Source organism: Arvicanthis niloticus, chromosome 8, assembly GCF_011762505.2.
Source record: "Arvicanthis niloticus isolate mArvNil1 chromosome 8, mArvNil1.pat.X, whole genome shotgun sequence".
Classification (NCBI taxonomy): domain Eukaryota; kingdom Metazoa; phylum Chordata; class Mammalia; order Rodentia; family Muridae; genus Arvicanthis; species Arvicanthis niloticus.
Window position 1 is genome coordinate 61,019,225 of NC_047665.1, and position 144,179 is coordinate 61,163,403.

At 42.2% G+C, this 144,179-nt stretch overlaps 2 protein-coding genes, 1 long non-coding RNA gene and 1 pseudogene across 8 annotated transcripts; 3 read left to right on the forward strand and 1 right to left on the reverse strand.

Moving 5' to 3' along the window:
• Nucleotides 1–1,573: 1,573 nt before the first annotated feature.
• Nudt5 (nudix hydrolase 5) lies at nt 1,574–24,024 on the reverse strand. Of its 5 annotated transcripts, none has more exons than XM_034509996.2 (10): nt 23,836–23,999; nt 14,368–14,470; nt 13,040–13,107; nt 8,657–8,706; nt 7,344–7,451; nt 5,812–5,907; nt 5,095–5,196; nt 4,022–4,030; nt 3,841–3,894; nt 1,574–2,236 (listed from the first exon to the last, which is right to left on the reverse strand). In XM_034509996.2, the coding sequence occupies exons 2-10, from the start codon at nt 14,425–14,427 to the stop codon at nt 2,127–2,129; spliced, it is 657 nt and encodes a 218-aa protein (XP_034365887.1). In that variant the 5' UTR covers nt 14,428–14,470; nt 23,836–23,999; the 3' UTR covers nt 1,574–2,126. The 5 variants fall into 5 exon arrangements, with proteins under 5 accessions (XP_034365887.1, XP_076795576.1, XP_076795577.1 ...); XM_076939461.1 differs by lacking the exon at nt 23,836–23,999 and adding an exon at nt 20,901–20,940; XM_076939462.1 differs by lacking the exon at nt 23,836–23,999 and adding an exon at nt 16,276–16,420.
• An 18-nt stretch (nt 24,025–24,042) lies between these two features.
• Cdc123 (cell division cycle 123) lies at nt 24,043–70,823 on the forward strand. 2 transcript variants are annotated; one of them, XM_034509995.2, is made up of 13 exons: nt 24,043–24,398; nt 27,359–27,430; nt 35,526–35,583; nt 36,116–36,148; nt 45,521–45,616; nt 47,399–47,505; nt 56,644–56,692; nt 60,482–60,557; nt 62,350–62,472; nt 63,396–63,424; nt 68,100–68,228; nt 69,493–69,630; nt 70,199–70,823. In XM_034509995.2, exons 1-13 carry the CDS (start codon nt 24,325–24,327, stop codon nt 70,223–70,225), a joined length of 1,011 nt encoding a protein of 336 aa, XP_034365886.1. In that variant the 5' UTR covers nt 24,043–24,324; the 3' UTR covers nt 70,226–70,823. The 2 variants fall into 2 exon arrangements, with proteins under 2 accessions (XP_034365886.1, XP_076795575.1); XM_076939460.1 differs by lacking the exon at nt 62,350–62,472 and having other exon boundaries at nt 24,236–24,398.
• Nucleotides 70,824–95,736: 24,913 nt separating this feature from the next.
• LOC143443364 (uncharacterized) lies at nt 95,737–101,424 on the forward strand. Its single transcript, XR_013112289.1, has 3 exons — nt 95,737–97,332; nt 98,932–99,114; nt 99,503–101,424. It is a non-coding gene; the product is annotated as an uncharacterized LOC143443364 (long non-coding RNA).
• Nucleotides 101,425–108,350: 6,926 nt separating this feature from the next.
• On the forward strand, nt 108,351–108,983 carry LOC117713407 (small ribosomal subunit protein uS5 pseudogene; annotated as a pseudogene).
• The last annotated feature ends 35,196 nt before the right edge of the window (nt 108,984–144,179 follow it).

Here is a 144,179-nt window from a genome sequence, read left to right on the forward strand (position 1 = left end):
AAGGCAGTTTTTAAAAAGATGTAGGCAAGTACATCTTTTTTGTGAGGAGTGAAGACAGCAGATGGCTAACTACAGGTCTGACTCCACCTCTGAGGTACAGACGCTGCATATAAAATGCACTAAGGATAAGTCTAAGATGGAGCTGTCACTTTGCAGTTACACTCCTAGAGGAAAGAGGCACGGGGCCAGGAAAGATGGAATATATCTTGTATCTCAGGCAATAATCAAGGCCATTTTCATTGCACCTGGCCCTATATCTGCTCTATGGAAAGGATGAGTGTATGGAGCCTGTGTCTTCATTTCAAAAGAGGGAAGGAAACAACACATTGAAACAGAGGTCCTAGGAAACTTATAGGGAAAAGTTGGTATTTCTGAGGAGATAGGCCCATGATTAAAAACCAAATCAAAAACGGAAAGGGTTAGAGTCACGGGGAAGGCTACTGTGCTATAATGGTTACTTTTCACACTCATTAGGAAAGCAGGCTTGGTCTACAAAGTTCAGAATTATTTTCATCCTTAAGAAGTCTAGTATTAAAGATTTGTATAAAGAGCTTACATTTTTGTGCATAAAAAATGTGTCAGCAATAACACTTAGCGTCTACACCTACTATACCTGGGAAAACCGCTTTTATAAAGTTCTTAGGATCTACCCCTGAACTCAGGTTGCAAACATGTTGAGCTGGCAAACAAGCATCATGCTGACTGCTGCTAGTGGCTGAACTGACAATCCTAGAGCTGATGAAAGGTAAAGTAATCACAGTAGCTGAGCTCATCAGAACAAGGAAATGGTCCCAGAACACTGGCACAACTCTTAGGTGAACTTTAGGCCTATTTCTGCATTTCTTGTGTAGTCTGATTGTTTCAGATAGTTGGCTAATATATCTGCTTATACTCATGACTATTGACGTCCATATATACTTAGAATCCACATTATTTTTTTATTATGGGTTTAGTTTTAGAAAAAACGTGTTTTCTGAGGTAAGGTTAGGAGACTTAAGTATGTGCACACTTGAGGGAAGGGTCCCGAGTTTCCAGTCTCTTAGCTTACCTTAATAGATTAAGAATTAACTGTGTTCACTACTGAAGCATTATCTTGGTACTTTTAGGAATTAAGTGGCCTTATGAGAATATTAAATACATTTTAAAAATTCTGAGATACAGAGTTTTATAATGCATCCCAAACTGGCTACATTTATGATCCTCCCGCCTCAGCCTCCCAAGAAGGTAGATTATAAGCATGCACCACAAATATTATGCTCTGTTGATTTTACATCTACTACCCAAATGAATCCCATATAGTACATTAATTAGAATTAAGAGAAGCTGGTAAGTCCCTTATTGGGGTCTCTCTTTTAAAACTCTTATTTTAGCTGGGTGTGGTGGTGTACGCCCTTTAATCCCAATACTCAGGAGGCGGAGGCGGAGGCGGAGGCGGAGGCGGAGGCGGAGGCAGAGGCAGGTGGATCTCTGAGTTCAAATTGAGCCTGGTCTACAGAGTGAGTTCCAAGACAGCCCCAGGGCTGTTACACAAAGAAACCCTGTCTTGAAAAACACAACAACAAAACCAAACCAATTCTTATTTTGCCATGTGAGGTGCTACACATCTTTATTCCCAGAACTTTGGAGAAACAGAGACAGATGAATCTCTGAGTTCAAAGCCAGCCTGGTCTACAAAATAAGTTCCAGGCCATCCAGGATTACACAGTGATACCCTATTTCAAAACAAAACAACAAAAACCCAACCTTCTAATTTTTAAATGTGAGCCTAATAAATAGCTATTTGCAGACTTAAGTACATAATTTTTATTTTAGGAATTGAGGGTAGAAATAGCTGACCTAATTTGGAGCTTGAGTCTATTCCTGAGAAATACCCTCACCTTCTAGACTAGGTGAGGTTTAAGAAATTTAAACATGCCTAACTATATGTTCATTTCCATGAGTATTTAACAAGTTTAAATGAAGGTTACATCTTCTCTGTAATTGTAATTCCATACCACATGCAGTCTGTGCTGCTTTTATTTTATGAAAAAGCTGATTTGTGATCTACATTAAACTTAACTGAATACATTGAATAGCGAAGGCCTCATGGTTTCATTTACAAAACATGGCCAGTGTTGTCCTTGGCCTTAAAATTTGAGGAAGGGCACTTCGAATGGCTTCCAGTTGGCGTGTTTCAGTGCCAGAGCATAGGCGTAGACCCTGGCATCCACTGTAAGATGTTCTTCTGCTCCCAAAGCTAAAGAAGCAAAGATGACAGTTTAGAGACTGCAGAGACAGTAAGAGGAGAGCCTAGTTAATCACTGTTCACACTGTATGCCAGTTGCCAATACTAGGTGCTTGGGGACACACTATCTTTAGAGTAAAGGATTAAAAGGAACAACACAGCAGATGACTAATCAGGCTCAGTTCTCATCCACACTGGCCCAGTGTCTCCTGCTTTCCTTCTCAGCCACTTGTTTGGGAACAAGTTCAAAACTGAATGACTAAGTCTGGGTTCATGTCCTATCCACCTGTGAATGGCAGAAGTGTTGGTTGCTATTCTGTTACAAGCTAACATGGAAGTACTGATTAGTATATTTTGTTTATACAGAAGTTAGGTAAAATGGTTCTTTCTTGCTGAGTGTTCCCTTTGAAGACCAGAAGGGAAGTCAGGTAGATAAAGAATTTTTAAAAAGGATAGTCTATAAATAAAACATGTCACAGTACTATTTAAGCACCTGGGGGAAAGGTACTTTGTCTATATTATCTGTTTTTCTCATGCATCCTTAGAGAAAGGGACTTATTCTTGATTTAGGAAAATGAGAGGCTAGTAGCTGATAAAGGATAATGGTGGCAGAGCTCAAACCCCATCAGGGCCATCAGATCATTGGCTGTACCGTGTAACATGGGTTGCCACAGCTTTTCTAAATAAATGACATTTAATTTGGCTTTCGGCACTGAGATTAATTTACCTTAGGTCTAGTTTTTGAAAAGGTGAAGAAATTAAAGCTGTCTAGGAATATGAAATCATAGTTTTTGAAAGATAGTTAGCTTTTCAAACAAATAGATATTTCAAAATAGAGCTCTCTGCCTCTTAAGCCATAAGCCACTGGTGGGGAATTATGGACTGCTCTCAGTGTTTCAGATCAAGAAATACCTCGTTATTTTGTGTCAATCTCCAAAGTAACTACTTACAAACAGAAAAAATAAGTTGTTTCCTGAAATAGAACTGATAAGCTGGGATCATGCAGAGGCTCTGCTTCTTCACATATGGATGAACAGGGACCCACAAAGCTAGGACACAGAGCTCGGGGCAGGGCTTCTGGTGGTACCTCTCCATATGCAAGGTCTATCAGTATCTAACAGGATTTCTGCAACATCTCTGTGGGATGACAGGCTGACCTAACCAAATGACCACTGATTTACCAAGGTTCATTACATCAGCTGCTCATAGTCAAGTATGTGTTGAACTGCTGCAAGACTCCTTAACTCCTGTAAGATTTGACTTTCCACAAGGACTATCCAACGTACCAGCACAGTAGAACTACACACTCTGGTATGGATCAAAGCTCTTAAGCACTCAATAGTTTTGGTTAGACAGCAGGAAAATGATCACTACTATGTAGGGAATATTTTTTACAAGGGCCCCTACTTGACACAGAATGTGTTTCTTAAAATTTTCGAACTGTACATCACTTGAAAAGGAAAACTAGCATTGTTCAACTGTGTTTTCAACAGTTTCTAGGTGTCTGAAATTAATGAGCTGAAGATAAAGGAATTACACTAAAAGCCCTTAGTGGATAGAGAAGAGGACAGGAAACCAAGAGCAGGCTGGATAACAAGAACCTTAACAGTGCTTACCATCAAGTCTTGTCAGCAGATCATTCTTTGTTAAAGAAATCACTTCCACAAATTCTAAACAAACAGAATGCAGTGAAAACAGAGCTAAGAACAGCAGCAAACCCCAGCAGCCCCACGTCTACAGCCATCACAGCTCCAGTAAGCCATCACAGGCCCAGGCACTGGGAGTTGAATAACATACCTCCATCCCCTGAAAATAAGGAGCAAAGAACAAATTTAGGACACCCTGCTATCGCATGTCTTTGGAAGACTTTATACAAGTCATTTAAAGACTATAGAAGAGTCTGACAGAAACCTACAATTTCTAAATATATCAGAGTAAAGTTAATTTCAACTGTTATTCTCCAAACATTCCATAGCAAAATATAAGTATATCCTATAATGTACATTTACTACATTTATACCTGTGGAAAACCACACAATACAAAATTTATCACTTCAACGATTTTTAAATAAAAATTCAGCAGGATTAAGAGAGTTTTAAGCTCACAATTTTGTCATTCCAAAATTTAAACTTTTGAGGGACTCATATATATGTGTGTGTGTGCGCGTCTGTGTGCATGCATGTGTGTGTGTGTGTGTGTGTGTGTGTGTGTGTATGTTGAAAATCCATCCATCCACCTTCAAAGGGGTAGAAGAAAGGACAGGGAATTGACAACATATTAATGTTTTTGGATACTACTTTGCTAGTAAGTATTTTAGTGCAAAGAATAACCTTACAAATTCTCTAAATATAAAATTTGGTTCAATAAAGGCTACAGCCTTTAACATCTGTTATTCTTATACATGAAGACAAAACCCAAGGTTTTTGAAGTTTCTCACATTCTAGTTGGGTCTGTAGCTCACATTATTAAATGGAGATCAAGTTTAAAGGGGGGGGCATTTAACACTTTTTATAAAATTTAACACACAGCTGAGCAGTGCTGTCTTGAGCCTTTTATCCCAACCTAGGCAGGCAGACCTCTGAGTTCAAGGACAGCCAGAGTTACAGAGAAAGCCTGTCTTGAAAAAACCAAACCAACCAAATGAAAAAACTATACATTTTATAATTTTTGTAGTTTAACATTTTTTAAAAAGTACATACAAGGTCAATGAAATAATGCAGAGAATGCCAAAATACCTACCCAACACTGAAAAGCAGGCAAGTACCCACAGAGAGACTATACTTCTTTCAATGAAAACTAGCTGCATTAGCACGTTAAAAAGATACTCAGTGCAACTCAACCAGTTTAAGTGGACCCACTACATCCTTACCTGGTTTGGGTTTTGGCCTTACATTTCTTGCGTCATCTCCATTGATGGTCACTGTCACAACATGTGTGGTGCAGTTTGACAAGCCTGGATCCATGCACACAGCTGTGAAAAGTGACAACTGTCTTAGGAAATGAGAAAAGGGTCCAGGTCCTTGCTGCTGTTTCACTAAGTGTCCTAGAAGAGGTGGGGCTCAGGATTCATTCAACATGGTACCTACTCAAGAGACACTACTGGACTGTGGAACATGTGTACTCAGAAAGCGCTCTCAAGCTTCCTGGAGTTCCAGAGTCATGTCTGGGAAGTCTGAGGGCTTACACAATTCTGACAAGGACAAACTCTAGTGAGCATGGCACAGGCAAGGTGAGGAAGGAGGAAGGTCGACTGTGTATGCTCTCAAGGAAACTTCTACACTAATTTTTCAATTTCAGGTCCCCAGCGTGCTCCCATGCAGCGGAGCGGTCCACTCGCAGAGAGAGAATAATCCTCTTTTTTAATTTAGAGGAAGGGCCACTGAAACACTGTCTTACTGTATAGTCCATGCTGACCTCCAACTCTCAATCCTCCTGTCTCCGTCCTGGAGGACTAACATTACAAATGTGTCACTGCACTTGGCTGGAGACCAACCTAAATCCCTGCTTCCTCTCTGCCTTCACCCCAACCACAAAGAACCCCTGCTTTAGTAATATTCAAGAAGCTGACACCTGAAAGAATACGAACCTGGAGAGCATTCAGCAACGTCACCTTTGTATCCAGTTTCTTCCTCCAGCTCCCGAAGAGCAGCTGCTTCTGGGCTTTCTCCATCTTCAATGAGCCCTGGAGGACAGGTGGGAAGCCAGTATCCCTTGAACATCTTTCTGACAGTTGCTAAGGAGCTAGCTTACAAGAATCAAAGTGATCCTTACACACCAAGTAGGTTACAGTAGATTTTCCTCATGCCTTGTGCTTATATCTAGATGTTTCTCATGACCACCTCAACCACATCCTGTACAAGGGTGACAGCGTGGTGAGGAAGGGTGATTCAGTGGTGGCCAAAAGGGCTAGGTCTTGGAGCCAGCTATGTGACTATAGTACAGGAAGCCGATTCTTGGTTTCCTTTTTTTGTATGGCGATGGTGTACTTATCTTGCTTTCCTTCCTCATAGAAAAATCCTGATGCCCAACAATGAAGAGCTAGTAAAGAGTGCTCTGAGGGCTGCAGACTGGATCGTTATTATGGTCACTCTGAGGAACAAATAGGCCAAACATGAACAAAGTAACAGCTCAGGCTTAGTTTCCTGAACATAGTCAAGTACAATGTAGGTCATTAAACCCCTTTCAGTGTCATGACTTCTTGCTAAAACGGCGAGTGAGGAAGACTTACCTATATATTGCCATGGATGGGACTTTCCACTGTAGCCCGGGGAATGTGGCACAGAGCTTTGTGCATTCTAAGTAAATACAACCTGAACCTTACTGAGCGTCATGAGCCAGGCTTTATAAGTACACCGTTTGCAACAGATAACATGGGGTTTATTAATCTCTTCATATGGTTACAGTCCAATCAACTGCTATAATACTATATGTCAAACTCTGGATGGCTTCTTTAATTATAGTGAAACTAAAAAATACCTCTACGTAAAATCAAGAGTTTTCTTGTCCCGTGGTAGATGAAGGTGTCTTCTAGTTATAGAAGACTCTGCAATTCAGAGTCTGAAGTACTTACTACTGTGAAATTCCTGTGAGTGAGGGACTGCTAGTGGCAGAGTGTGAGCCCTGCTGATGAATGAATAGCACAAGTACTGGAAGAGCTCTGCTGAGGCTAAGGAGGCTCTGTGGAAAGGGGGTGTGGCCGACCCCAACGTGGCCTTATTAGAGAAACCAGTTTTTTCTTATATTTGTGTATATGCGTGTAGAGCACTAATGTTGAATTTTCCTCAGTTACGCTTCTACCCAAGATCTTTCAGTCAAGCCCACAGCTCACTGATATGGCTAGTCTCACCAGCCAGCTTGTTCTAGAGATGCCCTATGTCTGCCTTCCAGGGCTGGAATTCCAGGTAAGCCTCCGTACCTACCTGGCTTTGACACACGATTCTAGGGATCCAAACTCAAGTCAACTTGCTTACATTCCAAGTACCTTAATGGCTAAGCCGTCTCCTTAGCCTTAGCCAAGTGGATTATTAATTAATAGTTACTTGGACAGATGAAAAGCTGCTAACACATAAGCAATGCAATGCTCAGGCTCGGGCTAAGGACCTGAGTGCAGTTCCTCACCTGCTGGAAACTCCAGGCAGTAGCCGCCCATCGGGGGCCGGAACTGCTTCACCAGAACGATGCACTCATGATGAAGGGTTCTTTGCAGCACAGGTATGACCGACACGGCTGTCAGAAAGAAACACAGCTAAGGAATCCTTAAGGAAGGTTAGCTAGGCCAGCAGCCTGTTTCCAGCAATCCAATACAAATCCTAGATTGGAGGGCAGTGCATCCAAATCACTCTGAATTTGCTCTGAAGCAAATTAACTTAATCTACTATGTTGGCAGCCAAACATGAAACTAGTCTCATTTGAAAATATAAAAAGTAACACTCTGTATGATTCTTTATTATAAAAAGTTCATTTAAATTGTTACAGTATCACTTTCCTTTCATCTTTTTATTGTACATAGAGTCTTACTATGCTGTCTTTACTACCCAGAATAACTCAAACTCATGATTTTTCTGCCCCAGCCTCCCAAGTATATAGGAATTCAGGTATGCACTGCCAGACCCAGACATAATTTCTTAAAAAAATGAAACTGAAATAGAAACTAAGCATGTCACACAGGGCAGAGGATGAGAAGCCCCTCCTCCCCATGTGGCATCCAGGGAAGTGACATGTTGAAAAAAGTGGTCTGTGTGCTGCTGGAATTGCCTTTAAGTGAGAAGCCAGCTAAAATCCACTGTGTCTTCTATGTCAACAGATTGGCTTTTGCTGCTTTAACATATAAGCTCTTCCCCTCCAAATAACTGGGCTTTAAAATAAAACCAGAAAGCCGCCAGCTCTGGAGACAGACACCACAAAGGAGAAAGTGTGTCTCACAAATACTCTGGCAGGTAAGAGCAACAGCTCAGTAGCTAGCATCCCCAGACACTGCATGGCTACCAGGATGTTTCTGGTGCACTTGCAGCCAAGCGACTTCTGCCTGGAAGGAAGGGGAAGTGAACTGAACCCCTTCCCAATTCTCTTCCCTCTAACTGAAGTGTGACAGTGGGGAGGCCATTTGACCATACCCAAAGGCACTCACCTTCAGAGTACAGAGGACTCCAGTGGTCTTAACATACCAGACAAAGCATGGCTTCAGGTTATACTGACATGTTTGGCTATAAAATTTAACACATCTTTCTTTCAAAAACTGTTCCTAACTTAGAAGAAGGGAGCCAGAGTTTACTTACACAGAGAGCTTTTGAACATAACATTGTAAAAACAGGAGAGTCACACATAAAAGATCCAATTGAGGGCAATTCTGCTTTGAGCTCTCCTTATGTTAAACGCTGTCTTATAATCTCATGTGCTAACTTCCTTCATAAAGAGAGTTATAATAGTCATACCATCAGCGGATTTTCCCTTCCTGGTTGTAAGTTTCACTGTTTCCCAAGTTCTATGTAGGCAGAGAACAAAGAAAAAAATCATTAGTGCCAAAGGGAAAATGTTCTTAGGCTTTCTGTAGACTATCAGCACGTCATAGATGCAAGGCATGCAAGTCTGCTAATGTCAGTGCTCAAGGAGCACAGTAAAGATCTGCACTTCAATAGCCAACGCCTCCACCTCAGCCTCTGGTTACCATCAAAGCAGAAAGTGACTGAGCACTGACTGGGGTCACAGCATCCTCAGGACACCCTGGTCTGAATCATCAAGCTACAGTGAGAAGCATCAGCTGGTACAGATGTCTAGGCCTTTCCACAGTGATGCAGTCTGGCCCTAGAGACATTCCAGATGCATTTCCAAGAACAAAGGATGCCATGCACAACATGAACCACTGAAATTATGCAAGTTTAAAATATGTGACTAAACTACATAGTTCAAGAAAGCAGAACCTTCTCACTTATCTGAAGAATTCAGATTTTCTTTGCATGAGTAGGGACTTATATATGAGGAAAAGACAGGTCCCTAGAGGAGGCAGGAAGTACTGGACATCATATTCTTGCTCCCTTTTATGGCTTTGCTTTGTGTCAGTGATTTGTTCCTGGCTGTTTGTTCTCAGGTTTTAGTAATTTTTCGGCTATTCTGCCTGCTCTTACAGGAACATCACGCAGAATTATATGGAAATTTTAGTTACAGGGAAAAAAAACCACACTGTTGGAAAGGGGGAGGGAACAAGAAAATTTCCCCCTTTAGTTCTCATCTCTTGGGGGGAGGGGGAAAGCAGTGCTACAATAATGATGGAGGTGGCCAGGCCCCCATCGTTAGAACAGACTGTGTTCTAAAGGTGGGATTCTCTGCTGTATGGCTCTGGGCTAAGAACGGTAAGTTGTAAGTTATCCTACTCGGAGAGATCCCCTTGCTTATACTTTTCCTGTTGTTCTTGGGTTTTGATAATACCACATTTCTGCAAAAAGTTCCAGATATTTAATCTGGCTGGAAAACAAGAGTCAACAAAAACCCTTTCTGACTGTACACTTTTCAGAACTAGGCCCAAGTTTTACAGGGAAATGTGTAAAAATGAAAAACAAAACAAAACAAAAAAACCCACCAGACTTTTTTTTGCTGTGAGTTGCTGCAACAAGTCACAGCAGCCTAATACTCCTGTTAGTAGCAAGAAGCCAACCAACAAGCAGTTTCCAATAAATAATACATATCACAAGAGACAAAACACCTTTTGCCATAGCTTGCTCTGCTGCCTCTTAAGGTTAGTCCTAAAGACTGAAGACAGTGCTGGGAAGAGCACTGACGGTCCCATCCCAAACACTAGGAAATAGGAGAACAAAGAAAGGAGCATCATTGCATGGTTAAGATAAAGTAAATAAGCAGTAATGACCATACAGTACGGAAGTAGAATACACACATTTAAGATCTACAACAATGCCCCGGACAGCTCGGCCACTCTCCTAGGACTCAACACATGGACATTTATGGGAAGAAAAATCTTAGTCTCTAGTTTTCTACCACTTAAACCCAAAGCTATGACAGTTTCCTTCCTTGTGTATTCAGGAGTAAAACAATCTGGAGAAATCCCTTCCAGCTTTAGAACTGGGTTTCCACTTCAATTACTCCATTGTTTGCTGTCTTGTTAGACACACCTGGCGGCTTTTACCTCTAGCCACTGGTGCACAAGGTAGGAAGTAGCAAAGGGTAACTCAGCCCATCTTAGAGGCAAGGGTGAGTACTTAACACTAGTACTGGACACTTCTAAAATTAATTCTATACCCTTCTTCCATGAATGAGATGGCGGCAAATCACCCTTTGGTTATTTTATCCTTTATACATGCTTTCCTTTGGGGTAACAGATATTGGGTTTTTACAAATGGTCTATAGCCATGCTTCAGAGCTTGGCGTTACGCTAAGAGCTATTACTGCTGTGCATGATCTTCACTAATGACCAGCGAGAAGGGTTATATATGGAGGAAGGGGAGCAAATGCTCACCACAGGCAGCACAGACATGGCACTTAGACTTAAAAGTTCGTTCCCAAATTAAAGACTAGACTTTCTGGAATGAAACCTAGAAATCGGGGGCAGGGGGGAGGGATCCCCCAGTGACTGTGTTGGGCACTTTTATGCCAACTTGACCCAAGTTAAAGTCACCAGAGAGGGAACTTCAACTGAGAAAAAGTCTCAGTGAGATTGAGTGCAGGCAAGCCAGTAGGCATTTTCTTAATTAGTGATTGATGGGGAGGGCCCAGCCCACACCTGTAAACAGGTGGTTCTTGGCTCTATAAGAAAGCAGTCTGAGCAAGCCATGAGGAAGAAACCAGTAAGCAGCAGCCGTCCACGGCTTCTGCTCCATTTCCTACTTCCAAGATCCGGCCCTGACTCCCTTTGATGGTGAACAGTGACACAGAAGCATAACCCTAATAATAACCATAATAAACCCTTTCCTCCTCTCCAAGTTACTTCTGGTCCTGTTGTTCCATTGCAGCTACAGTAGTCCTAAATGGGGCAATAACTTAGACACTTTTCTGATCAATAAACACCTGAAGGCTGATCAGGCAAAGACAACGGGGTGTGAACTGACAGATTTTAGAACAGCGGGTCTCAGCCTTCCTAATCCTGCGACCCTTTAACATAGTTCCTCATGTTGTGGCGACTGCCAACCATAAAATTGTGTTCATTGCTGCTTTATAACTATAGTTTTGCTACTGTTATGAATCATAATGTAAATGGTTTATGATGGTCTTAGGCAACCCCTGTGACTGGTTGACCCCCAAAGGGGTAATGACTCAGTTTGACAACCGCTGCATTAGATTTTTTAGTGTTCAAGGCTTTTGTGCTATAAAGTCCATTTTCAGGAAAAACAGAGCCAAATGATTTCACTCTGCTGAGCTCCACCATCTGTGTACACACTGGACAATCTACATACACTGCCCATACTGTACTCCCGCAGCTCTGGTTGTCCTGGGCTCACACCCACCCTCTACTTCTTTCATATTCAGCTCTATCTATCTGCTTTCTGCTTTACTAAGGTTTGTAACAATCCATGTACCTTGATGATAAATGCATTTGCTCACACAATAAACATACATGATTCTCCTGTGATTGTGTAGCAAATGAGTTTTTTTTTTTAATGACTTGGTGTGACATAATCTGGGTACTAAGTTCAGTTTTACTTTGTTTCTCAGCGCACTTCATTGAGTAGTAAATAGTAAACCTATTTAATCCATTATTTGTTGTGGTGTTTGAGCTTTGCCTAGGGTTTCCACATACTAGACAAATGCTACACCACTGAGCTGTAGCCACAGCTCCTTTTCATTATAACAGCCAGCAATGCTTTGTATTCTTTTTAGTTCTTTAATAATGGAAAACAGAAGGAAAAGTTAATTATAGGCCGGTGTGCTCTCCCTCCCTCCCTTCATCAGAGTCTTATTAGGTAGTCCTGACTTGCCTGGAACTTCATATAGACCAAGCTGACATTGAACTCAAGAGATCTGCCTGCCTCTATCTCCCTCGGTGTTGAGATTAAACCTGTGGGCCATCATGCCCTACAGCCTTCCTTTAGGCACCGTTTCCCATAGCTTAGCACATATATACCAGGGCTAGAGAGAGGATTCTCTGGTTAAGGATACTTGCTGTTCTTGAAGAGGACTAGAGCTGAGTTCTGAGTACCCATGCGGGATGGCTCACAACTGCTTTGTTCCAGCTCCAGGGGCCCTGTTCTGGGCTTAGTGGGTCCCTGGGCAGATAGAGTTACTGTACTCCCATGGAGCTAGATCCCTAACTCAAACTCTCTCTGTTAGAATGTTTGGTTTGCTTTCTGTCTCAATTTTTCTTGAGCATTTTAATGCATAAATTTAATACTAAACAGTGATTTTCTTAGCAAATTCCCAGAAGTGGAACTGTGAGGTAAAAAGTTACAATATTTGGATATATGCTGTATCTTAGAGAAGTTTTTTTTCAACTTACATTACAAAGTTGTAAGGTAAAAACATCTATGTTTTACTTCGAAGCCAGCAATGGTTTTGCTTTCTGTTTAGTTCTAATTTAGATATTAAAAATTTGATTTTTCCTGAAGGAAACAATACAAGACTCTTCTATAGCTCATTAAGCCACAGTCACAAATTTAGGTCTTCTATACATGGAGAATGGAGCTAAAATAGATTCCAGACTAGTTATAGAAACTATAATTGTTTTATTCATGGAAGATCAATGACCTAAACATTTTAGTAAGAGCTGCCCTGGAATCTGTGTTTAAAAGAGAGCTTCCTGAAGAAACATTGGTGCTCACACACTCAACAGAGACCTGGAAAAACCAAAGACAGAAAAGAAGAACAACCTTTACCTAGTTTTACCGGTGGGGTCCATGTAAGTTGTTTTTTCAATTTTGACCCATTTTCCTTCTGAGATCAACTAAAACAAAAGAAGACAGTTTATAAGGTCGGAAATTTTCAAATTAAGTTGGTCTTTTTAACAGTCAAAAAGTGTATTCTTTCAAAATTTTTCTGTTTCCTTCCCCCAATTTGTTTCCCTCACAAGAACTTGTGGGCAAGTTTCTGGCTTGGAATAAATATTCAAAGTTGTATCCCTAAGGGTGGATCTCATTTTTCTGGTTTTGTTTTTGAGTTTTTCAGGTAGAAGCAAGAGGGGGAAAGAGTTAAAGTCAAGGGATTGGAGTGGTGCAGGCGTGGCTCAGTGACAGCAGGCATACCTGACAAACCTAAGAAACTCCTGGGAGAGAGGTTGGTAGGCAGTGTACGGGATGGGAGAGGTGGCTAAGTTCTGAGCCAGTATGGGGGCAAGGCTGGCCATACTGCTGTGTAGTCGGATGCAAGATTTTATTAGGACAATGAACCATGGAGAAAATAAAAAACTAGACTTTCTTTCTGACTCCTAAAATCCCACCCAATTCAAGACAGACATTAGGAACTGCTCTGTACATACTGAGGAGTCTGGGACGGTCACTCACCTATGGCAGGCTCCACACTGAGTTGAGGAGATTTTCTCTGTGTATTTGAAGCATTTTCTTACAAATTCCCCCCTCCCCCACCAACACCAACCTAATCATTATCTGATCTGCTCACAGACAACATGGGAAGATTCTAAATCAAAAAGATTTATAGGAAAATGTTAAGGACCAGAGTCCCAAGTTGAAATATTCAAAATTTATTCATTACAACTGGTTCCCAAGAGAAAAAGGCCCTAAAAGCTTCACTCAATAACATAGTTAAGAGGCAGACATTAGTTCTAGAACTCAAATGGAATTTGAACTAAAATGAACAATTTAAGTTATTATTTTTAAATGTTTATGCCAGGATGACAGACAGCTAAAATGTAATTACTAAATATGAAACCTCAAAACCACATATCATGCACAAAACCACATATTTGCTTTTCTATCCAGGGCAATTTTTAGAAAGAATTTCTTTATTAGTAATGGAGCTAAAATCTACTTACTATCAATTCATTAATACATGCAATTGCATGCAATCAAGATGGAGAAACCACAGTGCTAAGACAAGAGCACGGTGTGGCTTAGTCTAAAGTGGAAGACAAACATGTGAAAACTATCTCCAAGAAGCAAGCCCCACAGATTGAGAAACTGCCTTCATCTTCTCTCTAACCTGGCTGCTCTGTGGGAAAGAGAAAAGGTGGGAAACAAACTCCACCCACCTCCTCTGAAATAATGCGCTGCTTGGCAGGAGAAGGGTCTGTTGATTCTTGGGTCTCCATTTTGACTTGTTGGCCTCCACAGTCCTCGAGTGGAAAGTTCAAGCTGTAAGGAAATGAGTGAGGTTTGTTCAGGCTTCCCCAACCATGGGTCATCCAAGGATTCACTATTTAAAAGTGTCCTGGGCCTCTCTGGGAGAACCGCCTCAGAAGGCTCTCAGAGACAGGCAAGAATTCCAAGCCATTCTGCTTACATTCAGCTCGCATTAACCAGGGTCCAGTCCCAGTCAGGACTACTCACTTTAAAAGCCAGAGAAATTGTATATGCACATTATGAAGTATGCACACTGTTGTGTCCCATTTATCTTTAAATGGGAGTATCAAAGTCCCAGCTATAGTTAGCTATAGTTAGCCAGTGACAGTTATTAGGAGCAGACTTTTGCCTCCCACAGTACGCTATCTCTTGGTTTCTTGCTCCACTTCTGGACCTTGCCTTTCTCTTGGTTTGACACTGCCCCTGTGACTGCTTAGTCATCTAGAGTAATTTCTCAGCTGTCTTGCTTTTGGTGTTGCCACTGAAAAGCCTAAAGGGATCCCAACAACTGTTTCATTCTTCAGGTGACCTCTTGTCATTGCTTGGAAGTTTACAGTTAGCTGCACCCTAGGCTGTGCTGTGCTGGGCACTCAAGCAAGCCCCTTCAATCTGGTGCTTCAGTGTCCGAGTGCATGCCTGTGCTTTATTAATAAACTGTTCTCAGAATTTCCTGTTCTCTCTAGAACTGCTATTTACCTGTCGGACTGGACCGGGATGTGTCTCAAACTCTCGAGCACTGCCTAGCTGACCTAAAGCCCTGAGCTCAGGCCCTCCTTCCCTGCACCCAGTGGAATCGCTCAGGACTTTCCGAGCCCTTCCAAGGCATTCTCATCCATCCCCACTTTCCATTCCTCACTAGCCACGCTTCTCAGAAGACTATCCCAACCTTCTGAAGTCCTATTTCACCTTCTCACTCTAGGGCTTAAGGTGTAGGTTTGATTCCAGGACATCCTTAAATACCAAAATTCATGTGGTCACTTAAGTGGTATAACATTTGCATTTAACCTAACCTGTTTATATCCTCTTGTAAATTTTAAATAATCTCCAGAAACACATAATACTTAATATAATGTACATGCTATATAGTCATTAGATAGTATTGTTTAGGGAATAATGAAAAAAATAAAAGTACATTTCCCACCTCACTCCTCCCACCTGTAACTGGTTGAAATTGAGTTTACAGAATTCACAGCACCAACTGTGTAGGTATCAATTTTCTTGTCAACAGTCTACAAAGATAAATGTAGCAATTCCCTTACCTAAAACACAACCAACAACAAAACAACATGCATCCATACTTCTTTGTGCCTTAAAAAAAATGTAGTACCCGATGACTGTCCAGGCTAGCACTCACTGTGGTAGGTCCATTAGATATGGGCCAATGAGAGAAAGGCTCTGCCCTCTGGGACCTCTCTAGTGGGGAGGTAGGGAGGAGAGGCAAAGATCAGCAGAAGTTTGTTAAGTGAGCCCCAGTTTTAAGGAGGAGGATCATGAAGGATAGAGTGAGGAAGATGTGTGTATCTTCCTATGTGACATGTAAGCATAGACTTTGGAAGTAAAATGGAAGCAAGCAACCCAGATGCTACAACCCAGAGCCAGTCCCTGTCACATGCTGACAGGGGCAGCCTGCCTAGGAGAACAGGCAAGTTAGTTACTCCTCTCAGAAGTGATTCAGATGGTCTTTTACTTAGGTAAGCTTTAAAGTGTCACTGGCTGAGAGAAACAGCCTCCACCACCACAGGTAACCAATGTAGGGCACGGACAACTGGCCAAAGTGGGAAACCCAATAAGTCCCACCCTGCATACTCTATACTCACATAAAAGAGTGTAGAATTTTTCGTTTCTTGAGACAAGACCTCGTGGAGTTCAGGCAAGATCCTTGGGCTTCCACTTCTCAAGTGCTGGGATTAGAGAAGCCTGTGCCACTAAGTCTGGCTAGAGATCCTTTTATCTTCTAGAGAGTGTTCCTTCTGACCAATAACACACAGCGGAAGGAAATGTGCTGATGCAAGGAAATTTTGAGTTCTAATTCTAAAGAAAAATAACTTTTAGGCAACCACGCAGCTATACTGAATGGACACATTCAACTGTCTACAATGGTACGAAACGCTCAAAGTAAGTGCCTAGCCCCCTAAAGATGCTTTAGTCTTCTTTTCTTCCTTTTTTTTTCTTTTTCTTTCTTTTTTTTTTTAAATTGGTAGAACCTGGGGCTTGCCTTGTCCTGAGTATTGGGAATACAGGTGTGAGCCATCACACCCAATGAATTCCAGGATGTTTAAAGGTGGGGCAACCACAAACCATTTGAGAACCAGCAAGGAAAAGACTACAAAAGGTGGTTTAATAATTCTGAGGCCAAGAAAGCAGGGGAGTACCGCATGGAGATGGAGCGATGGAATTTAACAGTGACATCGAGCAGCGCAAGCACGGAGGGACACATGGCTGCCAAGCTCTCTAAAACTCAGCCTTTCCCCCAACTCTGCTTAAAGGAAAAACCGTACACCCAGCCGGTGTCGCTGACATCTATAAACACATTCCCAAGAACATTTGGAACCCACATTTGGCTGGGTCCCTGCATGCTAAGTACATAACCCTGACAGGCACAGCACACAGTCCTGTTATGGCTCTAGGCGGTTTTGGCTTAAGGCAGCGAGTACAAGGCACTGTGTAAGGGGAGCAAACTAAGTGGCTGATACTAAATAAACCTGTGTATTTTACAGTGAGTAACAACAGCTGGGGAGAAGGGCAGCGGGAGGCACAATCTCACAGGCCTCAACTCAGCACAAAGGACAGGCAACGAAGAAGAGCGGAGAGCTCGAGGAACAGTCTTCCCCAGGGAAGACACACAACTGGTTGCCCAATGCCAGATGGTTAACCCTGAAAACATGCATACAAGTCAGTACTAAGCAGGCTGTGTTTAGGAATCTAACACGCAGTAACAGCTAATGCAAAAGAAGACATGGATTTGAAAGGGAATAAGGAAGGGTATGCTGTAGGGCTTGGAGGAAAGGGAAAGGAGAAATACTGTAGTTATGATCTCAAATATTAAAAAAAGTTATAACAGATAAGTGGGAGTTAAGATGCAAAAGTAAAACTAGAAACTAAATAAAGTCTGGCTCATCACTACCATTCCTTGAATCCCTGAAATTTGTTAAAAATGGAAAGTGAAACAAATCTTAACGAGAGATAACATGTTCACTGCATTCTCTTTGATAAAATCTGAGTAATGTCATTGGTCTTGCCTAATGTGTATGGTGTTTCAGAAGTAGGATTTGCCAAGTATGATGGGTGGCACATGCCTACAGTCCTACAGGTTTGGGAGGCTGACACTTTGAGACCAGCAGGGATAATATGGTGTGATTACAGTTCAAAGAAAGAAAAAAGATGTAGAAGTTTAAACCACAAGCAAAACCCCGACTGACAGAAAGGCAGTAGAGACAGCTCTATAATGGACAGAAAAACCAACAAGGCCCTTTGAAAGAAACTGAGTAGGAACATGTGAGTCTTTGTGTGGGATGCACACAAGCCCATGTGTGGCTATGGCGCACATTCATGCCTCTGCACATGTGTGAGGAGGCCACAAGTCAACCTTGAGTGTTTGGTTCTCAGAAGTGGCTTGCCTTTCTTTCTGAGACAAGGTTTGACACTGGGACCTGGGGCTTAACAATTAGCTTAGGGTTGTCCATCATATGCCAGAGAGCCTCCTGTCTCTGCCTCCCAGCACTGAGTTACAAGTTGAACCAGCATCCTTGGCTTTTTACATGGAGATCAAACTCAACTGTCTTGAATGGCAAGCACTTCCGATTGAACTACCTCCTAGTCCTGAAAAAGCAACAACAACAAGATAGCACTGGGTATGGTACAAGTCTTTGTTTTTTCTCTTTTTTGAGATAGTGTCTCTCTTTGTAACCCTGCCTGGCTTGGAACTAAAACACCTGCCTGCTTCTACCACTTCTCAAGTGCTGGGATTAAAAGTACGTGATACCACACCTGACAGCACATGCCTTTAATTCCAGCACTCAGGAGGCAGACAGGAGGATTTCGGGGAGCTCAGTGCCAGCCAGGTCTATACAGTGAGATCTTGTCTTAAAAAAGAAAAAAATGTGGGGGCACACGCTTTTAATCCTAGCACTCTGGAGGGAGGGGGGTTGGATCTCTTTGAGTTTGAGGCCATCCTGGTCTATATAGAGTTCTAGACAGACTTGAAAAACAAAAAGAAAGGAAGGAGGGAAAGAAAGAAGGAAGGGAGAGGAAGAAAGCAGGCCAGACAGACACCATCTGAGGGGCTAGGTATGTAGCTCAGTTAGTAGAGTGCTACACAGCACCCACAATCTGTGTGTCCAAGTCCCAGCACTACATAAACTGGGTGTGGTCATACATGTCTGTCAACCCAGCACTTAGGAAGTAGAGGGAAGATTGAAGTTCAAAATCATCCCGATCTCCCATGAGCTTGTGGCCAGCCTGGGCCATAAAAACCCATAGCTAATTGTGTAAAAGTGCTTGCCAAGCAAGTCTGATGACCTGGGTTCAGATCCCTGGGACCCATGTAAAAGCAGGCCATGGTGGCTCATCTCTGTAATGGCTGCACTCCTAAGACTAATATTGTGAGGCTGAGACAAGAGCATCACCAAGAATCTTGTAGGACAGCTACCCTCTAATATGCAAACAAGAGATACCCTATCTCAAACAAGGTATAAGGTAGGACTGACATCTGAGTTTGTACTCTGACTTCCATACACATGCTGTGTACATGTGTTTGCACTCTCATATGTATGGACTACATATGTTTTTAAGAGGGGAGGGCCAGCCTCCCCCAAAAGCCACATGGAAACCTATAATCTTCCAACTAAAGTTGTTTTTTCTTTAAAAAAAAAAAAAAAAAAAGTTGAATACCCTGCAAGGCAAACAATACCACCACAAAAACCAAAACAAACAAACAAAAAACCAAAACAAACAAACAAAAACTAAAACAACAATAACAAAACCAAAAACTAAACCCCCTCCTTCAAATGAGTTATCAAAGAAAAACCTGCATGTCGGGAGCAGGGCAATCTTTTGTGAGTTGTTAGTCAGGGAGGCCTTAGGAGGTCCACGGAAAAATACAGGTTTTTGCCATTGCTCTTGGTTGCTCACTAGAAAGACCTTATTGCTGAAGTTACCACACATCTTGGCTGCATGCATAGAGAAATGAAGCTGGACCCAAGTTGGACACCTCTCTGCTGGCTTTTATAATGCCAGAATGTGCTCTGCAGGCTGCTAGGAGACAAGTCAGCACCAGCCTTACCCAGCTGTGAGCCCTAAACTGACACCAACATGCCAAGCAACGATGTGCCCACGTATGCAACAGTGGCACAACTGTTATGGGGCCAACCAACCATCATTCTTTTATTGGATTTGGGACCTACTCTTCACAGGAGGGAGTCCATATTGGTACAGAAACCTGGCTCAAAAGTACAGTGATGGAGAACATGGGTCTAACGTACATATTTATACCCATAAATAATTACCATTCTCGGATTAACCAAGAGCCTCTTTCCAGTGAGTTGAGATGAAGTTAGAGTTTTGTGACTGAGTTGAGAGTAGTGGCTGAGTATTCCACCCCAAACAAAACATCTATAGCATCCCTGTCAAGGCTCAGGGAAACACTGTGGAAGGCTGTGAGAAAAGATGGGAAAGGCTGGCAGAGAAGAAGAACGGCTGCAAAATGCCATCCTAGGAATGGCTACTGCAATCAGGACTCCCCAAACTACTGATTATTCCAATGATTGCTCAATAGCCAGACAAGTAAGGAGGGACTCAAGAGGCCCTGACTCTCATTGTTGAACTATGTCTCTGTCTCTCTCTCTCTCTCTCTCTCTCTCTCTCTCTCTCTCTCTCTCTCTCTCTCACACACACAGACACAGACACACAGACACAGACACAGACACACACACACCCCCCTATGGAAAGTGGGAATCACTGTCATCAGTTGAGTAGCCACCATGCCACCACCAAGCTCCAATGGACAATCCCAGTTCAACAGTCACACAGATGGCTCTGACTAAACCAAATGGGTCACATACCCAAACTGAAAGTCATGAATCTGGGAAAGGAATTGACAGGGAGGAGGGGGTGTTGATAAGGTTGGGAAGGAGATAAGGTTGGGAGGGTTAGAGAAGAGTAAGCAACATGTAACCAGTATATACATGTATAAAACTGTCAAAGAATTAAAGAAAGAAAGAAAAGCCATCTTATTTAATAAAGAACAAAGAATGAAATACCTAGTATAAAAATATTAAATAATTTTGGCTATTATTAACTTTAAAAATTTACTTTAAAACAAAAACAGAAAACATGCACTCTTTTATACTATACATGGTAAAATTTTGGTACCTACATCAAATGGATTTCAGTGCCCTTTCCTTCTCTGAAAACTATTCTCAGACTAAAGAACTATTGTACTCACATCAGTAAGAGCAGAAAGCCACTCAAGTTCACTATGTGTTCTTCCTCCTGGCAGGGGTGGCTAGTAAGTGCTAAAGGAGGGAACTGACATTTATTGAGTTATAATACTCAGTGACTTATAAAAAATCATTTACAGCAGTTTATTATTATACAACTTAATTCTAGATGAGCAAGAGGGAACTGACTATAATGACCCTTGGGAAGGTTAATTGATTACAGCCACAAAGTAATGAGTCCTGTAAGGAACTTCTTGTAATAGTTTTAGGAGAGAGATAATGAGAGTGTGCAGTCGGGTGTTAGTAGTTAACAACAATGAGAGTTTATTATTTGTTCTAAAACAGCTTTTAGGGATGTGAATGCAAGGTGTGGAACATTAGAAGAAAGTTCAGAGTCAGGGTTCCTATTTGGACATACTGAGTTTGTAACATTGGAGATTTTGTTTGTTTGTCTTTGTTTTGGGGTTTTCAAGCCAGGATAGCCCTGGCTAACCTGGAACGTGATCACTCTGTAGACCAGGCTGGCCTTGAACTCAGAAATCCACCTGCCTCTGCCTCCCAAGTGCTGGGATTAAAGGCATGCACCACCGACGGCTAACATTGGAAATATTAATCTCAAAGTCATGTTATGAGTTCGAGAAAGAAAATGTGTTCGTTTTTGCTGTTGCTTTTGTTTTCCATTTTGGAATTATTCAGTAAGTCGCCTGGCCCTAACCATTTGAGTACTGACATTAAAAAAAAATTTCCAAGGGCTGGTGGGCTAGTTCAGCAAGTAAAAGTGCTTGCAGTACAAGCTTGACTCCTCCAGTGAAATCCCAGGATCCGGCAGTAGAGAGAACTGACTTCCCAAAATTGGTAAGCTGTCCTTTGATCTCCATATACTTGTGGTACATACCCAGCCGCAATGGCACACACTTATAGTAAATTAAAGTTTTAAAATATTGATAATATGTTTTTTTTCACCATTGTATTTTAAGGCTTTCACTGACAAAAAACTGAATACAAAAAACCAGCAAGACTACATGGAGACCAACATAGTAGTTAAAAAATAGCTGATAAATGAGCTCCTCTGTCCCACATACTTGAACATCCTTTATCTGTAGTGTCAATTTACTGAATGTTGAACTAAGTCTGTCGCAGAACCTACTGCAGCACTAAAAACAGATACTGAAAACATAGAATATACAAGACCGTTCCATTTCCTTCCCTGCCCTCTTCCTGAAGCTTACAAATTTAGCTAATTCTCTACAAAAACTGCTTCAGTCTCTCTGTCCAGAGGTTTGCTGGGCTGTTAAAGTACTGCTTCACCCAGACAGATAACATTCCTATCTACAATGAAAAGTCCTTTACCCAAAGGTTCCCCAACCTCTTCTCACCAAGGTCAAATAAAACAAGTATTCTTTGGCCTTTCACATATGCTCTCTGTCTCTTAGAAGTGGCACCATTCTCTAGAAAAAGCAAAGGGAAGAGACAGATTATTGCTGCGTTTTCTCACATCACAGAGGACTAGCCAGACCTGGTGGTTCACCCCTTTGATCCTATCACTGGAGAGATAGAGGCAAGTGGATCGTTGAGGCCAGCTTTGTCTACCAGAGAGTAGTTCTCAACCTTCCTAATGCATCCACCCTTTAATACAGTTCCTCATGTTATGGTGACCCCCAACTATAAAATTATTTCATTGTAACTTTGCAACTGTAATTTTGCGTCATGAACTGTAATGTGAACATATGGTCTATAGAGTATCTGATATAGGACTTGTTAAGAGAGTTGGGACCCACAGACTGAGAACCATGGACTTCCAGGCCAGACAGGAGTACAGAGAGACTATGTATCCAAACAATGACAAAACAAACAAAACCCAGGACTGATTAATTCTGGATATCACAGATTCTTAAGTAAGGTTTTCCATCCACAACCCATCAGTATACACTGCAACATTATAATCCATTTATCTTGATTTTGAAATGTATTCTTTAAGCAATGTTTTCAACCACTTTACCTGTAACATTTTAAACAAATTATACTTCTCCTCTGTGCGTGTCTGTGTGTTCTAATTCAAAATAAAGAGGATTCTATTGATCAATTCTAACAAGTGCTTTTCTAAAGAAGACGACAGTGGCTGAGGTTTTTCTCTCTTTCTAACTTAAACTGCTTAGATGCACTGGGGAAAATGCAGTTTATTATTATTATTATTATTATTATTATTATTATTATTTTGGTGAGGGTGAGTATCAGAAATGTGGTTCTTATGGACGTATTTACGTGCTTGGAACATGCCCAAGGCTTGTACATTATAGGAAGCACCAGAGGGTTTTGAAGGCCTGTCTCTTGCAGCTGGTGATTTTTCCTTCTTTTAAAGAAACAAAACTAAACTTTGTAGGACGATGGGTGGAAAAAGGATTAGGGAAAAAAATGATACCACAAGTTGTATACAACTCTTCCAACCTTTATAATCTCACCATTGCAGAGACACTGACAAAAATCTGTGCTTTTCCACACTGCTAACTTTTTCGGGACTAGACTAAATAAACTTTAAGCTTAAAAGACACAACGTTCCTCTTTTTCTTGATTTCTCAGACGAACATCGCTTCTTTCATCCTCAGGATCGTAAAATACCTCCCTCCTCCCCAGGATCGTGCATGCAGGATTTCTTTCCTGTGTCTCTAAAAAAAATCTACTTTCAGAAATGAGACGGAGCCATTCTTCTTGTAGATGCCTCAACTGATGTGTTTAAACATTTACTGTGCTGTTCCCGGATTCCTCTAGTAGTCCAGGCTGATCCGCCTGGATCCCGGGTTCTCCTCTCGCGCTCAGGCGCGGACGAAGAGACACGCGCGCGCGGCTGGCTGCACTCTGTGCACCATCAGTTGTTCTCGCGCCCTTCTTTCCCTTCCCCTCTCCAAGGACACTTAGTACCGAGATAGGCTCGCGCCCACTTACCTACACTAAGCTGTGGGATGTGGAAGGGATGGAGGAGAAAAGGAAAAAGGATCGGACAGAAGCTGCAGTCTCCGTAGAATCAGGCGCCACCGCTAGAGACACCGGCGCCTCTCGTGGTGCAAGGAGGATGTGCACACGTCCTCCTCCAGGCACCCGTAGAAGCTCTGCTGCCTTCAGATGGTTACCTTCCGGGTCGAGGTGCATACAGACGAAAGCGGAGATGTAAGCTTCCTAAAAATTCTACACTTTCATGACTCTTCTCTGCGGACTCAAATCTTTTTTTGTGTCTTGCACGTATGCACGTCTGTGCGAACATGCTAAACGTACTCTCTACCATTGATTTAGCTTCTAGCGCCCGTGGACTTTTATGGACCGGAAGAGTCCTTTCATCAAAACAGTTCGGTAGGCACTTCCGGAAGTGATGCGCAAGGTTCCGGGAGAGGGCTGGCGGGAGAGGGGAAAGGCAGCGATTGACGCGGCAGCTGGAGGATGAAGAAGGAGCATGTTAGTCACTGTCAATTCTCCGCATGGTACCCGCTCTTCCGAAGCCTTACCATCAAGAGGTAAAATATCTGGAGGCAAACTGGGGTGTTTGGGCAAATACCATCTCCTTCAGAAACTAAACAAAAAATGCAGGCCTTCTCATTACTCAGTGGGAGCGACGGTGTCGAGCTTTGGGTTTTCTGTTGCATTTGAGGTTGCAAGATTACCGAAGTAGGTCAGAATTTGCCATGCTTCCTGTTCGGAATCAAAGAGGTGTCAAGGGAGGTAGGAAAGCAGTGAGAGTCCTAGGTAGGGTAAATTGAAATAGATACTTTTGGAATTGCCAGAAGCGCAAGGCAAGAAACAAAGCAAAACTGGATACTTTTGTCTTGCTGCTGACTGACAAACCCATCTAGTGACTGTTGAGTTCCATCATTGTATTATGAAGACAGTGATACAGACCGTACCTCCAAGTCTGTATGAAGCTCCAGTTTGGTAGTGTGTATAGGTTGCACTGCTACTGACCGTCCACTGTTTTGAGAAGAAGCCACCCCTCTGGAGAAAAGTGGGATCTTATTTGTTCTTTAGTTCTCTGGCCTAGAACAAGGAGGTTGTCCAGGTTTGCAGAGTGTCAATGGTGCATCCTTTGTCCTATCATTCAAATGCAAGGGAGCCAGGAGATTTTCCCCAGCCATTCAAAAGCAATCATAAAATCTGAAGGATGTAGGTAAGGCTTTCTCTTTCATTCACTGATAGGGATAGGTCAAAGGCCTTGGGTATCCACAGTAGGATTTTCTACGGTTTGCCTTTAGGCATACTTAGATTGCTACTTATTTGGACACCAACTATCTCTCCCTTTTCATTCTGTCCTCCTTTGGAATGATGAAGGCTTGGAAGAGCACATTCGGGCTATTCAAAAGACATTTCCATCTTGCTATGCAGATAGAGAATCTGTTTCTAGTTATCCATGTTGTAATGGGACTTATATTAACTCAAAAGAAGGTAATTCTTTCATTTAAGATGGCCAGTCACACCAAAACAAAAGGAAGAGCCATTGGTACAGCAGTAACTCCAGTCTATCACAGGTTATCCTTTTTAGTTGATATTCTAGGCCTTCACTAACTGACATAATTAAGGCTGTGGGTCTGAAATGTTTGGGTTATTTCTCTGGTGTTGGTGTGACAGACTTGCGAACTTGCCAGTAGTCACTTATTTCTTTTGTGTGCAGAATATATTTTTTTGTTCATTTTGCCTGTTTTTTTTTGTTTTTTTTTTTTTTTGTTTTATTTTTTTTTTTTTTTTTGTTTTTTTTTTTTTTTTTGTTTTTTTTTGTTTTTGTTTTTTTTTTGTTTTTTTTTTTTTTTTTTTTTTTTTTTTGAGAGAGTCTGGCTGTTCTTGAACTGCTGACCTTCCTACTTCAGCCTTCCAAGTGCTGGGGTTACATGCATGTACCACCATTCCCAGTCCTGTACTGAAAAAAATCTTAAAAACTGTCCTTTGGTTTCTCTGTAACTATCTGTCATAACCTCTGACACAGTGTTCCTTTGCCTTAAGCAGAATAAGCCTACAGTGATTAAGAATTCGATTGTAGAGTCAGAACCCTCTGTTTGGCTTTGAATTCTGGTTCTATCAGCATCTTCAGCAAATTAACTAATCTCTCTAAACCACATTTGAAAAACCTAGAAAAGCAATAGGATTGTCATGATCATTGCATAAGAAAAAAATACCTAAAATGTTGCTGCTCTTTTGTAGCATATAGTGGACACACAAAAAATGTTGCCTGTTACCTTTTGGATTTAATAAAGCCTTGTTAAAGTGAATTAATCTAATTTCACTTAAAATGTATGCCACGTAAATGCAGATATGAAGATGGTAGAGAGAAGGAAGTAAACCAGTAACTGGGATTTTCCGGCATCCCTAGACAAGTCTGTGACTGTGTATGTATATATACGTGCCCATGTGTGCATATTGGGCATGTGGGAGTTAGAGGACAACTTGCAGGAGTCTGTTTTCTCCTCTACCATGTGAGTCCTCAGGATTGAACCTCAAGTTGTCAGACCTGATGGCCTTTACCCACTGCTAAGCCATCTTACCCATCCAGCATGAAAGCATTTATTTTGTATGAAACCATTTCCCCTGTCTGATTCAGTGGTGATATCACCAGCACATAACAGTGCAGGACAGCCCTTCTACACTAAAGACAAATAAGGTGGAGTCATATGGCAGCCTGCTTCAATTGTCTGCTTTAATGCTCAAAATATACATTCTGGCTACTGTTGTAGCATTATTATTCTGTGTTTATGATTTTTGGTTCAGAGCTGATTATGCAAATTCATTTTTAAAAGTAACTTTTATTTGTTCTTCCAGAATTTTATATATGTATACAATGTATTTCGATTCTGTTTACTCCCTGTTTCCCCTTTCCACTTCTCTCAGGTCTAAGTAAGGGTCTACCTCCCAACTTAGTGATGCCTGTGGTTGGGGGTGGGGGAGTAGGACCATCCATTGGAGCCTGGGAAGTCTTCTAGTGTCCTCAGCACCTAAGAAAAATGACTCTCCTTCCCACAGCAGGCAATTGTCAATAGCTCTCAGCTAGGAGTGAGGCTGAGAGCTCTTCTCTGTTTGTGTTGGAACTCTGCCTGGCCTGATCTTTAGCCAGCAACCAGAACTGGTGAGTGCAGTGCTACATCAGATCCAGAAGACAGCAGCTCACAGCAAGGTCCTCTGGCCTCTACCCACAGACACTCATTCCCACACTCATTCTCAAGACTCTGACCAGCTCTGATTTCTGTCTGCTTGTCTGGATTTGGCTAGTCTTGTTTTCTTATTTTGCTCTAAGAACTACTGTGGTGATTGTGTAAGCTGCATTGTGTACCATTGTATGGTTCCTGGTTATACATTCTCTATTCATGTTAAAATTAAAATAATGTAAATGCTTTTTTATCTTTACAAATGATTATAAAGTGAGCCGTGCGAGTCTTCTCCCCACTGTGACCAGTCCTTCTAAATGATGCCTTTTTGGTATATTGTTTTTCCCCAGTGTCATTCTCCCGCTTCCTCAGAATGTGAAAGACTATCTACTTGACGATGGGACTCTGGTGGTTTCAGGAAGGTAAAGTATATGAGAAAACAATTCTCTTTTCTTTCCAACCTAACATTTATATTGGTTCTCTGGGAATTTCACACTGTGTACCCCAATCACACTCATTCCAAGTCCATGTCTGCCTCCCCACCCTTGTGACCTCCCCCAAGAAAAAGAAAAAAAAAGTCCAATCTGTGTTATCTATGTACTCACTGGAGCATGGTCAAGCTCTCAGTGGCCTGCCCTTTAAATACAACTGAGTCCTTCCTCTCCTGCCTCCCGACCCCAGGAACCACCAATTGTGGAGAGCAACACTTCAGCATCCTTATTTCTCTTCAATGGCTTGTTTTCTAGGCCAGAAAACCATTCTTTATAGACATAAAGAGACAGTGTACTGATTACATCTCAACATTTTTACATGAATAAATAGATTAGCTGGGCACACTATCTCCTTCACTCAGAAGGCAGAGGCAGATGGATCTCTGTGAGATCAAGGCCAGCCTGGTCTACACAGCAAATTCCAGGCTAGCCTGAGCTACATAGTGAGAGCCTATCTCAAAACAAACAGAAGCAGTTCCTGGAGATTCGTGTTTCGGTCCTCATGGTTGCACAACAAGTACTTTTACTCCTGAGCTACCTCCTTGGCCCCTTGTTTGTTTTTTGAGACAGAATTCTTTCACCCTCCCATGCTGGCCTGGTATTTGCTGTGTTTGCCAGGTTGGCCTTCCAGCCTTGGGTCATCTGTGTCATTGTCCTGCGCACTGAGGCTTACAGTCGAAGAGCAGCACCCCACCTTCCTCAGCGTTTTGTTCTTCACATGTGACTCTCGACAGTCCCTCTGAGCTTGAGCTCAGTGAGTCCCTCTGGTTTTCCTTCAGACCTCTGCTGATATTGAAAGCTTCCCCCTCAGTCTCCTCAGTGGCTGGGTGGACAGTAAGGACAGTAACCCCTGCTGTACATCGTTCATCCCTCAGCTCCTCCTATTTTGTGGTGATATTTATTTCCACCTCAGCTCTTGGAATAGCAGTACCTGACACCTCAGAGAGGTGTCACCGTGGAATGGAATGGACCTGTATTTGTAATTACAGGGTTTCTTTCCAGTAATGTTAGCATGAGCTTTAGCTAACTTTCACATTTTAGTTAATTTTTGAGATTGAGACGTGGTCTCATTATGTTGCCCAAGGTAGGCTACATAGCCTTTTTTTTCAGTCTCTTGATTGCTGGGATTAAAGACATGTAGCACATGGCCAGCTTGGCCTCATTATTACCTGCTGGACCTTTAGTGTAGATTTCTGGATGGTATTTCTGGCTTCTTAGCATTGATAACCCTTTTTGTTTGTTTGTTTTTTGTTTTTCTTTCTTTCTTTTTTTTTTTTTTTTTTTTTTTTTGGTTTGTTTTTTTTCGAGACAGGGTTTCTCTGTATAGCCCTGGCTGTCCTGGAACTCACTCTGTAGACCAGGCTGGCCTCGAACTCAGAAATCCACCTGCCTCATGCTCCCAAGTGCTGGGATTAAAGGCGTGCGCCACCACCGCCCGGCTGTTTTTTGTTTTTCAAAAATGAGTTTCTTGTGTAGCCCTGGCAGTCCTGAGCTTGCTGTGTAGACCAGGCTGGCTTCAAATTTAGATATCTGCCTGCCTCTGCCTCTGCCTCTGCCTCCTGAGGGCTGGGATTAAAGGTGCCGTCGCCGCCATCACCACCTGGCCATTGATAACCCCTTTATAATCTGAAAATTGTTGAAGTAGAGCTTTATTAAATTGGTATAATTAAAAACCAAGGACCTTAACATTTCATAAGTGTACTTAAAAATATATATGTATGCATGTGAGTGCATATACGTGTGTGCACCTATGTATGTGTATACATATACATGTATGTGCATATATCTGTTTGTAATGGGTACACTGCATGAGGTGATGGTGCTGATCCCAAGAGCCATGCCCTCATCTAGCAAAACCCGAAGTGCTAGGTTAGGGTCCCTCCTAACACGGTTAGTTTAAGTTCTGAATTTAATCTCTTGTACTGAAAAGGAAGCTGCTATTCCCAAATGAAGTATATATAAAAATGCACAGTATAATTGACCCCCGATATTTTAAGTTTCTGTGCTGTGGATAGAAGAGACTTCTGTGTTGTTTTTTTACTAGTCAAATGCTTGCATGAGTCTCAGGTATTGGTAAGCACCTTGTGGAGTGAACAGTATCAGCCAGTGTTGTATAACAGTGAACAGTGTGGGCCAGTGTTGTATAACAGTGAACAGTATCAGTCAGTGTTGTATAACACAGTGAACAGTGTGGGTCGGTGTTGTATAACAGTGAACAGTATGGGTTGTTGTTGTATAACACAGTGAACAGTGTGAGTTGGTGTTATATAACACAGTTAACAGTTTGGGTAGGTATTATATAACAGTGAACAGGACCAGTTAGTGTTATATAACAGTGAACAGTATCAGTCAGTGTTGTATAACACAGTGAACAGTGTGGGTTGGTGTTGCATAACAGTGAACAGTATGGGTTGTTGTTGTATAACACAGTGAACAGTGTGAGTTGGTGTTATATAGACAGTGAACAGTTTGGGTAGGTATTGTATTACAGTGAACAGGACCAGTTAGTGTTGTATAACAGTGAACAGTATCAGTCGCTGTTGCATAACAGTGAACAGTGTCAGTTGGTGTTATAATATAACACTATTCTTGGGGAGAAGGAAACATATGTCTAGTCACCTCATAGAGAGCTCCGATGACAGACCTAAGTCCCACTTGGTGAACCAATTTGCTTTATTGGAGCCACTTAGAACAATATGGGCAAGAGATTACTTGCAGAAGCAGAAATGTCTTGAAGACAGCTGCATCACCCTGGAGCCCTAGAGCGCAATACATAGCCTGCAGGCAGCTCAGCAGGTTAGAGACTGCCTCTCTCAGGCATGTCAGGTAGTCTGGCCCTCTCTCAAATAGCCCTGCTGGTCTCTGCAGCTCAGCTTGTCTGTGGGGCTTGTGGACAGCTCAGCTTGTCTCTATTCTAGCCTGCTGGTCTTGATTGAAAGTGTTTCACTGCAGTCCTTACAACTTATACATGCTTGCAGAGGGGAGGCCTAGTTCAGTTTCATAGACTTCCTGGACACTTTGGGTTGTTTACTTCCTGAAAATGCTACAGCTGGTAGAGAAATTTGATCCTCATGGGGAGAAGGAAATCTGGTTCAACAGGACTTAAGTCAGCCAGTACTGGTTCAAACTTCTAGAGTCTAACACCAGGCAGTTTATTTTAGACATATTTAAGTATGTTACTATTTTGAAAAAAAATTTCTGATAACAACGATCTTAATCCTGTATGTACAATAAAGCTTAAGGTGTGACTGTATCAAAATCTTCTGCAAAGTACATGTGACCTGTACAATAAAGGTGGATTCTATGGCATAAGAGTCTAGGATCTGGTGTGGTCATATAGATAGCATAAGTGGTCACCAGGTTATAAAGTACACATGACATCTCCCCTAAGAAGGGGTTTTATTAACAGAGAAGCCATGCTCGAAATAAAAGTCAAAATAAAAGGGAGGAAGAATTTGGGATAAACATTAATATTCTGGGGGATTTGGGTGTGGCCTGGCCCTGCATATAGCGGATTATCAGGCTATTAACAACGTGTATACCTAGCCTCCTGGATGGAAACAGGTATGCACATCCCTTCCCTCGAAGAGACAAGCTTCATCCTTAACATTCCTGGTTTCCCTGGTACTTCTCTGTGGTGCCCTCTACATCTGAACTTGAAGAGCCTCCTCACAGAGTTGACCATTTCACTCCCCTTTTACCATCCTGTGACTGAATGAGCTTCTCCAAGATGGAGATGTCAGCTGGGAGGAAGTTGTTCTAGAAGCAGTACTGTCCAGTATGCACAGATCACCTGCCCTTGTGGGGTTGGACATTTAAACTGTCCTTCTGACTCCAGAGTCAGTGCTTAAGTGCCAGCTGGGTGTAGGATGCAATACAGAAAGTATAGACTCCTGGGCTGGCAAGATGGCTCAGTGTGTAAAGGCACTTGCTGCCAAGCTTAGCAATCTGAGTTTGATCCCTGAAAGCTACATGACAGAGGACAACTAACTCCCACAAGTTATTCTCTGCATTATTATTATTATTGCGCATGCATGTAAAATCACATACAACAAACATATACAATAAACAAACAAGTAAATAAAAAATATTTTACATTAAAAAAAGAAAGTATAGAATGTCCTGGGCCAACAAAATGACTCAGCAGGCAAAGGAACTTGTCTTTAAGCCTGACTGGAGTTTGAATCCTGAGACACACATAGTGGAAGAAGAGACCTGACTTGTGCAAATTGTTCTTTGACCTTTATGCATGCACCATGCCATGCACAGATATGCGCATGCATGCGTGAGCGCGTGCACGCGCGCACGCGCACACACACACACACACACACAGAGACACACAGTGTTTTGTTTTGTTTTTTTTTTTTTTTTAAAAAACCCAACCTCTTAAATTGCAAAAAGAAAATATACAGAGCCCTAAATATTAACTTGGTACTTTGGGCCACCTTACCTACTAAATCTGTACTTTGAAAATGTCATCATCGTTCACAGTGGTCTTATTTTGTGTCATATTCATAGTGGCATTATGATAAGTTCTCTGCAGAACTATGAAAACACTGAATATATATATATATATATATATATATATATATATATATATATATATACACACACACACACACACACACACATAATGCAAGGACAATGTTGATTTTAGAGTAACAAAACACATTTTTAAGATTTTTAGATTTTATACCTTTACTTATTTTTATTGAATGAAAGTTTTGCTTTCATGTTTATCTGTTTGCCACTTGTGTGCCTGGTCACTGTTGAGGTTAGAGGAAGGGCATCAGATCTTCTGGAAAAGGAGTTATAGACAGCTGTGAGCCACTGTGTGGGTGCTGGGAATGGAGCCCAGGTCCTCTGCAAGAGCAGCCAGTGCTCTTAACTGCTGAGCTATCTCTCTAGTCCCCACAGTTTTAAGTTTTGAGGACCTTTGTGTTGTATGGCTAAGTATACCATGTTAACGGTAACATTTCATTGGAAACTGCAGTGTAGCATTCAGATAGATGCAAGAGATGGAAGGCTAGCTCAGTAGGGACTCACAAGTGGACAGCACACTGGTATTGTCACTCTCTCTGGTGTCTGGTTATTAGGTTTGTGGACCTGGGAACTCAGCCCTTTAACATCCTGGAGAGTTGATTAGGATTTAAGGAACTGATATCACTACAGATTGACTGGTAAATTAAGAATGCCAAGTTTGTATTCACAAAAGGACTATGCTCTTCTGCTTTTTGCTAGTATGTGTAAGAACACATTGTAGTGTGAACAAGTATAATCAGAATCATTGTAGCTTCTTATGTCAGAAGAGTTACATTATTACCATCCTTTTCAAATGTTACCTCTACTCAATATTATTTCCTATGATGTATAAGGAGGTCATTGTCCCTGATATATGTGTGTGTGTGTGTGTGTGCGTGCATGCATGTGTGCGTGCGTGCGTGCGTGCGTGCGTGCATTCGTGAGAGAGAGAGAGAAAGAGAGAGAGAGAGAGAGAGAGAGAGAGAGAGAGAGAGAGAGAGAGAATGCTGTGTAGGTGTGCCATGTTGTGTTCATGGAGGTCAGAGGCCTCTCTCGGTTGTTGGTCCTTACCTTTCACTTGTTTGAGACAGCTCTCTAGTGTTTTTTTTGGAAGTGCCAGGCTTACTAGCTGTAGCTTTCATGGGGTCTGGGGATTTGAACTTGAGGTCTCATGTTTGTGTGGTAAGTACTTTAATCGCTGAGCCTTCTCCCCAGCCTGACTTAGCTGTCATATCGTCTGTCTTCATAGTAACTATATATAAACCAGTGCTGTTTAGCATATTATGCCATTGCTATTGACTGCTATGGTACATTTTGTTTTCTGTTGTTGTTTGTTTGCTTTTAAGATACAGGTCTCACTATGTTGCCCAGGTGAGTCTGTTCCTGGGTTCAGTTGATTTCTTCAATTTCAGTCTTCCACAGAGCTAGAATGATAGGCATGCCTAGCTGTCTTGTATCATGATGGTGTCTAGACATCTTTTATTTTCAGTGGAACTAATAATTATACTTTACATTTTGCTTCATTTTCTGTTTATCTCTGGTATTTTGTAGATATTCTTATAGACATGTACGTTTAGCTCATGTTTTCCATGGCTCCAACTACAGTTGGCAGTTCTGTAGGGTGAGTACACTGTTGTCAGCTGGAACTTGGTTCTGCATTGCAGTTTTGTTTTGCTTGGTTTACTGTTTTAGTGAAACAAGTACTAGAATGTATAGGTAAAAGCTTTTGGGTATTTTTATGTATGAAAACAGTTTTATTCTCTCTTATGCTTGGTATTGGTGAGCAGAGTACTTAGCTTAATATGAAAGCCTAGGCAAAAAATTGCTCAAATTCAAAATTCAAAGGCATAGCTCACTATCTTTTAATATGCTCTAAGGTCCCATGTCACTCTGGTTTGTGCCTATTTTTTCTAGGTAAACAGTCTCAAGATTTTCTGTTCTGTTCTGTTTTATATTGCACAGGCTAATCATCTTGATCCTGTATCTATTGTGGTGTAATACTGCACTAAAACTTAATAGCTTAAACCAGGGCCCATTTTGTTTGTTTTTCATTGATTTCCTAACAGAGTCTCTCACATTACTTCATATCTTGGTGAGCAGATCCACTGCCAGCTTGTGTTCTTGGCCATCTTTCCAAGAGTGTGTACATATCAGGCAGTCTGAGATGCAGACAGGTGTCTCCTTCCAGATTAAAGCAGATTAGATGTGTCTCCTGGGTTATACCTGGAACAGGTCCTTGGAGCCCTTTGTAAAAGGTGAAGCTCGTTAAGAGTATGTTCTCCCAGTTCTCCTGCAAACCTGGGCCACTCTGTGCTGCCCCTGTAAGACTTGAGCGCCATGAGGAAACTGATTCAGAGATGGAGCTCATGCTTTCTGCTGGCCCATGAGTAACAAAGCCTTTAGTTTTGGAGTCAGGAATCTTATGATATCTGGTAGTGTCAGACAAGCTGTGGGAGGCTCATAGTTTATACATATGGTAAAAATCTGATCTTTTTCCAAAAGAAGATTTCCTGAGCAAGTCTTGTTAAAGTCACATGCATGTAGTCATTTGGTGAACAGGCTGAGGTGGGTCATCATAAGATGGCCTCCCTCACACACCTGACAGTTAATGTTGTAACGTGGACCTCCTTATCCTTAGCCGGGCTAGCCCTAGCTTCCTCACAGAGCAGTGAGAACATTTCAGAAGCTGTAAGGACTTCTGGTAGCCAGGTACAGACCAGGTGACACTGCTTAGGATAAATTCCATGGGTCAGAATGAGTCTTGATGACAGTCTCAATTAGAGGGACAGGGAAATACATTCTGGGATGTGATGGGAGGAAAAGCAGACTAACCCTGCAAAGAAAAATGTGGCAAGTTTATGGGCCTGCCTGCCTGCCTCCTTTCCTCTCTCCATCCCTGCTTTCATGTGCTTCCTTGTGTAATTCAGTGTAGATCCAGATTAATCCTCAATACCATCACGTATGCTCAGTTTTTCTTGTATAAAGAAAAGATCTTCAGAGAAACCCTGTCTTGAAAACAACAAAACAAAAAAAGCAAAATAAAAAAGAAAAGACAAGAAAAGGTCTTGGTTTTGCCCTCTGTTCTGTTCCATGGGCTGGGTAGATGGCTCTTCCCGTTTCCTCTGTCTGTCCTCATCTTGTCTGACCTTCCATATTTGCTACCCCTTTCTCAAATATTTGGGCCAAAGTTGTAGATGATCCTTTCAGTATTAGGAGAGATGGAGTCTGGGTTTTGGTTTTTTTTTTTTTGTGTCTCGAGTGCTTTTTGATCAGCCAGACATTTTTATTCTCACATCTTTTATTGGCAGTATATATACTCTCATTAATTCTATATTTTTATCAGCTTTTGTCTCAAGAAGTGAACATTTCTTTATATTACTCATCAATCCTAAAGCTATGTTTTACCTTTATTATATTTTACTTTATAAATTCAATGCATTTACAACTATGACCTCATGTCCCCAGAGTATTTTCCTCACCTAATTTTTGCTTTATCTTTTCTTAGGGAAGATCCGCCAACATGCTCCCAGTCAGACAGTGGTAACGAAGCGGAGGAAACACAGGTTGGTAGAGAATATTCTGTAGTGTCTGTCCTCGTTTTAGTAATCTCTGAAATGGTTTCCTTAGATCTTACACAGGTGCATGTGCGTGCACACACACACACACACACACACGGTGTATGTGTGTGGTGTATGACTTTGTATACACCTGTATGTGCCCTACGCATGTGCATGCAGAGGCCAGTGAAGAACATCCAGTATTCTGCTTTGTCATTCTCTATCTCCCTTCCCTGAGACATTCTCTTGCTGAACCTGGAGCTTACTGTTTTACTGGCTAGCCCTGGCCAGCCAGCCCTAGGGATTCCCTCAACCCACTCCAGCACCGTTGTTCCAGGCATGTACTTCTGCTTTTTCCATGAGGATTAGAACTCAGGTTCTCATGCTTGAGTAGCAATTGCTCTTACCTACTGAACCACCTCCTTCTGCACTGTGTTCAGGGAAAGATGTCTCCTGTGCATCATTTTTAGATAGTGTACTTCCTTTGCTATCCCAGTGGCATTTAAATTGAGTGTTTCTTTCTGTCTTGCTCATGCAGTGGTCCGATGATGAGAGCACAGCCACACTTACGGTAAGAGCGAAGCTGCACAGCATGGGGCAGCCTCACACTGTCATACAAGAGGACGGAGTGCCTGCCTCCAGCTTGATGGGTCTGCCTTGGAGTTGGTTGCTGTGTATGATCACTTACTGTTTGTAAAAAATAACTTGTCACTGTTTGACAGGCAAGCCCAGTTGGCCTGCTTTCCCCTTCTGTTTACAAAAGAAATATCAAAAAGTACATATTCGATGCTCTGATCGTTTTTGCTAGACTCTGAAAGATGCAATCAAGTCAAATATTAACTCTGAGGTTCCAGATGAGTGGGAATTAAAGTGAAAAATCAGCATTTACTTATTCAAGGATAGTTAAATGGCATAAAGTTATTCCTTTCAAGTGAGACTGAAGTACTACTCAAAGGTACTTCTGTTTATTTTGATTGAAGAGAGAGATCCTTTCAAGGATCTGTGAAAAAAATATGGTGATGTCTAAAAGTGGTGTTGTTTCCTTAGGTCACCATGCCAACAGATGCAGAGATGGGAAATTGATGTCTTGTTTACCTGGATGCCATGGGTATCATTCTTACATATGAAAATCCCATCCCATTCAGTGTGATTCTGTCGTACTCAGGCTACCAGTTTGGGCTCAGTGAGACAATGGTGGATATTTGATTCCTGCCATCAGAGGGTTTGTAAATCAGGGGAAAGGATGATATAAGGTAGATGGCTCGGATGTCAAAGCAGAGAGAACAGTTAACCGAGGACATCCAGAAATGCTTAAATGGGAAGCGGCAAGTGGCCGAGATTTTAAAGATATATATTCCTATGAATTCTTTGAGAATTTCATACCTGCATGGAGTGTATTTTGATCATATTCTTACCTATATCCCCCTAACTTCTCAGACCCCCTTCCATCCCATCAGAACCTTATGTTCTGTTTTTTTTTGTTACTTACCCACTTAGTGCTGTGTATATACTTTTGGGTGTAGAACCATTCATTCATTGACACATCCGGCCTGGATCTTAAAAAGAATAATGGTAATTAGTGTATAAGCTTACCTTTAAATAGTATAGATGGATAGATATGTATGTAACTTAATTTAGTTTGTTCCTGATGCTATAACAAAGTATACTGGATATTTATTTATTTATTTGTTTGTTAATATTCATTTATTATGTATGTGTGTGCAGGTACACATGTATGTAAATGGGTATGGCATATGTCTATATGCATGTGGATTTCAGATGACCTTAGGTATCATTGTTAAGAACACCATCCATTTCCTTTGAAATAGAGTCTGTCATTGCCCTGAAGCTTGCCAATTAGGCTAGGCTAGCTGGCCAGCAAACCCTAGATTTCTTCCTATTCTCACCTCTCTAACTAGGGGATTATAAGTATGTGACATAATGTGGGCCTTGAGTTTTTATGTGGATTCTGGGGATCAACTCATGAAAAGCAGGTCTTCCACCTCCTGAGCCATCTACCCAGTGCCTTGTTTTTAAGATTAGTTTCTTGGAGCCGGGCGGTGGTGGCGCACGCCTTTAATCCTAGCACTTGGGAGGCAGAGGCAGGCGGATTTCTGAGTCCGAGGCCAGCCTGGTCTACAGGGTGAGTTCCAGGACAGCCAAGGCTATACAGAGAAACCCTGTCTCGAAAAAAAACAAAACAAACAAAAAAAAAAGATTAGTTTCTTGGTTAACATAAAGGACTGGGTATTATCATGACATCTCCATATGTGTATATTTTTATGCTTTGCTTTTCATCATTTTCCCATTGTCTTCTCCCCTTTCCATGGTGCTTCCATTCTTCTCAGCTCCTTTCTCTGCTTTTTGGTCACATATATTCCATTCCTACTGAGTAATTTAGAAAAAATATAGAACTTTATTTCTCAAAGGAAGTCCAAGAACAAGGTACACAAAATGTCTGGGGAGAGCTCATCTCTACTTCAAGGTGGCATCTTATTTCTGTGTGAGACCATGTTAAAGGAGGAAGCAGAGTTGAAAAGCCAGAAGACTCTGGTATATATGAATCTGTTAACTATTCATGAAGGAGTATCCCCTTATGACTTAACTTCCTAAAGGTCATACCTCACTATGGTTGGGATTAAGGTTTGATGTGAATTTTGGAGAGATGCAAACATTAAACTAGAACAGTGGGAACTGGAGAGATAGCTCAGTGGGCAGAAATGCTTACTACTAATACAGAATTCCTGGGTTCAGTTCTCAGCATCTATGGCAGGTGGCATACAACCATCTGTAACTCCAGGAGATTTTATGCTCTATGACTTCTGGCCTCCATGGGCACCTACACACATGGTGCACATAAATGTAGACACTACACACACATTGCACATAAACTTACACATTAGATAGATAGATAAATAAATAAACAAATAAATGCTTTTAAAATCAGAATTCTCTCTCTCTCTCTCTCTCTCTCTCTCTCTCTCTCTCTGTGTGTGTGTGTGTTCCATACTCCTGTGTACTGAGAAGGTGCAGAACCAGTGACATTATGGTAGCAGGGAGCATACTTCACATCTTTTTTCTGGCTTTTGAATACCATTTTTCTGAAACTTCTTAGAGAAATCCAGAACTGAAGTTGGGAGAGTGAAATGGGCCCATGGGAGCTTGCTATGTCAGAAACTAAGGAAATGGAAGAGAAGAATGGGAACATGGCAGGTCCTAGAAATCAGCTCTCTACATACCCTTCCCAAATATCAAGGTCATGAGCAATAAGGACTGTATCGAGAGGAGCTATTAGGGAGGAGAGGAGAGCAGTGAACCATGACACCTGACTACAGTGGACGCTTCTGGACTGGATTCTAGAGAAGGAAGAAGTTTCTGATTTTATTATAAAAGACTCTGAGAACAGGGAGCATGCTTCAATACAATCTTGAGATGAGGCAATAGTGTTCTATTTCTGTAAGCCTCTTGACTGCGATCATTTTACTTTTTTATAAAAGTAAATATATATCTATTTATCTATATTTATAAATATCTATCTATCTATATCTGTATGTAGGTTAGTAATTGCAGTGTGGTCTAAAACAGCATGGGAAAAGAATTCATGACATAATGTAACTAGAAGTAAGTAGACATGCATAGAGAATAGGGTTTGGCGAAGAGTGGTGAAACACGTGGGTGAAAGGGAGAGAGAATCTGTATAAATGGTGTGTGAGTATTCTCATCAGCCTGACATTATCTTAAAATAAAAGGCTAACGGATATTTAAATAATTAGGTTCTCTAGGTAGAAGTACGCGGAAATGGGCAATAGGAACACTCATGCACGGAGAACTCTTAGTCAAGGAGATACTGAAGCCTGGTTCAGGGAAGGAAAATCCAAAGTAATCATTCTCTAGTATAAATGAAAGACCATCAAATGAGAACACTCCTCCCCATAGGTGGGACATGGGAGGGAGGGAGCGAGGGAGGGGCAGTATGAGCCACAGGTATGTAATCCAAGCAGTCAGAAGGCTCAGGTGTGAGGATTGCAATCTGGAGGCCATCTTGGGCTAAAAACAAAGAGAGAAATAATAATCAAGATTTCAGAAGCACCATGGTGAAACTTATAATTTGGAAATATAGCTTAACGACACAGCAGTTTAGATTGACCTCAGTGTCTCTCCTCCAAATCAACTCATTCAAAGTGAACATAGGGACTGGAGAGATGGCTCAGCAGTCAAGAGCACTGCTGTATTTCCAGAGTACTTAGGTTTGGTTCCTAGGACCCACATGGCAGCTTATAGCCATCTGTAACTCCAGTTCCAGGGGATCTGATTCCTTCTTCTGGCCTCTATGGCACTAGACTTACACACAACACAATATATACATACATACATACATGCAGGCAAAACAGTTACACACAAAACAAAAAATTAAATGTTAAAAAATAAAAGCAAGTGATAGTATGATATCAAGTGATAGAAAGTTCTTAGAATCCCATACAAGTATGCATACTGTAGAGTTAAAGTCATGAATGTAGAATACACAACAGTTTAAAAATGATGGTCAGGGTCTTCATTCCTCCTAGTAATTATTTTTTTTTCCTCTAGAAAATATACAGGCAAGACTTCCAGTGGAGGGGTTGGGACACCAACCCAGCCATAAAAGCTTAGACCCACAATTTGTCCTGCCTACAAGATGCAGGAGTAAAAGATGGAGCAGAATTCGAGGGAAGGGCCAGCCAATGACTGGCCCAGCTTGAGACCCATGCCATGAAAGGGAGCCCAAGCCTGATACTGCTAAAGATACGCTTGCAGACAGGAGCCTAGCATAATCATCAGAGGCTTCAGCCACCACTGACGGAAACAGATGCAGAGACCCACAGCTAAACATTAAGTGGAGCTTGGGGAAGCCTGTGGAAGAGCAGGGAGGACACCACAAGAAGACCTACAGAATCAACTAAACTGGGCCCATGAGGGCTCATAAAGAACATACATGGAACTGACATAGGCCCTCTGCATATATGTAACAACAGTTGTACAGCTAGGTCTTCATGTGGAACCCTTAAAGAAGTTCTGGGAGGAGAGGAGGGAAAGGAAGCTACAATCAATCAGCATGTAAAGCAAAAAAAAAAAAAAAAAAAAAAAACCTTAATTAATAAAGATAAGAAAGGAAATATACAGTAACACTTGGCCGTGGAGGGGCACACCTTTAATCTCAGTACTTGGGAGGCAGAGGCAGGTGAATTTCTGAGTTTGAGGCCAGCCTAGTCTATAGAGTGAGTTACTGGATAGTCAGGGCTACACAGAGAAACCCTGTCTTGAAAACTTAAAAAGAAAAAGAAGGAAGGAAGGAAGGAAGGAAGGAAGGAAGGAAGGAAGGAAGGAAGGAAGGAAGGGAGGTAGACAGACAGACAGACGGATAGACAGACAGAGCTAACAATTAATTTAGCTTTGTTTGACTGGAAAAAACAGTAAAGTAAAACAAACAAGAACACAGAAAGGTGTGAGTTAAATATGCCAGATTCAGTGTTTTAATGGAAGAACACGAGTAAATAGAAATTTGTGTACATTTTGTGTTTTTTAAAAAAACTCATTATTATTCTCTCATATATTACATCCCAACTGCAGTTGTTCCCTCCCTCTCCTCCCCCATGTCTCACACACAGCATTTTGTGGGTTTTTTTCTTTTTCTTTCTTTCTTTCTTTTGTTTTTTTTTTTTTTTTTTTTTTTTGGTTTTTCGAGACAGGGTTTCTCTGTGTAGCTCTGGCTGTCCTGGAACTCACTCTTGTAGACCAGGCTGGCCTTGAACTCAGAAATCCGCCTGCCTCTGCCTCCGAAGTGCTGGGATTAAAGGCATGCGCCACCACTGCCTGGCTTGGCTTTTTTTGCTTTTTGCCTTTTGCCTTTTGCTTTTTGCTTTTTGCTTTTTTTGCTTTTTGCTTTTTGCTTTTTGCTTTTTGCTTTTTGCTTTTTGCTTTTTGCTTTTTTTGCTTTTTTTTGATTTTTTTTTTTGCTTTTTTTGCTTTTTTTTGCTTTTTTTTTTGCTTTTTTTGCTTTTTTTTGCTTTTTTTGCTTTTTGCTTTGCTTTCTCCCTCCCTCCTTCCCTCCCCTCCTTCCTTCCTTCCTTCCTTCCTTCCTTCCTTCCTTCCTTCCTTCCTTCCTTTGTGGTCTTAATTGTTTTTTAAGAACCACAGAATGTGCTGGGTGGCGCACGCCTTTAATCCCAGCACTTGGGAGGCAGAGGCAGGCGGATTTCTGAGTTTGAGGCCAGCCTGGTCTACAAGAGTGAGTTCCAGGACAGCCTGGGCTATACAGAGAAACCCTGTCTCAAAAAACAAAACAAAATAAAACAAAACAAAAAAAAAAAAAAAAAAAAAAAAGAGAAAAGAAAAGAAAGAAAAGAAAGAGAGAGAGAAAAGGGAGAAAAACCCTACCCTCCTTTCTGAGGGAGTGGTACAGCATTCAGGTTAGAAAGGCAGCTACTGAGGTCTCAGAACAAACATCTAGGGATAGCAAATGAGAAAAGTGGGTTTATCTCGATCACAATGGGAACATTTTCCTAGACAACTCATTGGTGTCCGTGTTCAAAACTGGCTAATTGAGCTGTGAGCTTGAAACAGTGATATTCGTGTAGTCTGTTTTTATGTTGTTTTCAGAGTATAAAATCATGACTCTGTAAGGCCCCCACGAATGGAGGACCTCACCCAAGCCTCGGGAATTTGCGGCCACCCATTAACTGCAAGACACCGAACTTGATGTAATCAGCAATAGGCATATTTTAATCAGTATACTGAGGTCAAGACCTGTAGCCCACGCAGGGGCAATGGGGTCTGACCCCGGGGCTTTGGAGACAGAGAGAATTTAAAGCCCAAAACCACAACTCAGGGGGGGAACCACAACCCAGGGGGAGTAAGGGAGGGCTATTGGAGAATACCTGTGGAAAATCCCAGCCCATTATTCAATTTGTGACAGGGTACAAGGAACAGGCTATTCTCTAAGAGCCTATACGTAATCAGCCATCTATCTTGTGGTCAGCCAAGTTCCTGGTACCCATAGCGCTTGTTCACGCTGTCCTGAACTCCCAGCTCTGAACTCTTATCTTACTTATTTTGTCTTGTGGATAGCTAGTTTCCTAGGACCCAGAGTGCAGAACAAGCTGATCTGCACTCTTGAGTCCATCTGTGGAAGGTTTAAAAATTTTTAACTCTTTCAACTCCAATGTAGATATGAAACTCTTTGGTTAACGTATTTTCAAGATTTGACTCAGCTCCTGGAGGAACCAAGCAGGCATTAAAACTGGTTCAAAAGAGAGAGAATGCAAAAACGTAGTGATCAGGAGTATTAAGTGACTATGTAACCCTCTGGGATGGGAGAGATGACACCCGGATCCCTTTCAGACAGGATACACATAGGCTCTTTCTCAGCATTATGAGTTAGCAACAGTTTACCCAGTTCATAGTTCAGGTATAGTGAAAAAAATCACATAATGGTGTGCTATATGTAGATTTTTTATAGCTTAAATTTTTCTGTAGGATTCATGGTTTAGTATTTTATAAGGTTGAATGATTTTGAGGATTTGAGGGAAACAGTCACGTGTTTTGAAATGTAGTAAACAGATCTGGGTGTAGTTGTGCATGGCAGTGATTCCAGCAATGTGGAGGTAGAAAGGGAGGGTCAAGGGTTCAAGCCCAGTTTGGCTACATAGTGAGATTGAGGCCAGCCTGGGCTACATGAGAACCTGTCTCAAAAAACAAAGCAAACCAAAACAAATGAAAATAAATCCAGGGTTTTTTGCATATTGCCTAAAATGCACACACCCCTGAAGTTAGTCCTTAGCACTGTAAAACCAAAGCAAAATATGTTAGCTATTCCAGTCCTTCAATGCAGTACTTTGTGGAGTAGGGAAATGGAATCATTTGTCTCTGTAATTGTATCTCTTACAATTATTATACTAATGTTTTTGTGTATGGGAATGTGCCTGCATGTATGTCTGTGTACTACATTCATGCCTGGACCTGTATAGGCCAGAAGGCATAAGTTCTCCTGGAACTGCTGTTACAGACAGTTGTGAGTCAGTGTGTGGGTGCTAGGAATTGAACCCAAGTTCTCTGGAAGAGCCGCCAGTGCACTTAACCATTGAACCGTCTCTGCTGCTCCAGTTGTATCTCGTATAGAAATGACTGCTGATGCAGATCTTAGATAAGTGGCTTTTATTGACAAAGCCAGGTCAGCAGCTTCTGGTGATTATGAGGAAGTAATTTGCATCCTTTTGACAGGAGAGGCAAAAGGGAACCCAGGACTCCTTTTCAATTGTTCAATGAGGGATATCTTCATGATGTGTCTGAGCTGAGTAGATGGTAGTCTAGTGGAAGAGAGATTTGGGGCAATTTGTCAAATGATGAGAGAGTTTGTTAACCAGCCTACAGTGTCTTGCTTACAGTTAACCCTTCCTAGAGCTTCGAGTGTCTCGGTGTTAAGGTGCTTGCCTGGTATGCTTAGGGCCAGGAATCAAGTCTTAGCTACAGATCAGCCAATGAGTTGTTTCTAATTTTAAGTTGTTTTTAATTTTAAGAACTTACTTTTTGGCCTTTTTTTTTTAATAAATAGAATCTTCTCAGGTTTTTGTTTGTTTCTTTTTGTTTTGTTTTGTTTTGTTTTCTCTTCCCTGGGCTAGCTCTTGCGAGTCCATAGGAGTCATCTGAGTTTTGTACTGTGTGGGTAATTTTCATTAGATTTTTTTTTTTTTCAGAACCTGCAGTTGCCCAGTAGGGGGCAACAACCCCCTCTTTAGAGGATACTGCAGTCTGGTAGTGCCAGGAAGAGTTTGTTACTGCCTCCTCCAAAATTCCATTCCCAGCCCCCTTGATATTTACCTAAGCAGTGTCTATTGTAATCAAATGCATCTTCCCAGTGAACAGTAGTAGTTCTGTTATTTCCTGGTTGAAGCAAACACTAGACTGTTTGAATTACTTTTTACTCAAAAATGTTTTTTTCTAACTCTCAACCAAAAAGAAAAGGACATATTAACTTTGTTTGTATTATAACTTAACTGTAAATAGTAGTGTTTAGGTATAATTTATCCATTAGGTATTTTTAATTTTCAGTGGACCTTTCACATTAATGGCTCTTTAAGTATGGGTTATTATTTCTGAGAACCTGAGTGTATGTCTAGGTAATTTCCCACCCGCATCTCCTCTTTTCCTCTTTTCCCGCTAGTCACTGTGTGAGTGTGTGTGCATATCCGTGCCATGTTCTCGGGGGCCAGAGGAAGATACTGAGCGTCATCCTCTGTTGCTCCTTATCTCTTTCTTGCCTTGACCCAGGGTCTCAGTAAACTTGGAGCTTGCTGTTTCTGTTAGGGTGGCTGGCCAGTGGGCTCTTGCAATCTGCTTGTCTCTGCCCTCCAATGCCGGGGTTACAGGCTTTTGTACTGAGGGGTTAAACTTGGGTCCTGATGCATGCTGTGCAAAGCACACTCATCTACAGCTCTTCCCACCCTCCATCAGACCCTTTAGAGACAGAGTATCATGTAGCACCTACTGCCTTGAACTTGGTGTATAATCAAGGATGTCTTGATCTCCTGGTTCCTGCCTCAACTTGCCATGTGGTGGGATTACAGGGTGTATGCTATCACACGAGGCTTTAGATGATGGCATTATGTAAGTATTGAGAAAGGACCACTGATTTGTTCCTCATGTGCCATGTACTTGGTGACAACTGTGTTTTCAGATGTGGGTTTTAATTGTTTTGGAAGATACCATTTAAGAAGTTGATTATTTTTCTTTCTGGTAAATACTGTTTTCTTGGTGATTTTATTTAATTGAAAGCAGGAATAAGAACAATAATCTGCATTATATATAATTCTGTTTTTAATACCCTAACTAAAACATTGAGATATTGATCATGATTTCTGTCTCTTCAAATGATGCTGACTTGCTCACTATTTGTTCTCTGTCTCTGTAGGCACCAGAGTTTCCTGAGTTCAGCACTCAAGTCCAAGAAGCTATCAATTCGCTGGGGGGTAGTGTCTTCCCTAAGCTTAACTGGAGTGCCCCAAGGGTAGGAAAACATAAACAAAGCTCACTATTTGAATAGTTGTTTATTTTGTTCTTTATTTCATTTTATATTCCCACAGAGGATCTAATGTATCTCCCATTACATTCCTAATTTCAGGAAAAATACTGTTGAGATTATTATAGTTTTCTTTTTTTGTTTTATTCTTTTGATTATGCTGCTTGTACTTCCTGTGAAATACTGTGCATTCTGCCAAAACACAGTTTGACCTCATGTATTGCCAATTGTACTAGAATTCTGGGTATGTTCATAGTCTGCATTATTTAAGACTTCACCTACTCAGTTGAACAAGGTTTTCTTTGTTGAAAAGTACTAATAAATATGTTGGCCCAGAGAAATAGCTCAGTGGATAAAGGTGCCTGCCATCTAGCCAGATGACCTGAGTTTAATTCCAGGGACTCACAAGGCAGGAGAGAACTGACTGTTAAAAATTGTCCTCTAAACTTGTGTGTGCATGTGTACACACACACACACACACACACACACACACACACGCTTGTGCACAGTGGCAAGGATTCAGTTTTGTTTCTCCATGTATTCTTTGTTTGCTGTGACTGTCCTTTGCAAATACCCTGTCCTCACCTGAAGTATACTACTATGGTTACCAGCATCTTCTCATTCCATATCATCCCTTCTTTAGAGCTGATAGTTGCATATTTTTTATTCAGCTGTGTGGTTTGCTGTATGCATATTGATGTTTTTGTGGAATTAAATATGATGTTTGATAAACTTTCTTTAACTAGAAGTTTATTGTCTTTTTCATTGGGAGAAATGATAAAGACATTATCATGTAGAAGTTTTTAAATTCTTTTTTAGTTTCTCAGTCAACTTTTCATCTATATGAATAATGTTTTAAATTTCCTTTGTTTTCCACTTAAGATAGGAAGATTATTTCTGGTTGTAAATTCCTTATGCACCTGTTCATTTGTTTATAAAATGACTTGTTTGCACCAGTGCTTTCTTCCATGCAGTGTGGATAATTGGACAGTTTTGGTAATTAGTGGTGTTTTCAGTGTGAATTTTAGCCTGTGACTGGTCTGTCTATAGAAGTGTGACTTCATCACACTGAGCCTAGTTTCTTTCTACCCACATGTTCAGCGCAGCCCCTGCTTTAGGTTGCAAAGGTGAAAGTGTTATACTTTTGTCCTTCTCAATCAGATGAACAGAGTCTTGACTGCCCTGAGCATTCAAATTCAGGTGCTTTTCAGTCTGTTTCCCCAAACAGGAAAGATGGAAATGACTGCTTTTACTTTGGAGAGTAGCTGCTTCTTCACCACTTGAATCTTTTTGCTGACCTGAGTGACTTCATTAACCCTCCTTCCATCTTGGTGTGAAAAACACTGGAAAGTATTCAGCCCTGGTATGAAATGTGTAGGTCCTCCTATCTCAGTGTGCATAACTATACTTTTTTTTTTAAACAATTATACTTGTTTGTGTATGTACTTGTGTGTGCATACTTGGAGGCCAGAGGACAATTTCTGGGACTTAGCTCTCTTCTCCCATGTGTGGCCCAGGGATTGAACTCAGGTGGTCAAGGCTGGAGGGAAGTGCCTTTGCCTGCTGAGCCATCTAGGTCCTCAGTGGACATAACTGAGTGTCTGGTACGCCTATTCTTTTTGTTGAGAAATGTGATTTGACATCTGACAGTTGTATTACCATTCCCTCAGCTGTTTCTTTAAACCTTGGAGGTGCTGTGCATTCTTCTCTCTTCTGTGTTCCTGTGCTGCACTTGTGGGATGTGTCGTAACTTACATGTTTATTGTTTAGGATGCATACTGGATAGCAATGAACAGTTCTCTGAAGTGTAAAACCCTCAGTGACATCTTCCTGCTTTTCAAGAGCTCGGATTTCATCACCCGCGACTTCACACAGCCGTAAGTGTCTTTTGAGTAGCTGCTTTCCATTGGTGACGTTGCAGTCTCTCGTGCCGCACTGTAACAGTTCTGCTGCTTCCTGGCCCTCAATGAGTATTAGAGCAAACTTTTTTTTTTCTTTTAAATAAATGCTGTACAGTAGATATGCCTGTCAAGATTTTAAATATAGTAAACATTTTAGCAATTTTTCCTGTTATAAAATTCAAGTATGCTTATAATAGAAAAACAAAATTAGTAACTACTGATGAGGAAAACCAGGAAAGCATGGTGAGGAAGCTACATAAGCAGTTGTATATATTCTAGGTTTCTTTTCATTCGTAGATATAATATAAATATTCCTGGTTCTGTCTGTGTAAGGATTAAATTTTTCACATATTTTTATTTTGTCACAGAGAACATGGAGGTTAGAGGACAGTTTACAGGAGTTGGTTGTCTTCCCACCGCTGTCTGGATTTAGGGGTCAAACTCAGGTTCTTAGGCTTGGTACCAAGTGCCTCTACCTCCTGAGCTGTCTTGCCAGACCACCTGCCTCATTTTTCTTAATTTAGAACTTCTTTATTTGTCTTATGCGTATGGCCTTTTGCTTGCATGTCTATGTCTGTGTGCCACATGCATGCCTGGTGACTTGAGTCCAGAAGAAGGCTTCACATTTCCTGGAGCTGGAGTTGTAGATATTGCCTGCTGCCATGTGGGTGCTGGAACCTGGGTCCTCTGGAAGATCAGCCAGTGCTCATAACCACTGTGCCAACTCTCCAGTCAAACGTAAACGAGTGGGATTCAGTTGTTCATATTGCTCTGTAGGTTGAGTTTGCCACTAGATACTGCTAACATGATATGTTTGAACAATCCTCTTTTTTTCTTATATAAAACTCTGCAATAAAGATCCTTAAAGTAAATTTGAGGAGCATTTAAAAAATATAGAATTACTGTCTTCTCCTGATGGTCACTGTTTGACTAAAGAACTCACCCTGCTGATGATTATGGAAGGCAGAGCACACACCACTGAGCCTGTGCTCCCCCATTTCCTTTGTCCCATCAACAGAGAACCTATTCTAGACATCCCTTCCCATTCACCTTCTAAACACCAGCTATCTCAGTTAAACTAGCCTGTAAACTCAGCTTTAAGCTACAGAAACACAGTGTTTGCACGAGTATTCACACACCTATTTATTAACTGTGCAGTCGGGTTGGTTTTGCTAGTTCACTCTGCCTCAGCCTCAGCTCCTATTCTGAAGGAGCGCCTACCATGACTAGGTAGTTCAGTCGCCGAGTGTGTGATTAGCATGCCTGAGGCCTTACATTCAATCCCTAGCATCATCAAAAACAAAACCACAAATATATAGAGGCAAGAGTGTTAAGCAGGCATTTCTATGGCCATGTATTTTTGGCTTTATAGAAATTAACAAAATTCAAAACAAAATAAAACACTGTCCTTTATGATCGGTTGCACTGGCACAGGTGTCACTGGGGGTTGATGGCCCTCATTTGTCATTTTAATAATGTAACAGTGTTTTTACATTTGTATTCTGGTAGATCCCTCTGGTTGGATAAAAGTTGCAGCCTCTCATACCCCCTCCCCCTTTTAAGTTTTTTTTTTTTTTTTTTAAATCTAATGCTATGAAGAAAGCGACCTTGAATTCTATTCTATTACATTTGAACTGCTTTGTATCCATTAACCAATTGATAGGCCCTCTTACTGACTTGTTTTCTTCATTGCAGTAAGAATAGGTTCACATTGCTTTTAATTTTGAAGCAAATGGTTTTAAAAACCAGCTTTTTCATTCAGTAGTGGATGTTAAAACTACCAGACATGTTTTACATTTTTTTTTTTTTTTTTTTTTTTTTTTTTTTTGACTTTTAAGGAAGAAGTTATGGCAGCAAGTGAATGTGAGGCCTTCCTTATACTTTGAGTGTTCACCCACAAATGGCCGTACTGCTGCTGTTACCAGTTTGGGTGCTGGAGAGAACTAGCACTGTATGCTCAGCCACCAGCCCTTCAGTGAGGCATCACTAGTGTGTAATGTGGCAAGCAGGATGCCCGGTACTTAGCAGTGAGAGCCTGTGTCTGGAGCCATGGCTTAGCTGTAGGGCACCTGCCTAGCACTCTCAGAGCCCTGGGTTTGACCCCTAGCATTATAAAGTAGAAAAAAAAAATGAAGAAGAGGTTTTGTCATAGTGTCTTTTAGAAGCTATCCAAGGTTAAGAGTACAATTCTTTAGGTCCAGTGAGGTCAGTGTTTACTCTGCTGAGACCTAGATATGTTCACTCATTAGTTCAAAGCCCCATGCTGGTTACTGCCAGCTACAGATCCTTTTCAGAATGTGTCCCATTAAACTGTATAATAGAATAAGACATCAGTGATTATTCTAATACGGAATTGTTGATCTGCGCAAGTTTTTATAGTATCATAAAAGTAAATTTGTATTGTTTACACTATTTTGAGGCTTACCTTGATTAAAGAAATAAACATTGTACTATAGTCAGGATTCTTTTGACGTTTTAGCTTTGTTGTTTTAATTGTGTGTATATGTCTGTGTAGAGGAGCCACACAGGTGGTATGTAAGAAACCTGTGTGCTCTTAACTACCGAACTCTCTTTCTCCAGTCCCCATAGTAAGGATTTTAAGTTAACAGAAGCCAACTGAAAATAGTTTACACACACAGGGTTTATTGCCCCATCTATATTATTTCTAACATGTTTCCTGCCTCTTTCAGGCTTGTACTTTGAGAGCTGCTTGTATCGGTCTATGTGCATATCCCTGGAGGTTAGGATGTGTTGGTTAGTTTTGTCACTGACAGAATACCTAAGTTGAACAGCTTACAGGGTACAAAAGTTTATTGTGACTCATGATTTTAGAGGTTCTACCTGTCACTGATGGCTGGTTTTTAGTCAGTGGCAGCAGAGTGTATCATGGCAGGGGTGTGTGCTAGGAGAGGCCTTTCCACCTATGGCAGCCCGTCAACGGAGAGTTAGACAGGAGGTGGTCAGGGACACACCTCAGTCACATAACTTCCTTCAGGAGTCCCCACACTGGAGCCTCCACTGTCTCTCCAGACACTATGAGCTGCTTTCACTTAGCATGTGGCCTTTGAGGGACATTGAAGATTCGAGATCTATCAGGGGTGACTGTGAAGCTCAGGTACATCATAGTCTGTTAGCAAGGCTGACAGGTGGGAACAGCTGGAGGGTCTACCCAGTGTCTGCCACAGGCAAAATGTTCTGTAAAATAATAAGTTTTGTCTTTGTCTTTCCTGTTCTTCACTTGATGACTATAGATAAGATGCTTTAAAATGTGAAGGTTGAATTATATCACCTATCATGAGTCTGCATAATATTTGCTGACTGCATTATTTGCCTGCACATCAGCATTTCCTGTTATTAGACTTACTACACTTCTTTATTAATTATTTTATTGATTGTCACTTCAGTATGAAAAAAAATACCTGATGTTCAGATAACAATTAGAAGAAAAAGCTGGGTGAGTAAAAAAGTAAATCCAGTCATGAAGGGCTCAGATTAAAGAGAAATAGATTTGACCAGGGATTTTTTTTTTCTTAGCAATTTACACTTTGCTACATTCAACATAATACTTTTCTTAATATTATCACAAAATTGGTTATTATAGTAAGTCACCTACTATCTGCTGGGGATTTGTCCATCGGCCTCCAGTGGATGCCTGAAATCACAGATAGTACTGAACACCATATATATTGATTTTCTTTTCCTATACATATATGCCTATGATAAGTTCCATCTTTTTACTTCCAGAATGCTTCTCTTGACATATTTGACTTGCTAGTGCTTGGGGGCCAGACGGGGAGTCGTTACTATTGTACAGTAGGGTTACTTGAACACAAGTATCACAATACCAAGGTAGTCCAACTGATAACTAAGACAACTAACACATGGGTAGTGTAACAAATAGATACACTAGACAGTGGGGTGTGTCTCATCTTTCCTTCATGGACACACTTATCCATCTGGTTAATTATCTCCAGAAGAAAATGCGTACAACTATAACCTCCGATACCACATATGTTCTGAAACCACTCATTTTAAAAATTACATAAATCTTAAGCCAGTTAAAAATAATGAGATAGGGTGGTAGAGTGCAAATATGCATTAAAATGTATTTATTTTTAAGGTGTGTCTCACCTTTCTAGGATGAAGCAAGACAGCAGAATACAGTTAGTTTAAAACTTGAAAGTTGTTTCTGATTTACATAATCCCAAAAAAAGTTCAACAAAAGTTTGAGGTGTAAATTTCTTGTGTATAAGTGGACCTGACATAACTGTGCCCATATTATTTTTCAGCTTTACTTATTTAGATGATAGTGTGTATGATTTAGATTGTGTCTTAGTTACTTTGTGTTACAGTGTTACAGTGACATATTGTGACTGAAGAAAGGGTTTCTTGGGTTTATGGTTGCAGAGGGTTAGTGTCCATGCTGGTGGAGTGAAGGCATGCTGGCAGGAGCGGCTGAGAGCTCCCGTCTTAAACCATGAGCAGGAGGCAGGAAGTGCTGACTAGGAGTAGTACAGGGCTTTGAAACCTCACAGCACACCCCACTGATAGTCTCTTTCTTTTTTAAATTTTTATTGGATATTTTATTTACATTTCAGATGTCATCCCCTTACCCCAACCCCTCCACCCCCTGCCCAGGAACCCCCTATCCCATCCCTCCTCCTCCTGCTTCTATAAGGATGTGCCCCCACCAAGGACAGGCCTCCTGCTGTCCAAACAGTGCCACCAGCTGGGGACCATTATGCCTGCGGCCATAGAGAACATTTTTTTCAAACCACCCAGGTGGTCCAGTTTTTAAATAGAGCGTTTGCCTCTTTGGAGAAAAGATTTATGGTAATTCTAATCGCCCTTATTTCACTTTTATCTTTCCCTTTCTACTGATAGTTGAAAAATCTAAAGAAGTGGCATCTGCTTGTCAGAAAGGCTATACTACTAAAACTTGGATTTCCCCCTTGCTCAAAGTCTGTCCTTTGCTTTCCGCCTTCCGTATAAGACCTTATTTAGTGTGAAGCACAGTGGTGTAATCTGCTAGCTTTTTTTTCTGAAGAGAGAATTGTTGCTATGATCAAGTTGGTCCATCTTCTGCTTAAGCTGTGCTCCTGGACAGGTCCCTAATGGCCTTTCTTTTTAGCCTCTACTGTCTCAGCAGCACCCTCTCCCTCATGGACACACTTATCCATCTGGTTAATTATCTCCAGAAGAAAATGTGTGCAGCTATAACCTCTGATACCACATATGTTCTGAAACTACTCATTTTAAGAATTACATAAATCTTAAGCCAGTTAAAAATAATGAGATAGGGTGGTAGAGTGCAAATATGCATTAAAATGTATTTATTTTTAAGTAATAGTATGATGACTAACCAAGGGAGGAGTTGGTCTGTGTAGGAATATAGAAGCATGTTTTCTTGAAAAAAAAAAATTGTGGCTGGGGAGATGGATCAGTTAGTAAAACACAAGCATGGGGACCCGAGTGTGGGAAAGCTGGATATGATGGCTCCTCCCTAATTCCCCCAACCCACACAAAGCTGGATATGGTGGCCCTTCCTGAAATCCTGGCACTAGGGTTGGAGGAAGAGACATGTGGGAAGCCTAGAGCTTGATAGCTAGGATAGTCATGCAGTGCCTGGTCCACAGTTGGTGCAAGTGTTGGGGAAGGATAAGATGAGGGGTGGTCTTGAAGATTTCAAAAGCTAACATCATTTTGGTGTCTCTCTCTGCCTTGTGCTTGTGGATCAAGTTTGTAAGCTCTCAGGTTCTGTTCCATCGCCGTGCCTGCCTGGTTGCTGCCATGCTCCCCACCATGATGGTCATGGTGTTTTGTCGAGACAATGGAAAAGCAGCTGAGACGCTTATTATAGAACCCAAGCTCTTAATGGTGATGTTATTCTTTACCTCTGGTTTATTGATTGTTTTCTTCTTCCTCTTTCCCTCCCTTCTCGCTTCTTCTTTTTTTCTTTTTCTTTATTCTCCTTTTCATTTTACTTTCTTATACATTGCTCCAGACTGACCTGGAACTCACTATGTAGCCTAGGCGAGCCTAGAGTTCACAATAGTGCTCCTGGGTCGGGTCAGCCTCCTGGGTCATGGTACAGACGTGCACCATCACACCAAGCAGTCCCTGTTTTCCTAACTTAGCCTGGATTATTTGTCTGAGACATAGATTATCTAACCTAGAGTGTTCTGCTTGTCTCTGTCTGCTAGTGTTAAAATACAGGAAATCTGTTAATATTCTTAGTGCTTCTCAGGCTGGTCCTCGTGGGGAAAGGGTAGTTATTTTTAAAGAATTGAACAATTGTAGTAATTTTTATTAATCTGACATTTTATGACCTCAGTTTTGATCAAAATAAAATAACCTGTAAGATTTATTTTTGCTTAAGAAATTTTAAATATACTCCAAGTTAGTTTTGAAGTATAGCTCCTCTGGGTAACAACCTTAGTTGGATTTGAAGCAAGGGATTTTTGCTTTTAAGGGAAATGAGGTCTTCAGGTAGCACCTCTATGTAGTAGGGTGTATTAAAGCAGAAGTTTCCTGACTTTTTTATGGAAATAAAATTTTGTTAATTTGAAAGATTTTGTTTTCTTTTTCAACACTGATACTGCTTGAGGCAAAAGTCTTTCAGTATGTGCATTGTGTATTTCTCTTTCTTGCCTCTTTCCCCCATCCCACCCTCTCTGTGCCTACCCACTAAACTTAACCTAAGAGTTTTAGTAAGATTTCTAATCCCTCCATCCATGGGAGACATAGTGTAGCTTCTGACTGAATGCTTCTTTCACACTTGCTACTCAGTAGTGCGTGACACACACCAACGTCTGCTACTGTAAAACAGAAAGGCCACTGGCAGCTTAAAGCACACTGTGTGCCTTTCTTTTGAAATGTGTTGTAGATTATTATATCATTTGGTTCCCAGTTATTAATAGTTATAGAAGTCTGCTTTCTTTGGATTTTAGCCAGTCAAGTAAACCAAAATTATTACTGTTTGCAGTGTAAAAACATAAACAACTGCAGAGTGCCAACATGGCCACACATTCAGTGAAGTAGAAGGCTTTTATACTTGGGTTTATGTTTGAATGACTTGATGCTCCCCTTCCTCAAACCGGATCCAAGGCTTCATGCTCACTCAGCATGAACCTAACTACCTGACATCCTCAAGACTGGCTTAAAAGATTTTTCTGGGCCCGAGAATTTCTGTTTTTCATTGGCAGAGCTCTTTCCCCCCGCACACCTGTGTTAGCTGCATCCTTGCTGCCATGACAAAACAAGAGGAGTAAGATCTAGTTCAGCTCACAGTTCATGGCCTTAATCGAGGGAGTTGTGGCCTCGTGGCTGTGTGCCCACAGTGAGGTAGAGCATTATGGTGGAGAGGTGCCCACCTCATGGTGCTCAGGAAGCAGAGGCTCCGTCTGACCTCAACACTTTACCCCACTTTGTTCAGCCAGCCCTCACTGCTGAAGTTCCCACGCTCACAGCTGGAGACAAGTATTTAACAGTGAATTTGTGAGGGATATCTCACTTCCAACCGTAATAACCACAAAGGGGAACTGTTCTTGTGTTCCTCATGCTTATTTCTCACAGATGTATATTATATATTACAAGTGATATACACGCCATTTCTTAACTATCTTTTTTTTTTGCTCCAATTGTCCAACTCTCTGGTAATTCATGTCAGTGTTACATTAAAAAGAAAAAAGCGTAGCTGTTGAGGGCTCCATCCCCTGGGCTTTCCTCCTTGTCCTGGTTTGCTTTGCTTCTCTGTTGCTGTGATAAAATATAGACCCAAAGCAAACTGGGGAAGCAAAGGATTTATTTATCTTCCTGCTTAGAGTCATTATCAAGGGAAGCTAAGGCAGGAACTGGAGCAGAGCCCATAGAGGGGTGCTGCTTACTGGCTTGCTCCCCATGACTTGCTCAGCTTGATTCCTTATACAACCCAGGACCACTTGCCCAGGGATAGCACTGCCTACAGTGGACTGGACCTTCCCGTATTAGCCATCAATTAAAAAAAGAAAAATGCCCCACAGACCTGTGCACAGGCCAGTCTGATGGAGGCAGGCCCTCACGACAGCTCCCTCTTCCCAGGTGACTCTAGTTTGTGTGAAAGTGACACAAAGTAACCAGCACTCCTTGTCCACGACTTTCTCCTATCCTCATCAATGGCAGGCACCCATGGATGCTAATTTTATGGGGTTCTTGTCTTCACATTCCTGTCATGCTATGCCACATTTCCCTCTGCCTAGCAGTGGATCCCCTTTCTACTTCTCTCCCTCCCACACATGACCAGTTGCTTCCTCATTTGTTATATATCAGAGTATTTTATTTTGTTTTCCCTGGTGTTCTGAAATGATCTGTGTACCTGCTAGCCTTCTCTATCGTGCCTCTTAAAGGATGTTGGGGTCCTAGGTGATTTTGTGGTCCTGGTGCCTGGTCCAGTGCTTGGCACACATGGACCTTTTATAATACTATATTTTATTGTTCATGAAACAGTCTTTAGAGGGGTTGCTGGTTAGATTGTTCTGTCCAATGTCTTTTGAAATGACAGCCATTGTGGCTCTCCATGGCCGAGCTAATGTCCATGGAGCAGCCCTCAGTGTGCTGACTCCTCCTCAGAGTGAGTATTCAGGTGGATAGTGGCGTGCCATCCTACCTTCATTGAAGATGGAGTGTAGCCATGCTGTGAGGCTCTCAGTGGCAGAGCTGCTGTCATAGAACCGTATGCAGCCTGCTGACTCAGCAGCAGGACAGACACTGAGAGTGTACAGTCTCACCGTCCCTCGGAGCTGGGCAGCCTGAGTTGTATATACAGTCTCACCGTCCCTCGGAGCTGGGCAGCCTGAGTTGTATATAGTCCTACCTTATTTGCCATGTTTGGATTTTTATGACTTTTAGATTCTTTGCCCATTGACATAAAAATGGAGGTTATATGAGCTGCTTGTGCTGTTTTGAGGATTAAATGAGACTGCATAGTGGTCAACACCAAGGAATGCTAAATAACTATAGATTGGATTTGCATTAGTCCTTTGTTTCCGGATACTTTCTGTGGAATCAAATTCTCATATTGTTTATGAAGATGTCTGCATAAATTAACAAAAAAATTGCATTTTTTTCTCTCCAAAGATTTATTCATTGTAATGATGATTCTCCAGATCCTTGTATAGAGTATGAGGTAAGCAACTTTTTTCACCTTTATAACATTGAGAATCCTGGACAAAGTTTATGGAATATTGCTGCTTATTTGTAAATGAAAAATTTTAGTCTAATTTCTCTGGGAACTTAAAACCTCTAAATTTTACATTTAAGAAATTTGTCATACATATAGAAGAATATATATTATTTTGTTGGGTCATGGTGGGACATGTTAGTGCATGTCATTAATCCCAGCAGAGGCAGGAAGATTGCTGAGTTCAAGACCAGACTGGTCTACAAGGTAGTTTTCAGGCCAGTCAAAGCCACACAGTAAGACTCTGTCTTAAACAAAAGAGGGGGGTGGGGTGGGTGGGTCAGTGTTCTATTGCTGTGAAGAGACACCATGACCACAGCAACTTCTACAAAAGAAAACATTTAATTTGGGCTTGTTTACCATTTCAAAGGTTTAGTCCATTATCAGGATAGCTAGAAGCATGCTGGCAGACATGGTGCTAGAAAGGTAGCTAAGAGTTCTACGTCAGGATGGACAGGTAGCAGGAAGAGAGAGAGCACTGGGCCTAGCTCCAGCATTTGAAACCTCGAAGCTCACCCTCCATGACACACTTCTTCCAATAAGACCACACCTTCTAGTAGGGCCACTTCCTGGTGACCAAACATTCAAATCTATGAGCATATTGGGGGCCATTCTTATACAAACCACTTCAGAAAGAAAAAGGAAATGTACTATGTTGGGGACCGCACTAGCCCCAAGTTGGGGCGGCCAAAATAAATGTTGCAGCCCAGGCAAAATGTTGAGGCCCCGGCCGACCCACGTTTGGGCAGCCACTGTATCCCGGCACAAGCTGCTGCTCCAGTCTGCAGGTCGGGTTTCAGCAAGAGCGAGGGTGAGGCCAGATTTTACCTAATGTCTGAGATTCGTCTCTGATGATCCCCTGTATTCTCTGATCTCCGTCTATATATTCTCTGATCTCTGGTTCTGTCTTCTATAGTCTGACTTCTAAGCCACGCCTCTAAATTACACCTTTAATCATGCCCTTAGGTCTTGTCTCTAACTCTGATCTCTATAATCTCACACACCTTTAATCTCAAGGTATCTAAACCAAGATTATCAGAGTGTTCTCAGCTGTTGTAGGCTATTGTAATTGAAATCTCATGTCAGGGTATATGGCTCAAGATGGCTGCAAAGCTGATAGCCGCTTTCTGCTAAAAGTCTCCCCTAACATATAGTCTATATATATACACACATATATATATACTATACACAGAGAAACAGAGAACATACACAATCTTGAATAACATGAATGCCTTTATACTTTTAACCCAACCAAATCTAGTTCAGAGTCTGTACCTTCACGACCTGTGCCTGCCAGTCAGGGTCACCACCTACTGGCTCCTCCATAGCCTTCAAAATAGCACCATGAGCTGGAAACCAAAAAGCAGGAGCCTGTGGCGGACATCCCAGACTCAAACTGCACCACCAGGAGCACCGTCATCCTCACTTTAGCGTTAGCTCCTATCACTCGCTCATCTTACAGGGAGCACAGGAAGGTGGAGAGCAGTGACACAAATTTAGAAAGGATTGGAGTTGTTGCAAACTGCAGGCTTTGCTCCATTGTTTGAAAATATACACACAAATACCTCTCAATGGGCAATATTCTTAAATACAGCAAATTTCTTAACTAATTAATTGATTCTGGAGTTTTCTTATTCTTTAAATGCTGTATAGTAGGATATCACTTGTAATTACTCTTGATTCTTTTGGAATTTGCACTGTCAAAATATAGTATTTCTGAAAATTTTGAAGTAACTGGTCATTTTTGCTTTTTAATTGTAAAACATTTTCATATTTGGTTTTATAATATCTTGTAATTAGTACCATAATTAAAATCTCCTACTTCATTATTTGATTCTAGACATAACTAGATACATGTGATTTCAAGATTTGTCTAGGAACTGGGGTTGCAGCTTAGTGGTAAAGTGTTTATATATCCACTTTACCAGAAAAATATCCACTGATACTCATTGTATTGAGTATTTCTATATTGATAGATCTTCTATGAATATATTGCAAATGTGGAACATTGAATTTGTTGTTTATTAGGCCACTAAATAGTTACTAGGTATTAGAGTGCTTGTTAGTGGGGTCTTTACATACAAGTGTGGCTTCCCACCACCTCCACCCCCTACTGATTTCCAGAGTGTATTTTCCCATGTCAGTCTTTTATAACACTATTTCTATGCACATTGCATATTTATATCTACTGTTTTGCTGAGCAGCTTACTGTGAAGCACCTGTTATGTGTCAGGACTTGCACAGCTTGTCCTTTAGTCCTTCACTGAGGTACAGTGCTGGTTGAAATGTCATCTAAAGCTGAGGTTCACTTCCCAGCCCTCTGCTGTGTGACACAGCAGCATCATGGTAAGACACTAGAGTTAAAGCTAGGGAAGTGAGGTTCCTCACGCAATTAAAGTGACAAGTGTTGCAAGCAGAGGCCCATGGAGCATATGCTTCTGTCTGTGGGCTTTAAAAATGTTTCCATCTGCTGTACGTATTCCTGGACCACTTCTAGGAAGACAAACAGGAACCAGAAAGCTCGGGTTGCTTCCGAGGACAACAGAAGAACTGGGCAAGGAGAACGGCTTTACCATTTTGTACTTTCAAAACCAACGAGTGTGTGTTACTTACTGCTATTAGTGTACCATAATTGCTTAATTTGTTGTTAGATTAAAAATTACCATAGCCATATTACACACACACACACACACACACACACACACACACACACACCCCGGGATCGACTTTTAATATGTAAGAATATATAATATTTTAGTTTGAGACTCATAGTGAAAGGCTTACTATGTTTGTTTTTAATACTTTTCATTTAATTTGTTCACTTTATTTTACATATAATGTTTTACAAACATGTCTATGCACTGTATGTGTGCTTGGTGCCCACAGAGATCAGAAGAGGGTATCAGATCCCCCCAGTATTGGTGTTACAAGAGGTTGTAGACCAACATGTGGGTGCTGGGAATTGAACCCAGTTCTCTGGAAGAGCACCAAGTGCTCGTAACTACAAAGCCATCTCCCCAGCCCCTTGTGCTTTTAAAATACCACATTTTCAAGGTTTGATCCAGAGCTCATGGTAATAAAAGATGAGCTCAGTGCATTTGGAAGTCTTAAGACATTTAATAAAAAACTTACTTTTCTCTAAGAAGAGGAAATTATTACCAGAAAGTTTAAATACCAGAAAAATTGAGGAACCACCACCTAGCTATGACCTCAGTGATAAAATTTTGGACCTTCCCTTTTTTGAAAGAGGGAGTGAGGAAGGATGGGGAAGAAGAAGACTGAGCCTCTCATAAGTAGTTTATACACCATCTTAAAGCTTTACAAACAGATGTGCTGCTGATTAGATGCAGGACCTCAATGCTGATTAGACAGATAGGTAGGTAGGTAGACAGACAGACAGACAGACAGACAGACAGACTTCAAGAGGCACACAATATACGAGCAACAGGGCAGCTTGAGACACAATGGTGGTGAGATTTGACTTCTTTATCTGTATCTAATCTCTCAAAATGGTGAGTACGGTCTGGCTGGGATGCCCCTAGGGCTCTGAGCAAGTACTCAGCAACTAAGCCACACCAAACCCCAATTTTGACAAGTTGCATCTCCTGTCATATCTCCTGTTTTAGGTGGTCTCTTTATCACAAAACAAAAAAAAAATGGAGATCATTATAATAAGGTCTTTACACAAAAGGGTCTTCTCGTATACTTACGTTATATTTATTCCTTTGTCTACAGCTTGTTCTCCGAAAATGGTGTGAATTAATTCCTGGGGCTGAATTCCGATGTTTTGTCAAAGAAAACAAGCTTATTGGTGAGTTCTTTTTGTCCTTGAAGGTAATCTTTAATGTGTGTATGTTCCCAGAAATCAAACCCAGATCCTGGTACATGCTAGGTAAGTGTTCTGTTACAGCTCTTTCCCCAAAGTAGCCTTTAAAAGAAGTTGCCTGGCAAAGGTAAAAGTAACCAAACCTGGTAATATGAGGTCAGTCCCAGAGCCCTCATGGCAGGAGAGAACTGTCTCCCACTCTTTGAGCCCACATGCACTTGCTTAGTCAAAGGCTAGTGTGGAGCCGTGCACATTAAGCAAGTAAACAAGAAACTTTATTTTTAAAAGAAGACGATAACTGTGTTGTAAATTTTAGAATTTCATTTTTATGGTTGAGTTATATTTCATTGTGTGAATATATTATTTTTATCATTATTTTGATCATATATGTATCAGAATGTCACTCTGTTTCATAAATACGTACAATTATCATGTTTCATTGAAAAATAAAATAACCAAAGCAAAAAAGGCAAGCTTTTGATGGAAATAACTTCAGTAATTTGGACAGGGGTTTGGTCGGTTTTACTGCCAGTGCTGCCTCTGTTTGTTGTTGAGTTTGGAGTTCTGTTACTAAGGGTCCTGAGCCCACCTTACTTAGTGTCTACACAGGAAGGTGGCACTGTTGATCTTGTCTGGACTCTAGACATGGAGGGAGCAGCTTTTACTATTCTCAGCCAGTGTGTGGAATAGTACCTGCTTCTTGTTAGAAAGTTCTGTTTTACTGGCAATAAAGTACTTATTGTAAAGTAAACATCATCAAAAGCTAACGTTTAACATCTTCCCTTCTTTAAAGATTTGTTTAATTTAGTTATGTGTCTGTGTGTCTGCACATGTGCAGATGCCCACGTAGGCCAGAAGTGTTGGATTTGCCTAGTGTTGAAGCTGCAGGGAGTCATAAGATGTCTGAATGTGGGTGCTGGAAACCAAGTGCAAGTCTCCTGTAAGACAGTATATAATCTTAACTGAGCCATCTCTCCTGCCCCCCTGTGATCCTTCTGTTATTAGGGCATTGTTTATTACATGAGCAAAAGAAAATATATGAAATAAACAAGTATATTTCTAATCTTACCTCTGAAGTTATTATTGTTAGCTATCACTTAGGCTAAAGACTGAAGGTAAGTTTGTTTTCTTTTTTTTTTTTTTAATGTTTGCCAGTGTATGTTTTTTGTAAAATAAAATTTGTTAATCAAGGAACATGTAATTGAATATCAGCTCACTAGTTCTCATTGAATATAATGTTGGCATTTATTCTTATAACTAAGATAAATGGAGGTATTCAACTGTTACATATTCCACAGTTTGAGTATGCTAAAGAGGGAGACTTGGGTGTGTGACTAAGAACTCAGAAGCCTTTCTTTATAGCAGTTTGAAAGATCAGGCTCTGAAGATAGATTGCCTTCCCCCAAACAAGAAACACAGGCTGCGTTTGTGAAGTATAGTGTGATGGCGGCAGGTGTGGCAGGTGTGTGCGAGTGCTCTTTTATGTGGCCCCACCCCCACCCGGAAGAGGATATTGATTTGAAGAGGCTGTCTTTAAAAAGGAAAGCAGCAGCTGGTGCACGGAGCAGGCCGTTAGAATTGCCACTTGCAGGTTTTACTAAGCAAGCCCGTGTGTGGCAATATGGAGCCTAAGATGCACCTAGCCAGTGTCCTTTGTAGCTGAGTCGTTTGTGTGTGTTCTGGCCAGCTTCAATGGCCCTGATGACTACAGTAAATTACATTCATTGGTGTTTTCCAAGTATTGTATAGTAACTGCTACTGAATGCTTTCTTGTCAGGTATTTCTCAGAGGGACTACACACAATACTATGACCATATTTCTAAGCAAAAGGAAGAAATTTGCAGATGCATTCAAGACTTTTTCAAGGAACACATACAGTATAAATTCTTAGATGAAGACTGTGAGTATTCACTATTGGCAATGAAGTGAGACCTAGCAGTGGTCACTGAGCCTCAGTCTCTGTGGTCTGTCTTACTACTTGGCTCAGAGTTCTGTGCCCTAGCCTTTGTTACCAGTTGGTGTCACTGATGACTGTGTGTTCATTTCAGCCCATTTAATTAGATAATATCATTCAACACCAAGGCACTTCACTCTGTGCTTGGAGATTGGTGCGTTTTACCAGATCCGTCCCTGGAGAGCAGAGTGCTTCTTCTTTTTAGCTTTTATCTGTTATCCGAGACAGACAGTAGCGACTGCAGAGTAAACAGCTGGGGGTTGTTTTAAGGAACTGAAAGTTTGTGGTATGTAAGAACATTTTCAAATAACATAGAACTAAACCTATGATTTATGCCTTTTCTACTTGCCAAGATGGGTTCCACAGCATATTTAATTTAAAAAGAAGATGAATTGTGCTGTCTCATAATTACATTTTATGATTTCCTACTCAACTTTGTCCTCATTTCACACCTCAAGTATGAGATGGGAGTTCCTTTCACTGATGTTTGTCTTTTTGATGGTTTCCTCTGCCCATGTAAGCAACTGGCTCCGACTACATCACTGTTCGGTTTGCATTTTTAAGTATGAGGAATCATTACAGTTAGACTTTTATTTCATCAGCAAGTCTGTTAATTGTTGTTTTAGGCAGAGTCTTACATTGTAGTCCAACTGGCCTTGATCCCACTGTGGTTCAAGCTGACCTTTACCCTGCAACCGTCCTCCTGCCTCTGTTTCCCCAGTGCTAAGGAGTGTGAATACCAAAAGTATTCACGGCTAATTATATTCTGCAGTGTTTAGTAATAAAGTGTACTTGAATTTTCAAAAAGAGATTTAGATTATAAATGTATTTGTTTATTAGTAACTGAGTTTTTTTTTTCTTCTTTACAGTTGTGTTCGATATATACAGAGACAGTAGGGTAAGTAAACTGTAGATACCTTGTTTTAAAACCAGGAATGGTGAGCACAGTACACAGCCATTAAATTTATGAAGGGTCTATTGCTCAAAAAAATGTGTTCTTAAGCTGAAATCTGTGGCATTCACAATGCAAGATTATTCCTTACAGTAACACACCCAACACGAATAAGCTTAATGTGTTTGTTTTTATGAATTTAGCTCTGGCTGGCCTGGAATTTGTTTGTTTCTTTGTTTTGGTTTTCAACACAGGGATTCTCTGTGTAGACCATGCTGTCCTCAGACTGAGAGATCCACCTGCCTCTGCCTCTTGAATGCTGGAATTGAAGGTGTATATCCAGATGGAATTTGTTATATAAAGCAGGTTGGTTTTGAACTCATGACCCTCCTGCTTTTGCGTGTTGGGATTACAGGGTGTTCCCTAAATATAGGACTAGCAATAGAACAAGTGAATAAGTGGCCACTTATGTCCTTCTTCACACTTTTTGGGAGGTCTGGACCTGCTGAAAATAATTCATCATACATACTTGGGGCCAGGAATTTGTCATTTGGTACTTATGTTTTCTTAAGTCAACTAAAAGGTTTTGTGTGAGGCTTGCTTAAGCAAAGATGTAAGTTTGTTTATATTTATTTTTCCTCTAATAGACTTATCATTTAAATTTTCTGAGTATGTGTTTATATTCATATTCGTATGGAAAGGCTGTGCATGAGTGTGTGTTCATGTGGGCTGTGCACACATCCAAAGGACAACCCCAGGTGTCATCCTCAGAAGCACTGCCTGTCTTCCCTCAAGCAGCAGCTGTCATTGGCCTGGAGCTCTTCACTTAAGTAAAAGGAGCTGGTCAGTGAACCTCAGGCGTGTCCTGTCTCCACCTCCCTAGTGCTGGGGTACAGACATGTAACAACCAGGCCTAACATTTTTTCTCTGGTTTCTGGGGATCAAACTTGGGTCCCCAGGAATGTGAGGCAAGCACTTTACCAAACACAAAAAGATAGATGAACGGAGGTAGAGACAAGGAATGATGCTTGGGAAGGATTCAGCTGTGTGGCAAGAAACCTCAGAACATTGGGAAGCAGGGGCGAGCTCTTAGGGAGACATCAGATGCCACAGGGGGAGGCAGTTCTCTGCTTCTCACCACAGACACTGGCAGGTCACTTCCATGGCCGGCTGGCTGTGTGTCTCTGCTGGGCTGCCTGCTGTGCCGCCCATAGGAAGTGTCAAGCAAGATGACCTTGGACAGCGGAGGGAGGGGTTTATCTTGATGTGGAAGTGGCAAACATGTATCTGTGAGGAATGGTCTGCGGCAGGCAGCATCTAGGCAGTTAAAACAAGGTAAAACCAGCCTTCTGTCTAGAACATGCTCCTTTCCCAGAAGGCTTTTTATTAGCATTTAATTCTGTATCTCAGTCTGTGTAATGAATGCTGTGAGGTAAGTGTTATCTGCCTGCATTGCACAGATAACTAAACCAGTGATTTCATATTGGCAGTTGAAAATGTTGGAAGCTGCCACGCTGCCTCCTGTCCCTGGCAAATGTCCTGACCACTAACTTAGTGGGGCTGACAGGTAGAGGCAGCTGTTTAGCCTGTAAAAGAGTTGAGGAATTACTCAAAGTGAAGTTGGACGAGTATGTACGTAATGGTAGCTGAGATCCTGCGGATCTGAAGCGAGTTACATTTTTAAAAGTGAGAAGCACGCCAGTCTAAACATCCTGACAGTTTCTGTTCAGAGATTTAGACCATATTGTAAAACTCATTTGCATTTACTCAATGGTATGTGTACCAGAGTTTGTTAGACACTTTCTTGAATATATTATTTTGTGGCTATTCTTGTAGAAAGCTAACTTGTGTCTGTAAGTAGTTTAGTTCGTGACATATAACTGAAGTGTTTGTACCTGGCGACACTTTGACGCGTCTGTGTTTATTGTGGTGGACAAGTTGATTCAGGGCTGTAGAGTCTTAGCTGTTCTTTGTGAGTCTAGGATGGGGCAGGTAAGGTTTCAGAAGCTCCCGAGAGAAGGGGGGTGGTGTTTCACTATGTAGCTCTAGCTAGCCCAGAACTCACTGTGTAGACCAAGTTGGCCTAGATCTCACAGAGATCCATCTGCCTCTTCTTTTAGAGTCTCAGAAAATCGGTTTTGTTCCTTTCTAGTCTTCTCAGCTGTGACTTGTGTTGTTGTTAACTTGTTTTATTGCTTTCTGGACAGAGTGTTATTTAACTTTGAGTCTTGCTATTGTAAGTTTGGCTTTGTAACTTGATTATGCCAGAGGAAGTCTAGCGTGTGCAGTGTTCTACAGATGCATGGATCTAGACCAGACTTGTTGCTCAAATATGTAGCTTCAGGAGGAACCGGGCATCCCTTTCAGATCAAACACATTTTTGGGGAAGGAATAGAGACACAGATTGGCAATACTGGCAGGGGTTCACTGTGCTATTTGTTTATTTTTTATATGTAGACTTTATCACATATAAACATCTTTCCCAACTTTTTATTGACTACTTGATTTACTACTGAAGAAAAGTGTATGTTAAAATCTTTTGGTTTCTAATTGTGTTGGTTTTTAAGTAATATACTTTGAAGTTGTATTCTTAAGTAACACTAATTCTTCTATTTCTATGAAACACAATATAAGTAAAAGGAGGAAATGTGGGTTTTGGCTCACTGTTTCAGAGGTATCTGACCATGGCCACTAGGACCCATCACCATGAGCCTTTGGGGCCTGAGACATCAGAGAAGGGGGCCGTGGAGCAGAGCTGCACTGGTGGGTTCTGTTTGTTGTTTTCCCCTTGATGGCCCGTCCTTTGGAGTTTGTGTGCTACCTGTATTCAGGGTGGGTCTTCCCCTTCAGGAGCTGTCTTTTGTAGCAGTGTCTGGACACACCTCAGCAGTAAACTCAGAAGTGTGTTACCAGTTGCCTGGGTATCTCTCCAATCAGTTGACAGTTGAGACTAACCATAACAGACCATTTCAGTCAAAATCCTATCATTAAGTAGGGACCTTCTCTATTCCTAACACTAATTGGACTTTGTGTTTTTCATTATATATTGTATCTACTATTGATAGTGTTACAGGCTTAGGTTTGTTTTGAGAATTCATTGTTTTTAATGCTTTTATATTTAGCTGTCTTATATACAGAATATTGCTGGATTATATGCGGGGAGGTTTTTGGTTTGGGGATGTTTTTCCTGTTTAGTTTTGTTTTGTTTCCAAGTAGCCCAGTCTGGCATGAGCTCAAGGCCATCCTGCCTCAGTTTCCTGACTGCTGGGAGTTACAGATGTAAATAACCATTCACAGCTCCTGTCATTTGACTGATCTCTTGCTTTGTGTTTTCTCTTTGACCTCTTGGTGCTTGTTCACTTACCTGTTGCAATGTGGATCCAATTTTGTCTTTTTTCTAGACATTCTACTAATAGCTCCCTAAACAAATCTGGCATTCTGCCTAGTTGACTGATCACTGATATTATTTAGTATTATTTCACATAGTGTAAGAATATAGAAGTGGATGCCAGACTGATGTGTACAAATGACTCAGGTGGCAAGAGAAACCAGTAAGATTTCTCTTGGGGATTATATAAAATAGAAACCTTATTTATGTGTTACATGGTGAAAACTGGATTGGCTCCATGCCATTGGCTGGATAGCTCTAAAGCAAGCCCTATTAAGGCCTCTCCTCTAAAATTGCATTTAACCTAGATTAAACGGCTGTCTCAGCATTCTCTTTTGGCATGTCTAAATTTGTACACAAAGCTATCAAATCAGGATATGAGAGTTCCACATTTATAATAAAACCCATAATTTAACAATACATATAAATATGTAAACATATCAGTAGAAAATCAGAAATTGGGGAGATGGCTCAGTTGGTAGAATGCTTGCCACACAATCATGAGGGCCTAAGTTTGATCCCCAGAGCCTACATATGAAAAGCTGGGTGCAGTGGTGTGTGCCTGTAATTCTAGCATTGGGAAAGTGGAGACAGGGAGGACCAGATAGACGCCTAATTAGTGAGTTCCACATCTAGTGACAGACACCAGGCTCTGGCTTCTATAGGTACACCTCCACCCCATCACCCAACACACACACACACACACACACACACACACACACACACACACACACACGGGGTGGGGTGGGGAGAGAGCATTAGAGAGCATAAACTGGAAGAACAAAGATAAGAATGTCAAGGAAATATGTCTGCTGAATGTCCCAAGTGGCTCTGCAATCAAATGCACTGGCTCTGATTTCCTAGAACTGCACACATTGCAAGGTCTGTACTGACCACTCAGCTGGACAGGTTGGAGCATTCTTCCCTTAGGTGAGTGCCTAGTAGACTGTCTCTGAAGACAAGAAAGCCCTTTCAGAGGTTAATAGAATCTTTTTCTTCTTCCCTCCATATGCTTTCAAGTTCTGTCATACACACAGAATAAATGCTACATTGATGACTTGTAAGGGAAAATATAGGAAAATGCCTTTTGTTTTGTTTTGTTTTGTTTTTTGAGACAGGGTTTCTCTGTGTAACAGCCCTAGCAATGCTGGAACTCACTCTGTACACCAGGCTGGCCTTGAACTCACAGAGATCCACCTGCCTTTGCCTCCTGAGTGGAAAATGCCTTTTAAGTAATCTATTTTTATATATTATACTCAACTGGGTTCTGTCTGTTTTATTCTGCTGTCCTAGGGGAAGGCATGGCTGATTGACTTTAACCCATTTGGGGAAGTCACAGACTCTCTGTTGTTTACTTGGGAAGAGCTAACATCTGAGAACAACCTACGAGGTGATGTCAGTGAAGGGGATGCTCAGGAGCAGGTAAGACCACCCACTTCAGTCTGTTCACCGTTCCCTTGACTGCATAGTCAGGGCCTGGACCACGAGGAAAGGGTCTAGTAGACCCTCCGTGCACCTGTCTCTTGTTTACTTATAAATCTCAGTGGTTGGGACCTGACAGCAGTTGGTTCCCCAGCATGTGCCCTGCTTGTCCCTGGACTCTAGAAACCTAAGCCCAGCTTTGCTGGGAAGTCTGTGCGCTAGCTGTCTCCAAAGGCTGCTGTGTGCCTTGTTTGACTCTCAGCCAAGATGTCCCTTAGCAAGGTCACCCTTTAAAGACATCCTCGTTGTTTGCCTTCTTACCACATTGCCAGTTCTTGGTGTCTGTAACTCTTCTGACTGCGTGACACAGTCTAGCTCATGGACTTGCTCACTTACTGACCATCTGTCCGTCTCCCAGTCTCACCACTTACTTCCCATTCCCAGAACAAAGTCCAGCACACAGCCGATGACACTTGTCAGGTGACTGGTTTATCTGTGTAAAATGTGGCTGCTTTCTAGGGTTTCCTGGTCCCAACTTATTCTAGTTCCTGTTTTGTCTTCCTCTGCTGGACACCAACCATCCTCACCTAGATCTCTGCCACCTGAGAAGTCCAAAGCCGAGGCCTTCTGTCTCTGGAGTCCTTTCTGGCATAAGGCAACATGTAAATATCATCTGTAAGGCTTGACCGAGTATGTTAAAGAATGACTTGGGTGACTAGTAACCTGCGAACCTGCAGCTCACATAGATGGTGAGGTTGCAGGTGATCTAAGAGGAGTATAAAAGATGGTGGAACTCAGAGTATCATCCGGCCTTGCTGTGAAGGGAAGATTCTTCCCCGAGGGCAGAGTGCTTACAGGAGCATACCTCCCAACTACCCACCTGGAGAAGATGCTTGTAAGCACAGAGCTCTGGCCTACATGGCATTGCTTGGGCACAGAGCTGACTACCGTTGGGCCCTGGTCTACTCAGGAGCTTCTCCACAGCACAGTGTGTTACACAGGCAGCTCTTAGAGACCCAGCTAGCTCTCCAGGGAACGCTACTTTGAAAGGCTTTCTATTCATTTCTCGTGAGTGTATACAATTATTTTAAATTCCTGGTGTCTTTTTCTTTTTTCTTTTTTTAAACTTTAGGGACTTGTTTTCTTCCTGCTCTGGTACGGATGAGAACAATGGCATTGGAATTGTGCTGCTGTCTTTCTTTTAGTTTGGAAAATAGACCTGAAAAAACAAAATGACAGACTCTCTTGTTTTCTGTTTGCAAAGGATTCTCCAGCTTTCCGTTGCACAAACAGTGAAGTCACAGTGCAGCCCAGCCCCTATCTGAGCTATGGACTGCCCAAGGACTTCGTAGACCTTTCCACCGGGGAAGATGCTCACAAGCTCATAGATTTTCTTAAGCTGGTAAAGTATAAGGAAGTTTATGTGCTGGTCATCCTTTCAAGTTGTGGTTCAAGTGTGCTTTGTGACACTTCCTTTCAGTCCTCAGCCCCTGGACCTTTATTTGATGATTATAGATTGAAGAGCCGCAGTGAAGGAGTTAGAGGAGTTAGGCTGCTTTGTAAGTAAATAGGAACTATGAGCTGAAGGAGTAACTTATCACCGGGATGACAGAAGATAGTTTTATGACACAGTCATTTAGAAAAATCTGCATTCTGCTAGCTTTGAAGTATGTATGTTATCATGGGGCTCGAGGGTCTACTCCCTGCTGCTTCCACACAGTAATTGTGAGTGTGCTTGTGTGTACCTATGTAATAAAAAGAAGAAAGTATTCCGATGCCTGAGGGTTGTCACCTAGGAGCCAGGTGATCAAGTTTATCAGCCAGCATATCAAGCTAGTTAAAGATTGCTTTCTCCATAACTCCTGGCCATATCTTTACAAGTGGAGACCTTTAGAAAGTTTTACTTTCTGATGGAAACAGTGGTCATTTAGAATATGCTTCTTCAACATATTCTTGGTTTCCTTTAACAGAAAAGAAATCAGCAAGAGGATGACTGAGTGCTTCCTGGAGAATAAGCAAAGCAGGAAACAGCTATGTAAGAAGCTCACATAGAATTCAACTTTTCATTGACCAAACGAGGTGCAGATGGGTGGGCAGGATGCAAAACCATTGGCTTTTATATTCATGTATATTTACCTGGAGAAAGATGGAAGACCTTTGGTACTTGTAAAAAAATAACAACATAATAAATAGATCTTAAACATAAGGAAGCATACTGTGATGGTTTGTATATGCTTGGGCCAGGGCTGGCACCAGTTAGGAGGTATGGTCTTGTTGGAGTAGGTGTGACCCTGTTAGAGTAGTTGTGTTAATGTGGGAGTGGGCTTTAATACCCTAGTCCTAACTGCCTGGAGGTCAGTCTGCTAGCAGCCTTCAGATGAAGATGTAGAACTCTCAGCTCCTCTTGCACTATGCCTTCCTGAATGCGGCCATGCTCCCACCTTGATGATAATGGACTGAACCTCTGAACCTGTAAGCCAGACCCAATTAAATGTTGTCCTTGTAAGAGTTGCCTTGGTCATAGTGTCTCTTCACAGCAGTAAAACCCTAACTAAGACACATGCTATTCTGAAAATAAAATAACTTTTTATGAAATACCTGCTCTCTGGTTCATTCTATTTAGATCTATCTCTATTTGTTTCCATTTTTATACCTGCCAGGTAGGTGGTCACATTTATGATTTACAAAAATAGTAGGATACCGTGAGAGGAGGAAGAGAGCTTAAATGAAGTGTGAAGGGAGAGAGGACATGAGCACTGAAGGAAAGAAAGGGAGCAACTTGGGTTGGGGGTGTGGGGGGTGGGAGTGGGGCTGGAGGGTGGGGGGGGGATGACTGAGAGCAAAGTGTAATGATCCATATTAATTATGGTGCTGTGATGAAACGTGAACTCTGTGCTGACTAAAGGGATATGGGCTGGTGAGAGCCTGGTGACCTGAGTTTGACCCCATAAGCCTTGAAGAGAAAACAGACTCCTGTGCATGCACACGGTCTCTGACTTCCTGACTTCCTCCATTCACATCCATGTCATGATGACACACAAACCACGGACACAGTAAGCAACATTTAAAATTAAATAAAATGGATTATTCTTTACTTTTCCATGTGAAAATAGAATATTAAAATAGGAATTTGGAATAGGAAGTTAATTAGAATAGGAAATAGATTTCTTTTTTTCATTTCCTTTTTTTAAAAAAAACATTTTTATTAATCATTCCATTCATTTACATTACAAATGATATCCCACTTTCTGGTTACCTCTCTGCCACCCCCCATCCCACATCTGCCCTCACCAAGTGTTTGTTTCCCTAGAAATGTTTCATACATTTAGTATGTTATCTTTTTCTTTTTTTGTTTTTTGTTTTTGCCAATAGCTTTTCTTTTTTTTTTCTTAGTAACTTTTTTTTAAAAATATTAATCAAGGGCTTTATAAGTTTGGTAATGCTCAATAACAAGATGCCCATATAATCAGAAGTGTAACCCAATACCCAACCTAGATATACCAACTATCTTTGACTGGCAGAGACACGCGAACATTTTCCATGTTTCTCTCTCTCTCTCTCTCTCTCTCTTTCTCTCTCCCCTCTCCCCTCTCCCCTCTCCCCTCTCCCCTCTCCCCTCTCCCCTCTCCCCTCTCCCCTCTCCCCTCTCCCCTCTCCCCTCTCCCCTCTCCCCTCTCCCCTCTCCCCTCTCCCCTCTCCCCTCTCCCCTCTCCCCTCTCCCCTCTCCCCTCTCCCCTCTCCCCTCTCCCCTCTCTCTTCTCTCTTTCCCATAGGAATTTACTTTACTTGCAATATGAATGACATATTAAAAATACAGCATTTTACAAGTTCCATGTGTGACCATATTATTCTATTCAACTCTGGTAAAACAGGTACATGAGCCCCCACATCATGAATGTCTATTAGAACATCGCAGAAAACCACATAACCATAGGCTGCTTTTCTTAAATCTATAAGCAGCACTTTGAACAAATAGGCCTATTAAACTATTAGTCTCCATAGACAGAACAGATCATTTAAAGTGTATCCTAGTATCTCTAACAGGTTCTGACTTTTTTTTTAGTAACTTTTTAAATATGTTAATCAGAGGCTTTATAAGTTTGGTAATGCTCAATAACAAAATGCCCATACAATTAGAAGTGTTACCCAATACCCAACCTAGATATACCAACTATCTTTGGCTGAGACAAGCAAACATTTGCCTTCATGTTCTCCCTCCTCTCTCTCTCTCTCTCTCTCTCTCTCTCTCTCTCTCTCTCTCTCTCTCTCTCTCTTTATCTCTTGTCTCCTAGCTCCTCCTCTTCTTACTCCTCCTCTTTCTCTCCTTACCCCTCCCACCTTAGCTCCTCCTACATATCACCCTTCCTGTTAAAATAAAACTTTTCTCAAAATACAATTAGAGTATAACTATACAAATTTGTATCAGTAAGGTACAAGATAGACCTAATACCCAGTCCATCATTTTGTTGACTAACCATTTTGTTAACTAACCTCTGTCATCTCTCATAACTAAAAGCCTTAGTTCTGAACCTGGCTTTTTTCTTGGCTTTAGAATAAATGTCAGCTGAAAACCATCCTCTCAAATCTTTTCTCTCAAAGTAAATAGCTGGGATTGGCTATGAGACTATATGTCTTCAACCCCGTCAGAAATCCAGAATGACTGAATTAACAGAAATTACAGGAAGCACAAAGCATAGCTTCTAAAACTTAGCCAATTTATAGAGACTGCTTAACTGGACAGTCCCTATACTACAAAACGTTGGAGCATCCAATCTTCAGCCTTCTGGCCCAGGATCATCTGACAGACCTAGTGATGCAGAATTATTAAGGGCTGATTACTCTGTCTTGGCAGATATAATCGGTCAACTGTTCTGCAAGTGTGTCCTTTTCTGGACAGTGATTTGTCTGTAGATGGAAAGAGGCAATTCTTGCCTAGTGGCTGTCTCACCACAACTGGAGTAACTCCAAAGATGCTCAATTTCTTCTTAGAATCCAAGACAGAAAGCTGTCAGGAGCAGACGTCTCTAGTCAAAATGAACATTAATACAGAAATGTTTGTAAAGTCAATTCTGTGGACTTCTGACATTTTGAAAACCAACTATCTATGTAAGGCAATCTGGACTGTTGTCTGTTAACCCCTCTCAGCTAGTTTTAAATAAAATATGGAAAACACCCTAACAATAAACTCAGAGCCATGAATTTTTTATAGGCCCTTAACTCACAGGCTAACCATCTCAAATCACTTAGAAAAGTTAAAGAAGGACTGGGACTAAGCTTTGTATTCCTAAATGTGTTATATAGGCACAATGCCTATGAGAGTAACAATATTAATCTCACTTTTATATCAATAAGACACTCATACCAATGAAAACCTTAAATTTGAAATCAAAGTAAATTTTGTACCATTTAAGAAATTATAACTTCATCTTAATAACAATTATACATATTTCTACCAATAGTTTATGGCTATGCAATAAATCCTAGCTAATCCTCCCTGTTCCAACAAAATCACTACTTTTCCCTAGAAAGGCAGCTCAGTATTAACCACCTCAGTCCCCAAGCCCAAGGAATAGGGGCGCCAACTCTTCATTAACTTCTTCAAGCTGATTATGGGTGTTGAGATATTAGAAGAGGGGCAGGGGGAAGAGTAAATTGATAAGCTTCTGATGCTGTGTCTTCACTGTATCCAGCTAAAATTCCAGGACATCAGAGGTTTGAGCAGGTCTGCTCAGCTTGCTTGATGAGCAGATACACCAAGGCTGCATATTCTGCAATATACAATTCTCAAAACAAATAATTTTTTGTTTAAATTCTGGAATCTAGTCTTCTGGCGGCCTGCCTCTGTTCATGTCTGATCCATATAATTCTGGGAGTTTCTATGAGGGTGTGCTCCCATCATCCTCCCATTTTCACCTTCCTGCTCTTGAATTCCCCAACACTAGGGAATCCAAACTTTTAGGCACCAAGGCCCTCCACTTCCACTGATGCCTGACAACGCTACCCTCAACTATCTATACAGGTAGAGCCAAGAGTCCCCTCCTTTGTGTTCTCAGGCTGGAGGTTTTAGAATGGCTACTCCAGCTTGTTTCTTACAATCATTTGCTTGAAAAATTGTTTTCCAGCCTTTTACTCTAAGGTAGAGTCTGTCTTTGCACTGAGGTGGGTTTCCTGTATGCAGCAAAATGCTGGGTCCCGTTTATGTATCCAGTCCATTAGCCTATGTCTTTTAATTGGGGAATTGACCCATTGATGTTAAGAGATATTAAGGAACAGTGATTGTTGCTTCCTGTTATTTTTGTTATTAGAGGTGGAATTATCTTTGTGTGGCTATCTTCTTTTGGATTTTTTGGAAGAGGATTACTTTCTTGCTCTTTCTAGGGTATAATTTCCCTCCTTGTATTGGAGCTTTCCTGCTATTATCCTTTGTAGTGCTGGGTTTGTGGAAAGATACTGTGTAAATTTGGTTTTGTCATAGAATATCTTGGTTTCTCCATCTGTGGTAATTGAGAGTTTTGCTGGGTATAGTATTCTGGGCTGGCATTTGTGTTCTCTTAGGGTCTGTATGACATCTGTCCAGGATCTTCTTGCTTTTATAGTATCTGGTGAGAAGTCTGGTGTAATTCTGATAGGTCTGCCTTTATATGTTACTTGGCCTTTCTCCCTTACTACATTTAATATTCTTTCTTTGTTTTGTGTATTTGGTGTTTTGATTATTATGTGATGAGAGGTATTTCTTTTTCTGGTCTAGTCTATTTGGCATTCTGTAGGTCTTGTATGTTTATGGGCATATCGTTCTTTAGGGAATTTTTCTTCTATAATTTTGTTGAAGACATTTATTGGCCCTTTAAGTTGGGAATCTTCACTCTCATCTATACCTATTATCCTTAGGTTTGGTCTTCTCATTGTGTCCTGGATTTCCTGGATGTTTTGTATTAAGAACTTTTTGCATTTTGCATTTTCTTTGACAGTTGTGTCAATATTTGCAATGATATCTTCTGAGATTCTCTCTTCTATCTCTTGTATTCTGTTGGTGATACTTGCATCTATGACTCCTGATTTCTTTCCTAGGTTTTCTATCTCCAGGGTAGTCTCCCTTTGTGATTTCTTGATTGTTTCTACTTCCATTTTTATGTTCTGGATGGTTTTGTTCAATTCCTTCACCTGTTTGGTTGTGTTCTCTCATAATTCTTTAAGGGATTTTTGTGTTTCCTCTTTAAGGGCTTCTACCTGTTTACCTGTCTTCTCCTCAAATTCTTTGAGAGTGTTATTTATGTCCTTCTTAAAGTCCTCTATCATCATCATTAGAAGTGATTTTAAATCTGAATCTTGATATCCTGGTGATATGGGGGATTCAGGACTTTCTAGTGTGGGAGAACTAAGTTCTAATGATGCCAAGTACCCTGGGTTGCTGATACTTATGTTCTTGTGCTTGCCTTTCGCCACCTGGATCTGCTTATTGCTACCTGCCCTGTCTCTGACTGGAGCCTGTCTTCCTATTATCTTGGTTGTTTCAGAACTGTGTGGGATGGCTGTTACTACTGGGGTTAGAGCTGGGGCCTAAGATCTGCTCAGTACTCGGGTGCAGACCGGAAGGAACCAGTACTCTGGGCCAGGAGTGAATTCCTGGGTTCCAGTTACTCCCTGTTTGGAGTAGGTGTTGCTGTCTTTTTACCTAAGATACTGCCTGGGTTTGAGCTCCTGGGAGGCCCACTTCCTCTGAGTTTTGTGAGATTGGGTGCAGAGCTGCTGCCCGGGATCTGCTTGGTGCTCTGGTCCAGATAGGAAGGCAGGAAATATGTTTCTTGACTTGAGAACTTCCCTATAATTTTCTTTGAGTTTAAATTCAGTGTGGGTATAGAGGTACAGGATAGGCAAGGCATTTCTCATATCAAGCCACCAAGACATCTTTCATATGCAATAACACATATTAGTGAAATTATTTAAAAAATATAATGGTCTCAAAGTTGATAGTCACTTTTATTAAAAGTCCATCATTTTAGTAATTCTCTTCTTCCCTAAAGGAGCCCTCATCTGTTTTGGACTCACTGTCTGCCCAGGTGAGGACGGAAAAGGCTTTAGTTTCCCAGACTGTCCTTCTAATGTGCTACCAAAAACTATTGTAATTGTTGCAGGCATGTCTTTGCATATACAAGAATGCAAAAGTGAAACATATTACCCTTACTGCGCTTGTTAGACATGGGGAGCTAAAGGATTTTGTTGTTGTTTTGTTTAATTATCTTTATAGCATTATATGCTCAACACTTGGTCTTTGAGCTCAGGATATCAACTGCCTTTAAGAAATAATTATTTGTGGTAAATGTGCTTTGAAATGTTGCAGTTTTTTAATTTTTTTTTTAGTTAATTAATTAATTAATTTATTTCTATTGCTCACGGGTACCTCAACCATAATAGGGGGAAATTAGTATTAGTGTTAGGAGTTGACTTAAATTTAACGCTGGAAACTGGCTTTGTCAAATGGTGTTTTACTGGTTCAGAAGTATATAAGGGAGATGGTTCCAGTGGGCAAGAACACTTACTGAAAGCATAAAGGGCTGATTAGTGTCAGGAGCCATCAAGGAGAGGCTAAGGCTAGCAGGTGACTTTCCTGGAGATGGCCCACCGCTTTTTGCATGACCTGTATGTAACAGGTAAGCTCTGAGATCCCAAGAGACTTCATCTCAGGATGGCTTCTTGCAGCTGATATACCTTTCCTGTCCCTCTTCCATAGCCCCAAGGATTCCTGTGCAGTAGCCCACCCCATTGAGCAGACTTGCTGCAGACCGACATCAAGGTGAACTTTCATGAATTCATACTGTTTAGATGAATTACTGATTTTATAGAATTCCTGATTTGATTCAAATAAGTTTTGGAAGAAAGTTTTAAGAAATGGTTTTAGCTGTTTTGTCAGAAAGATATAATAAAGTTAAATTCAAGAATAGAATGTGCCCATTTCTTATAAAATGCTAAGTAAAGGCTTCATAGTAAGGAATACAATGAGCTTTTACAGTTACACTGAAAAGAGCAGAAGGCTTGGGACAATTTTGTGATCAAGGAAAAACATCTATTCTAGATTAGATCCAAGGATGAAGCCACAGGTGTACACTATGATAAAGTAAGGCCATGTGAAACTGTTGCCTTGAACTTACAGTGAGCTTTGAACTTAAACTTAATATCAACATCCTTCTGTAACTCTCTTGTGTAACATTTTATCTGTGAGGTAATTTTCTAAGAACTTTTGCCTATAAAAAGGACAGAGAAAAGAAATAAGGTGGTGGCTTTGGGGGCTTTGCCCTATCTATCCATCCATCCATCCATCCATCCATCTACCAAATGTGTCTGTTTGTCTATATGTGTATTATGTAAGCATGCATGATTGCTTCTGGAGTTGATTGAAACAGGTGGTTGGGCCCAACCAGAACATGTCTGTGTATAGATGTATATGTGTTTGTATGTGTGCATTGTCTGTGTAAATGAATTTCTTTCTTTCCTTCCTTTTCTTTTTGCTCTGGTTCATAAAGAGTTAATGAGTCCAAGCCTCTTGTGAGAGGTCCTTGAGCCAGAGAGAAGGGAGCCCTACCATTTAAGCTTTTTTTCTTCTTAATTCACCTGCTGCTAACAGAATTTATTACCAGAAGCCAGCAGCTTTTGTCCTTAGGATGGCAAAGAGTTTTAGACAAAAGAAGAATTGGCAAAGATAAACTTTGGCCTCTTCACTGACTCTATACCCCATTGCTGCCTTTCTTGGGGACCCTTTCCTCAGACACCAGCAGAATAGAATTCTTAGCACCCATGTAAAATGCAGTATGTGGCTGTGTTTGCCTGTTAGCCTTGTATTTGGAGCAAAAGGATCCTGGGAGCTCATTGGCCTGCTAGCCTAACTGACAGCAAGCTTTGTTCCCAGAGGTGCTGTCTCATAGCAGACAGAGAGCAACGAAGGAAGACACCCAACATCCTGTTCTAATCTCAGGAGGTAGATGCACAGGATCACATACTCAGACACATGTGAGCACATCTCATACATCTGTACAACACAAAATCATGAGGAAAAAGAGGAGATGTGGAAGCCAGACTAGATAGGATAAAAAAAAAAAGACCCAAGCAAAATATGGTAAGACAGATGAACAGTACAATTCTGGATATAAAACACGTTCAACTTTTACATCAATTTTCCTGATGAGGAAATGACTTTTTTTCTTTAAAATGTGTGTATTGTTTCCTTAGTAAACTTAATGTGGCTAATAACATAAATGTTAAATACATGATAGTGTCCAGGAAATCATCTCCTAGATTCCAACACCTTTGCCTGCCTAAAGGTTAGTTTCAATTTAATTGATTGGTTGCTTCCTTTTGAGTCTCATGTAGCTCCGGCTAGCCATGAACTCCCTGGATAGCCAAGACTGACTTTAATCTCCTACTCCTCTTGACACTACTTCCTAAATGCTGAGAGTACAGATGTGTGTCACAGTGCCTGCTTAAAGGTTAGTTTTGAGTTATTCTGTGTTACTCTAATCTATTCTTTCATTGAGGTGTCTGGAATGTGAATGCATTGTGGTTCCAGAAATCTTGCTTCCTGAAGAGAAACAAGGTCTGTTGGTTTGGAAAAGGATGGGTTAACTGGTGCAGTCTGTGCTGCTGACATGCCACAGGGGCCTCCTGGATGCAACCAGTGTCCTTAAGAAAGTCTCGTTTTGATTTGCGTTTTGGGAGCTCATCAGACTTTCTGCTCAGCCCTTTGTCATTTTGGTGGCCAAGAGCATTGTGTGACTTTCCATGGTTGTGTTCTTATTTTTCACCTTTTCTTTGCTATAAAGTGGGAAGAGAGTCATACAACATCTGTAATGTTAACGAGCTAGCAGTGTCCTGTCACATTGTGACAATGATTCTCTATACTAAGAACAATTCAACTTTTAAACAAATCAAGAATTTGGAGTGCATAGGGACTTTAGAGATCATTTGGCCATTTCTTCACCTTGCCCCCTCTCACTATGCCTCCTTCACCCTTAGCTTGCCTCTTTCTTAAGCAAATGGAAAAGCTGCTACCCAGAGTGAAGCATGTCTAAAACGTTAATTGTAGCAGAATCAGAGCAAAAATTTATGTTATAACAATTTTATATAAAAAGTTTTAACCTTAATATTTTCCTACAGATGAGTTTCAGGCAGGACCAACTATTATTAAAATAATGAAATTTTCAACAAAGACTTCTTTTTAAAAATCAATGTAAGTATAGATTCATTGTATACGTATGTATGTGAATGAAGGAATCAAAGAATAAGGAGAGAGAGAGAGAGAGAGAGAGAGAGAGAGAGAGAGGAAGAGAAGCCTGTGGGATAGGAGAATGTGGTTTCGTGTTTACAGTTGTTAACCAGGTTGATCTTGGGCATGTTTAGACATTTTAAAAATAAAATTCCTATGTAAACACAGATGTCTTGGCTTATAGAAAACAGTTTTGATTGGCATGTTAAAAAAGGTAGAATACACAATGATCAACCACTTTATACACAATCAAGCATATTGTGTTACCCACATTAGGAACTGGCTTGAGAAATAAGAACGTAGGACACAGTAGGAAATGGTAGCTAGAAGTCCCATGGTGTAGAGCTGGGCAGTGAGTCTTATGTAAAGAAATAACTCTTTTACATGTGACTCCCTTTAATCAGAAAAATCTAAAGTAAAGCAACACTTCTGAACACAAGTAAACTGGAGAGTGAGCAGAGGCAGAGTAGTGAGTTCTGTGTACTCAATCATTCAGCAAACACAGGGCCAAGAACTTTAAGTGACAGGTGCAGTACTAGGTTGTCCCTACCTGCATGAACCTAACTAGAACAAACAACTAAGGTAGTTGACATTGTCATAAACATGGAACACAAATGAAGAATCAAAATGGATATACATCTAATTTAATGAGAGGAGGAACTTCTAAGGTAGACTAGACGGAGCAGGAAGTAGGCACAAAAACATCACGCGAGGAGCTGGGGAGGTGGCTTAGGAGGTCAAAATGCTTGCTTTGCAAGAATGAAGAACTGAGTTTGAATCTCTAGCCCTCATAAAAATCAACATGGTAGTCTGCACCTCTAACCCCAGCATTGTATAGGTGCGGAGACAGGAGGATTCCTGGGGCTTGCTGGTTGCTAGCTGAACCCTAGGTACATGAAAGACCCTGTCTGGAGGGATAATGTGGAGAGGGATGTTAAGGACATCTGGAATCCTCCTCTGGTGTTCACAGTTGGACATGGGCACATGGTCGCGTGCGCGAGTACACACATAAACATACACACACACATACACACATACACACACATACACACATACACACAGAAGATGACAACCCTCAAAGTGAACAATACTGGATAGAACAGATATAACTCAGAGAGAAGACCACAATGAATGAGAAAAGGAACAGAGCCAGGCCATTCCAAAGTTAGATGTTGGGATTTCCTTCTAAAGTGAAATATGCCATTGAGTTTAAGCCAAGGAGAGGCTTAAATATATAATAATATATTTATATATTATATTATATTATATATTTATAAAATATATATTTTATATATAAACATATAATCCATGTTTCTGAACTGGTTTCTGATTTTTATCTGGAAAGTAGGGTGGTGGATTAGGAAAAGGCTATTTGCCAGAAATCATGTTTTCATTCTGTGGTAACAACTGATATAAATAAGGGAGAAAGATGGACAGTAAAGTTGATAGGTAGGATAAAAGACTGCAGGGGGCATAGACTGGGATGTAGTTTTTCCCCACCAAACTCACAATTGGTGTACTGTCTGGTTTTGTGTGTCAACTTGACACAAGCTGGAGTTATAACAGAGAAAGGGGCTTCAGCTGAGGAAATGCCTCTATGAGATCTAGCTATAAGGCATTTTCTCAATTAGTGATCAAGGGGGGAGAGCCCATTGTGGGTGGTGCCACTCCTGGGCTTGTAGTCTTGGGTTCTATAAGAAAGCAAGCTGAGCAAGGCAGGGAAAGAAAGCCAATAAATAGCATCCCTCCATGTCCTCTGCATCAGCTCCTGCTTCCTGACCTGCTAGAGTTCCAGTCCTGACTTCTTTTGGTGATGAACAGCAATGTGGAAGTGTAAGCTGAATAAACTTTTTCCTCCTCAACTTGCTTCTTGGTCATGATGTTTGTATAGGAATAGAAACCCTGACTAAGACAAATTGGTACCAGGAGTGGGGTATTTATGTGACAACCTGACCATGTTTTAGAGAGGACTGTAAAAGGACTTTAGAACTTTGAGCTAGAAGAGTCACTGGGATGTTAAGAGCTCTGTGAGATGTTCTATAGGAGCTTAAAAGATAATATTGAGAACAGTGCAGAAGATATAGGCATGGCTTGTGAAACTACAGAGAAAAGATTAAGGACTCTTATTAAGGCTGTTTTGATTGTAAAGTTTCTGTAGTTTTGGTTAACTGGGGCTGAAAAATCAGCTGCGATTAACAAGATACCAGAACTACTAAAACAAAAACTTTTACATTACTGGGACTATTGATGCTGGTTAGCTAGAGCTAAGAAATGAGTGGTGATTAAAAAGAGACCAACATCATTGAGGTAAAATCTTCTGAGAAGTGTTTTTTTGAGAGCACAAAGAGGCTGTGTTCCAGAGATAGCCAAGCTGAGCAAGGCAGGGGAAGCAAGCCAGTAAGTAAGCCATGTCCTCTGCATCACTTCCTGCTTTTTGACCTGCTTGAGTTCCAGTTCTTTCCCCTCCCCCCTCAGGGATTTTGTCATAGTAATGGAAAGTGAATACAAATTTGATTTTATCCCTTTAAGAATGGGAAAAATGAAGCCAGGTGGTGGCAACACACACTTTTAATCTCAGCACTCAGGAGGCAGAGGCAGGCAGATCTCAGAGTTTGAGACCAACCTGGTCTACAGAGCTAGTTCCAGGATAGCCAGGGTTACACACACACACACACACACACACACACACACACACACAAACCCTGTCTTAAAAACCGAAAAATAATAAGACAAGTAAGTACATAAATAAAATAAAGTAAAAATTTAAAAAAAGGAAAGAATGAGAGTGGAACCAGTTAGGAAAGGAAATTATGATTATTTTCCTGGGCATAGTGATGTCAGTACTTATCTGGGTGAAGATTTTACAGAATAGTAAAGTTTTAAAGGTAGATCTAATCAAAATTTATAACAATATAAAGTGGAATAGAGAGCTTATGGAATTATATTTTGTGCAAGGCTGTGGGTCTTCACAATTGGTTAACTGTTGTGGTGGTTTGAATAGGTACGGCTCCCATATACTCATGTGTTTGAATGCTTGGCCCCTAGGGAGTGGCACTATTAGGTGTGGCTGTGTTAGTATAGCCATGGCCTTGTTGGAGGAAATGTGTCATCATGGGGGCTGGCTTTGAGGTCTCTTATGGTCAAGCTATGTCCAGTGTCCTCAGTTTTACTAGTGACTGCAATTTCTAACCATGATGCCAATGAAATTGGCTTCTTTACAGCACATGTCCTTCAGGATAATTTGCCAGCTTTCATAAACAAGGTAATTATAAACTGTGTATCGGAATCTAACCAGAGAGGTCAACTAAGGTGAGATAAACATCTGTAACACATGCACGTGCATATAAAATGTCCCTGTTATGTGTGAGTACTTGTAATAAGAGGTTGACCTCTGCTTTCGAGAGGGCCAGCCGAGCAATGGAATTCTGTGGGCAGGCAGGAAAGGAAAGTGGTCTGCAGGTCATGGCCATAGGTTTTACCCTTCACCAGGTGGGGTGGCCTCTCCTACAGAAAAGCTACAGAGCTGCTTCAATAACCTTTCCAATGCAGTGATTCTCAACCTTCCTAAAGCGGCAACCCTTTGACAGTTCCTCATGTTGTGGTGATCCACAACCATAAAATTATTTCATTGCTACTTCCTAACTGTAGTTTTGCTACCATTAGGAATTGTAATGTAAGTATATGATATGTGACCCCACAAGGTTGAGAACCAATGCTCTAGTGGATTCGTCAGGCCGAGCAAGATAACCTCTCCTGACTCTGACTGATGGTGGCTTTAAGTACGTCTGTAAAGGTCCCTTCACAGCTTGGATAACTGGCATAGTTTGAATGGGAATGTTTCTCACAGTGCATATATTTGAATGCTTGGTCCTCAGTTGATGAGGTGTTGCAGAAGAATCAGAAGGATTGGGAGGTGTAGCCTTGTTGGGAAAGTGTGTCACTGTGAGTGGGCTGTGGGGTTTCAAAAGTCCACACCAGGTCCAGTGTCTCTCTTTTTGCTTGATGCCTGTGAATCAGGATACGAAATTCTCAGCTACTTCTTCGGCACCATGCTTGCCTGTCTGGTGCTGTGCTGGTATCTACACCATGATGATAATGGACTAACCCTTTAAAACTGTAAGCAAGCCCACGATACTCTCTGTCTCTCTTCACTCTTCACCTTCTCGCTTCACTCACTCTTCACATGCTCTTCTCGTGCTCTTCTCATGTTCTCTACATGCTCTCTACATGTTCTCTACATGCTCTCTACATGCTCTCTCACTCGCCCTTTCACTTGCTCTTCACATGTTCACTACTCACTCTTTCGCCTTTCTCTTGCCCCAATCTTTCCAAAAACAGGTAGAAAAAAAGAGACATTGTATAATCATTGCCAAATCAAATCCAAAAGAATAACCACATCCCACAAAGAATCAATAATTACAGTCGTTCCTCAAAGTTTCAAGCTTCCCTATTCCCAGGCCTGTAGCCAAAAATAATAATAATTGTAAACTTATCGTTATTTAAACTTTAACTTTTGACTTATTATACTTCAGAGCTCAGAGCTCCGAGGTCAGCTACATTTTCCTGTGAAGCTCTAATGATAAATGACATGGGCAAAGCTGCCAGGCAGTGGCCAGAAAGAATCAAGTTTACCCTTAACTCAGTGGTTCACTAGCTTTCTGCTTCTGCACATTGCACACAATAACTCTCCTATGAGTCCCAGTGTTTTGACTTAGTTTTACTAATATATAATTTTATGTATTTTATGCTTTCTTATCCAGGAACCACTCTTAAATGTGTAAAACTTATTTCATCACTTCAATAGGTTTTTTTCTTTCTTGGGTCTCTATCTCATTTTATAATAATTTCTTCAAACTTTCTTTACAAGTGAAGTATTAATACGTAACTACCATTGTGCAGTTATTATGGCATTGTTTCCGAGATGAGAGCACACAGCACGCACCTGGGCCATTAGGACTGTGCTGTGCTGTGCCCTGTGCCTCAATTTTTAATTGCTTAAGAATCATTACATTAAGGAACATCTAGTTTCACAAAATTCACCAAAACAGGAGAAAGAAGTAGGAAAGTCAGGTATAATAGAATAATTATGCACACCAAGGCCAATTGAAAAACAGTCACACACAAATAAAATCTATACAGTCGTTGTCCAGGGCTAAGGTTAGGAGAAATCGGGACAACTGTTTTTCTCTGCAGGCTATTGAGATGTTTCCATCCTGGCCTACTGTAGGCAGTCCCTTATTTCAGATGGTGGGTCCCCTGGAGGGATGTGTCTCTTATTTCTCAGGGTCCCAAACACCATCCTTTTCTACAAAGAGCTGCTGCGGGCTTCTAAGATGTCTTCATTCTGGCCTATAGGCAGTCCCTGACATTGTATGCTGTCCCCAACATGGAACTACTTAGATTAAGAAGCAACACAATGATTTTCAGAACTTCCACAGTAAGGAAATGTAGACAGAAGAAGGTAAGGTTGAGTGAGCTTAGATCCAGGGAATCTCAGAGACTGGCAGAAGTCAAGACACTCTCTAGCTGTTTCTGTGCCTGCTCTGAAACACTTAACCACAGCACCCCACTGAGAGGACCATGGGCAGTTTGTCACATAATGCAACACCTGGAGTCCTTCCCTCTGCACTAACATCTCAAACTGAGCTGATAGACTCAGCCAATAGGAAACACCTACCCCTGAATCCCACCACACTCCTCAATGTCCCCATGGAGAAAAAATGCATACGCTATCTCACCAAGGATCGTCTGAGAGTGGCTGTCTTTACTGAGCTGTAACACTTGGGGAAGAGAGAGTTCTCTCTTCCAAAGCATTCATTGCTGGACCTTAGACCCACCTGGCTGGCCAGGCTCAAGCTGCTAATGTCATCCCTGCAACAGCAGCTGCCTCTGCCTCTGCTGCTGACAAGAGACCCTGGTCCCCCCTCACTTTGTAACATTTCCAGCATTCCAGGCCAGACGGAATCTATTCATCCTGGCTCCACTTTGCCCTCCAGGCAGACAGCAGACAAGGCAAGCAGATGCTTTACGTATATTAGCTAAAATTTAACCCTATAGTCAAGTGAACTTAGCAGTTTTGCATCTGGAACGCAGATAATTAAGCTCCGGAGTTTAGATTCAAACTCAGGCCCATTCAAGTTCAAAGCCCACACCTCTCCCTCATATCATTGCTTTAAGAACCACAGAAGAGGACCCAAAAGCCTACAGATTTGCACAAGCACATTCAACTGATTTGCTAACACTTTCCAAACAAGTAAAACCTAGACATCTTTCTGAAAAAAATCTAGCAAGGGTTACTTCTTTTAGTTTTTAATTCTTCCTTTTATTTCTGTTTTTTTCCCTTTTAACTATTTCTATTCTTAATTGACATACAAAATGCCTTAGTTACTATTCTATTGCTGTGAAGCGACACCAGGAGCAGGGCAACTTATGAAAGAGTTTTTCATTTTGTTTTGAGACAGGGTTTCTCTGTGTAGCCCTGGCTGTCCTGGAACTCACTCTGTAGACCAGACTGGCCTTGAACTCAGCAATCCCCCCACCTCTACCTCCCGAGTGCTGGGATTAAAGGCGTGCATCATCACACTCAGCCAAAAGAAATTGTTCAAATGGGGGCTGCTTACAGTTTCAGAAAGTTAGTCCACGATCATCGTGGCGGGAAGCAGGCAGATGGTGCTGAGCAGTGGCTGAGAGCTTTCCATCCTGATCCACAGGCATCCCGAAAAGGGAGAGATACGGGGCCCCTCATAGGCTTTTGAAATTTTAAAGCCCAACTACAATGTCATAATTTGTCCAACAAGTTCACAACTTATCTTTCCTAAACAGCAACTGGGAAGTAAACATTAAAATATACAAACCGATGGAAGCCATTCTCGTTCAAACATCCTACAAGCTAACATGTTTCTTTGTGGCATTTTCATACTTATTTTGGTTTAGAAGAATTTTTATCTCTGTACACACATGTTCATACAAGTAGACCCAGTGGATTTAAAAACATAGCACAGGAAGTGATTTGGGAGGGCAAAGTGGCTGGGGGAGAAGGAAAGAGCTGGAGAGGAGAGATTGGGAGTGGGTTTTAACCAAAACATGTTAGATATATGTATAAAATAAATTATCAAACAATAAAAAAATCAAATTTTTAATCTGTGTGTATACATGATGTGTGTGCACACATCTGTTTGTGTGAATGTGGACATGCACGCCACAGTATGTGCATGGAGTTCAGAGGACAATCTTAGTGTTGGTCCTGCCTGACACTTTGTTTGAGGCAAGGTCTCTTGTTTTCTGGTGTGTTTGCAGGACTAGCTGGCCTGCAAGCTTCTGTGGATTCTCCTGTCACTGCTTCTCCTGTCTCAGCCTCCCGTTTCCCCATATGAGCACTGATATTACAGATGCATGTACCTGCCTCCAGCTTCATGTAGGTTCTGAGAATTCGAACTCACCTCCAAAGAGTTCTATTGTTAAACATGTTCACTGCCCCCATATTCTAATAGCTTTTATCTTCTACTACCTCTGATGGGCTAGAGGAGGTGGGGTGGGGCAAGCAGACCAAGAGACCTTCAGGAACAGAGCCAGCCAGGAGCCAAGAGAGCAGGGGACCACACATCCAAAATGGCTGAGGTTATACCAGAATCAGAGAAGCTGAGGGAAGGGAAGGGAAGCCCAGGCCCTGGGAGGGAGAGGTTTAAGGTAGGGGGTGGGGTCAAAAGTGCTGGGCTGAGTCACAGGCCCTGAGTGAGACCTGTTAGAGGGAGGTTTTTCTAACCCAACAGTTACTCTTCCCATTGCTGAGACAAAAATACTAAGGCCACTGAAGGAGAGAAGGGTTTATTTTGGCTCACACTTTGAGCGTGTAGTCCATCATGGTGGGGAAAGCACGGAGGCAGGAGCATGAGCAGCTGACTACATTATATGCAGCCAGGAGGCAGAGAGAGAGAGATGAATGCTGGTGTTTAGCTGGCTTTGTCATTTTCTCCTTTTTGTTCCCCAGTCCATAGGACGGTACCCCCTACTCATAGTAGGTCTTCCCTCCTTAATAAATGTTTGTAAATATCCTCAAACATGCTCAGATGTATATTTATTTCCTAGGTGTTTCGATATTCAATCAAATTGACAATGAAGAGAAACCACCATAAGCAGCTTCCCGAGCCTCCTACGTTGCATTTGCTTCCTGTGTCCTGTGAGCCTCCCACTTCCATCCAGGAATGAGTGCTTTGGGGAACCGCTACCAACAGAAAGGGACCAGCAGACTCAGGGACTGATGGGAAGGGGGCTCTAGTGCAGTGGTTCTCAACCCCCACAGGGGTTGCATATCAGATATCCTGCATATCAGATCTTCCATTACAGTTCATAATGATAGCAGGGTTACAGTTGTGAAGTAGCAACAAAGCAATGTTATGGAGTGTGTGTGTGTGTGTGTGTGTGTGTGTGTGTGGTGTCTCATCACAACACGAGGAACTGTATTACAGAGTCACAGCATCAGGAAGGTTGAGAACCACTGCTCTACTCGTAGCTTCACAGTTCATGGGTGTCCATCTGCTCCAACGTTCTGCCAGCATCTCTCTGATCAGGTGCAGGCTCCTCTTCAGTTTGGTGGGATGATTTATTGAGCAGGAGTGAGCCAGACCTTAATCTCACTGTGTTGCCTCCAGCTACATCCAGCAGAGCATAGAGCCTTATAAGAGGCATGGCGCAGTATTGACCTCCCCAGCACACAGCCATCAGCCCCAAATAAGAGAGATGAACAGACAGCAAGAAAAAGTACCAGGGTCTCACACACACACACACACCCCTATGCACACACTGTTAATGCTGGTTCCCTTGGCTATGCCATGTAACACCTGAATCTGGAATGAGAAAATATGTGTGTCAGGCACACAGAGGAAGGGGCATCAGAGATGATGGGCTGCAGCTTCAGGGATGTGTTGAAATGTCATGGTCTCTGGACACTTCTGTGCAGTCACAAAAAGGGATGGATGGAAGCAGAGCCTGGCCAGACCCCTGCAGGGATTTTCCCAAATTGTTCTCCAGACTCACAGTAGTCAGTAGACAGATTACAGGTTTTTCTTTCTTCCTTTTTTTTTTTTTTTTTTTTGTCCCTCTGGCTCCCACACCTCCACCCAATCTGCCCTCACAAGAAGTGATCTTGTCCAGCCACAGTGCATCAGCGGGGTCCATTGCTTACGTCTGAAGACATGGATTGGGTTGTGCCCAGTGGCGTGAATTTATTATTTTCTAAGGAGAGCTGGCAGCCAATTCTTTCATGTCTATAAACTGCTTTGAAGATGAAAAATGGTGCATGTGCCTCAAGCGACATTATCGCTTGGAGGGTGTTTGCTTTCTCCCTGGTAAAAAGTATATATCTCTGTCCAATGAATGCTCAAACATCTTAGCCGGAATTTATCTCTGATTCACGTACAAGAAAAACGGGGCCTCGTGTGCACGTACTGGTAATGATAACAGCACTGGCATCCTCAGGTTTGTGTGAAGCGTTAGTGATTTATTTGTTTTGCAGGGGAGGGGTGGAACCCAGCAGTCTGGCATGCTAAACATACGCTCTATCACTAAGATACACCTCTAACTCCCTCAATTACTCTTTTAAAGATGGCATTCGTTCCTAATCCCTGTCTCATAGCTGCATGGCTACGTGGATGTCCCCACTTTCCCTCACTGGTGTCTTGCCAGTGGTCACTTGCTCAAAGTGTGCTGAGCAGTTGTTCCACACAAGCTGTCATGAGTACGAACAGGTCAGATGTTGGATCTGCTGAGCAAGATTAAAATCCCATGGAGGGAAGCCTGCTAGTTTTATGCTTTGAACTACTCACCAGCAACCCATCTCCCCATCCACGGCATAGTACTTGACCGTCAGCCTTGAAAGCTTGGAATCCATACAACTTAAGCTTTCCCTTAATGCCCATGTATGTGTGTGTGTGTATATATTTGTATATGTATATATCCACCCAGCAAGCCCAGCCTATCTTCACTCACAGTGCTTTCTCTGCCATTTCTCCATTTATATCCCAGCACTCCAACCTGTAAAAGCCCCAGTGTCCTTTCACTTACCAGCCCAGCACGTGATTGGCAGGGGCTATTAGCCTGGCTTTTCCCGGCTTCCTGTTTTTGTTCTTGTCTCCAGAGTCCATCCATTCTACTACATCTTCACTCTGGCCTATTTTAATCGACTTCCCTCCACCCTAAAGAAACCCTCATCACTAAGCACTGACTGTTCATCCTTCAACTGTGTTGTGATACACTGACTTGGAGAGCTCTCCGTCTCTTCCTGCTTTCCTAGAGTGTCTTCCTCATCCATCCACTTAATCCGGAAGTCCTCAGTACAAGTTGTGTGTTCTAGTCTCTTGGAGAGTGTTAAGTATATATGGGTCTCAATGGTAAAAGATCCCACCAGTGCAATTAAATGAAAATCTCAGAGGCCCACTAATTCTAAATTTCCCCAAGTGATTCTACTGTATTGCTAAGGCTCAGGACTACTCTTCAGTATTAAACTACATGCATTTGGCACAGGGTGGGCCTGCCTGAAGAAAGACACAAGAGGAGTGTGGGAAAAGATGGAACTGGAGACTCAATGGCGATGAGGAACGGGTGGACCTGAGGCTATCATGATACCCAGGCTGGACTGCCACCAAAGGCCATGTGTGACACATGACTATACCCCAGCTAGGGTCTGTGCTGATATCTGTGGCCTGTATTGGCACTGAAGGTCATCTGGATGTCAGTGGTCTGGGCTGTTGCCCAAGAGCATGTTGATGTCTGGAGAACAACACCAGAGTGCCAAATTGATATGAGTCACCTGTCTGAGGCCATAGGAACACCATGGCCATGTTGGGGGTGGGGAGGGTGGTCCTGCTGCAGCTGGGGTCTGTGCCAATGTCTATGACCCGAGGTAACACCAAAGGCCTTGTGGATGTTTGTGGGTTATCACCTGAGACCATGTAGATGTTTGAGTGCTTTTTCAGGGAGACATGCTGATCTGAGTGACCTATGCTGCCAACCTGAGGCTATGGTGACATTTGGGCCCATACTGCCACCATCGGTCATGTCTGGGTCTGTGGTCCTATTATAGCCAGAGGCTGTGTTGATGATATCCCAGGCTCTTGTTACTATCAAAGACCATGCAGATGTTTGTGGTCTGAGTTGCCACCTGAGGCCGAGTTGATGTCTGAGCACTGTGCTGAGCTGGCCTCACCATAGAGTATGAACTTCCTTCACCTACAGCTTGTATGTGTGTGTGTGAGTGTGTTTATGTATATGTATGTGTATGTTTGTGAGTTTGTGTGTATGAATGTATGTGTGTTTTGTGTGTGTGTGTTTAACCATATAGAAAGTTAAGGCAACTTTACATTTAAAATTATATTAAGTGTTTCCAAAGAAACAAATAAACAGAATATGTATGCTTTCTGGCCATTTTTTTTACATAGAAATAGGAAAGTAACAAGAAACATACAAAGTCCTAGGATATCATATTCTGGCCAACAATCTGGGAAGAGATGGTTTGGTCAATAAAGTGCTTGTCATGTAAGCATGAAGACCTGAGTTCAGATCCCCACACGTATGAAACAGGCTAAGCATGGCAGTCAATGTCTATTATCCCAGTACTGAAGAGTTGGAGACAAGTGGATCCTGGAGCTTGCTGACCAACCTAGCTGAATTGATGAATCTCAGGTTCAGTGATTGTCATGGTTTGAATATGCTTGGCCAAGGGAGTGGCACTATTTAGAGGTGTGTCCTTGTTGGAGTAGGTGTGTCACTATGGGTGTGGGCTTAAGACCATCACCTTAGCTGCCTAGAAGTCAGTCTTCCATTATCAGCCTTCAGATGAAGATGTAGAACACTCATCTCCTCTTGCACCATGCCTGCCTGGATGCTGCCGTGTTCCTGTCTTGATAATAATGGACTGAACCTCTGAACCTGTAAGTCAGCCCCAATTAAATGTTATCCTTTTAAGAGTTGCCTTGGTCATGGTGTCTTTTCACAGCAGTAAAACCCTAACTAAGACAGAAGTTGGTACCAGGGACTGGGGTATTACTGCGATAGGCCTGACTATGCTTTTGTTTGGAAGAATGTGGATTTTTGGACTTTGGATTTGGAAAGCAATAGAATCCTTTAAGCGGGGCTTAATGGGCTATCCTAGTAGGAACATGGAAGACTTTGTGGCTGAGAGTAATTTAAGCTGTTCAGACCTGGGTCAAGAGGTTTCAGTGGAGAAGAATTTCAGTATGTGTCTGTGGTATTTTGATGAAGAATGAGGCTGCTTTTTACCCTCATTTGAAAAGTTTACCTGAGTTTAAGGTAAAGAGATTTTTTTATTAATTGCATTGACAAAGGAAGTCTCAAAAAAACCCAGCAGAGACTTTGTTCTCTGGTTAAGTCTCATGAAGAGCGTTTTAAACAATGTAGCAAGCTTAGAAAGGAAAATAATAAAATACATGGCTTGCGTATTAAACGAGCACCAGGAAGTAGAATGGAGCTGAATCCTATGTTCTAGGAGTTAACAAATTAAAAGGAGTGAGACTTTGGGGCAAGATCTCACCCAGCTAAATTTAGGTCCAGGCATGGTGGTACACATCCTTAATCCCAGGAAACAAAGGCAAGTAGAACTCTGAGATCAAGCTCAGCCTGGGACAGAGCACATTATTGAAGAAAAGCTTAAGTCCTGGTGTGGTGGCATACACCTTTAACCCCAGGAGATAGTCATGCAGATCTCTGAGTTCAAGTCTACAGAACAAGTTCTAGGACAGCCAAACTTAGGCAGTGAAAGCACTGGAAAACAGAATGCTAGTGATAATGTAATAAAACAAGCCATGTTCCAACTCCACCAAGCAGCAGAACTTGGCAGCTTCAGCCATGTGGCTCTGGCATTAGAGTCAAGATGCTCTATCAATTGATGCTGGTTAGCTGGAGCTAAGAAATTAGTGGTGATTAAGAAGAGACCAATACAACTGAGGTGAAATCTGGCAAGTGTTTTCTGAGAACACAAAGAAACTGTGTTCTAGAGATAGCCATTTTTGTACCTCATGCTGCACCTTGACTTGGTATTGTGTAAGATCACCCATGTGGTACTCGTTTTGAAGTATGAAGGGGTCATGGAGAGCAGCTGAGTCTCGGCACTGTGAGAGGCCATCGAAGGCTATTAGTGAAGGTGCAGCCTCAGTTGTAGTTAATGGCCCGGGACTGAAGGGGTCATGCAAAGAAGCTGATGTTTAGAACCATGAAAAGAGCTAATGAGAGGCCATTGGTGAAGCTTAGTTGAAGCTGAAGACCACAGCATATTGGAGATGCCAGTAGCATGGGATGCTCACCAAGAACAGCAGCAGCAATGGAGTAGAGTCAACCAGAGCATGCAGTGCTACAGAGGAAAGAGCTGGAGAAGAGACCCAAACCCTTTGGAAGAACCCAGAAGATCATATGTGGATCCCAGACGCTGGATCAAAAAGCTGTGAAATTAAAGTTTGCTTGGAGGCCCCAAGATGTTAAAGATGCCGGAGCCATAGGACATCTGCCAAGGAATGCTGCTAACAGGGAGTGGAACCAGTCCAGGAGAAAGAAGTTTGTTGCAGTCAACAAAGATGAAACAGGAGGTGGAGATCTGAAGACTGCTTTGACATCAGACATGGAGATGCAGAGTTTGGAGTTTGCCCCGCTGGTTTCCTGTCTTGCCTTGGGGATTACAGTCAAATGATTGGATGAAGCTCAGAAGAGACTTTGAACTTTGGACTTTTAACATTGTTGAGACTGCTATAGACTATGGGGACTTTGGAAAGTTAGATTAAATGTACTTTTTAATTAAGCTATGGCTAGATATGGCCCCCATAGACTCATGTGTCTGAACAAGCCTATGGGGGCCAGGGAGTGGAATGTGATGGTTTGTATATGCTCGGCCCAGGGAGTGGCACTATTAGAAGGTTTGGCCCTGTTTGAGTAGGTGTGTCACTGTGGGTGTGGGCTTTAAGACCCTCATCCTAGCTGTCTGGAAGCCAGTATTCTACTAGCAGCCTGCAGATGAAGGTGTAAAACTCCCAGCTCCTCCTGCACCAGGTCTGCCTGAATGCTGCCATGCTCCCACCTTGATGATAATGGACTGAACTTCTAAACCTGTAAGCCAGCCCCAAATATACGTTGTCCTTACAAGAGTTGCCTTGGTCATGGTGTCTGTTCACAGCAGTAAAACCCTAACTGAAACACCACTCCCTACCCTACTTTGGGACACCCAGGGATCAGAAATCCTGCACTATTCTCTTCTGCTCAGCTAAAGGATGAATCAGCTCTTTATTAACCAATCAGAGGTGATGGGAAAGAATTTTTATACATCACAGAGACAGAAGATGCTCTAAATATCATGGCAATGCCAACTTCAGGACTACAACCAGATCTCTGGGCAGAGCAATCAACATCTGAGTACAAAGTGCATAAAACCATCCCCCAACTATGCCCAGCCCCAGACTTGGACATATAGCAAGAGGTGCCCTTCACCCATCCATTGCCCCTAGACCAGCAGGTCAGCGTGATCCACACTGGACTGAGAGCAGTGGAGAAAGAAGCAGCTGTTGCCCCGTGGAAAGTTCAGTTCCTGTAAAAAGCCTTTGCTTTGTGTCTGTTTGCCCTTTTTCTTCCCTATATGCCAGGGTAGCTCCCAGGAAAATGTACTCTCTGTTTCTGAGTTGTGGAAGCAGGCTGGGGGGACCTGGGTCCTCATGGGGTGTTATCCTCCTGTGGGCTGTCACCTCATCTATAGCCACTTTACCTGAATCTGAATCTGCTGTAGGGACAGCAGAGGCAGGGCCCGGATGGCCGTGAAAGAGGGGGCATTTGGTAATGGTGGTGATGGTGGTTGCGGTTGTGGTGATGGTGGTGGTTTTGGTGGTGTGGTGATGGTGACTCCCCTTGAAGGAAGTCCCTCCTCAGGAGCCACTGGCTGACTCCCAGCCCCATTGCTTTGATCCCCCCTTTCTCTAACCACACCTATCTCTTACCTTTCTGTCTCTTACCTGCCTGATGGCACTGTCTGTGGCCTTCCATGTCACACTTTTCTAAAGTCAGATGCACCCCTGACCCACATGTCACTTGCACTCAGGCACTCCCCAAATGTCTCCCTGTGGGTTGATTTGGGATCTCCAAAAAGCTTTGCTCCGTCTCCCCTGTTATCCTGTGGGCTGTACAAATCCATCTTCAAATGAGAATTTTTGCACTGGTGCATGCCAGTGGGTAGTTGATAATTGCTACCTCTTATTCTGAAGAAAAGAACGCATGGAATTGGGATAAGAATTCTGATTAAACTTTCTGTAACACAACCAAGCAAGTGTTTATTCAATGCCACTGTGGTCTGGGCCTTAGCTTCTTCTGTTCATCAGTATGAGACATCAACTGCAAGAAGTCTCGGACCTTCTCTGGGTATCTTCTGTGAACTTGATTCTGTGAAGGAGGAGATGAGCTTTAGTGGGGAAGCTGTGTTATTTTGTAAGCTATATATTGCAATGCTATAACTTGCCTGGTGAATGTCCCTCACACAAACAGGAAGGAAAAGCCTGTGAGTCTTGTGCTAATCAATGTTCTTCTGCAAAACTGTCAAAGGTTCACATGTTGCAGGCATGAAGTAACAATATTATCTCCAAAATTCATCCTTGTAAAAAAGTGTAAATTACAAGAAAATCACAAAAATTTCTTGAGACTGAGGTGAAAAGCTGCAGAAATACTTCTCATCAATAGCATGAGGGTCTGAGTTCACTCTTAAAATTCACATTTAAAAAACTGGGCATGCAGGTTGATGGGATACACAGAAGGAGAGGGGGGGTGGGGATGGATTGTGGGAAGGGGTGACTAGGAGGAGACAGTGAGGGGATGTAAAGCGAATAAGTAAAAAATAAAATGTAATGAAAAAAATAAAATATTTGGACCACCCCTCCCCCACGAAACCAAAAAAAAAAAAAAAAAAAAAAAGGGCACCATAGTGTGTATCTGAGAGGCAAAGGTGGAGCCCTGTGTCTCAGTGCCCAGTCAGTGTAGCCTACTTGATGTGTATCAGGCCAATGAGAGAGCCTGTTTCAGCAGACAAGGGGGGAGGGCATCTGAGGAATGACAGTTCAGGTTGTCCTCAGGCCTCCACGTTCTCTCTCTCTCTCTCTCTCTCTCTCTCTCTCTCTCTCCCTCCCTCCCTTCCTCCACCCCCCCCCCCCCCACATACCTTAATGTTTTAACTAAGTTCCTAAATTTGTGCTAGGCTACTTTCAGAGCTGTTGTTGGCAGAATAGGCTGAGTGCACCGCCTGTGGGCCACACGTTAGACATGCTTATAGAAGCCTGGTCCCCAATGGGCACTACTGGGAGGTGGCAGAAGCTTTAAGAGATTGGACCTAGTGCAATGCCTCAGAACATTAGACTATTGCCCTTGAAGGGAGCTGGGAAGTCCTGGCTTCCTCCCTCTTTTATGTGCTAGTCACAGGGAGAGTTATTTAGCTCCACCACACACTTCCACCGTGATGTGGTGCCTTGCTGAAAGTCCAAAGCTACAGACACAATTGGTCCTGGACTAGAGCATCAAATCTGTGATCAAGCTTTTTCTTTGTAAGGTGGCGGTCTCAGGTGTTTGTTATAGTAACTGCATCCCAACTAGAGGTGAGTTTGGGAGTCTGTCTGCTGCGAGGTTGGGTGAAGTAACAAAACACTAAAATTGCCTAGCTCTAGGACACTCTCTACAAACATGTTGGTATCATAGTCACACAAAGTACAGAACTCAGTACCATCTCTCACCAGTGTGTTGCTCTGTCAAAATCTGTTCACTGATATCCACTGTCGATTGTGGGACCTTAGCTTCAATCCTGGTCTCCCTGGTACAGTCAGTTATGGGAAAGTTTTCTTAAGTGAGTGGATCTCCTGCGTCTGATTCTCATAAGATCCACAGGGATGGCCTTGGTTAATAATTTCTGAAAAACAATTAGGAACCAGGATCCATATGCTCATACTTCAGGTTCCCTCTGGGGCTGTGTGAAACCTTCCATGACCGTATGTGGAACACGCTTCCCTTTAAACCATCCAGACAGGAAACGGAGCAACGGGGCTCAGGCCCTGAAACTCTGGGTGAAGTTTCTCCAATCAAAGGGGTGTATACACTGTCATTTAAAGAACATTTTTCTGTAAAACCGCCAAATTAGTTCCTCAAATTTTCTTCCCTTTTTTCTAAAGATTGCTGACTTTGGGGTGAAGAAATCATAACTGATACTTATTAACTCTTAGATCCCTAGAGAGTGTCAAGGGTTCTTTTTTAAGTTTTTAATCGGTAGGGAAAGATCTTTGTGTTTTCTTAAACTAGTCAAAAATTGTCCACTATTGACAATTTTGGAAAAAAAAAAATTAATCTGTGGCTTCTTGCACTTTGCTAAGAAACTTACCACAAGATGGCGCCTGGTGTGTGGTAGTTAATGAAAGGCCTTCCCTACTTTAGGTCCTTGTACTTGGAATGGAGGCACTTGGCAGAGCTGATGATGTTGTTTCCATGGAGACAAAAGTCTGACTCACTATGAGTTTTTAGTGATGGAGACTCTCCTCTTATATCCTTTAACTATGCTGTGCCTTTCAACTAAGTCTTTCCTATTAACAACTGCTAAAGTGACACCTGGCTTGTGACTCCAGATTCTGAGAAATTCCTGGTTAACTCGATCTCTGAAGACATTGGATTTTCTCTCCAGTTCCAGTGGAGTATGTAGGAGGATCATGTGCCATGTCCTGTCTCTGTTGTGTTTTGTAGTTGTTGATTTAAGCCTCAGACCCTTGGTTTCCTTAATTCAAACATGGGGTGATTGGCAGCAGACCTAGGAAACTCGGTGGACTGACTCCAAACTCCAGGGTAAGTGATGTTAGCTACACACATGCCAGCAAGCCTGTTGAACTTCACTGGATGTTCCTGGTTAGCAGATAAATCAGAAATTAAATGGGTTCAGCAGTCACATGGTTTTCAGTTCTGGTACAGTAACCAATTTTTCTTTTTCTTTTTCTCTTTTGGGGAGGTGGAGGGTGGTTTCAAGACAGGGTTTCTCTGTGTAGTCCTGGCTGTCCTAGAATCTTCTTTGCAGACCAGGCTGGTCTCAAACTCAAAGATTTCCAACTACTTCTGCCTCCTTAGTGCTGCGCCACCAACCCTAGACAACCATGCTTTTCCATATTTGTTGTGAGACTGGAATGAGAGACACATGTCCTTAAAGTGAAATAGACCTCTCTCTAGTACCTCCCTGTTGCCATGTGGCAAGGTAAATATTGGTAAGGCTCTGCTGCCTCTCTGGATGCAGGACCAGCATCATTGGGCATGAAATTATCTCTGTGGGGAAGTAAGTCTGCCCAGCTCTTACCAGCTTCTGTGGTTAGAACTCCCTGAATATGACACAATGTCATGAGGGGAGGGAGGCCTGTAGCTCTTATCTTTATATCTCAGCTGCCACCAGGGCATTCTGGTGGCCAAGGCCAATGAGCCACTTGCAGGAGCCCTGGAAACAGGAGGTGGGGCTAGGAGTGTATGTTATGGGTGTAAATCCTTAGAATTACTGTTCTTCTAAGGGATTGTGTTCAGAATCCATTGAGAGGTAGACCAGTTAGCTCTGTGGTTGCTGAGGGTCCCACTCAATAAGAAACACCAAACCAACACAGGAGTTGCAATGAGACAGAACATTGTACTTTCCAGACCTTATTTATTTGTTTATTTTGAATTAATGAACTCACTGTGTAATCAAGGATGACTTTGAACCCCCTGATCCCTCCACCCCCATCTTCCAAGTTCTGGGTTTACAGGTGTGTGCCACTACACCTAGCCTGGAACGCCTAAGCAGATTGCTATAAGAGGTAAGCAGAAACACTTTTGATAAGTAGCTGCAGATGTTAGTAAGATGCCTTACCCCACACTTCATTCTACTCCCAAGATCATACTAGTATTACAACTCCCAAGCTTCCCAGCTGCAGAACTTGTTGGTTAAGTAGGGCAGACAGTGTGGGACCAGAAGTAAACCACCAGGGATAAGAGAGAAGAGGTCGGGTTTGATGCTTTCTTCATCGCCACCTGTCCCTGATCCAGGCAGTCATATGCAATCATCCAACCAATATGTAAGGAATGTAGACTTGTGGAGTGAGCCAGTGGGAACACCAAGGGTGCTCACCCTGATAAGAGGAGGCTGAGTCTCTGGGAGCATTAGGGGTCCATCAGCAAGGAAATCAATGGGGAGCCCCTGGTTGAAGGCCTCAGATATTCATCTTGTCTTGCTTCCGCAGGTACCCCAGATCAGTATTAGTTATGTTTGTCCTGAATTGGCAAGAATGGCTTGATCTTAAATATTCTTTCTGTTTGGTTCTCAAAAACATAATTTTACTTATCAGTCTGATCTCATGTCCTAATTTTTGCCTCTGAAAAATAGCACATGCTTAAGATCTTTGAACTCAGCCATTTTTTTTCCCTCGTTAGTAGGAAACCCCTAGGGGATGGCTGGAGATGGATCATTTGACAATGCAGCAGACTGGGGTCTGGAAATCGCTGGTGTCAATCACAGTGTGTGCCCCTGCTGCATGTAAGTGGATTTGAAACTGTGGAATAAGATGAGATGGACCAAAGGCCCTGCTAAATGGAGCTAAATATCTTCAGAGAGCTGTGAGTTTTTCCAGAAAAGCCTTTCTTGAAATATAAATGAGCCCAGCGAAATAAAAGTTCAGTCTTCTGGTTCTACAATTTTCTGCTTGTGCAGCCTAATGGCTTTCCCTTCTGGTTCACATTTGACTGACACTATTTCTTTGACCATATTTCATTCCCTTTCTTTAATTCTTTTTTTGTTTTGCCAAAGTAGTTTCTTGACTAACTTCACAGTGGGCATGTGGGTAGGAAAACTCAGTTCTTTTTTTTCCCCTTTTGGATGCTATTGATCATTTGAGTGGGCAGAGAATCTAAATTCAAACTCATTTTCCATAAACATTTTGAACAAATTACTTTATTGTCTTGAAGCATAATTAAGTTTTAAAACTTTGTGTTTTTTTTCTTTCAGGCTGTTTCCTTCGGCCATCTCTCCACCCCTTTCTACTTAAGCTGGTCATTTCCTCATAGCAGAGTGAGGAAACACTTTCATCAGAAGTTCTTCTGAGAGCTGCTGTCTCCAGAGGATCGAAGGCATCATAATCAGGACGAAAAGCCATTGGCTTCCATGCCAGGGGCCAGATGTTGGACCTTTTATGAATTCTGTGATTCACCACCAAGAGCCCAGAAAATTAATTTGCTTCTCTTGCGTTTCTAATCACATGGGCAAAAACAGAGGCAGGAAAGGCCATACTCTAGCACCTTAACATTGAACAGACCTAGGAAGCACACCTTTCCGACAGGGTAGCAGGAAGCAGAACATCTCTTTGGCAAATTGTCAACTTCCAGGTCTAAGAAAAACAGCTCTTCAAGTTATGTTAAGTCATATGGTAGAAGGTAGCTAGATCATATGGGTGCCAGTAAGAGAAAGGGCAGCTGAATTTTTCTTTGTGGAGGGTGATAGCCAATCAAAACTCCTGTAGCTGTCATGAGTGAAATTGTGAATTAGCCCAAGGGAGAACTCGACAGTATTTGGGGCCTGCTAAGGGAGGGATGGACTGCCATGGGAAACTCATGGGAGTTTTTCTTGTTAAGTTACTAATCGGTGGAGATATAAGTCAAATCCCAGAACACACAGGATGCCCAGAATTCATGATCATGTGAGAATTGTTTGTCATACTTAGAGAAAGGACTGGAATGCAGTAGATGCTCAATATAAGCTGAATAAAATGATTATGGACTTAATTATACCTTAGCTTTTGAAATGAATGATGTCACTGGTTTTGTTTGCTCCAACATTCATAATGTTTCACATAATAATTCATGGCTGCCTTTAGATACTTATAGTGAACAATTAATAGACTATTCCTTCATAAAACAGTAGCTGAGTTTGAAGTGGGGAGCCAGTCGTGGTTCCCAGCTTTACCACTTAAAGCACTTATTTTTACCATCAAGTAGTTGCTATTGGGAGTCGGACACGATGGTGCATGCTTGTAATCCAGCACCTGAGAGGCAGAGGCAGGAGGATTACCATAAGTCTGAGGCCAGCCTTGACTCCAATGGCCAGACCTTGCTTAAAATATGGAAACATTGGTGTTGGGTTTGTGATAGATCTCATCGGGAGAAAGCTTGTCTAACATGAACAACATGTTAAAGACAAAACAAAGTCACCTTGGTATCCTACAGATGAAGTTGACACACACAGGGCACAACACAATTAAACTCAGAGCCCCATATAGTCATCTCGAGTAGGCATAGGCAGAGGGCTTTGAACTAATAGGAAACAGGCTTCTGGTATGAGAAATGTGGCTTTTTTCCCTGATGAAGAAGGCATACCAGAGTGTGATCCATCTCCTCCACCTTCATCTAGCTACAGAAAGAGCTACAGAAAGGAAGGAACAGACTCTGTAAGGAAGAGCCAGTTGATGATGGTCATTAGTAAGGTGGAACACTCGACAAGATGGTTAATGCCAGGAAGTGATGTGTCCCACAGCTATAGTCAAGGTCAACAAAGGAAGAAGGAGCTGGCTTTATTTTAGCCTCTGTTTATTTATTTTTTCTCTTTCTCTGCCCTGCCCTGTCTTGAGCATGACAGGGATTTGCTCTCAAGTTCATTTTGCCATCTAATTCACGGTGTAGTCCAAAACTGACCTCAAAGTTACAACAGTCCTCCTGCCTCAGCCTCTTGAATAATGGGATTACAGATATGCACTACCAAGAGGCCAGTTCTCTTCAGTATCAAGAATTACACTTAATTTGATAAGAGAAAACTTCCTCCTCTATGAATATATGAGTTTATAGGAAGCTACAAAACAAACAAAAAGCCCTATAGTCATTTCACATCAACTCAACTTTATTGTCTTGATATCTTTAGGGCTCTCTCTGTGGTCACATTTATTATTAGGTCACATAATTTATTAGAGAGATAAGGGAGATAGTTTACTAAAATTTTGTGGATGTAATTTTTATAATTGTATTTTCCTTGTATTGTCTATATTATAGACATTTTATTAAGAATTCTCACAACTTTTGTTTCAGATTTTAGTTTCTCACAGCTAAATTATATTTCCTCAGGTGGCTTGACAGAGTTTATGATTAGGATGCCAGAGACTCCAGGGTCAATCCTAGGACCAAAGCCCAACTATTTGAAATTTATATTGGTGTTTGGTGTGGTGACACATGCTTACTGTCTTGTAATAAACCTCCCTCTGGGTCCTGCCCACCCCACCCACTCCACCCACCCTAGTTTCTGTCCTTAGTCCCCTCACCCCAGCTCACACCCTGATTTGCTCCATTTGGAAGTCCATCACGGTCACGAGCACATCCCTCTTAACCTTTCCGCTCACTCCACGCTCTTCCATCTGCTAGACATTTTTTAGAACACATCTTGATTTTTAAATCAGAGCATGCTATTAAAATCAGTGGTTTTCACTGTGATGTCTTTCGATGTGGAGTGAACTTTGCTCATTCATGGAGTGACTGCTCCTGTTACTCTCTCTCTCTGTCCCCCCAGCCCTGTCTGTTTCCCTTCCTCTTCCCAAATAATCTTACCACTTTTGTAGTCTTGTCTTTTTCAATCTAGAGTGCACCCATAAGAGAAACCAGAAGAAGTGTGTTCTTCTGAGTCTGCCTTAGTTGGCTTAACACAGTGGTCTCTAGTTCCATTCATTTCCCTGTATATGACAGAATTTCGTTGTTCTTTTTATTGTTTCTTTATTTTTTATTGTGTGTGTATGTGCATGAGCGTGTACTCATTCATGTCTTGTGAAGGTCATCCAGTGTCTTCCCCTGTCACTCTCATCTAGACTAGCTAGCCAGTGAGTTTCTGGGATCTGCCCTGTCTCTGTCCCCTAGCACTAAGGTTCCAGGTGCAAGCTGCCATGCTCAGCTTTACATGGATACTGGGGATCTCAATTCAGATTCTCACATTTGTGTGGCACCCAGAGTCACCTCTCCAGCTGAACTTTGTTCTTTATGGTTGAATAATGGTATATACATATGCATATATATATATGCATATATACATACATATATATATATATATATATATATATATATATATATATGCCACACATCCACCTATTGATGGGTACCTTGTGAATAGTCAGAGAGTAAAGGCAGATGAACAGACATTGCTATTGTCCTCTGCCTCTGAGTCCTTTGGGTATCTATCTATCCAGGAGTGTCATAGCTGGATCATATGGCAGTTTTTACTTCAAGGAACTGTCATCCTAATTTCCCTAGTGGTGGGGTTCATTTACATCCCCACCAATAACTATAAGGCCTCCTTCAGAACTCAATTTATGCAAATAAGATACATTATGCAAATAAGATGAGTTTCCACTATCCAGTAGTCCTTGTATAGAGCAGTCACTGCCCAAAGAGGAGCTGTGTCACAGAACACACAGGATTGGGGATCAGCTAGTCTGTTTTAGGGGTTGGTTTAATCTCTGACCTTAAGCCTAGGACTGAAAACAAAAAGACATGGCAAACCTCTTTACTCAACACTTAGCAGATAGAGGTGTTATTTCACACAGAAAATCATGCAGGTGTTAGGTGGACCATCTGATGAATTTTGACATCTGCACACTCCACCTCCTCAAGATAAACAACTTTCTGTTAACCCAGGAAGGTCCTGCATACTCTGTCCAGGCAGTTTTTTGTAAGAGGGTCAAACAGTATTCTAATTTTTATCATTTAGTGTTCTTTTGTCTATTTTATTTTTTCCTTTGTCTATTTTAGATTTCATACAGATAGGCTAATTTAATTTAGTATTTACTTTCTGAGATCTTTTCTTCAACCATGATACTTTTGAAATGAATGAATTTTGTTCTATGTATTAGTAATTTGATCCTAATAAAAGTTAGTAATTTTTATTGTTGAGTAGTAGTCTATTATATTAATACACCAAAGTGGCCAATACATGTACTTTTTTTCCCCCAGTAGCTTGACACAAGCTGGAGTCACCTTGAAGAAAGAATCTTAGTTGGGGAATCACCTCCATCAGGTTGGCCCATGGGTACACATGTGGGGTATTGTAGTCCCTTTAACATTAGAAAGCTTCAATTGTTACGGCTTCTTGCCAACATTTAGTAGTGTTAGTCTTTTTACATTCAGCTTTCAGTGGGTGGGAGGTAGCATGCAGCTCTGGTTTTTATCTGCATCTACCTGAGGACTGATGATTCTGCTCACCCTTCCGTACACTGCTTGCATACTGTAACTTCTACAACATGGCCATTAGAGTCTTCAGCTCATTTGAAAGTGGGCTGCCATTTTGTTTTTGATTTAGAAAAGCCCCTTTTCTATTCTGCATCTAAGATGTGCATATTTCTCCTGGACCATGGCTTGTGTTTTTCAGTTTCTCGATGATACAGTTGGAACAAACTTGCATTTGACCTTTGACTGTGTTGGACTTCCCCCATCCTTTCTCATATGATTTTTCCTTTCGTCTCTTGGCTGAGAGATTGTTGCAGACCTCACTAGCACAGGGCTGCTCCAGCTGCTTTCTCTTAGAGATGTTTGATTTTAGTTTTGACGTAGGGAGTCTAAGAGCCATCCTAAATAATTCTTCTGTAGTGCCCCACATGCTTGCCCACAGGCCAACCTGATGTCGGGAATTCCTCAACAAAGACTCCTCTTCCCGGTGGCTTCAGCTTGTGTTGTTACCAAAGAAATAAAAACGTGCAGATGCTGTTCAGCATTGTTTGCATCAGACCCTACCTTTTGTCGATATGGATGTTTACTACTTCCTGAGTAATTTGTCAAAATGAATTTCCCCACGGAATCACCTGGGAATCATTTTTGAAAGCAGGTGATTAATTTTATACATTCTATATGCAGGCATGTATACCCATTGACAAATATATGTGCTCTGCATCCTGTCCTGTGGATTTATTTACTGATCTTTCCCCCAATACCAAGTCTTTTATAATTTAATATCTCCTAATACTGGGTTGTATAAAACTATAAAACTCCCAGCTTGCTTTATTTATTTATTTATTTATTTATTTATTTTATTTATTTTTACCCAGATCATTTTGGAAAGTTTTTATACTTTAGGACAAGTTTGCTAATTTTTACAAAAAAAATTGTTTGCAAGGATTTTAATAGAACTAATATTAGATTTACAGACAGATTTGGGGAAAGTTGAGAATACCTTAACAAATTTAGTCTTCTGACTAAAAAAAATATGAGCACTAGCCACTCATTTTAGCATTTAATTTTTCTCAATGATATTTTACACTCTGTGTGTGTTCATATGTGTGTGCATGTGCACCTGTGTACATGTATATGTGGAGGTCAGAGGTCAAATGCAGTATTGTTATTTAGAAGATGCCCATCTTGTTTTATAGGGCAAGATTTCTTTTTTTTTTAAATGCTCACTTATTTTTATCTACCTTTGTGTATGCTTTGTTGTCTGTATGTGTACCATATGCATGCAGTACCCCTGGAAGCCAGAAGAGGGTGTAAGATCTCTTGGAATTGGAGTTACAGGTGGTTGTGAGCCACCATGTGGATGCTGAGATCCGAACCAGTGTCTCCTGTGAGAGGAGCATTTTACCTGCTGGGCCATTTCTTCACTCCACAGACAAGCTTTCTCAGTGGGACCTGGGGTTTGCAGATTGGACTAGGCTGACTGGTAAGTAAGCCTCAGAGACTCTCCCATGTCCACGTTGTGGTCCTGGGATTATAAGTGCACATCAATACACCTGGCTTTTTTTTTTTTTTTTTTTTTTTTTTTTTTTTGTGGGAGCTGGGAATTGAACTCAGGTCCTCCAGCTTGCACAGCAGGTTCTTTACTGATTGACTCATCTCCCCAGGCCTCTTGACCCTTTCTTACAAACATGGCAACAGGCCAATGGGATCCAGAAAATTCCTCTATGGATTTCCTCTCAGGTGATTCTAGGCTGAGTCAGTTTGATAACTGAAGTTCATAGTACAACTGAGCTCTACCCCCAGCTGAGAGGCTGAGTTGTGGGGACGAGAATTAAGGTAAGACTCACAAGGCCTGGGACCACGGTCGTTTTCTCCAAGGGATTCACTGCAAGTTCCACCGCTCTTTTGTCTCCTCAGGTCAGGAGCAGCTTGATTGCATTGTTACAACTGGCTCCTGTGTATAAGTGTCCATATTTCCAGATAGAGACATAAATTTGTCCCTTTTACCACTTCAGGAGCCCACTGCTCCGGTTCCTAAGGAGGGCTTTAAGTGTTCACCCAGCTCAGGAAGGTCTTGGTGAGCAGTCTCAAGAATGATCTAGAAAGCTTAGCTGCCGTCTTGGAACACCCAGTTGGTGACATGTTGGGGCCACACCATGGTCTTGTTCCAGGTGGAAATAGATTACTTTGCTAGCTTGAGGGAGAGTTGGGTGGTTTTCCTCATAGGGAGTTTTCTGTGAAGCAATGGAAAACACGTGTGGATTAAATGAAGCAGGAAAACGGGTTGATGGTTGGGGTGAAAGAAAGACTTTGTTTTAGATGGTTCAAAACCACAAAGGAGTGGTAAGACAGGCCACATGGGCTTGTCTGGGAGATGAAGAACACGATTTCATGTGCTTATTGGTTTCCCTGCAATCAGCCACCCACAAAATCCTGCTGAAGAGCTTGGATGCCTGGTGGAACACTGCTTTCATTATGTAGTGGCTACTCCAGGCCTTCACTTCTTTTCTCTCCCCTCCAGGCAGGGGAATCTCCGGGTTTTCACAAACATTGCTTTTCACAGACCTTCCTTCATTTGGAATAATCTCACTTTTCTAATCTCATCTCTGGATTTTTTTTTTTTCTTTTTCTTTATGTTACTGGGGAAGAAACCCTGGCCCTTACTCACTCAGCTCTCCACATCTGGGCCAATCCCCCAGCTTTCAGCATTGAACTCTTAGCAATACACCTGTCCCAGTGCATGCTACCCTGTGGCTCAGTACTGGGTCTTTGTTTACCTAACTGCCTTCTTAGCATAACGCCTCTAATATTCCATGAACTGCCCTTCATGTGAAGTCATGACAGACTCCCTTTCCTTAGCTCCCCCAGATGAAGGATCTACAATCAGTGTATTGACTAAATATATAAGCTTGGCTGGAGGCTGCAGCTGGCCTAGCATACCCAAGGCCCTGGGTTCAATCCCCAGAACTGCAAAAATGAATGAATAAACAAATAGATAAGTAAACACTGTCTGGCCTTGGTTACTGATTGATTACCTTCCAATATAGATGGTCAGGTCCGTAAGAGCAGCCGGTTGTGGCCACCCTTCTGGGATTTGCCAAGATGCTGGCACAGATCTGGTTGCTGGTCCTCACTGAACAGCAGGAAATTCTCTCTCCTCTTTGAAGTGGTTCCAAATTTACCCACTAGTGCTGGTTTCAGTCACATTTAAAGTGTGCCCTGAGGGAAGGCATCACCACAGAAAGGAATACTTGTTTTTCTAGAAGTTGAGGAGAGATAAATCCAGCACCATAAAGCAGTTGTAACGATGACAATGATGATATCCCCCAAACGATTGACTGAGATGGGGACAATGTAACAATGTAACGATGACAATGACACATCTCCCAATGATTGACTGAGATGGGGACAATGTAACAATGTAACGATGACAATGACACGTTCCCCCAATGATTGACTAAGATGGGGACAAAACTGGAGAACAAAATAATTGAAATGGAACAATAGAGATTTAAAAGGCCATAGAAAGAACCAAGCTTTGGAGTACATACCTGTAATCCCAGCACTTGGGAAACTGAGACAGGGAAGATTGCATGTTTGAGTCTAGCCTGGGCTACTAGTGAGTTCAAGGTTAGCCTGGGCTACACAAGGGGGACTCTATCATAAACTGAAATTCCTTGGAAAAAAGGAAGGGGAAAATGAGGTGTTGCTTAATGGGTATAGAGTTTCTGTTTTATAAGAGGAAAACATTCTGGAGACTAGCTATACAGCAATGTATCTAATGATACTGAACTATATGTTTAAAATGGTTAAGATGGTAAATTTTATGTTATCACAACTCATAGTCACAGCTAGGTGCTGGAGAGGTGCTTCACTGGCCAAAGTGCTTAGGGGCAAGCATAAGCACCTATGGTTAAAAAAACAAAGCAAGCAAGCAAGCAAGCAAGCAAGCAAGCAAGCAAGCAAATCAGACAGAGTAATATATGCCTGTAATCCTTGTTGTGGGGAAATGGGGGCAAGAGGGTTCTCCTCAGGGCTTTCTGGCTAGTTAACGTAGGTGAATCTGTGAGCTGCAGGTTCAGTAAGAGACCCTGCTTCAAAAATAAGATGAGAGCAGTTGAGGAAGAGATTCATTGCTCACCTCTGGCTTCAACATGTGCATGTGCATGGAACCATACAAAATATGCATACACATAGAAGTTTAGAAATCACAATAACTTGGGAAAACAGCAAATGGGGATGATGTCTGTGCAGTTGGGGGAGGCACCTGGGGGAACTGCAGGCCCAGGATTAGGTGGCCTAGGCAGGCGGTAGTCTTAGCGGTTGCAGCTGTGGTAGAGGCCTGTGGCTATGGTTGAAGCCACGGGACTCATGGAGGTAAAACAAAAGACAGGGAGGGGATTCCTGGCACTAAGCTGGGATACCTGATCAAGAACATCAAAATTGCCCAGCAGTGGTGGCGCACGCCTTTAATCCCAGCATATGGGAGGCAGAGGCAGGCGGGTTTCTGAGTTCGAGGCCAGCCTGGTCTACAGAGTGAGTTCCAGGACAGCCAGGGCTACTCAGAGAAACCTTGTCTCAACAAAACAAAACAAAACAAAACACCCAAAACAAAAAAAAAAAAAAAAGAAAAAAAGAAAAAAGAAAAAAGAAAAAAAAAGAACATGGAAATTAAATCCCTGAAGGAGATCTACCTGTTCCTCCTGCCCATTAAGGAATCTGAGATCTTTGACTTTTTTTTTCTGGGCGCACCCCTAAAGGATGAGCTTCTGGAGATCCTGCCAGTGCAGAAGCGGACAATCCTGGCCAGTGGACGGGGTTCAGGGATTTTGCCGCTACTGAGGACTAGAATGGCCACGTTGGCCCCGGTGTTAAGTGAGCCAGGGAGGTAGCCACTGCTATCCAAGGTGGTATCATCTTGGCCAGGCTTTCCATCATTCCTTGTGGATAGCATACTGGGGGAACAAGATTAGTAAGCCCCACATTGTTCCATGCAAGGTGACAGGCGGCTACGGTTATGTCTTAGTATCTCATCCTTGCCCCCAGAGGCACACGCATCATCTGTGCTGCTCTGATGGTTGGTATACATCAGCCAGGGCTGCTCTGCTACCCTGGGTAACTTTGCCAAGGCCAACTTTCATGCCATCTCCAAGACCTACAGGTATTTAACCCCCGACCTCTGGAAAGAGACTCTGTTCACCAAGTCCCCTTACCAGGAATTCCCTGACCATCATGTAAAAATCTACACCAGAGTCTCTGTCCAGAGGACCTAGGCTCCAGTCATGGCTACCACATAAAGGTTTTTATACAAGAAAAATAAAGTAAATTAAGCATGCAAAAATCACTATAAAAGTGTTTGTGAAAGATGAGAGAGGAAAGACAGATATCTGAAAAATGTTTAGAAGTAAGTTTGGGTTGGTACTTCTAATCCTAGCATTTGGGAGGGAGAGGTTCGTGGATTTCTGTGAGTTTCAGTCCAGCTAGAGCTCCATAGTAAGATCCTGTCTCAAACATGCACACCGGCGCACACACACACACACACACACACACACACTCATACATACATGCATACTCACACACACTGTAGACAGACTGACTTATACAGTCTTACACACACCTACTCACATGCACACACTCTATTACACACACTCACACATACATACACATTTGCACACACTCATACATACACACACTCATATACACTTGCTCATAACCAAACTCACTCATACTCACTCACAATCACACACACACACAGAGTCAGAGTCAGGTAATGGAAGTACCCAGATCTAACATGGAATCAGCGAACCCCACATAAGTGGGAATTTCTCAAGGAATCTCATAGGAGAACAAAAAGGTACCAGTAGCGGAGAAACTCACCTCTAGAAAAAAGATTCCACACAGTTCTAACAATTGGTCAGATCACCTTACAAGACTGAAGCCCAGACAAGTGGGGAAAGGGACCACAACTTGACCAGGGTTGCTTAGATATGCCAGTCCTTGGTCTCCTATTTTAACCTTAATCTCACTTCAGGACCATGAAGTGAGGGATTCCACAGGGAATTCTTTGGGCCCCTTTGTTTCTCTTTCCAGTGTAGTCACACTGAATTAACCTCCTTTTTCCATACTCCACATTACGTGGCTCTTTAACTGGCTTATTAAGAACAGGTGGCCAGACTTGACTTGGGTCACAGCCTGTGACCCTCAACTTCAGTAACTCTCTCACTCACTGTTTTGTTCCATAGAAGATTCTAGAAGACTAGAAAACAGTCGAACTGACATTCCTTTTTCAGGAGACTGAAGGCCCCCTGCTGTTCTCTCCAGTGGCTTTGGGCTCCTCACGGTGCCACAGCCAAGTCACTGCAGTCAGGCCCAAGGTTAATGACTGGCGAGAATTAATTCGTTGATTAATATGCTGGGGCAGAGCCAGGCCTTTGTTTATGCTGACCTGTGCTTTGGACCCAGAAGTTCTGCCAAAGAGGAAAAAAAAATCTTAAGATGATACATCTGCTATGAGATTAATGTCATTAACTGGAAACCCGGAAAGCCTTCTATTCGTTGACGTTGTTGGCAATTGTGAGCATGAGCTCTTGCTTGTACTCAACACAGCAAACAGGGCCTGTCTGATGAGATTTGGTCATTGATAGACTTATAGCAGCGGACACACCGTATCGTGTTGGTTGTATACACCACTCTCAGCCTTGTCATTTGGTCTTGACCAGAACCATTTGGAGTTGGTCCTAACCTCTATGAAATCTAGACAGAAAAAAGAAATGCTTGCCCAAGAATTCAGTTAGCGTTGCTCTTCAGTCTCAGAAGCCGCAATGGAGCACAGATTCATATTCAGTCCCTTCAACTGCTCAGAACAAAAGTTGGAACGACGGCTTTGAGTACTCTTACAAGGTATTAACAACACCAAGAAAGGTGGTATTGTGGAAGAGGGCCATGTGGAAAACCGTGTGAGTTCTGGTTTAGTTTTCCTCCTTCCTTTCCTGTCCTCCACCCCCTCTGTTGCTTGTGGTACTGAGGATGAAATTCAGGGTCTTGCTCATCCTAGGCTAGGGCTCTACCACTGAGCTATATCCCCAGGGCCAAATGGGTTCTCATTTGATGATACCTCTAACTCACATGCTGTACTATCCTCGGGGACTTCACAAGGCCACACAGGCTACTAAATATAGAACATATATAATTGTCATTGCGATGTTGAGGGCTGTGGGATCACCTTGGAAGTTCTGTTAAGCATGTAGTTATATTCTCAAAGTGAAGCACAAATAGGGTACTTCAGTCAGATGCCATCTGATGGCATCTTGGTGTCAAACAGCTGTGTTATTAACCTTGTTACTGTAATAAAACACCTGACTTAGTTTAAAAGAGAAAAGGTTTACTTTTTGGTTACAGTGTTAGAGGTGTCAGTTCATGTTTGGATGGCCTTGTTGCTCTTGGGCTTGTGGTGAGTCAGTACAACATGGCGGGAATACAGGAAACAGGCAAGTGCTCATAGGTGGTGTATGTGTGTGAGAGAGAGACAGGGGCATGGGAGAAGAGACCAGAGCTTCAAGTCCTCTTGAGGGCATGGTGTCCAGTAAGCAAAGTTCTTTCCACAAGGTAACACTTGGATTACCAACTTGGAGACTGAGCCTCTAATACATAATCCCTTGAGAACACTTCAGATCCAAACTCCAGCAGACAACCTCCTGGGTTCTTTGGTGGAGAGACTTCTGATATAAGGCTGGAATCTATAAACAAGGATCCACGAAGTAGCTCTACTTTCTTTTGTGGTCTGAGAAGTGGGCTTCCATGACAAGGAACAGACATGGCCAGTCTCCATGAGCTGGTCTCTCTTTCCTCAATCCTGCCCTCATAGGAAGGACAAAGGTAGATTTCCTCCCCTGATACCACCTGTGTGAGGGTAACTCGTGATTACTTGACATAATGAATGCCTGCATAGGTGTGTACATGCACTTGAAACAGGCATGCATATAGAAGTCAGAGAACACTTTGTGAAAGTCTTCTCCTTCTACCATGTGGGTCCTAAGGATCGTCCTCAGGATGTTAAGCTTGGTGGCAAGCTTAGTCTTTAGCCACAGAGCCAACCCATCAGCCCCACGTGCCCATTTGTAACACCTCTATAATGCATCCATAGCATGACGCACACCCAAGGGCCTTTCAACCTGTTACTATCTTATCTTCTGCTCTCATCTCTCCCAAGTTTCTGGGTGTACATTATGTATGGTTACATTGAGGTTCCCCCAGTAAAACGCTTCTCAAATGGCTGTTGTCTCATGATGCTGCCCTGTCTAGAAGGTTGCTATCCTAAACTTCAGTTGAGGAGTTCTCACTGATGGTTTTGGAGATGCGTGCTTATTGGTTTATATTTCCATAGAACCAGGCATACACTAAGAGACTCTACCCAAACATCACTCCATTATACTCCCAGCATTGTCTTCACTCCCAGTCAAAGGCTCTGTTTATGTCAACATCCTGGCATGTATCCTTTACAGTAGATGGCCAATAATATTAGTCGAAAAGTACTGATAACACATACCTTAGAGCTTGAAATGAAATCTCTAATTGGAGATAGCTCAAGAGAGCCCTCCTAAAGGATATACTGAAATGTATTTCCCAAGCTTCCAAGCAAGAAACTTATCTTACATGTAAAGAAAGACATGTTATGTGCTTTTTGAGGGAAGATGTGTTCTTCAAATCTCATAAATAGAATATTCCCGTGCTAACAGATTTAATGATTGAGACAACCATGACTGTGGGTACCAGTAAGCCGAACTTGCTGAAGGCCACCACACTAGCTACAACCTCTATCTACCTATGGCTCCTTCAGGACATTTCTCACATGACGACAGTATAAATTGCCCTGGTGAAGGGCCTGCTCTGCAGAATCTTTACTTGCGGTATGTCAGGCTTCATTTAAGTGGCTTCATTTAAGTAATCTCCAGAGAGGAATTCACTCAGTAAAAACACCAGGGGGAACACTTGAAGCTGTTTAGAGGCAGAAATAGAACCAGCTCCTTGCAATTTTAAGATGTTCTGTTGAAGAAAACCAGGTAAAGTCAAAAAGAAAAATTCATCTAAGACACTTGGACACCCATGGTTCACTTTAAGATGGGGAAAAGAGAATCTATTCCAGTATTGTTGTGTTTGGCTAAGAAGTATTCCCTGTAAGACTCAGATGCTGAAGGCATGATTATAAACCAGTGGAGGTTCATGAGAGTTCTCTCTTATGAATGGGTAAACCCTTTGACAGAGTCTTCATCCTATGGTATTTATTGGGAGTTAATGGAAACTTTTGGAGGTGGGGCCTTCTTGAAGGAAGTAGTTGACTTGCCCTTGGAGGCCATGTCTTATCCCAAGTTCTTCTTTGATTTCCCCATTTCCTGGATTCTGTGAGATGAATGACACCCTGTGCCTCCAATTTTTTCCACCATGACATCCTGACTTACCATAGTCCAGAACACAATGACCCAAGTCTGAAAAGAATTTTTCCGTCTTTTAAATCATGTTTTGTACTTGTTACAGTGATGGCCTGTGAGATGGCTTGTATATGCTTGGCCCAGGGAGTGGCACTATTAGGAAGTGTGGCCTTGTTGGAGTAGGTGTGTCACTGTGGGCATGGACTTTGAGACCCATATCATAGCTGCCTGGAAGCCAGTATTCTGCTAGCAGCCTTCAGATGAAGATGTTGAACTCTCAGCTCCTCCTGCACCAGGCCTGCCTGGATACTGCCATGGTCCAGCCATGATGATAATGGACTGAACCTCTGAACCTGTAAGCCAGCCCCAATTAAATGTTGTCCTTATAAGACTTGCCTTGGTCACGGTGTCTATTCACAGCAGTAAAACCCTAAGACATCCTGACTTACTCTGGTTGCTCTAGGAACATCCCCTCATTGTTACCACATCCTATTATAAAGCTGATAGAATTCACTAGTTGAAACAAGCTACAGGGTCACTTCTCTCTGACAAATCTTTATACTTGGCCTGGTGCTCAATAAATGTTGAGTCACTGAATGGATTGAATGCTAGAAACCAAACAAGATGCCCAGTGAATTCACTTGTGTAAATTGCTTTAAGGACCAAATCAATTACAATTTTGAGGCAAATAATCTTCTTGTTTGTTTTATTTCTGAGGCTAATCCAAGGATGGTTTAATCAAGGCTGGTGCTATTTTATTGTATTCATTAGAACAGTTCAGGACCCAAGGATAGAAGTTAGATCCCTGAAGGCAAGGATTAAAATTTATTTTTCATCCTCTCTTAGTCTAACACTGGTGGTTGATTCTAGGAGGTAATGTGGCTAACTCAACATGGTTAATTTTTTTTAAATGCAATTTTTTAATAAAGTATTGTTTCCACTAATTATATTACTTCAGAGTATGTATTATAGTATTTTGCCGTTAGAAATGACCTGACCACAGTGTAGTAGTGTATGCTTGTAGCCAGCACTTGTGGATGAAGAAGGATGATTGAAAGACTGAGGCCACTCTCAGTTTCATAGCAAGACTCTGTCTTAAGAAAGCAAACAAACGAAAGCCAAATGAACTGAGTATATATTTGTTTTACTGTTTTTTAAATTTAATTAATATATATATATATATATATTTTTACTTATTTACTTTGTGTCCCACTCATTGCCTCCATCTTGGTCATCCTCCAATCCTTCCCCTCCTTTCCTCCTCCCTTTCTCCTCTGAGCTTGTAGGACCTCCCTTGGGTATCCCCTCCACCCTGGCACATCGAGTCTGTGAGGCTAGGCACATCCTCTGCTGCACTGAGCCCAGACAAGGCAGCCTAGCTAGACGAACACATCCCGTGGACAGGCAATAGCTTTCGAGATAGCCCCTTTACTATTTTTTCTTTTAAACCGAGAAGAAGCCAAATCAGACAACAATAAAAAACAAAACAGATCCTCGTAGTTTCATTAGAATTATTCACAGGACTTTTGCTTCGTCTCCATCTGCAAGACAAACCATGGCTTTAAGTAAAGTGCACCCAGGAAGGAGAGTTGCTTATTTGAGAAGAAAACAAAGGAAAAAAAAAAAAAAATCACGTACAAAGCAGGGATTTCATTGTCAAACGTATAAGAGTTGGCTTCCAGAATGTTCTCCCGTTTGTGAGGACGAGTTTTGACTGAGTGCCAGGCTGCTTCCCTGGAAAAGTTTCTTAAAATACTGAGTAGAAAAAAAAAAAGTTCCTGACTTTAATTTGATTTTCAAGGATTTAAAGATGTTTTCTTCACAACCATGGCAATAAGGGAACTGAAGACTCTGAAAGGCGAGAGAAACCAAGAGAAAAGCAATAATCCATCCATTAAGAACGGAATGATATATCCCACTGTCAAAATATGCATCCCCTCAGAATCTTCAGTATTATGACTTTCAACCTCCCTAAACCAAGCTTTGGGCTTTGGGGAAACGGATGAGAGAATTGCTTCCTGCTCTGGGCCAGAACTTGTCTTCAGCCATCTCAGATGAGTCACTCTGCTCTGTGAAATAGATTCTACCTTTGTCCCAGGGTGAAGATGCTTTAGTGGATGTCAGCCACCAGATTCTTTCCAACATTTCCTGTGCTGGGCCTGTGGTCGATACCCACTAATGATTTGCTTTTTTAGAGCTTGGGGATATAGCTCAATTGGTAGAGTGCTTGCCCGGTGTACCTGATACCCTGGGTTTGAACTCCAGCCCTGTATGAAGGCAGGTATGGTGAAACAGCTCTAATCCCAGCAGTGGGGATGGTGGGAAGTAGCTGAAGGTCAAAGTCATTCTCCATAAATAGAAGTTTGAGGGCAACATGGACTATATATTTTTGCTCTCTTAAGTAAACTGGATGTCCCACTTGAGATCAAAGGGCTAGGAATTCTCTTTTCTTCTTTTTTGGTCTCTAGTTACTAAGCTACATTATGTAGTCAGTCCTTGGGGACTTGCTGCTCCTCTGTCTTTCTCTGCCCTCTCTCCAGGCAGCTAGAATCATGCTTTCTTGCCAATACTAAACCTCTGGTAGATGATGAGGGCTTTGCGTTGCATTCAGATTCACTCGTCACTTCCCTACCTTACTCATCTTCTCTTGGCTGACATCTCCAGGCCTGGCAGCTTAACAGTCATGGCGAGTACCTACAGCACCCTTTGCTTCTGTTTCCAGTGACACAGCATTTGTTAAATTATGTCCTCCTTTCCTTCCTCTCTCTCCTCCTCTTGCCCATCCCTCTCTTCCTTTCTCTTCTAATCCCGTTTCTGCTCCTTCCTTTTTGTGCCACTGGGGACTGGATGCAAGCAAGCTCTTGCATGTGCTAGAGAGGTGTTCAACTATGGAGCTGCATCCCGAGTCTTTTCTCTCTGTCTCCTGATAGAACAATGATTGACAGTGAGTTCCTCAGCAATGTGTCTTCGTGAACAGTGGGGGCTTCCCTCTGAGTTACCTGCACAGGTAAAAGCAAGACCAGTGTTTATGAATATTAGAAGTGTTGGCGCCTGTTTCTCCTCTTGGGCCACCCCAGTTGTGTCCCTGCCCCTACATTATACACCTCTCGATTCAGGAGTCAATAGTGTACCAGTGTTCAGAGACTCCTTCAAGAAGCCCTTGGTAAAATGATCTAGAGCAGTGTTTACAACCTTCCTAGTGCTGCGACCCTTTAATACAGTTCCTCATGTTGTGGTGACCCCCAAACATAAAATGATTTTTGTTGCTACTTCTTAAGTACAATTTTGCTACTGCTATGAATTTTAATGTAAATATTTTTGGAGATAGTTTGCCAAAGGGCTTGCAATCCACAGGCTGAGAATCACTGCTCTAAGGAATTGGGATTTCATGGGGAGTCAGAGTAAGGGATGCATACCTCCTTGGACGTGCACATAGCCTTTTTCCTTTTCTGTTGTATGAGTCTTTTGACATTTTAAGATAAAAATTATTGACAAACATTTTGCTTATGAAAGGAACTCATTTTCTGGGCATAGCCCCAGAGAAGTGCAACAAGAAGGGATAATGGTAGAAAAAAGGAAGTCTCTTAGTTAGGGTTTCATTGCTGTGAAGAGACACCATGACCAAGGCAACTCATATGAAGAACAACGTTTAATTGAGACTGGCTCAGAGAGCATGTGAGCATCTAGGTGGACATGGTGCTGGAGAAGGAGCTGAGAGTTCTACTTCTTGGTCTGCAGGCAACCAGGAGGAGACTGTCTTCCCAGGCAGCTAGGGGGAGGCTCTGAGATTTTCACACTGGGTGGAGCTTGGACACTAGTCCAAAGTCCACCCCCTCAAAGTCTACCCCCACAGTGACATACTTCCTCCAATAAGGCCACACCCACACCAGCAAGGCCATACCTCCTAATAGTGCCACTCCCCATGGGCCAAGCATGAGTCAATGGGGCCAAACCACCAGAGGAAGTGACATCAATCTTGCTAAATAATTTCTCTTGCTCTCCTGGGTCCAAGTTTCTTCTTGGATAAACTAGAGGTGATAGCCATTCTTAAACTAACTCCTAGAAAGCCCTTGGCAGCCTTCTCCTTGGCCACAGTGCTCATGTATAAATTCCAACTATTGTTGGGCCTTTGGGTTCCTCCCTACAGCCATCTGAAGCTCCTAATCTGTGACCTCGAAGATTTGATGATAATCTCAATTTATTTAAAGGACGTGCATCACATGATCTAAATGCTTTATGTGAGCCAACTTGCTTTATCTTTGCAACTATGTGCAGCAGTTGTATGATGTGAAGATGGGGAAACTGAGACACATGGAGGCTTTCTTTACTGCCTTGCTGCTGTGACTCAACCAAGTAGGTCACTGGCCATTTCTGCTCAAGCTTATAGTTTCTGCTTGAGCTATACCTTTGATGACCTGACTGATGACCTATACCTTGGGGCCCTGATTAGAAAATCAAGATGACTCTTTTTGAAACACCTTCCTTCTGGAAGAACATGCATTTCCAGTTCCCAAAGCCAACTTCTTTTCAAACTTTTGGAGAGAGATTCCTTTGGAATCTACCAGTCAATGCTACTGGTGATTAGCAGGGAGGTGGGAGTGGTGGTGTCTTGAACCTCTGTGGGGTTGAGCTGATTTAAAAGGTGCTCCCCCAACTCCCTGCTTACTCCCTGTATATCCTGGGGCTCATCCTTCCATATTCTGACGGAGGCTTCCAGCAATGGCTTTATGTGTTGGACAATCCACCTGGCCTGGCCTAGTTTCCAGTGGCTCCTCACACATAACCCTGTGGAGACAGCTGTGCTGTGTCAAGAGCCAACTCCCACGTGGGAGGTCCGATTTACTGGGCAGCTCGTGGGATTATCAAATATTTTAACTATTACTTGTCACTTGAATTGGAACACCTTCCACACGCCTGTCACATGGCAGCATCGGGGAGTTGGGAAGAAGAGGTTGAGCACAGTACCTCCTTGTAAGGAATTCTAGGGTCGCCCCTGCTGCTCTTACTTTACGCATGCGCTCTAGGTCCTGACTGTCCCCCCTCATTGCGCGAATCCTCCCAGTTTTACTGTTAAGGAAACAGGAGCCTAGAGAATGGATTTACACCACAGGTAGGGCCGAGGTTGAAATGTGGGCACGTCTCACTCCAAAGACTTTTCCTGCCCACCAGGCTGTCTTGATTACCAAGCCTGAGCTACAAAGCAAGATGCTTTCTCAAAACACAAGGAGGAGGAGGAGGAGGAGGAGGAGGAGGAGGAGGAGGAGGAGGAGGAGGAGGAGGAGGAGGAGGAGGAGGAGGAGGAGGAGGAGGAGGAGGAGGAGGAGGAGGAGGAGGAAGAAGAAACAAACCTCACCCAAAACATCAACCCCCAAGAACTGACAGGAATTTAACCAAGGGTTGGCTGCATGAACCTGGCTAGTAGTGAATGACAGAGTGATGGGCTCCAGTCCACAGCACAGACTCACCAAGTTCAGACGCTCTTTGTTTAGAATTAACAACCCAACATCAGCCATTCAAGAAGTCCATTTCACTAAAGATCATACAGGTGAATAAGAAAACAGGGTGTGGGGGCCGATTCAGAGAAAATGGTTTTGCTGAAATGTCCTGTGCTTTGGCTACATGGTTCATTACGTTCATCTCTTTTCCCAGTTTATTAAAATGGCCCTTTCCAGATGTAGCTGTAAGATATATAACTGGCTAGCCAGGGTTGTTGCCTTTCTCTTTGAAATGCCAGGGCTAGATTTTCTCTGATTTTGATCGGACTTTCTTCTGACTTAGTGAGGTTTGGCTGTCTCTGAAGTGTTTCATTATAATACCCACAATAGCTTAATAATGGCCAATGGTTGCTGTGCAGTGGTCTAGAACACAGGGTGGTTATAGCATATACAGAGTGCTGGAGGTATGACCGTCAATGAAGCAAAACCTAACTAATTGCTACAGGTGGCTTGATTACCCACTCAGATTCTTCTTCTTAAGGATAGTATTGAAAAAGACCAGCTGCCCCTAGATCCGTGTGATTTTGGGACTGGGAAGAGGCTTGGATGTAGCCAACTCCTTTTCAGACATTTCTCAGGAACATGAATTTTCATAAGAACCCAACCCAAAGAAAACATGGAAACAAAACCACCCCTCACATATACAGCTCAGTGGTCTGTCCCCTCGCCCACCCAGTGCTAAGCTTCACAGTGAATCATTGGCATACTGGCTCTCACGTACAGCCACCTCCCCCGCTCCACCCTCACCTCCATCGCAATCTCAGTAAGCCTTTCTGGTCTCCAGGAGTCTAGGAGGTGAAGCAGCTTGTTCATTATTATTATTATTATTATTATTATTATTATTATTATTATTATTATCATTATTTTGATTTTAACTTATTTTATTTTGGCAGTTCAAGATAGACAGATGAATTCATATGCATATTTAAGGCACATAAAAGTTTCCATATTGCTAAGGTCATAAACTTAACTGATAAAGGCTGCTACTCAAGCAGGGCATGGTGGCTCGTGCCTGTAATCCCAACAGTTGGGATGCTTGGATGCTTGGCCAAAAGAATTGCTACAAACGAGGTTTGCTTTGATTACAGACTGATTTCTTGTCTCAAAAAACCAGAAAAATCAAACCAACAACCACACCCATGCTGAATAACAACAAACTACTATTTAGTCTACAGCACTGGTCTAAGTTCCCTTCTTCCTTCCTTCCCCTTCCCTCCTTCCCTTCTTCCCTCCTTCCTCCCCTCCCTCCCTTCCTCCCTTCTCCTTCCTTCCCTCCCTTAAGCATGTATTGATTGACGAGCAGGGCCATCTACTGATATTGGCAATGAATAAAAATTATGTCTTCATGAGCTCCTACTGATGCCTACCTGGCAAGGCAAGTTGACCCGAGTTCACCCGAGAGGATGGTATATAAACCTGCTTTTTATTGAGAGTGATGGGTTGTGAACACTCATAGCTTTCCTAGAGTGTTCTGGTCAACCAGGATACTCTTTTCCCAAGGCTTGTTGAATGCGGCTGCATGGAAGACTCCCCTAGTCTAGGAGCAGCTATAGCCCAGGTCTCCTTAGCAGTGTGTTCTAACAGAAGGCTGGTTAGACTCAGCTCTGATCTAGTTAGCAATGGTGACAAAGGCTACCATTCAAGCTGTTGACACTGAAGTGAAGCAGTGTTCTCTAAATGGTTCTCTGCTCACAATGGGTAGGTAGACTGCATCTCTGTGGGCTCTGTGCATATTCTAAACAGTTTCTGGTTAGGAAAGTCAGTTCATATGACCAGAACCTCTATCTCCTTTATAGATGCTCCTGCCCTTGAGGCTAACACATCCATTCCCAATTTTAAAGATGGAGCAAGTTTATGGTCAGATTTTTACTAATGTTTTGTTTTGATTTTTTTCCAACTCAGTAAGTATTCCATTTGAAAAACCAGGACATGCTTTTTATTTTTATTTTTTTTTTCCACCAAAAAAGAGGCATAGAATTGTGAGATCCTTCTCAGGCTCAGTCTGGACATCTGTTTCTCTGTAGAACATTTGTCTTTTACATGAGTAATAACGAGGAGAAAAGAAATGAGAGAAATAGATGCACTTTATTGCCACAGGGGATTATTTATAAAAGCACAGGCAGACTTCTGAAGCAGAAACAAGCTTCTTCTTCAGCGACCCCCTGTAATGTTCAAGAGATATGTGACAAGACCATCGATGGATGGTCAAAACTGCAAAAAAATATGGAGTGTGTAACGTACTTTTCCTACTCAAACATAATTATAACCAAGTTCATTTTATGAGTTAGGCACGGTGTGCTGGTTTGAATGAGAATCGATCCCATAGGTTCATATATTTGCATACTTAGTTGGTGAAACCATTTGGGAAGGATTAGGAGGTGTGGCCTTGTTGAAGTAGGTGTGAGTGGATTAGAGGTTTTCTCTCTGCCTTCCTGCCTGCTTGCCTGCCAGCCTGCCTGCCTGTGGATCAGGATATAAGCTCTTACCTGCCTGCTTGCCTGCAGTGGTGATAAGCAAGCCCCCAATTAAATGCTTTCTCTGTGAGAGTTCTTCTAATCATGGTTTCCTCTTCATAGCAACAGAACAGTAACTAAGACACATGGTAAGTAAGGAGTAACCAAAATAATTAATAAGGTTAGACTATTATAACTATACACTGTAAGAAAAAAAAACACTTAAAATGTAGGATCTGTTTCTTTCTGGAATTTGCCATGTAATACTTTGGGCTACGGTTCACCACAAATAATATGATCATGGTAACAGAAGAATATTGTATGGGTATTCTAAGAATATAGTAATAAACATATTTGTTGGAATGATGGAGAAACATGAACAGGACAGCAAAGATGCTGGGCTAGTTTCTGCCCCTGTCACAAATACCTGAGGCCGTCAGCTTATGAAGGGGGTTGTTTTAGCTCATGGGTTTGGAGGTCTCCATTGAAAACTAATTGACCCCATTGCTCTTGGGTCTGTGGCAAGGCAGCATTTCATGGTGATGTGGTGATGGAAAGCTCACCTGAGAAGGATGTACAGAGATGGGGAAGAAAAACAAGGGGTCCCATAGCCCTTTCTCTCTCTCTGTCTCTCTCTCTGTCTCTCTCTCTCTCTCTCTCTGTCTCTCTCTCTGTCTCTCTCTGTCTCTCTCTCTGTCTCTCTGTCTCTCTCTCTGTCTCTCTCTCTCTCTCTCTCTCTCTTTCTGTCTCTCTGTCTCTCTCTGTCTCTCTCTCTGTCTCTCTCTTTCTGTCTCTGTCTCTCTCTCTCTCTCTGTCTCTCTCTCTGTCTCTCTGTCTCTCTCTCTCTCTCTCTCTCTCTCTCTCTCTCTCTTGGTTTTTTGAGACAGGGTTTCTCTGTGTAGTCCTGGCTGTCCTGGACTCACTCTGTAGACCAGGCTGGCCTCGAACTCAGAAATCCACCTGCCTCTGCCTCCCAAGTGCTGGGATTAAAGACGTGCACCACCACTGCCCAGCCCATAGTCCTTTTCAAAGGCACATTCCCAGCTATCTAAAAACTTCTACTAGGTTCCATCTCTTAAACTCTCCACTATTTCCCAATAGTGCTGAGCTGGGGACCAAGCGATTAACCCAGGGGCTTCAAAGAATAGCTAAGATCAAGCTGTAGCAGCGATCATGCAAGCGGACACCAGGAAATGCAATAAACATTTATCATAAGGGAACTTTACAAACTATTATTACCAGAAGGATGAACTAGTTAATGAACCATGGTGGGAGAGTGGAGAAGCCTCAGGTGTATTTACCTCCACAGTCAAAGGGGAAGTCATACCAAATTGAACTCAAGGCAGTTTAAAAGTAAGTCATGAAGAACAAACTTTAAGAAGATAGTAAAACCATAAATGATCTTAGATTTGAAGATATCATAATAATCAATGTACTAAATAAGCGATGGAAAAACGAATACATTAAAATATATATTATAAACGTATTAAAACACACTATAAGGAATGTCAATCAAACGTGTTTCCTTCTTCTTTCTGCCTTTCTTTTATTTTTAAAAATTACGTATTTTATGCTTACGGGTGTTTTCTTTTTCTGGATGTTCTTATGGGTACCATGTACATGCAGAGCCAACTAACATCAAAAAAGGACACTAGATGCCTTGAAACTGGAGTTCCAGGTGGTTGTGAACCACCATGTGGGTGCTGGATCCGAACCTGGGTCTTCTGGAATAGCAGCAAACTCCCTTAACTACTGGGCTTTGCTTTCTATTCGTTTTCTCTTTCTTTTTCTTCTTCCCCACTCCTTTTCTTCTTCTTTCTTTCTTTCTTTCTTTCTTTCTTTCTTTCTTTCTTTCTTCCACTAGTGTCTTTCTATGTTGCTCAAGCTGGCCTTGAACTCCAAACCCCAAGCAACCCATTGCCTCTGCCTCACAAGTGGCTGGCAACACACATGCCACCCAGCTCTTGTGCCTTTTGGTTTGCTTTGTCATTTATTTATTTATTTATTTATTTACTTATTTATTATTTTAGTAGTGAAGAAAACCAGATGAGAATAACTGCTCTGGGCAAAGATAAAAAAGGAACTGAAATAGAGATAATCATTAGTGAAAATATATTTTGAAAAATTCCGACTCAAATAGTACAAATGGTTATTTAGGTGCAATTTTATGAATCCATTTTCACTTCTAGGTTAGCAAAGGATTTAAAAATACTTGACTTTAGGGCAAGACTTCCTAAGCTTTTTCCATTCATGATCCTTTTTTTTCCCCTGAGGAATTTTTATTTGAGCACAAGTACATGGATACATAAAGTAAGGCTACAACTCAAACGTTACTGACAATCAATCTTAAGAAAATTTATTTTGAGACAATTCTCTGGTATAAATATATTTTAATATTTATTAACTGTGAAAGCAAATTTGCATTCTCACAAGATAGACGAGCTTGTTTTTTTTACACAGAGCATTAAGTCTTGGCTGAATGTTGGATTCTGCAGTACATAGAGTATCTTCAGTGTTTTCCAGCATTGATCAATATTTTGATTTTGTTATTGTCAACGATGAGGACATCACTTTGCATAAATACACAGTACAAAATGGCAGAAGTATGGTTAGGGCCATTTTGGAAATCCTGTCCTAATCCCAAGCCAAAATTCATTTGACAATTTTAAAAATAAATCTTAAGTCAGCAATTCAAACAGTGACTTTAGAAATCAAATGTTCTAGACAGAATACAATCCAAACTCTAATACTTATATGCTGGGGGATGATGGTAGGAAAAACAGAAATCCTGGTTTTCTGTAATTATACCACTGTGTCTTCATAAGAGCAGAATACTGTGTGTATGGGTAGAACACTGCAGTTCACAGCATACATTTGTCTCAAATCTGAGTGGGGGTATCTCGGGCAGTGATGGTTGGTGCGTGGTGCCATGGGGCGCACAGACAGAGCAGACATGTACAGGTGGGAGTCAGGCTCATTGTGTGTTTGATTTGGAATTCATTCTTGACTATGCTGTGTTCACAAATCTTTTACTGAAGCCAAATTTTATAACCCCTCGCATCTAAACTGTATGACCTTACAGGAAACTGCGACTCGCGTTGAAGACACTGGGTTCTGAGGTGCATATTCAGGAGAGCAGTCCCTTCATCTACTGATGATAGATGTGTAAACTGGCAAACTTCAATAAGTAGTATTTGAAAACGTCAGACATGTATACAATACATCTTGATCATATTTACACCTCCCTCTCCTATTCCAATCCTCCCCAGGATCACCCCCCTCCCCCCCATCACATCCCTCTTCAATTGCATGTCCTCGCTTTAGATTATTTATTTATTTATTTATAACTCTGTGAGCCCAGTTAGTGCTGCCCATATGGTTATGTATGGGCATGGGGCCATCCACTGGGACATGGGCAATGTATCAATATCTATTTGACCCTAAAAATATTTTGTATGCTTAATTTCATTTCATGATTTAGAGTGAAGTAGACCGGTACTTATACACTGGAACATTCACTGTAGCATTATTAATTGATTAGTTACCTAATTAGATAAGTGACTTAAATGTCCAATAGAAATTAATCACCAATAGAGATGATAAAAAGGAACATTATGCAACTAGTGAGTGTGTTATTCCCCCAAAACATACAGATGCGTGAGAAAGTCTTCCGTTTTGAAGCTATGTGAGAGATACGGTCCATGTTTGAAATATGTTCCATGTTTGAAAAAACTGTTTAGAAATAAAAACAGAAGGAAACCAAGCAAGCCAACAAGCAAACCAAACCAAACCAAACCAAACCAAACCAAACCAAACCAAACCAAACCAAACCAAACTAGTCATGCTAGATAGGACTGCATTTTGAATTTTGGGTTTTTCTATCTTCTCTACAAGAATCCCATGGGCAGTCATGTTTATCAGTAAACTGACAGGACCAATGTGCCGGTTTATTCTACCCATTGTTCTGTATCACTGCAGTGAAGAATCCAAAACTCTTCATCTGGAATTCAGGTTCCTTCATATGGGCGTCCTGCCTCTCTTCCTATTTCCAATGGTTCCCTCACCCAGACTCTGACTCTCCCAGCTAGCCCTTCCCTTCCTCAGACATCTTCCCATGGCGTGTGTTCTCTTTACCCACGGCTTCCCAACGCCAGCCACGTACAATCTACAGTTAGGTCTCAGGGTTCAAGAGAGATCTCTACTCTGAGGACGTCTACCCAGTGCAGCCTCTGAGTTCTTGCCAGAGCTTGCTGCAGGTCTGTATTCTGGCTTTCTCCGTGGGCAGCTGTTTCTGCAGCTGGACTGGAAGAGCCTATGGGGCAGCACCTTGTGATGTCTACTGCAGTGCTCAGTCCACAGAAGTTGTGCTTATACACAGCAGGTGCAATGCTCACTAATCCTACAGATTGACAGCATGTGGGTGCTGACTAAGTCCTACAGATTGACAGCAGGTGCAGTGCTGACTAAGTTCTACAGATTGACAGCAGGTGGGTGCTGACTAAGTCCTACAGATTGACAGCAGGTGGGTGCTGACTAAGTCCTACAAATTGTCTCTTTCCTACTCTATTTGTAGTTCATTGTGCATTTGGAGAAAATTTTGCATGTCCTTCCTTTAGCTTTCCAAACAAATCCATCTAGAGACTGGTAGTCCAGACTGTTGGTAATCTTAGTAAGCTACAGGAACATTCCAGAAAGAGTAGAAATTCGACTGTAGACTAAACAGACTTTTCTCCCTGCCTTGCTTTTTGTTGATTTTTATACTTCTTTTGATGTGTTAATGTTGTGCAGATCTTTGGACTCTTTCTTGGGGCAGAGTGATAGAGCCCAGGGTCTCACCCATGCTGAGCAAATGCTACCACCAAGACACACCTTCAGCCTCTTTTATCTATCTTAGCAAAGAAGAAATTGTAAAGAATAATGGCTCCCTTGCTGCCTTTTGCACGACGTGAAATTCATTTGAGTTGCTGTAGTTTAAAGCGTCTGGCTGCCTTTGATACTGGAAATGAGAGCAAGGAGTGTAACAACGACTGGTAGCCATAAGGCACAGGCAAAAATCACAGCCTCAGATACCTGTACTCCAGGCTGAATCTTGCTGGGTATGGATATGTGGGACTTTGGTAGATTTACCATGAAAGTGCAAGATATGCTGAATGACCTGAACTTTTACCTGCTTAGGCCTATGGAGAGACCCTAGCAGTTTTGTGTGTGTGTGTGTGTGTGTGTGTGTGTGTGTGGTATGTATATGTGTGGTACATGTATGTACGTGTGTGTATGTGTGTGTGTATGTGTGTGTATTGTATGTGTATATGTATGTGTGTATGCATGTGTGTGAATGTATGTATATGTATGTATGTTTGTGTGTATATGTGGTATGTATGTGTATGAATGTGTATATGTGTGTATGTATGTATGTGTGTATGTATATCTGTGTGTGTGTCTGTGTGTATGTGTGGTATGTGTGATATGTGTGTGTATATGTATGTATATGTGTGTTGTGTGTATGTGTATGTATGTGTGTATATGTATGTGTGTGAATGTATGTGTATGTGTGTATGTGTATGTGTGGGGTGTGTGTGTTGTATAGGACAGAGGTCAATGTCAGGTGTCTTCCTCAGTAGCTCTCCATCTTATGTTTTGAGGCAGGGTCTCTTGTTGAACCTGATGTCACCTACCAGTAAACTCCAGGGTTCTTCTGTCTCTATCTCTCCAGCACAAGAATTACAGACAGCCCAGTTTCCACATGGGCTCTAGGGGGGTGGGGGTGGGGGCAGAGGGGTCTGAACTCTGGTTCTCATGCTTGTGCAAGAAAGCTTTGCCAACAGAATTAGTTTTTGATTCAAAATGCTTTAAGGCCCATGAAGCCTTGCTGTGCCTTTGGTATAATGGACTCCCTGGCTTATCCCTGCCTAAGCCAGCGGGGCTATTCAGTCTGATGTGGTGACAGCTAGACAGAATGGCTTGTCAAGTTTCTCATTTCCAACGGTCTAGAGTTTGGTATAAAATCTACATTACCATTTTTTAAAAAAAGGTTTAGTACTTTATGCGAATAGTTATTTTGCCTGCATGTATATATGTTTATCACACGTGTGCCAGGTTTCCAAGGAAGACAGAAGAGGGTGTCAGACCCACTGTCTTAGTTAGGGTTTCTATTGCTGTGAAGAGACACCATGGCCACTGCCACTCTTATAAAGGAAAGTATTTCATCGGGACTGTCTTCCAGTTTAGTCTATTGTTGTCATGGTAGGAAACATCACAGCTGCAGGTGGTCATAGTACTGAAGATGGAGCTGAGCCTTCTTCCTCTTGATCTGCAGGCAGCAGAAGTGACTGTGAGTGACACTGGACCATATGAAACCTTAAAGCCCTCCTCCCAGTGACTCCAACAAAGCCACACCAGCTCATAGTACCACTGCCTATGGGCCAAGCATTCAAACACGAGTCATTCCTATTTAACCCCCGCACCCCCAGACTTGAGTTTCAGGGAGTTGTGAGCTGACACATGGGTGCTGGGATCGAACCTGAGTTTCTGCAAGAGCAACAAGTGCTTTGAGTTCCTGAACCAACCCCTAAAAATCTATATTTTAAAGATTTCCTACTTAAAACAACACCTTCTGTGGTTGCACAAGTTATACTGAGAGATTCTACTGGGCCCATGGATCACATGTTTAGGACTTTCTGTGATTCTGGTTTCTATAAGAATTACAGAATTGCTAACTATGAACAGTGATTCCATGGTTCCAGTCATCCTTCCCACCTTGTCCTCTGCAGAACAGGTAGAGACAGGTCTGTGTCGGAGATCTTTGGTCTTTTCCATTGTTACAGCCAACTCCCTGACAATCTCTAAATATCTCCTCCTAGTCACAGGCCAGAGGGTTGACCAAAGGTGTGGATAGACAAATTGATAACTTAACTCTGTGCCCAACTGATGGAACAGCAAAGTCACATGACCACTGGCAGTCTATATATGACATGATTCTCCCTTTTCCTGGCCACTCATCAGTTTTGAAGGTGGTAACTGTTTGGAGTCCTCTGTAGTCCAGGAAGGTCAGGAAAAGTTTACGTAGCTGTTTCAATAGAGAGCAAATCACTCCACTAGAACTCCCAAGTCCTCTGGAAGCTGAATGCTGTTTAGAAAAACGTGAAGGCTAGCACAGTATTGAAGCAATCATTCCTGTGTGCCATTTCTAAGAGTACTCTTCTAAGCTCCTGAAGTCACAAGGACAGTATGACATGGTAGGGGTTACAGAAAGGAGGGAAAGAGAACCAGGGCTTGCCAGTGACTGCCTGTGGGGTCCTTCTGCTGTCAGCTTCAATTGGCCATAAAGCTACTTTAAATGGCTGCATTTTGACTTTTAATTAGCTTGTTTGTTGAGCTGGCTTGCCCCCCAGAGTGGCTTTGAGAACTGCTGCCTGACCTTTCAGCAACTGCAAGGCCAGAGCTAGGGCAAGATCTGCTATACAAACTCCGCTTCCTCGGTCTCTGACTAGAGTGGACTCGGGTGGAAGAGCAGAGAGGAAAGAGAGTGTGTAGTGACATGGAGCTTGTGGGTTCCTCTAGTGGCCTGAGGCAGCTGTCCCCTGTGCATAGGCTTCTGGGAGGGGGGAACATCAAAACAAACTAGGGGTTTTTTGGAGCTACTTATTGTTACTTCAGTTCCCCAAACTCCAAAAGGTACTCCAAATATGCAGAAATGAGCTCACCCTGGACTCAGTCTGGATTTCTGGCAGTTAGATAAAAGCTAGCGTTCCTCCGGAACTTGTGAAAACTGGTTCCCATTTTCCAAACGAAGTCACTTCCCTTAATTCTGACAGAAAGGACCTATGGCTACCTGAAGTGCCTATCAGCATATCAAAGCAGAGGCTGGCCTCCAGGCTCCCAGAGTATCGCAAGGACTTTTAGACATTTCAAAGTCCACGCAGGATCCTGCTCCTTCTCACCTCTCTACTACCCAGAACTCTTGCTCGAAGAGAACTTTTCTCGAAGCTATTTCATCCATTCATTGGCCTTACAAGCTGCTATTATACCCCACCCCCTTCCAGATCCTGTTCCCCTTCCCCAAAAAGCTTACTTTAACCTAGGCCTGTAGAATGGCACGATTCAGTAGGGGGACACCTTGGCACGTCATACCGCGCTTTGAAACTTAACACCCACGGAAGTCTGTTCAGGTGTAGAAGATGAAGGCTTCTCGTAGGTCTGAGCTTGGCAAACATAGCTCCTGCAAGCCTTGCCCTTTCTCCATTCCCTCAGCTTTGCTAAACTGTTGGATTACATTCCTAAAGCTTATTTGGCCACTTCCTCCTCCTAAGGCTGATTACCAAGGTCCAGCTGTCAAAGTATGGAAGTCCAGCAATCAAAAGCCCCCTTTGGGCTATTCTAATTAACAAACCAGCTCATCCTAGCACAGGGCTTCCTTCCTTTTCATTTGTGGACTGCCATTTGCCTATGGGCCATCCGGCATCTTTTCTATCCAGAGGCAGTCCTTTATCCCTCTGGGGCAAATGTCCCCCCATCCCTTTCTTCCCTCTCCCTTGTCTCCTCTCCCCTGTCTCTGTCTCTCTGGGGCAGATAAATCTTTGTACTGAGAGCCAACTTTCAGTACTTTCAGAAGTGGCTTGGTACTGGCGCTGAGTACTAAGTACCGGGTGGCTAGCTGCCTTCTCTCCTGTTCTGCCATCTTCCTCCTCTCTTTCCTCTTTCTCCTCCTTCTCTCCCTCCTCTCTTTTCTTAAGTCAGAGTCTTACAATGGAGCCCAGACTGGTCTTGAACTCCCCATGTAGCCCAGGCTGCCTTGAAACAGGTAATCTTTTCCCCAGCCTCCCGAATGCTGAGATTACCAGCGTGTGACACAGAGTTTGGCTTGTGCTTCTTCAAGGGTTTCAAAAGCTGTTGGTTTTTGTATAAAAAGGTATGTTTCATATAGGTCTATTTTCATCCTAAGTTAATTTGGGGGGAAATGGGAAGCAAATATTCTACCATTGAGTTAGCCCAAATCCCTTTGACAATTTTTTTTGTTTTGTTTTAGATAGTGCCACAAATAAAGTATCATAGGGGGGAATTAAAGAACTTATGAGTTTTTTGGGTTTTTTGTTTGTTTGTTTGTTTCCCAGGAGTCAGCCTACTGTGCTGGTTTGAATGAGAATATCCTGCTAGACTCATTTTTTGAACTCTTAGGCTCTAGATGTATAAAGTCAGGACATGACCACTCTGAGGTATGGTTGAGGAGAAGGTTTTTATTGTAGGTATCGGAAAGGGTATAGACCAGAGCAGGGAAAGGGGTAGGCTAAACGTGGCCAGTCTATTATCATGGGAGCATGGCAGCATCCAGGCAAGCCTGGTGCAGGAGGAACTGAGGGTTCTATATTTTTCACCTGAGGGTCTCAAAGCCCACCCCCACAGTGACACACTTCTTCCCCCAAGGTCACACCTGCTCCAACAGGCCACACATCCTAATAGTGTTTCTCCCTGGGCCAAACATATACAAACCACCACAGGCTATTTCTAGTTTGCACTCTGCTTTGTGCTTGTAGGTCAAGAGGTTATTCCTCAGCCGCCACCCTCTCCCTTGTCTGGGAGACCTTCCTGGTAGTCCATATTTCTGATATGTACTTCATAGAGTTGCCTCCTTTGTCTTCTGATTCATTCACTCATGAATTAACAGCTGCATTCCTGTGGTAGTGCAGATGCTGATTCAGTGCCATGTCTGGGTGGGGAGTGTATGCAAAAGTGAGTGTAAAGTAAATGTCTCCGAACCCTAAGAACCTGACTGAAAGTTCGCAATGGTTTGATCCTGAACTTTGTCCCTGGGCTTTGGAATTTTTATCCCCTTATCAAATGAGGAGCTCATTTCCAAGTTGCTTTTCTTTGGGATTGACTGATGCCCCAGGCTGAGAGCTCTGGAGCAGGAGTAACTTGCTTTGGCTTTTGTCTTCTTGACTTTGGCTGGTGTTTCTTCACTGTCTCATTATGGCTTTGATGCTTTTAAGAAAATTAAACAAATATTTCATCCAGCTTTGCAAGCTGTCTTTGATCTTAATCACTCATCCTGTTGTTGCCAAAGGAGACCTACAAAGTAACTTAGGTTCAAATCCTGGCTCTTATTTCCAACTGGCCTGGACTAGCCAAATTGTCTTCCTCTCACTTAGTCACACACATTAAACCCTACCAACTGATCTTTGTGGTTGTGTAATTTGAAAGTAAAAGCCTTTGTTTTTTTGTTCGGGCAAAGCAGTACAGTTGTGTTCATTTACTGTGTCCCAAAAGTTTCAGGATTATGAAAAATTTGTGTCCCCCCTCCATTTTTTCTTTCCCAGGAAATGCCTGATAAGGAGAATCTGCACAGTGTGCTTGAGCTGAGGGGAGGGGTTACTTTGTAAAGATAACCAAGGACTGAATCAAAATACATATTATTTATAAACAAAAACATATTGCAAAGTATGGGCTTCAAGATTAAGTCACGAAAAGCACCTACTATGCAGAGGACCCTATTCACTTTTATTATTTTGTAAAGTTGATCACTGTTAACCTGGTTCTGTCTTAGTTTTTCATTTAATGTTGCCTTTACCCTAAATATTTCCTTACCCTAAATATTTCTTCTAGTTAGAATTATTTTTAGCAAAAGTTCTGTTATTAACATAAGTGTGTGTGTATGGTGTATGTGTGTGTGTGTCTGTTTTAAACCAAGGGTTGATTTAGTAAACTTGGGTTACCCACAACCACCAAAGCTGGGGTGCCAACTCCTATTATACATCTCTGGAGCTTATTTTGATAAGGAGTTGTAATCAGAACATTTAAAGAAGCCAAGCATGCTTTTTTTTGTAATGTTGCAATGCCCCCAAAGACTCAGTATTTCATGTGAGAAAGCCATGGAATTATGATAGACAGCAGATTGGCTTCTCCATGTTAGATGCTTGTCAGTCACTCCTTGCCTGGTGGCCTTAAAACACTCCATCTGTGGAGAGAATGCTAACACTTTCATTTTCTGGGTAAGGAAATCAGCTGGAAGGAATTATTTGACCTGCTCAAGGCCACAAAGCCTTAGAGAGGAGGCAGCCTTGTTTCCTACCTTCCTGCTTTCTGGGTACTTTCTGGAGTTCCATTATTATCAAAAGAAGAAACACCACCTCAGTACGGTTTGAGTGTCAATTACACTCATGGAGTGTTTACTTAAAATTTTACAATGTTTTCCACCAAGACTATGGTAATGTGTCTTTTAAAGGTGACAAGGGAGGCCAGAGAAGACGGCTTAGTAGGTAAGGCACTTGTCACGGAAGTATGAGGACCTGAGTTTGAATTTTCAGAAGCCACAGAAAAGGTGTGGTATGGTGACACCTGTAGCCCTTGAGTTAGAAAGCGGAGACAGGAGGGGCCCTGGGGCTTCCTGGCCAGCCTTCTGGCAGAATTGGAGAATTCCTGGTTCAGAGTGAAATCTTGTCTCAAAAGAAAAGATGGAGAAGACCAAGAAAGCACCTGGCATTCATCCTTGGCCTATGTGTGCACTTGCCTGCACACGCACTCCAGTGGGTAAGCACATGCAAGCATGCACAAAGAGACAAGGGCCCTATCATGATAGTGCCACTGGGACTGAATGGAGAAGCTGGACATCTGGGCACACACAGCAGGAGTGGAGTGGCCTGCTCATTACCAATGATGTACACATAGGTGAGCTATTGGGTTATGGTATTGTGTGGTCTGAGCTGCCCACCTGTCTCTCTTGAGGTCAAGAGACTAAATTTCAGAAGGGTGGAAGGGCAAGTGTGACCAGATTATAGTATATACATGTATAAAATTGTCCAATAATAAAGTTTAAAATACATTAGAATTTTTATTTATTTATTTTTTTGAGACAGGGTTTCTATGTAGCTCTGGCTGCCCTGAAACTCACTATGCAGATCAGGCTGGCTTTGAACTCACAGAGATCTGCCTGCCTCTACCTCTGATGAGCTGGAAATAAAGGTATATGGTACCACAGTCAGGCTAAAAGACTAGGTTTTTTTTAAAAAGCTCAATTATATAGGCAAAAGTTGAAAAAAAAAGGCCCGCCTGCCCACCCCCCCCCCCGCAAATAAAAAAATATCTATTTCAATTAGCAACCAATGCCAGATTCCCTGCAGATCGTTCTCCTTGAGTGAATAAGAATAGGGTGAAGCTAGGACTTGAGGTTGGAAAAGAAAAGATGTGAAGCTGTCTTGGCTGCCATCCATCTACCCCCTTCTCCCACTCATTTGCCGTTTGTCACTTGCAGGGGATCTGGAGGAAGATGACACGGCAGATGGAACAACACGGTACCCGAAGCTCTCCTTTCTCCTGGCACCTTCAGCACTGGACTCGCCTTTGCTGCCCTTGCGATCCTATGAACATCTAATTTTTTGGAAAGGGTTGTGTGCAGAGGGCCTGACGGGGTCAAATTAAAACTCTGAGCTTCACGCAGGCACAGGCGCAGCAGCAGCAGCAGCAACAGCAACAAAAAGTTAGAGCCTCTTGTCTAAGGATATATACGAAGCCAGAAATAGATGTTGGAGCTGTGGCCTGCCAGTCTGGGACTGCGATGGTGTGGATGGGCTCTAATTGAGTGGCCGCATGAGTCACGCTTACCCAGTGCAGGGAGCCAGCGCAGGGACGAAGCATCCTTTCGTAATGCTCAGTAGCTAAGTTGAAGGAAAGAGAAAAGTTTTTGTTCATGATCTCATTCCAATCAGAATGTGTCCAGACACCCAAATATTTGATTTGAGCCCGGTTGCTAAGAGACCTCCCACTGGGACCCAGTTGCCTGCGGGCAGGAGGGCGGTATTGGCATCGCCTCAGATTTCTGCCAATTTATCTTGAAACCAGAAAACCTGGAACTGCGGCCTCCTCAAGGCAACCATGGAGAGAGGAGAGATCTGAGTCAGCCAAACACCAAGGGAAAAACCCGCGTTGACCTTCTAGGTGCTTTGGGAGGGCTTGGGAGAAAGAATCCTAAGGCTGGATTGTGTACTTACTGTTAAATACGATGGACTCATAAGAAGAAGAAAGCTGGGGATATGTGCTTGAGAAATGCAAGTGACATCTTGAAGCAAGCTCAGGGATTGCATAGCAGTGGTGGATTTCCGTGTTATTGTTGGGTGTTGACTAAGATTCAAGCTCCCAACCACACATACCCAGCTTCTTGGGTTTTAATTGCTGGGTGACTTGAACCCCTTAGGGGGTTAGCCTGAGCAATGTTGGCTCTGACGAGTGTGTGAGAGGACAGCATATAAGATAGCTGAGAACCTAGTGGTGTTCGTCTCATTTCCCAATAGAAGGAGAGCTCTTTGTCTTAGGCCTTGCTGGGATAACAGAAGAAGCTCCTCTGCTGCAGAGCCATGACCCTGTGCTATTCCCTACCCCAAATAGTGACAGACACAGGCTTGGAACTTCTTTCACAAAACCTAGGTTTTGCTATGGAGATTTTCAGGTGAGATTTGTAATGTACAAACTCTGAAGACCAAGGATGGAAACCCTTGGTTTTCATTTAAAGCTGTAGTATAAATCAGATGTGTGTGTGTGTGTGTGTGTGTGTGTGTGTGTGTGTGTGTGTGTAGATTGGCTGGTGTGTGAGCTTCAGGTATTGTCCTGTCTCTACCCTGACCCGCCCCACAGCCAGCTGGGGTTATGGTCATGTAGTCTGACTTTCTATGTGTTTGCTGGGGATTTGAACTCAGGTCCTCATACTTGCATAGCAAGTTCTGAATTGACTAAGGCATCTCTGTAGCCCAAGTCAGAATTTTGTAGAGGGAACAGAGCCAACAGTGAGTACATCATGAAATATGAGAAGGAAGTGGCTTATGTGGTTATGAAGGCTGAGATGTTCCATAATCTATTATCTGAACTGGAGACCCAGGAACTGCAGGCCATATCAGAAGGCCTGAGAACTAAGGACTGGATGATGAAAATCCCAGTCCAAGGCAGATTAATGTCTGAGATAAAGCAATTGGGCAGGCAGAAAGAAAGTCCTCTTCTCTCAGCTTGATCCTAGTGTGGATTGTGTGACACTCACCTGCCTTGGGGTACTCAATTCACTGACTGAAATGCTAATCTCACCTAAGACAGCCTCACAGAAGCGCCTAATGTCATCTTTAATGTGGGTTCTCTGGTACCCAAACAAGTTGACACATTTACCTCTTCATTTCTCCCTGAGACTATACAGTCATTTGTGTTGTCTATCTCCTGTAACCCTGGGAAAATTCTGATGCTGTTTTCTTACCTGTCAAAAGCTATTCTGGAAGAACTATTTCTGTATTTCAAAAGATGAGGCACTAGTTTGATGTTTCTTACAAAGAAGTTGAATGTGGATTCAGAGGAAACTTGAAATGAAATACGCAATTAGGTCAAAAGGCCAGGGCAGGGCTTAGACCTGAACACACAACCATCTATGCCGTCTGGATTTGCGTTGAGAGTCTCCAATCAAGGTTTCATGGCTAGAAAAGATGAAATTGCGGGGAGACAAATGCCCCGTTGAACTGAGGACTTTGGAAACTCTGAGCAATGGGTTGTAGTAGAAGGTGCTGGGGAGTCAGTCCTGTGTGTTTCACCAATGCATCCCATGAATCAAGAAAGCATAGGATCAGAAGGTGATATGATTTCCATCTTAGAAGTCAGTAAAAAGATACTCCCCCAAAGAAAAATACCCTTAAACCCAGAGAAAATACTCTCCACTAAAACATTTTTCTTTTCTCCTTAGGCTCTGCAGCAAAGAAATTGGAAAAAAAAAAGTTGAAATTTGTTTCCCAATCTACGGTCCCTTTGGTTATATAAACTCAAAGTTTGTTCCAGGCCTGAGTGACAGCTCCAGGAGTGAAAGGGGGCCACTAAGTGTCTTAGGTAGGGTTTTACTGCTGTGAACAGATACCATGACCAAGGCAAGTCTTATAATGACGGTATTTAATTGGGGCTGGCTTACAGGTTCAGAGGTTCAGTCCATTATCCTCAAGGCAGGAGCATGGCAGCATCCAGGCAGGCACAGTGCAGGTAGAGCTGAGTTCTACATCTTTATCTAAAGGCTGCTGGTGGGAGACTGACTTCCAGGCAGCTAGGACAAGTCTTAAAGCCCAGACCCACAGTGACACACCTACTCCAACAAGGCCACACCTCCAAATATTGCCACTCCCTGGGCCAAGCATATACAAACCATCACACTACGCAAGCCTGATCAGCCAAGTTCAACCCCCAGAATCTACAGTAGGAGGCGAGACCCGCCTCCTGAAAGTTGTCCTCTGACCACCCACTCACACTATCACCCACTCACACTATCATCACGTTCATTGCTCCACCCCCACTCCCAACAAAACATTCTAAAAATGTGGGAAAAAACCGAAAACATTTCTGTGAAAGAAACTATGACGTCACGGGTGCTGCATTCTGATACCATCACGGGATCCCTCTGGAGCCTGACCAAGATAGACGAGTGTCCTGTTTTGAATCCAAACCATCTCGATAATGAGGAACACTGGCAGAAGAGGGAGGGGGACCACTCCAAATGAGAGAGATAAATGCAGGCAGGCCGAGGGCCAGACTCTGCATGGAGATCTTGAATATTTCACAGTATATTCAGCCAAAACCTGTCTCTTAGTTTTTCAGTAATGATAGATGACAAAGCGTGGGGTAAAAATAAACCCACTTCTAGTGTTGTTTCTGGCTGGTTCCTCGGGAAATAGCTTCGTTAACCTTCAGGGAATTGGGAGATGTTTGAGATGTGGATGTCTGGTGCTCTCCAGAGAGGAAGAGAGCAGAAGAAGGCTAAGGGGCTGTGGAGTACTTGGGCCCAAGTTCTTCACTGTTGTCTTTGCATAGAAGAAAGCTCCTGTCCAGCTGACATCTGACATCGATGGGAGGGGAGGCCCTTGGTCCTGTGAAGGCTGGACGGATGCCCCAGTTTTGGGGAATGCCAGGGCGGTGAGGCGGGTGGGGAGCACCCTCATAGAAGCAGGGGGAGGGAGGATAGGATGGGGGATTTGCAGAGGGGAAACTGGGAAAGGGGATAACATTTGAAATGTAAATAAATAAAATAACGAATTAAAAAAAAAAAAAAAAGAATCTCTCCCAACTGTTGTCTTAAGTGCCCAAATGCATTGGAGAGAGAGTGCCTACACCAGAGCAGAGTTATGCTCTGATGGTCCCAGAGATTTATGTCCATCTGAGGTGTAAGTTTCACAGATGCCTTAGTTGGTGAATTAGTGAAAAAGCAGCCAGACCAGGAATGCTGGGAAGCTCTTAGCGGAGCTGCGGTTCTGTAACATTTTGGATGACTGTTTTCTCTCCCCTTTCATGTGTGTTTAGAAATAGGTAGGAAACCTGAAAAACCACAGCAGCCCCAGCCAGCCCACTCCTCCTTGAGACAGAGTCTCCTATGGCTCCTGCTACCCACAAACTCACTTCTTGGCTGAGGTGAGTTTGAGCTTGACATGTTTTTTTCTACTCTTACCTTCCCCTGGGATTACAGTGTGTACCACTGTCCTAGCTTTGTGGGGTCAGCAGTTACATCCCAGGGCTCTGGGGCTGTGTGCATGGGAGACAAGCACTCTATCAATGGAAACGTTGCCATTTTTTTTTAAAGTAACAGTGTCTTGCTATGTATCCCAGGGTGGTCTGGAACACCCTAGTAGACCACGCTGGCCTCAAACTTTCTATGATTTTCCTTTCTCTGCCTAATCTAGTGCTGAGATTCAAGTGTGGGCTAGCACACCCAGTCTCCTCCTCCCTCACCATCAGCATTCACATTTACTAAAACACTGTGGGTATAGCTCCATAGCAGAGTGCATGCTTAATATCTGTGAGCCCCTGGGTTCTGTTTCCAGCATTACCCAAAGGAAAACGTTCATCTTATGGAAAAGTCTAAGTTGGTTTAAGTAGAAAACTACCATACGTTTCTACTATAGATTCTATACGTGTTGGGAGTTGAACCCATGTTTGTGGGCATGCTAGGCAAGTACCCTACACTAAACCATATATGTAGAACAGAGATAGATTACATAGGCTTTATTTAAAAGGGCTGATGTCTGCAGAGCCAAGGCACTCCTGGGGATGTGGTACTGGCAGGGTCTTGTTAATTGATAGTTTTTGTTTTTTCTCCAGCTATAAAACCCCTGTTGGACAAAAGAATCTTGTGACACTCCAGGATTATTTACATCTAATATAAAATACACCCATTTAGTAAAAGTCTTGTAGGTGGTGATTCAGGAAATGGCTTTTCTTTTGAAGTAATTTATTTTGTAATCCAAATGGAAAACAAAACTCCCAATCCCTGCCCCCCCCACCCCCGCAAAAGGAGCCAGATGTGACAGCTAATAAAAAAAAAAGATGCATACTATTAAAACCATATGTTGTCAGCTGCCTTTCCTGAGCAGTCCAAAGTGCTTTGCAGAAATACCTCACTATCCCCATACATTATTCCTGGTTAAAGAAAGGAGAATATGAGATGTCAAAGGAGCTCTTGGTTTTTTATATTCTGCACAACACCCTGCTCTGCTCTGTATTTAGGGCACCCAATACTGGGATGCTGGGTGGTGCCTCTCTTTGGACTAAGTTATATTAAAAAACAAACAAACAAAGCCCATCTCTATTGTACCCTGTAGGCAGGTTATTGCTGTAGCCCTCTGGCAAAAGCCTGAAAGAGCAAACAGCTCTCACTAGGCAGATTGATGGAGCCAATTACTTGCTGACTAGCTTCCTGCATCAGGTTCTCTGCAGTCAGTCACCAGCAGTGCTCAACCCACTCACCAGCCACAGGATGCTAAGGCATAGCTCTATGGAGATCATGAATGAACTCCCACTGAGAGACTGCAACACCTGTAGGGATACTGCAATAGCATCTAGAACTCTGTCTAATTAGGCTGTCTTTGACATATCCTCAGGACTTCAACCCAGACTTGAAGATCCCTTAACTCTAGCCATCCAGATCCATTACTGGCATCCAGTGTAGGTCTCTAAGAAGCAGTTTTGTAGTCATGGCTTTCTCTGAAGCCTCTGGTCTGAACTCATTCAAAGACATTCAGTATTTACTGAAGTTAAGGTTGTAGCTATCACACTAAGGGCAGAAAAGCAACCACGGGGTCCTATACTTCCTATTGGTAACAGAATCAGAGTAGAGCATTGATGATCGCATTCATCAAAGCACTTAACAGTGTCACCTCAGTCTAAACAAATCCAACAGACCTTTTGTCTAGGCTCCTCTGCTGCGGACCCCCTGCTACGCTCTCTAACTCAACACATACCACACTCTTGCTGAAATCAGGGGCTAATGTGGAATTTTTTGATGGTCATTAGTGCTGTTTGTCAAATATACTCAACCCTCCACACCCATGTACCTTCAGACTCAATTGTGAATGGAAAATGTTTTGTCTTTTGTTTTTTTGTTTTTGTTTTTTTGTTTTGTTTTTTTGTTTTTGTTTTTCGAGACAGGGTTTCTCTGTATAGCCTTGGCTGACCTGGAACTCACTCTGTAGACCAGGCTGGCCTCGAACTCAGAAATTCGCCTGCCTCTGCCTCCCAAGTGCTGGGATTAAAGGCGTGCGCCACCACCACCCGGCGTGCGGTGTTTTTTTAATTTTGTTTTTTTAATTTTGTCTGTCCTAGACATGTTCAGGTCTTTCTTCTTTGCCATGATTACCTTAGTTGTACAGTGTAACATATTTACATATCATTTACATCTTGTTAGGTACTATAAGTCACCTAGAGGTGATTTACAGTATATGGGAGGAGTAGGTAGATTTTATGCAAATATTGTGTCGTAAGGAACTCCAACATCCACAGACACTGGTATCTTGGGGATAGGAAGAAGATCAATGAACTGATCCCTGTAGAATGCCAAGGGATGACTGTCTTTCTACCTCTTCACCTTCTGGGTACAATGATAGGATCCCACTTTCTGGCTCCTATTTGTTGGGTGGGGCTGTGTTACTATTGTCAGCTAATGGTGTATAATTGGAAGTGATACATGTCACTTTGGGGACACAACAATTAATTGCTAGTTCAAGACCTGAATTGAACTCCCTTTGCCATAGCAGGTAGTAGAGTCTGAGACCATACCGTACTCAGGTCCCTGATCAACGTATGACGGATGTGAGGAAGAAATCTTTGTTGTTATAATCCAGTGTAATTTTGTGATAGAGTAAATATACTATTATGATAATTTCACCATTCTTGGTTTGGTATTTTTCACATGCTTTTCCATTTTTAAGTCCACACAGTACTTTGTCTGTTTGGCAACTTCTCCCTGGTCCTTCCAGACGATCTTGACCTGCATCTTTACTGCACAGTCACTTCTGATGCCTGCTGGATATTGGCACTCTTCAGCTGCCCTTGGCACTGGTTTCTATGTGTATCTTCATCACAGTGTGTACTAGATACTTTGCCTGTTGCTGTGACAAAATACTGGACACTTAGCAGCCTAAGAAAGAGTTTCCTTTGTTTCATACTCTGAGGATGCAGTTCATCATGATGTGGAAAGGCAGGGCAGCAGGAGGCAGGTGGTCACATTGTATCTGTAGCTGGGGAGCAGAGACAAATGGATGCTTGTGCTCAGCTGGCTTCTTCCTTTCTATTCTGTCTGGGCCCCCCATCCATGGAACAGCACCACTCATGCTTTAGGGAGACTTCCCTCCTTGGTCAAACTTTTCTCAATATCACAGACATGGGTTTCCATGGTGACTCTAAACCCCATGAAGTTGACAATAAAGATGGACCACCATGGAGCTTAAATCCATTTTATTATTTCTGTGTATGAGCCTTCCTTTCTCTTTTAGATTTAAACATCTCCAGGGTAAGATTTGTGCTTCACTCGTTTTTCTACACATAGTGTCTATTTTAAGCTACAAATGTTTCACAAGGCAACTGAGGCTCTCGGGAGTTTCTGAAGGGCACTCCTAGGTCTTCACATCAATGGTGGACCTTACAAACCCTGCTCTGTTGATGTAGCTCAGTGGTAGGTTTTGTATTATAAAAGGAAACCTTGTTAAATATCTTTCATTTTCATGGTGTATCATACAGGTTATCAATTCTATCTTCTTTAGTGATTTGGAATATACTATTAGATTCCAAATATGGGCTAGAGAGGTGGCTTAGTCCATAATATGCTGTGAAAATATGAGAAACTAAGTAAGGTCAGATCCCCAGCCCTGCATGGTGGCATACCTGTCTCCATACCTAGGATGGGGGACAAGGACAGGGGGTCAGGAGCATCGCTGGAGCTTGCTGGCCAGCCAGTCTAGCAGAAATATGAGCTTCAGTTTAAGGGAGAGATCTCAAAAAAAAAAAAAAAAAAAATGAAGTGGTGGCACCTAAGAGAGGGGTTGGTGGCTAAGAGCACTTGCTGTTCTTCTAAAGAAGCCCTGAGATGAGTTCTCAATGCCCACATTGGGCATCTCAGAACTGCCTGTAACTCTAAGTCCAGTGGGTCTGTCCTCTTGTTGACCGCCTCAGGAACCGGTACACCTGGTACAGAGTCACACAAACACACAAATGAAAATAAAAAATAATGTGCACAAATAAAGTGGAGAATGTTTGAGGAATACACCAGACATTAACCTCCTGGCCTCCATAGGCACATGTACATATGAATGTGTGCCTACACATATGTGTGCCCATATACAAACATACACATACAACACATACACACACATATACATGCACACACAGAGAGTCAATGGATGAGACTCTCAGTGTCTGTAGCAGATGAAGTAAACTTGATATCAGGGAAGATAACCAGGGGTCTAATTTCTTAGACCTAGTTCTCTACGTGAGAGGCAGGAGCACAGAGACTGTCCTTACTTCCTACAACACATCTCTGCATACTGACAAATGCATTCCATTGCTAAGAATAGAGTCTTAATTCTAACATGAACTGACAAGACAGTGTCTCAATGTCAGACAGTAGAAGAAGCAAAACGCACATCTGGGAGATGGTTGGGGAAAGTGTGCACTTTTCTGAGACCTAAATCACAGACACAGGACAATGTTCTCTGCGTAAATACCCAAGGGCCTATGTTCATTTAAAAATCCCTTATGGTGAAGAAGAAAGAAAGAAAGAAAGAAAGAAAGAAAGAAAGAAAGAAAGAAAGAAGAAGAGAAGAGAAGAGAAGAGAAAAGAAAAGAAAAGAAAAGAAAAGAAAACCAGGAGAGATGTTTGAATAGAAAAAATATACCCCAGGAGATATAATAATCTTAGTTTGGTTTTGACCTGTAGATTCTTCTTTTCTATGTTTTCTCCTTTTTAAAGTATTTTTCTATGATACTGACAGGCTCTGTGGTGTAGCAGTTGTGAGCAGGACTCTGAAGCAGGCTGCTTGGGTTTCCTTCACTCATGCTATATGACCTGGGACATGTGACTTAGCTTTACCAAGTCCTGGTCTCTTCCTCTGTATAGAATAAAATGTGATATGGGAATAATGAACTGAAGGCAGGCAAACATTTAGACCAGGGCCTGTGACAGAATATGTGCTCAACAATTGTCAGCTATTAGTGTGAAATTCCTATCTTACACATCCCTTGCTTGGGGACTTTATTTTATTCATATATTGTGGTGTGTGCACGTGTGCAGGTGTGGATGTGTATATGTATGTTTTTGTGTATATAGAAATCCGGAGGCTGATGTCTGGTGTCTTCCTCAGTCTCTCTTCACCTTATTTTTTGAGATTGAGTCTTTGACTAAACATGGAGCTCTCACCAATTTGGTTAGGCTGTCCCTTGGGATCCCAGAATGCAGGCCCGTAATCTCAACTACTGGGGAAGCTGAGCCAGATAGTCTGCAAGTTCAAGGCCAGCCTGGGCAATTTAGTGAGAGCCTAGCTTAAAAATAGATGGTGCATGCCTTTGATCTCAGCACTTGGGAGGCAGAGGCAGGTGGATCTCTAGAGTTCTAGGACAGCCAAGGCTATACAAAGAAACTCTGTCTTGAAACAAACAAACAAACAAAAAAACCCCAAACAAACAACCTCCCCCCAAAAAGCAGCCTTCCCCCAAAAGTAAGTAAGGAGTCCTAGAGACTGCTTAGTGATTGACAGCCCTGACTGCTCATTCAGAGGACCCAGCTTTGATTCCCAGCACAGAACAGTGGCGCATGCTCTTCTGTAAGTCCAGTTCCAGGGGAGCCGACACCCTCTGCTGACCTTGGAAGGCACCAGACGTGAATGTGGTACACATACACACATGTAGGGAAACACACAAATGAAATAGACCAAGATGCTTTTTTTAACTAGTAAAAATAAAGCTGTGGTTATAGCTCTGTCATCATGCAAAGAAAAGGAAACCTCTGCCACAGGGTGATACATAGATATGGATATAGAGATATAGATGCATATCTTCATAATACATGTGAACTAACTATTGTTATTTCCCTTCCCTTCTTCCTCTTGCTTTGACCCTGCTTGCTCCGACCCAAAGTACACTGTGGCTGTCTTCAGACACCCATATGAGGGCATCAGATCTCATTACAGATGGTTGTAAGCCACCATGTGGTTGCTGGGTTTTGAACTCATGACCTCCTGAAGAGCAGTTGGTGCTCTTAACTGCTGTGCCATCTCACCAGCCCCAAACTGACTTTTTAAAAGAAAGCTCAAGCATCTCTTTGGAGATCAGTTAATTTTATTAGGACATCTTGGTATTGATCACCCATATATTTTTGTTTTATTTGGTTTCCTCCTTTCTTCCTAGGATCAGCCCTTACATATGCAAGCCAAGTGCTCTACCCTCCACCCCTTCAACATTTTGTTTATCTTTATTTATGAGTGTGTTGCCAGCATGTATGTCTGTGATCATGTGTACCTGCTATCTGCAGTGGTGAGGACAGGCATGGGGTCCCCTGGGACTGGAGTTACGGGTGGTCGCAAGCTGCCAAGTAGGTGCTAGGGATGAGCCCAGGATCTCTGGAAGAGCAGTGAGTACTCTTCCCTGCTGAGCCATCTCTCCAGCCTCTGATTAATACATTTTTAAGAAAAAAAAAAAAAACCTAAACAAAACTTACTACATTTTCAGAGATAAAGTAAATAGTACCATGGATAAGCTTGTCACCATATGAAAACCTGAATTGATTTGGGTGTTCTAAAAATCATCTATCTAGCTGATGTGCCACTGGCCTGTCTACAAACAATTGTAAATTACACTCAAGTATA

Coding starts and splice junctions, on each gene's coding strand:
- Nudt5 (XM_034509996.2), bottom strand. CDS start 14,427: ATGGAGACCCAAGAATCAACAGACCCTTCTCCTGCCAAGCAGCGCATT. Junction 7,452..8,656: donor GAAGGGAAAATCCGCTGATG/GTATGACTATTA, acceptor TCTTTCTGACAG/CCGTGTCGGTCATACCTGTG. Junction 5,908..7,343: donor CTGCCTGGAGTTTCCAGCAG/GTGAGGAACTGC, acceptor CCTGTCCTCCAG/GGCTCATTGAAGATGGAGAA.
- Cdc123 (XM_034509995.2), top strand. CDS start 24,325: ATGAAGAAGGAGCATGTTAGTCACTGTCAATTCTCCGCATGGTACCCG. Junction 45,617..47,398: donor TTAACTGGAGTGCCCCAAGG/GTAGGAAAACAT, acceptor TTTATTGTTTAG/GATGCATACTGGATAGCAAT. Junction 63,425..68,099: donor ATATATACAGAGACAGTAGG/GTAAGTAAACTG, acceptor CTGCTGTCCTAG/GGGAAGGCATGGCTGATTGA.